The sequence below is a fragment of the Leptonotus elevatus genome, chromosome 3 (assembly GCF_054856555.1).
Source record: "Leptonotus elevatus isolate MCC_2025b chromosome 3, RoL_Lele_1.0, whole genome shotgun sequence".
Lineage (NCBI taxonomy): Eukaryota > Metazoa > Chordata > Actinopteri > Syngnathiformes > Syngnathidae > Leptonotus > Leptonotus elevatus.
In genome coordinates this window covers 20987819-21131997 of record NC_141241.1, presented here as the reverse complement: position 1 = coordinate 21131997, position 144179 = coordinate 20987819, and the positions used below count along the sequence as shown (strand labels likewise).

At 38.4% G+C, this 144179-nt stretch overlaps 8 protein-coding genes across 11 annotated transcripts in view; 6 read left to right on the top strand and 2 right to left on the bottom strand.

Annotated features, from left to right (window-relative positions):
* lingo1b (leucine rich repeat and Ig domain containing 1b) overlaps nt 1-8225 on the top strand; it is a 17991-nt gene extending 9766 nt beyond the window's left edge. Inside the window, exon 2 of the mRNA XM_086071917.1 lies at nt 512-8225. Within this exon, the coding sequence (XP_085928043.1) occupies nt 512-2371 (1860 nt within the window). The 3' untranslated portion in view covers nt 2372-8225. The remainder of the gene's footprint in view (nt 1-511) is intronic.
* A 20462-nt stretch (nt 8226-28687) lies between these two features.
* kcnq1.1 (potassium voltage-gated channel, KQT-like subfamily, member 1.1) lies at nt 28688-70658 on the top strand. Of its 3 annotated transcripts, XM_086071065.1 has the most exons (17): nt 28688-29173; nt 36306-36396; nt 40459-40585; nt 41342-41420; nt 42625-42721; nt 45397-45519; nt 45718-45828; nt 46053-46148; nt 46282-46398; nt 48108-48234; nt 51311-51437; nt 55295-55370; nt 55783-55877; nt 56007-56053; nt 56136-56197; nt 56646-56855; nt 70564-70658. In XM_086071065.1, the coding sequence occupies exons 1-16, from the start codon at nt 28869-28871 to the stop codon at nt 56838-56840; spliced, it is 1875 nt and encodes a 624-aa protein (XP_085927191.1). In that variant the 5' UTR covers nt 28688-28868; the 3' UTR covers nt 56841-56855; nt 70564-70658. The 3 variants fall into 3 exon arrangements, with proteins under 3 accessions (XP_085927191.1, XP_085927190.1, XP_085927192.1); XM_086071064.1 differs by lacking the exon at nt 70564-70658 and having other exon boundaries at nt 56646-57051; XM_086071066.1 differs by lacking the exon at nt 70564-70658 and having other exon boundaries at nt 56136-56211; nt 56646-56805.
* Nucleotides 63904-64998, bottom strand: cdkn1ca (cyclin dependent kinase inhibitor 1Ca). Its single transcript, XM_086071809.1, has 2 exons — nt 64495-64998; nt 63904-64375 (listed from the first exon to the last, which is right to left on the bottom strand). The coding sequence occupies exons 1-2, from the start codon at nt 64907-64909 to the stop codon at nt 64281-64283; spliced, it is 510 nt and encodes a 169-aa protein (XP_085927935.1). The 5' UTR covers nt 64910-64998; the 3' UTR covers nt 63904-64280.
* Nucleotides 69102-89623, top strand: trpm5 (transient receptor potential cation channel, subfamily M, member 5). The gene is made up of 26 exons (XM_086071063.1): nt 69102-69196; nt 70481-70545; nt 73978-74119; nt 74193-74373; nt 76034-76200; nt 76317-76494; nt 76652-76716; nt 77690-77875; nt 78164-78263; nt 78391-78509; nt 78842-79189; nt 80536-80679; nt 82301-82424; nt 82567-82712; nt 83651-83763; nt 83835-83927; nt 84192-84450; nt 84818-84936; nt 85010-85142; nt 85887-86061; nt 86225-86393; nt 86471-86649; nt 86726-86858; nt 88526-88598; nt 88698-88788; nt 88904-89623. The coding sequence occupies exons 1-26, from the start codon at nt 69170-69172 to the stop codon at nt 88957-88959; spliced, it is 3585 nt and encodes a 1194-aa protein (XP_085927189.1). The 5' UTR covers nt 69102-69169; the 3' UTR covers nt 88960-89623.
* Nucleotides 89624-89757: 134 nt separating this feature from the next.
* Nucleotides 89758-94360, bottom strand: traf6 (TNF receptor-associated factor 6). Of its 2 annotated transcripts, none has more exons than XM_086072199.1 (8): nt 94287-94360; nt 93240-93550; nt 92928-93078; nt 91944-92102; nt 91759-91830; nt 91456-91533; nt 91062-91373; nt 89758-90980 (listed from the first exon to the last, which is right to left on the bottom strand). In XM_086072199.1, exons 2-8 carry the CDS (start codon nt 93548-93550, stop codon nt 90384-90386), a joined length of 1680 nt encoding a protein of 559 aa, XP_085928325.1. In that variant the 5' UTR covers nt 94287-94360; the 3' UTR covers nt 89758-90383. The 2 variants fall into 2 exon arrangements, with proteins under 2 accessions (XP_085928325.1, XP_085928324.1); XM_086072198.1 differs by having other exon boundaries at nt 93240-93577; nt 94287-94345.
* An 891-nt stretch (nt 94361-95251) lies between these two features.
* On the top strand, nt 95252-114443 carry ttc17 (tetratricopeptide repeat domain 17). The gene is made up of 25 exons (XM_086072165.1): nt 95252-95462; nt 96418-96507; nt 97271-97440; nt 97591-97702; nt 99008-99139; nt 99486-99595; nt 99690-99837; nt 100109-100248; nt 101460-101620; nt 101797-101909; nt 102061-102213; nt 102945-103060; nt 103171-103327; nt 103426-103497; nt 103659-103883; nt 105874-106093; nt 107066-107185; nt 109143-109429; nt 109535-109688; nt 109778-109898; nt 110929-111088; nt 111186-111269; nt 111941-112060; nt 113337-113480; nt 113568-114443. The coding sequence occupies exons 1-25, from the start codon at nt 95292-95294 to the stop codon at nt 113697-113699; spliced, it is 3612 nt and encodes a 1203-aa protein (XP_085928291.1). The 5' UTR covers nt 95252-95291; the 3' UTR covers nt 113700-114443.
* A 7217-nt stretch (nt 114444-121660) lies between these two features.
* On the top strand, nt 121661-128130 carry LOC147177411 (uncharacterized). The gene is made up of 4 exons (XM_086071737.1): nt 121661-121944; nt 124179-124254; nt 124775-124862; nt 127796-128130. Exons 1-4 carry the CDS (start codon nt 121919-121921, stop codon nt 127906-127908), a joined length of 303 nt encoding a protein of 100 aa, XP_085927863.1. The 5' UTR covers nt 121661-121918; the 3' UTR covers nt 127909-128130.
* Nucleotides 128131-128599: 469 nt separating this feature from the next.
* On the top strand, nt 128600-142504 carry hsd17b12b (hydroxysteroid (17-beta) dehydrogenase 12b). Its single transcript, XM_086072093.1, has 11 exons — nt 128600-128919; nt 135156-135202; nt 135327-135402; nt 135666-135773; nt 135972-136036; nt 136233-136277; nt 136433-136467; nt 136678-136759; nt 138867-138932; nt 139079-139228; nt 140826-142504. The coding sequence occupies exons 1-11, from the start codon at nt 128742-128744 to the stop codon at nt 140931-140933; spliced, it is 960 nt and encodes a 319-aa protein (XP_085928219.1). The 5' UTR covers nt 128600-128741; the 3' UTR covers nt 140934-142504.
* The last annotated feature ends 1675 nt before the right edge of the window (nt 142505-144179 follow it).

Here is a 144179-nt window from a genome sequence, read left to right as displayed (position 1 = left end):
GGCCCGAAAATCGAGATAGTTTTTCCTTACATTGGTCAGATGTCCCAATGTGTCCCCTTGCGCAACAAATAAATATTAATAATTAGATAAATAATTCAACCAATTCAGGGTGTACCCCGCCTACTGCCCGAAGCTATTTGGGATAAGCTCCAGCGGCCCCCGCGACCCTTGTGAGGACAAGCGGTTATGAAAATGGATGGATAGATAAATAATTGCAAAGCACTGCTTCAAGTGAAAAATTTAATCACTCCCCTGTACTCATTATTTTAACTATTGGAAGAACTCTATTATAATATATTCCTCCCGGTTCGGAATCTTTTTTGAGCAGTTCCCAGGTGTCTTAATAAAAGTTATTTGACATGCTTTGGTTAAAATACACAAAGAATCAAGAATTACAGCACACTCAGAATCTAATTTTAACACCTTTGCATATTAATTCTGAGTTTATTTCTATCCACGTCCATACCTAAACTAAACGTCTTTCTTTTTTTTTTTATATATTTCTCCGTAGGTTCGCAGTAGGATGGTCTCTGCTGAGGCAGGGGGGCACAGCTACTTAGTGGCGTGCTGGCAGCCCATCCTGGTCCTGATGCTGGGTACCGTCCTCTCTGGCTCAACCACCGGCTGCCCTTCCCGATGCGACTGCAATGCCCAAGAGCGATCGGTCGTGTGCCATCGAAGACGACTGGCCGCTTTCCCCGAGGGCATCCCGACTGAAACAAAGCTCCTCGATCTGAGCAAGAATCGTCTCAAACTTCTTGGGCCAGAGGAATTTATCGACTACCCACAGCTGGAGGAGCTCCAGCTGAACGAAAACATCATTTCGTCAATCGAGTCCGGGGCGTTTAGCAACCTCATGAATCTACGGAGTCTCGGGTTGCGCAACAACCAGCTGAAGCTTATTCAGCTAGGGGTGTTCACAGGCCTTAACAACCTCACCCAGCTGGATATTAGCGAGAACAAAATTGTCATTCTGCTGGACTACATGTTCCAGGAGCTCTACAACTTGAGGGTACTGGAGGTGGGTGACAATGACCTCGTTTTCATCTCACCGCGATCGTTTCATGGCCTCAGCAATCTTGAAACCCTCAACATTGAGGGTTACAAGCTGTCCTCGGTGCCCACTGATGCCCTGAGCCATCTGCACAACCTGCTGTCACTTCGATTGCGCTATCTGAACATCACTGCCATTAGGGATTACTCATTTAAGCGGCTGTATAGGCTTCGAGTATTAGAAATATCACAGATGCCTTCCCTGGATACCATGACCCCAAAATGCTTGTTTGGAATCAACCTGACATCTTTAGCAATCACAAATTGTAACCTGACTGCCATCCCTTACCAAGCTATCAGTCATCTTAGATATTTACGTTTTCTAAACCTGTCGTTTAATCCCATTCTTATTGTTGAAGGGAACCAACTTCACAATCTGCAAAAGCTACAGGCTTTTCATTTGGCTGGTGGCAGGTTAATCGCCATTGAGCCTTACTCTTTCCGAGGACTAAATCATCTGCACATTCTCAATGTTTCTAGTAATAGTTTGAACACCCTGGAGGAGTCTGTCTTCCACTCGGTGGGCAATTTGGAAACTCTGGCTTTGCATGACAACCCTTTGGCCTGCGACTGTCGCTTGCTCTGGGTTTTCCGCCGGCGGTGGAGGTTAAACTTTAATAGGCAGCAGCCCATCTGTGCGTCACCTGGTGTGGTGCAGGGAAAGGAGTTTAAGGACTTCCCAGATATCCTGCCTTCTGATTATTTCATCTGCCAGAAATCGAAGATTGTGGATAACAAGGCTCAAGAAAGCCATGTGGATGAAGGAACCACCGTCAGTTTTACTTGCCAAGCTGAGGGCGAGCCAGTCCCTGTCATCATGTGGCTTTCTCCTAAGAAGGAATACATCACCACCAAAACCGTGGGGTCAAGACTTTCTGTGTCTGACGATGGCAGGCTCGAGGTTCGTTATGCCCAAATCCAAGACAACGGGACCTACTTGTGCATTGCAAGCAATGCAGCGGGCAATGACACCAAAGTTGCTCATCTTTTTGTACATAGCTACTCTCCTAATTGGCCTCATCAACCAAACAAGACATTTGCCTTCATTTTCAACCAACCCAGCGACGAAGGTGCGAATGTGACCCGGACCACAATTCCGTTTCCATTCGATGTCAAGACTCTCATCATTGCAACCACAATGGGGTTCATCTCGTTCCTTGGCGTTGTACTCTTCTGTCTTGTAATCCTGTTCCTCTGGAGCAGAGGGAAGGGCAACTCGAAGACAAGTATAGAGGTTGAGTATGTGCCCCGCAAAGAAGAAACAGAAGAGGCTAGTCCACCTGAGACGCCCATACAATTCAACATGAAAATCATGTGAACCATAAACGTACTCCACACACGATCTTTGCTTCGATTGTGTACTTGAGAGATAGCAAATACACACTTGCAAAAGCATCTTGACCATATGTACTGTTTTATTTTTATTTTTACAAAGAGCCTTTAAAAGAAAACATTGCATCACAATAAACATTATACGGGCAATACTCTAGTATGTCAACATGCACACATATATTGGATGCCAAATAACGGTAGTTGACAATGAGAAGCACAAGTCTCCAGACAAATTAACTAAATTAAGAAGAGAGTCGGATTAATCAGCAAAAAGTCATTGATGATAGGGGAAAGCTATTTTTATGAGCACAAATTAAGCAAATATAAGCACTTAGATTTATAAAGCACAATAAACCTACACAGTAAATTTGCCTCTATTAGAAGTAAATTTGACTCTATTTGGAGTGGGACCAAATAGACTCAAGTAATGTTTACACTTGGGAGAGAGTAAAATAAAGAATTGAAAGAACTCACGACTTTCATCTTCCTACTGTTTACTTATATCCAAGAGACCAAAAACATTGTCTTGGAGTTACAAAGATTCCAGCTGACTCGAGCAATATACTAACACACAGCAGGAGCTGCGTGGCACAGGGCGTAGATTGGCTGTCTCCCAAGCAGAAGGACGTGAGTTTGTTCCTCAACCCTTGAGTGACTTTATTTTATTGTTTTCCATTCTTTATTTTACGCTCTTCCAAGTTTGAATATTACTCTAAAACTGAGTCTATTTGGCCCCTCTCTAAATAGTCAACATTTACTGTGCATTCAACCTCGTTGTATGCTTAAATGTGTCTACTGTCCCATAACAAGTACCAATTAATTTAATGACATAGTGGTATTGTTTCATGAAGTAAGTGTATTGCATTTATGAATTCTTAATTTGAGATTAAACCCATGTCATTTGAAAGATTAGGTGTATTATTTAAAAATTGTCACCTAATGTCATTTGGTTGTTTGGTTGTTGGCAGTGGCACATCATTAAGTTGTTTATGTCTAACAACCATGTGTATTTGTTTGTTTGTTTGTTTGTAATTTGTCTTAACTTTTGAACAGATAATCGAAGATGTATCTGGAGGTAAGATCAATTGTTGCACTGTGTTACACTTATTCCGCTTTAATGGTTAAGGGTGATAAATACAATGGTCATTTTCCTTAATCTGGTGACAATAAATTATATTAAATAGTGTGCATGTTAACACACTATGAAGAATAAGAGGCCAGAATGTGATCTTTTCTGACAGCAAAGAAAATATATCATATATTTTGACATATTGCGCTAAATGTTTTTTTTCTTTTTTTTAATATAAATATTTTATTCTTTCTTTGCGATGCTTTTCATGGATGGGATTAAGCAAATTATATAATCTTAAAAAAAGATTATGTATACAAAAAATACATTTGTTGTGCCCTTTTCAAAAGAGAAAAAGTTATATTGTTTATTGAGTATGTAAGAGTTGTTTAAACAGCAGCAAATGGGTAGTGCAGTATATAATCAATTTGAAAATAATTATAATTTAGTGATATCGTTATATTGGGAACAATAACTGTGTGTTTTTCAAAAAAGTGAAGAAATCTTAAATCCTTACAGTTGCTATTATATCTGAATGCAAATGTATTGGGCAAACTACATGTAACAAGAAAACAATTTTGTTTTTAAAGTATAATATTTTTGGCAGTATATTGGGTTCCAAACTATTGTACAGTACAAAGTGTATATACACATTGGGCGGAATCCTCATATCTCCAAAATTATGACTTTTCATGAAACCCCCAAAAAATGTTCATGCCATCATTGTAAATGAGAAATGGTTCTCAACTGACCAACCTGGTTAAATAAAGGATTGGGGGAAAACATGTTGAGCCATTAACATTGCATCGCAAGCCATTATTTGTAAAAACGTGAGGACTGACCAAGGATATTTGTGAAAAAATAAGAAATTGACCAAAGATGGACATGGGAGATTTCCATCCGACACTAAGGATATACTGTATGACTAAATAAAATAAACATTTGTTAGTTTTAGTTTCTGCGGGGGAAGTTTTTGCATAATGTTGCTTCACTGATAGCAATCATGGAGGAGATTGATAATTCGTTTATCAAGTGATCTTCATTTAGGGGAAATTACTAAAAGGGGTTTATTTCACCTTGTTAAGCAAATCACAGTCATGCATAAAATGCAGAATAAACTAATGCCTTGAAGAAGGAATGAAAACACTGGACATTTAAAAACCATCATTGTATTGTACTGTTAAATAATTTGTGTGCGACTCAGAGGGCAAACGGGTTTGTTCCGATAAAGGCATATGATGGAATCTTTCTGTCAGGCAAATGCATCTTATTAAGAGAGCAGATGTTAAAAATTCACTTGTGAGCAGCAAGCAGGTATTCGAAGTGGCTGGTGTCTCTGGAGTCTCAAGAACCTCTCTTTGCAGGAGCCTCCAAAGTCTTGCAGTTATGCATAAATCATTATTTTTCGGCCACCCCTAACCAATCTCACAAGCTGAAAAGTTTGCAGTAGGCTCAAAAATACAGTATATAAAAACTCATTTTCAAATATTTGTACTCAATGATGAATACTGTGCAACATTGAATTGTCCAGATGGATGACATTCGGGATGGTTAGTGGGTGGACGACTGCCATGTCCCCAAGGCTGGAACATCAGCGAGGAGGTGGCGCAGTGATGTTTTGAGGTGGAATAATGGGACCTAAAAGTGTCAAAATGACCTCAGCAAAAAATGTGATATTTCTAGCTGTCCATTTTCTGTGTAGAAAAACCGTGCCCTGGGTGGAAAAATTGCCACTGAAGCTGTGGTCGTTATTGGTATTAAGGGAGAAAAAACTAAAGGTGTGGACACCTGACTGACCTCAATGCTTTTGGGACTCTGTGGAACATCTATAATCTATGAAGGGTAATGGCAGTATACCATCCAAACTGCAACCGTTCGTGTGATTTAGTGGGATTACGGTTCACTCCAATATGGTAATGCTCAGGACTATGATGTAATAACTAATATTATATCATAATACTAATGAACTTCTCAGTGATATATCTGCTGTCAATGAGAAAAGAAGGCAGAGACCTTTTTTTTTTTTGCAAGCCACGTCAGCATACAACGAAAAGACCACTGCGGCTTTTGTAAAAACATGGAGAGGCCCAGTAGCGTTGTGATGCTGCATTGCTGCATCTGGCTCGAGGTATCTTTAAACTGTGTAGGGTGCAATAAAATTCCAAGACTATAAACTAGGCATTCTGGAACAAAATGTGCTGACTAATGAAAGAAAGCTTTAGCTCAGCAGGTCATGGGTCGTCAGGGCTGGACTGGCCATCTGCCATTCAGGGCAGATGCCCGGTGGGCTGGCATTTTTGGGGGACCAATGCAGTGCTTTTTAATGATTATTTTCCTCCATTTTACCCCAAGAGACTGGCCCTCAATTTAGAGGGAGTAATTCATTAATTCATTTGGAATACAGACAGCAAACTGAACCAACATCAGTCAATATCAGTGGCAGAACTGTGTTAGGCAGGGGTGGTCAAGGGTCGTGCCAGTAGGTGTAAATCAAAATGCCTGGGCCGATTTATGTATTTATTTATTTTTGGTGCTAGTCCAGCTCTTTGGGTCGTCCAACTGGATAGTGACCCAGATGCACGGCTAAAAATACCAAGCCAGAATGGCTAGTGACAAAACATCAGGTTATATTGAAGAGCCCTGACCTAACTCCCCTCTAGCATTTGTGGAAGGAGCTGCAGTATGACGATGGCAACTTTCAAAACTGAGACAGATTGAGCAGTTTGCTCATGAGCAGTCGGCCATATTAAATGTCAACAGGTGCATTTCTTGAAGACTTGTGAAGCAAAGTAATCAGCAAATAGCCCCTGCAAAATGCCATTGTTGAAAAAACGACAAAATGTCTGACGAGGAATGTTTTCTGAGCTGCTAACAGTAAATTTGTTATTTGGGTAATTTGCCAGAAGACCTGCATTCACTGAATTCAAGCCACAGTACACTGTGCAGATAACCTAGTTTATAGTATGGTTGGTTATTAGATACCAGTGATCGTCCATTTGAGAACACTTGAGAGTCTGACAATAAAACTAATGTTGCCTTAATCAGTAGATGAGATGCCCTTGAAATGGATGTTTAAAAAACTGCCCCGAAAAACAACAGCAAGAAACCAGCATTTTGGCTAAACTGTTGTTTCCAAAATGAAACTAAGACAGGCAAAGGAACTGTGGAATGTAGACGGATTGTCCCGAGTTGCAATATCAGTCATGCAACATAGATATGAAGCACTTCTCAGAAACAGAGATTGTACAACTAAATTAGAACTTCCCACTATTTCCCTTTGTTCCCTTTCTGTAAAGAATGTGATGTCATGCTTTGATCTGGTATAGAATGTGCAGTGTTGCCAATGCCTTTGCGTGTACAGAAATAAAAGTTACTATGAGGATTCTGCGCTTCACTCACTTTTGTAAACATGCTGTTATTCTAAATAGAACTATATCCAATTTACCCTGCAACCAAGTCTTGAGGTTATATAGAGTATTGCCTCAAATAAACTATTTCAATCTCATAAGAGTAGTTTACATCAACAGGCTGCAGTAATCTGGAAGATACGGTTATGTTCATGAACTCCCTAATGTGTTTTAAATGGAATAGGAAGATGAGAACAAGTTCTAATCAATAAATACCGTATTATTATTTTGGTGCATCGTTTCCATTCTTACAAAAGGTGATTATAAACATCTATAGTCTTACTTCAAGCACTGTAATACGGTAAAATGTACTTTCAAGCAACCAGCATAGCATGCATGGATTACCACGTCTAAAAATAAAAATAAATTGAATTACAGCCCACAGACATGCTTTGGGTGAGAAGGTCCTTTTCATAACATTCATTAAAAGGGAACCGTTCTGTAGTAACCGCTGCATTAGTTTTCATTCAACCAGTTCCACTCAATTTTGATGAGGTCAAGATCTCAAGCTCCACAAGTGGTTTTAAAAATGTTTATTGCTCCTTAAATCTACACAACCTTAAAATTGCGGGGTTAAAAATAAACCTGTCATTAGTTTAACAAGTAAACGTGAGTATGGTTTGGTAATGCAAAATTAGAATACATATATAAAATACTGCACTGTTCTCACACAATGTTTTTTCCCCCTTATACTGTATGATTGGCAAAAGTGTGTGTTCACACCCACTAGTGACATTTTGCACACTGCAGCTGGCCAAATCATCAATTCACCATGCTCTGCTAGGTATTATTTGGCCTCATCAGATCCTCATTAGCGGTAGACCCTCCCCTCTGATTCGGAATTGTGGTCACACAAGGTCAAATAAAGAAATGTGTGACTGACAAAAACATAAAATATCTGATGACGTATAAAATGTAGATAATGTTTTTTCTTCTTCTTTCATATTAAAGTGAGTGCTGTGTCTTTTCCCAAGCTGACCATTTAAAGACTGGGCAAAAGAGAAACAACAAACTTTTATTGGGCAATCTGGGACCAAGAGTCAGCACAAAAGCGATATTGAACGTTAAACGTAGCACGATGTGCTAATTCATTACTCTTGTTGCAACATGGTGGTTTATTAAAGTGTCCACTGAAAGGAAAATTGGTAGTTGGGGACTGAGGGGCAGTGTTTCTCCCTATGTGGCTAGAAATACTTGGGAGTCAAGGACAGTGTCCCTTCTGTTATTTCTGGAGTTTGTCAGGCAGGAAACAAGGTAGTCCATTGGTTCAAAAACCACTTACACTTTAAATTAAAAAAGCAAATCTAATTGTTACCAAAATGTACTGTTATACAAATAAATAAATAAAAAATAGTAACAACTTTTATTGTTTCTTGATGAGTTTTTTCTGATTGAATGTTGCATTGTGCTTCATTCATTTCTGACTTCTTAGAAAAGCCCAAGGTGAGATAGCTCAAATTTGGGTATAAAAAATTCAATTAACTTTGAAATTGATTGTTCCTATGATTCAGTCAGAATGTGATGCGCGCCCGATTTTGGAAGCTGTGGATGAAATCATAATCCAAAAATGCCGCCAAAAAGAAACAAAAGAAAGACATTTATTTTTCAGTGCTTGCCGAAGTGTTCCCAATGTGATCATTGAAGCAAATACCTATAGAAAGAATTGCATTGTCTGAATGTTTAAAGTTGATAGTAAAAGCCATTTTCAATGACTTGCGAGTTTTTTTTTTTTACCGCTCCAACTACACCATAGCTCCATCAAATGAACAGCAGCTGTCAAAGGCCCCAATGACAACAGTGATGTTTAGAGTGTTGAAAGGATATATAATCATATTTATACCCTGTCAACAAGAGAAGTGAGCCGGACACGCTTTCGGCTGATAGAGGCACTCACACTCATAAAGCTATTGGACCGTGCTGAGCCAAGTTACCCTGAAAAAGTTAAAAGTGTGGAAAATCTCCAAAAGCACTCCACGATAAAAGCTATAAAGAGTTATAACCTTGTGCTGTCGTCAGTACAAAATGTGCACACCAATTTCCAAAACGCATCACCTCTCAACATTCTTTTGAACAAATTGATGATGCGATTTGGGGTTGTGAAACTAATCTTTCTACAGATATTTTCAATCTTCCAAGGTTGGACTCAAAAGTTGACTTTTAAACAGATTTTGGTGAAGACATTCAGATAGGTGCCAATGCCAAGAAATAACCTCAGGGTAAAAAACTCAAGTATGAATAACGGAGCAGGAAAAGCACATCTGCCTGGGGTCTTTTGACGGGTGAGTTGAGGGCTCCAGTTTCTTTGCGAGCGAGTAGCCAGACACCAGCAAAACACTCGTTTAAGACATTTGTACTAATAGGGCCCAAATGATTAAAAGGCTAAGTATTCCAAACCTAATCTTTTGATTTATCTTTTAATCTTTTAAATCTTTAAAGGCCAACTTACACTTGTCACCTCTTGCGTCTCCATTCCAGATCAAATCTGCTTATGATTGAAGACATACATTGGGAATTAGCCAGATAAGGAATCCAATTTCCAGCTTTCATGCTTGATGTATCTGGCCCTAATGTGCTACCGTTCAGACAAATCACCTTAAGATGTAGAAGACAAAAGAGGATAACTGCTAGCCTAATTCCCTATTTCGATGTGATTGTGCAGCTGCTGAATGATGAATGAGGACAAGCTAAATGGTCGATTTCAACTACAAGGCTATTCTAACGCTGGTGAAATAGCACTGCTTTGTACCTGTATACACTTGTGCACTTATCTTACAAAATGGAAATATTTTATTTGTTGAACTTGTTTTGTGAAGTGTTTAGCCCAAAAACGCTTGCTGCCAAAACGCTTAGGTCACAAGGTTTTACACAAAGGGAAGTCAACCCCCAAAAATGTTTTGGGACAATAACATGTTCTATGCAGCCCGACTAGTCTAAATATGGTATTCTGGTTAATATTGTGTTAGTGGAATATGAGTTAAGCGGAAAAAAACTTTTATCCATCTCAGTGGGCGGAAGAGCTCACCTGTTTTCTGAAGCTGTGCTGTGATTGGTTGTTACCTGAGACCTGATCAACATTGATGTCATCTTCAGTCGACAGCAAGTGGCAAAATGGCCGCCCCCTGAGATGGATAAAAACGGCTGGATTTTGCTTTATAACTCATTTTCCACAAATGTAATATTAATCAGAATGTCATGTTTAGACTAGTGAGGTCACATATAACATATTATTGTCAAAAAATGTTTAAGGTTGAAAAAAGCACAAACATCTTTACTGGCTAAAAATGCACGAAGCACCTCTTGCTGTTCAACATTCAACAAGGAAACGGTGAGTAATTCTGCAAGAACAGAATTAATTGCAGCATCCATTCGACAATGTTACGTTTGTTTGTTTTTCACAGCATCGGCGCTTCCTGGTTCAAAAAGTGTACGGATTAGTGAAAATCAGCCGGCTCGGTACAAGATGGATTCTCGGGAGTTTGTGAACTTACAAATACCGCGAGAATTCAGCTTACATAGCAAAGTTAAATTTCATCATGAGGCACAGATTGAATTTCCATAGTTGTAGCTGATTGTGGTGAGCAGCTGTATGTATCTGTCTCACTGGACGCCCTTTTTAACAGCATTTTAGACATCAAGAGAGAACTATCTCCAGCTTTACCAGGACAAAAGTGAAGTTTTAATCAATAGTGCTTGCATACTGCTAATTGCTGTCTGTCGACTGACACTGACATCACGGTGCCTTCAGGCTCAGCTTGCGAATGTCACAGCTCGGCATATTTTCTGGGTTTGGTCACATGACATCACCATGCAGCAAATGATGATTAATGAAATAAAAATATAGAATCTTTCTTTTATTAACATACACACATTTACATGTACATTTTAATCTATTTTTAATACCTCATCTACATCATGAATGACCAAACCTATCTATTTGCTCTAGGCAGCTAAGAGACACTGTATGTCATTGTTTCATATCAGTTATGTCCATTGCCTTGCATTGTTAATGAAGTTGCTATGTGAAAAACACTTATTATCATATTATTATTTATTTTTTTAACGTCTTTACGTGTTTTTAAATGTCTGCATCCAGTTTCATCCCAAAAACATAAAAATGTAAATAATGACAAAAAGTGTTTGTTTTTTTACATAGCAGCGCCGATATTGTGTCCAACAATGCTTTCATCTTGGGCATTGTGGGAGGAAAAGGCACAGTCAGGCAATGTTGAGCTATGGAGACGCACAGTTTTCTTACTGTATGTTTAATATCTGTTTGTTTGCTAGTGATTAAAGTAGTCTCAAAAGCATGAAAGGACTCAAGTGGATTACTAACAACCTGGATAAAACACAGTCGGTGCACGTAAGCCAGAATTTTAAAACAAACTGCGCTGACATACAGCTTATCAGCATGTCAGTGTGGTCTGCCTGCTTTCACATTTTAAGCTATCTCTTCCTCTCAAAGGCAATGATGTAACACACGTACCAGTAAAAGGTATGCCAAAACTGCTTGAAATAAAAGAAGTCCCAAAGCAGAAATAAACAGGAAATGTGAAAGCAGAAATAAACAGGAAATGTGATTCCATGGAACAAAAATAAGATCTGAAGGAAGCAGAGCATGTAGGTGTTTGGAGTTGGTAGGAATTTTGGAGCATCGTGTCAACTCTTCTGTTTAGACGTAGTAACAGTCATATGTGCTTACTTACTCAATTGAAACCTCTATTGGTTAACAATTCACAGTATAACATATAAAACGATTAAGTCTAGACTTTTTCATGTAATGTACATAAGGGTGCATCCAAAAATAATTGTTTTGATTTTTTTCTCCAATATATGATGGTTTATGGGTGCTACCATATATATATATATTTTTTTATTTTATTTTATTTTTTTATTTTTACTATTAGTAAATTGTGGTCAATGGGTGCCAAAGCGATGTGAGGTAAAACAAAAGACTGCTTCTCAAGAAACTGAACTGACCTTCATTGTTTCAGTTGGGTATGTATAGTCTTATGACATTTTACTATCATATATGTTGTGTGTTTTTAATTTGTACTTTTACAGTCATAGAGGCCTATATAGTTACTTTGTGTTCATTGCATAAAGCTAACATCAGCTAACAAACGTTTGCTAACCACAGTTAGGCTAGTTCAACCAACCTATTCAACAATTGTTACATCATAACATGTTAAGATGGACCAGTAGGTTTTTCTTACAGTACAATAAACCTTGATTGATATTAAATTATAAATGATTGACTGTTAAAGGAAACAAAACTGTTTTACAGCTAAAATGGCACAGAATAGCTACTGACCCAATTATTGTTGAGTACATCATATCTGTAATTTTGTGTTGTTGTTGTTGTTGTTGGTTTTGCTTTTACAGTCATTTAGGTCTTTACATAGTTATTTTGTGTTCCTTACATAAAGCTAACTAAGCTAACAAAGGTTTGCTAACCACAGTTAGTTCGTTAGTTCGTTAGTTAGTTAGTTAGTTAGTTAGTTTAGTTAGTTAGTTAGTTAGTTAACCTATTGTATAGAAGGTTACATCATAACGTGTTAAGCTGGACCAATTGGTTTTACCTTTTATATATATAATGAACACTGTTTGATATTAAATGAAAAATAATCTTGAAATATATATTTTTTTAAGGCTGATATGGCACCACAGCTAATAAAAATGACCCAATTATTGTTAGCAATCTGATCTTTAGTATCAGGTGCGTTGGTAAGCAAAAACATGTACAACCTGCAGGACTGGAATTGGTGAACCCTGGTTTAGTTAATACACACTTTTATTAATTCTATTAGTTAGTCACTAACGAGAGATTGTTCCTCTATGTGTGTCAGTATTGCTCCTTGTGTGTAACAATAAAATCTATTCAGCTTTATATGTGTCTAATTTCCATCATTACTTCAAAAAATGTCCACACAAACATGCCCCATTGACATTCATTCATTATGTCCACAGGACGAATGAATGTAGAGTTTTTCAGGTTGAGTTTTGAGAAATGTCCAAGTTCCTTCTAAGGGTAAACAAACTAAATGAACTTTGATGACCCAAGAGAATATTGTACTGTTAAAAACTGTACTATATTTCCCAGTAAACTTTGGACAATTACACTAAAAATATTTTTAAAAAAATTAAAATTCACAAAACGTTTGTGTGCTTGGTGGCACCCTTAAATTTCAATCGATTTTCTCAAATTTTTGTTAAAGTCATTTTTTTTGATAATTGGAACAAAATGCAATGCCAGCCGAATTCATATTTTCACATTAAAAATTCCCATTAAAATTTGATGAACCCTAATGTACATGACATTTATACTTCAGAACTACATTAAGCTATCTAAAGATGCATAGCATGATTGTCCAAGTGTAAGAACAATAGGCTTTTTTTTTCTCAGAAAAAGCATGTATCTCTATCCTCTCCGTCCATTTAGTCAGTGCAGTGGATTGGCATAATTTTTAAGGAAAAGGATTAGTTAGGTATGAGGGATTTGGAAATGCATGAATATGCATTCATTCATTATCCTTAACAGCAAAACATTTTTTAATCTAAATGCATGCTTTAACTTTCCTTATTATTTTTATTTATTGGACATTTTTGAATAAATACTATAGTCATGACTTTAATATTTTCTATACCAAACCATGCCTACGGCCGAACATGTGAGTGAAGAGACCAAGGAGTGATTACTCCATTTAGGGATGTGGGTATAATAAGAATTGAGGGGATGGGGGAGACAAGATAAGTCTTTCCCTCTGCAATGCACCTGATTCCTAATATTTTCATGAGTTGTTGCATAAGTCCCCTGCGGCTGAACTGTGTTACTAATAGTGTGTGTGTGTGTGGGGGGGGGGGGTGCGCGGGGGGGTGCGTGTGTGTGCGTGTGTGTGTGTGATTGCTGCTGTGCCCATATTGTGATGGGGTCATCAGAAGTAAAATTTCCTCTTAAATTAATTTGACTTGCTTTGAGGACATGTCAGATTACACTCGTAATAAACACAAGTATGTTTAGATGGCTTTGGGTTTTAGGGAAGCAAGAAATACCAACATTTTTCTCACCACACATTAAGTAACTTTGTGATGATGCATACCGGTAACTCTATTGTACTAGATTAGACAGTTTTAGGAAAGACAGTGTTTAGCACATTTCATACACAGGGCAACTCTGTGCGTTACACAAGCAAAGACACAACAGACTACAAGTGTCCAAAAATACAACAGTTAACAACATTCAGAAGCAAACCAGAGAAAACAAAAGTGCAATTATTAAACTAACTTACCATGACAATGTTAAAACATTAACAGAAAACTTTACAAACTTTACAAACTCAACTTTAGAAGAAAAAAAGAAAAGAAAACTTTACAAACATTTCAGAGTAAAGTAAAGAAATGAGACACATTTTATTAAGTAACGAAAAGGAAAAAAAAACACTATGTAAAATGTTTAGAAGACAAAGGTATAGGAAAAAATCAGTTTTTAACCTGGATTTAAAAGCATTTACACACGGGGCTGACTGCACTTCTGTTGGCAACTTATTCCATTTGTGTGCAGCATAACAGCTAAATGCAGCTTCACCATGTTTACTTTGAAATCTGGGTTCTACTAATTGACCCAAGTCTGTAGAACCTCAGAGCCCTGCTGGGTTTATATTCAGTCAGCATTTATTGAAAGCATTCAATGATTTATAGACCAGTAGCAACATTTTGAAATCTATTCTACGTCTGACTGTTAGCCAGTGTAAAGCCTCCAGGACTGGAATGATGTGTTCTGATCTCGTATTTATCTTTGGACTGGATTTCTCAAAGAGCATCCTGTTTGATGCTATTTGAGAAATCCAGTCCAAAGATAAAAGCATGAATAAGCTTCTCTTGGTCTGCATGGCGTGCATGCAGACATTTGTAAAAATCTTCTGCCTCTTATGCAGAACATGATCATTGCAAGAGAAATGGGTATTCACATTATCCTCTACATTCAAACATAGCCAATCTCAGATTATTTGTTTAAGTCGTACTAAAGACATTATTAATGTAATGTTATTTCAGGTAAGGATTATTAAATAGCAGTAAAGCTTCATTCATATACGTTACCACTTTGTGTTATTCTACCAACAGGCTATTGACACTACACACTTATTTCTGAAGAGTAAATTTGACTCTATTTAGAGTTGGACCAAATAGACTCGGTTTTAAAGTCATATGTACACTTGGAAGAGAGTAAAAAAAAGAATTGAAAAAAATAAATATATGAAAGTCACTCAAGGGTTGAGGAACAAACAGCCGATCTACTCCTCTTAGTATATTGCTCATGGCAGCTGGAATATTCCTCACTCCAAGTCTCTTGGAGATAAGCGAACAGTTGAAGGGGCATATCTCAGCTCAAGCTGAAGGTCGTGAGTTCGTTCTTCAACCCTTGAGTGACTTTTATTTTTCAATTCTTTATTTTACTCTCTATCAAGTGTTAATATTAGCCTACTCTAAAACGGAGTCTATTTGGTCCAACTCTAAATAGAGTCAAATTTACTCTACACAATTTGCTGTGTCGTTTACAGTACTTTGCAGGGGAAATCACAAACATTGTAATCATACGTGGGAACAGATTGTAATGAATTTGTTATGTTTCTATGGCGTAACTAGAACCACAGCAGTGGGTAATTCTGAGCATTCGCTCTCAACGCCCTACAGCAAAAATGGAAGCATTGCTCTTTTATCATAATAGAGCAGTATATCGTAATCTGGCGGCGGGAGTTTAGCTGCAGCATAAATGGTTCCTCTTGACTGCACAACATCCTGTTGGGTTTAACAAGTCTTATAACAGAGGGGAGTGGGTGGTATGTGATTCGGAATGAAACAAACAGATATGTCCAGAGCCAGAGCTGTGCTGTAAGGTTGGTGTTAGGACAAATCCACTCACGTTAAAGCTTAATCTGATCGAAACAATTTGTGGTTATTGTGCGACTCCCCTCACTCACTCGTCTTGTGCTAGCGTAACTTGCATGACTTCCTTTTTACAAATATATTGACTTTTGAAAAATATGAATGTGTCTTTAATTATTGTCAATATCTTATAATGTATATTACAGTGGCAAGCTGCTTCGAATGAGCAAAAATTGGCCATTTAAAATAGGAAGAGATGAAAACTATAACATTTGGAAATACAAAGCAGCTAACGTTGGTTCATGCCAACATGTGCCATAAATATGATTAATTAAGAGAGCTAATTGTTTAGAAATGAAACCAAAACTAATGCAATTGAGGATCTCATCGTGTGAAGAAGAAAGAAAAGAAGATCAAACTGAATAGAGGCGTCCATAGTGATTGCTGTATGTCTGTCAAGACAGTATTTTCAGAACAGAGAATTTAAGAAATGTGCTAGAATGATGTTTTCTTTCTTTTGAAAATGTTTTGATTATGACATGAGTTTTCAAATAAAACATACTTCTAAAAGAATGCTTGATGCACTGGTGTCATCCAGCCACCGTTTGTTGTCTTCAAAAGCACAACATTTCAAATCATGCTGTATGACTAATCACTGTCTCTGCAAGTATTAGACACATTTGTGCTGATGAAGCCAGAACTGCCAACTCGCCACATTCAATGTTTGTAATTTGCAAAAGCCACAACAGGTAAAAGAGGTGAAGTATAAAACACAAAGTAGATATACAGTTTATATTTGATATTGCTGTTTAACTGTGCTTCTGAGTGTACAATCCAAGCGGCCTTAAAAGCAAATTATGTATTTTTGTTCTTACTGACAAAAAGATGTATGCATGCAAAGAATTCACATTAACTTCCTTGCTTCTTTTACATGCAACAGAGGAATTCTGAGAGAGATGCACACATTCTACAGCAACTGTAACTGTGGTGCTTTTCCCCCCTCCACTTTATGGTTGTTTTGTGTCTTCTTCCCCGCATGAGCTGCAGTGCTAACTACATAAACTGAGTGGTTTGTTTGACAAAAGGTTGAGAGAGACTGTAGGGATTATTAGTCTATAAACTAGAGGTGTCAGTTGATTAACATTTTTCTTTTTTCAATAATTAACTCTCGACTAATCGCATATTAATTGCACATTTTATATCCCAATTTATATCTAAATTTACAATTAAATGTATAATATTTTTTCAAATTTTTCATACTCTTAACATAAAGTTGGGAAGAAATGTTAACCTAATGGAAACATGGTTGCATTTTTTTTTTGTCATTGATACAGTAATTTCATAACAATTCATAAAAAAATTGTAAATGAAAAATATGTACTGTACTGTAAAAAAACGAGTGTAACATTTGTGTTGGTCATTTTTCTGTAACTACATGGCATAATGGCCTTTGTAAGACTATGGTAACAGTCCAGTGCATTTTTCTTTTCACATTAAGAGCTACCTATTTATTTTTTAATGAAGTAACTTGTGAAATTCTGCACATTTTTAAAATTGTAAAAAATAAAAATAAAAATAAACTTGACCCCAGTCCCCACAAATATATGCCTTGTTGTTTAATTTATTACTGCTAAATTGTGTTACGATGACTCCTTTGCACAACTTGAATGTTTTTATTTTGTTAAGTTGAATACGGATGTGCATTGTAAAATGACCACAACTTTACAGCATGACGAACCAGACAAAGTCGGTGTGTTCTTTTCATATTAAGAGCTCACAATTTTTTTTAACATGAATTATCTTGCGAACTTCTGCACATTTTTAAATTGGTAAAATACAACTTGACGCCAGTCCCTAGAAATATATGCATTATTATTTAATTTACTACTGCTAAATTGTGTTATAGTGACTCCTTTAATGACGTTGAATGCTTTTATTTTGTTAAGTTCTCGGATGCGCATTGTATAGTGACGCTCATGCTTTATTGCAACGAAGAGACGATATTGATGTTACACTTAACGAGCTATTTTCTGGAGTTGCTGAATAAATTACGCCTCACATCAAAAGATCAAGACACGGCATCCATTCGGCTGCCTCTTGGCTCTCACAGGAGTTGAGAGTGGACACGTCTTGGAGAGCTGTAGCGACCTAGCTCTCTGCTAATCGCTCACACCGGCGCTTACCGAGTGCGTTCTGTCAAAGCGGGGAAGGTGAAAATGCTACACAGTCCAAATGGCTTCTCTACTCGAACATTGTGCCCCTTACATTGTGTATTGTAGCTCCACTGCAGTACAGTGCATTTCTATTGGGTAATTTTGACGTGGATGTTTCTGCTGCGTTGTGAATGGAATTCCCTTAAAAGTAGAGGCTTTCCAAATAAGGAGCGGTCACTTTAAGTTAATGAGATATTACCTTACTATAAACATTAGGGAGTTGATGGAGAAGAGTAAGCTACATACTGCAAGTAATGATAACAAGCAATTTATTGTCAAAACTTAATTTCTTGACCTTATACATTCAAATTTTATATCAATAAGTTAAGTAATTATGTATTATAGTGTGATTTTATTTTAAACATCTATTTAAGATTACATGGGATTTGTCATGATTTCGGGGTGGCCCGCGGCCCTGCGTTCCACTTGAATAGAGTCGCCCCTGCTCTGAGCACATCTCCACATTCAGAGCCAGTAATCGGTAATAAAGCGACAACAAAAAGTGGAGGAAAGCATGTTTGCTTCTGAAACTGTAATATCTTACTTCATGAGGCATTATAAAGAGAACTGCTGTGACTTGTTGTGTACAGATGCACGCATGGACGACAATGAAAGCAGATGAGCGACTTAAGAAAGTGTTCAATAAGATGACCGTCAGCCTTTGGCTGAAATTTGTGTGACAGAGGCTTGCAGAAACAGAAGCTTAGTTGTATTGATGTGAACATGTTATGAATCTTCCATTCTTTGAGTTCCAGTGTTTATCTAACGCGTCTGCAAATAGGCGGCTTGTGATGAAGAATCTTGTTTAAATCAACTTTGGGTTTCTCCAGCTGTCAATATTTGACAGGCATTAAGATGTGACTGGACTGTAGGTTTCCAAGTAAACATGTTTACATCCCTCAGGCTAATTAATACGGCTGGAGGAAACTGATACTACACTCTCCAACAACAACAAAAACACAAAAAGAAATATGCCGATGAATGAACAATAGTTTCAAAATTGCACAGAATGCATTTATAAAGGGAGAGTTTGAAAATTGAATAGAAAAATAATTTGTTAAAACTGTCAGTATGCCCTGACAATGGTATGTGACTAAAATGATCTGTGAGAAAATCATCTGTTAACCTCTAATTTGAGTTGCAAGAAACCACTGCAACTGCATAAGCGTTGTGCCTCATTTGTTCCTTACAAGGGTCGCGGGGGTGCTGGAGCCTATCCCAGCCGGCTTTGGGCAGTAGGCGGGGTACGCCCTGAACTGGTTGCCAGCCAATCGCAGGGCACACATAGACAAACAATCATCCACACTCAGGGGCAGTTTAGACACTTCAACACACCTACCATGCAGGTTTTTCGGAATGTGGGAGGAAACTGGAGTACCCGGAGAAAACCCACGCAGGCACGGGGAAGAACATGCAAACTCCACCCAGGGAAGGCCGAAGCCCGGACTCGATCTCACGTCCCCAGCGGCCCTAGATGGGGAAAATAATAAAAACAAAAAATTGTTAGGAAAAAATACCTGTGTCTTAAACGTCAGGTCAAAAATAAAAGACAGTAGCTGACCAAAAAATAAATAAATAAATAAATACAGATATTCTGCATCGAAAGAGACTCTTAGTCAAATGATCTTTTTGTCCCAGAATTCAAAGCCTATTCAAGGATTTATTTATTTATTTATTTTCATTCACTGACCTTCATGACTATTTGCCAAATCATTCCAAAGAGGCACGATTCTCGTATCCTCTCACTGCTCTGTTGCATGGTGAATGACCAGAATATTTAAATATTGTGCGGTCATAATGGTACATACATATTTGGTCCTGTGTTTCTATGGATGGGAAACGTGCAAAAATATTCTTACAATTGTTTTTACCAGTTAGAGCACTACCAGATAAAGTACTGCATTATTTACATTATGCAACATACTACATCTTTGTCTCGCAACTTCTGCCACACGCTCCACCAACAAAGGTTGACATTAGTTACCGTCATCATAGCCAGCGGGGGGGCTGCAGCTGGGTTGACAGGGATGTCTGCTGTCCAGTCTTTTCAGGGGCATAAAATAGAATATTGTTTACTCTGAATTTCATTTTCAGGCTTCAGTGTAACACACTGCTATCAGTCTTTGTCACACTCTCACGTGGTGCTTTTCACACACCTGAAGGTAGAGCAAAGAAAATAGTACATTTAAATGACTGGTTAAGTTGGTGAAGCGCCTGACCCAGTGTCAAACTGCACTGTCAATCTGTGACCACACACCATCTGATTTACTCTCATTGCCAACCTTCTCAAGGTCACCCTTGAAGCGTTTGTGCCGTTCAAAGCCTGACAGCAGTGGCATTCCATCTCAAGCCTCTTGAAAGAGTTTGAAAAACTCAGTTGTGCCTTTTTCCAACTTAACAAGGAAATTCAAATTGATTCTTTGTTCCAGGTTCGCATCGCCTCCTGTTGTGTGACAGCAGCCTGCGACCTAATAACTTTAAAAATAGAGAAGTAAACACTATTGTTGGAGAATAGTGGCATCCCTGAGTCACGTTTAGGGGGGATTACAATTTGTAATTGTAATTAATTGCATGGCTTTAACAGTTAACTCACGACTAATCGCAAATTTGATATTTGTTCTAAATGTACAGTCAAATGTAAAAATAAATAAATAAATCATACTCTTGTTAACATAAATGTGGAAAAAATGTTAAACTAATAGAAATATGGTTGCATCTTTTAGTTATTGATACATAATAAAATTGGGTTAAAATTTTAAAAGATGTACTGTCAAAAATGAGTGTGATATTGTGAAATTCCGCACATCTTTAAAATTGTAAAATACAACTTGAACCCAGTCTCCACAAATATATGCATTATTATTAAATGTATTATTGCTAAATTCCCTCCACCGACAACATTAGTATCAACACATTTGGTTTCTCGACCATATATGAATACATTTGATGTGATTACAGTAATTTCTGGACGACAAGGCGCACATGACTATAAGCCGCGCTAGCTAAATTTGGGGAATACTCGAGTTTGTCACACATACAAGCCGCACCTGACTGTAAGCCGCAGGTGTTTTAATGTTACCGCACCGGGTTCCCGCTACTTTCTGTTCCATAATGAGGGTGCAAATTGTCTTGCTCTCGTTCTGTCTCTCCTACTGTATTTGGGCTCACTTGGTTTGTTTTGCTCGGCCTGATGCTCTTGCGCTTCCTTTATAGTGCGCCCCCTTGTGATCTGATGGATAAGCCGCACCTTTGTATTAGCCGCATGGTCGAATGCAAGTGAAAAAAGTAGTGGCTTGTAGTCCAGAAATTACTCTACCTGAAATTTCAACATCAGAATTGTGTCTTAAATATATTTTTAGCATATGTGCAGCATATTCATCCCCACCCAACATGCCATGTAGTTTATATCAATAATTAAAATTTTCTAAGGCCACAGCAGCATGAACAACAGCTTTCTTTTTCTTTTTCTTTTTTAGATTGTTGGCTTTGTCAAAATTAATCTCTGCCATGAGGAATACATCATTGATGCCTTACACAATGTAGATTCACTCAGGCTGTAAAATATTCAAGACAGTTAAATCTGTATGGAGATTATCAAGGTTGGTCTATGATTCACTCGAGCTCGTTCCAAATTGTTGAGCAGGGCGTAATAGCGCAATCACAAACAAAACACGTGAGTCACGTTGCCTCATCATTTTGCTGTCCTTTTTTGAAACATTCTCACCTTGCTACTTCCATTTCTTTCCTCCTACTCTTCTGTGGTTCTCATTTTCTGCGTCCTCATAAGCCTCCCTGCTCATCTGCCACCCTTGAGGCCTTGCAGTGTGATCTCAGAAGGCACAGGAAGGGACAGCTTCTGCTTCATGGCATAAGACAAGACATGATGCACATCTCAGAGTGCTGCTGTGGATAATGGCGTGAGGGGCTAAGGACGACAATTTAACGTATTACACAGGCCAAGTAGCAAAGATATGTATTGCTTTATTTTCTCTCACAAAGAAAAAAGTAAAATCCCTCTAGAGTAAACTCACAATAATTCCGTAAGACTTCAAACGGCACACAATGCTAGATCTTCGAGTAAACAAAGCACAGCTGAAAAATGAATCTGTCAGAACACAAGGCTAAGGCTATACTGGCCACCTTTCTTAAATCATGGCTTCTGCAAATATCACAAAAAACAACAACCTTACAATTCCCTACTCACAACTGCTTTAAAATAATGGCAAAACAAAAATGAAGATTTGCTTTAAGTGTTTTACAGTGCATACTTGAAATAGCTTACGCCCAATTCATTCATACTGACTGCGGAACGGACGCGGTGCATTTTCTGTACGGGCCGCCCCAATTCAATTGTCAATTCACAGCAGCTGCAGTGCGGTGCGTATGCGGTGCGGAAGGGATGCGGCGCTGCGGAAGGTCTCCACAAGCGTTTTATTTTTTTACTGACGACGCTTGCGGATTTTCATGAAGCTGAAGAAATTACACAAGCTGGGCAGGTGTCGGTACCAGATGTGATCGGGCTGCCAGATTGCATCGGGGTCACCTACCGATGGCGTCACGCTACAGGATTGACTGGAGATTATCCGTTTACAATTGTTCAATAAAGTTATTTGGGAAAAAATCCGGTTGGCTTCAAAACATTGGAAAGAAAATATTAAAGATGTAATTTAAATAACAAAATGTATGGACTAAAATTGTCAAAATGTAAATAAACCTAAGGATATAAAAGCAAGATACTTGAAGATTTAAGAAAAATAAAAAAAAATAGATTGAAGCGCCGTCGAGCTTGCCAATGACGTCAGTACAGCAGCGCTAACGAAATGCGCGATTCAGACATATTCACTTCGGTTTGGTTTCTTTTTTAGCAGTTCACAATACACAATAAATCACAAAAATAGTCTTAATGATAATAGGACCACATTAGAAATCTAAACTGACAATATTTCTCACATCTCAGGCAATTAATTTGTGTATTTATCATTTATTCAATCTATTTTATTACTTATTCATTACATATTACTTTTATATTCTTATGTTTATTTACATTTTTACAATTTCAGCCGGTACATTTTATTTAAATTACATATCTAATATTCTCTTTCCAATGTTTGTCGTTCATTGGATAATTTCTAGCCAATCCTGTAGCGTGACGTGTTCGTTAGGCGACCCCGATACGATCTGGCAGGCCGGTCACAAACCTGGTACCGACACCAGTATATTTCAAAATCAAACCGTTTGTGAACTCATTTTTGGGGGGAGGGAAGCTAGTTAACTACATAGCATGACATGAGTCGGACATTTAAGACAGAAAACGAGCTCTGAATGAATTAAACATGACAAAATAACAGAAATAATGTCCAGAAGCATATCGATGTGACAACAGGCAAGTGTGGCTATTGTTTACCAAGAGGACTGTAGGATATACACGGTTGTTATTCCCGTGAACTCAACTCTCCTGCGTGAACCTCAGGGATCTTGTGGTCTCGCGGGTGCATTTTTCCGGACACGGACAACTCACGCAACGCACGCGGTGTGAATTGCAGTCCGTGCGGATGCTGTTTGGACACACATATGATTTTCTAAAATACTGAATATAAAGCAATTGAATTTTTTTCAATAATTAATCACACAATTTTCCATAATTAATAGCAATTAATCACGTTTCTACTTCTCCTTCTACTTTTTTTCTACAAAGCTTGTAACAGATATCGAGTAGAATCTTGGAATTAATATAAAATAATAATCAAATAGAACGAATATCCAGAATCAAAGACTGTTCTAATAGCTTTCTTTAATCCTTGAATATAATTCATCTCATGTAAAATTCAACTGTTAAACAATATGATCACAACGGACTCAGCTTTACAAAACACCTTTTTTTTTTCTCATAGAACCAATTCTGAAAACTTCTCGCTTCCAGATTTAGCTGTGCCCACAAGCAGCACACTTCAGAAGGGTTGACTTGTGTGGCCCCGTGGAGGAAACTTGAGCAGGGTATTTTGCTCTCAGATGATATGCCACAGATGTACAGTAAAACCAATATGATATTTGAATTTGGCTTTGTGCACATATTACTTGATATTTTTCCAACACGCATCAAGCAAGTAAAACTGAAAGTAAAACTACTTATAGTCCGTGTTTTGCACTAGTGGCCGCAACAGGAAGTAAATAAAACTGAGTTAACTTGTCATTTAAACTTAAAAAAAAATGAATGCCTTAACATTTTTTAATTAATCTCTAGATTTAACGCTTTAATTTTGTGCTTGGTGCATAGACCCATCTAGTGCAATGAGATGTCATAGGGTCATGTTATTAACGTTGGCACTGAGTACCGGTAGTTCCTTTCTTCTGGTTTAATTAGTGGCTAAAGGTCACATCATACAATCATAGCAGAGTACTCTAAATATAAAGAGTCATGCTTGATCAGCTTTTGAGCAGCACATTGGAAGAAAAATTCATATATAGATTCATCTTTTATCATGATACACTCAGGTATAATTATGTTATTTTGTCTCTGTTACACACACAGATGAATGCTATAGTGCCATTTTGATTAGATTAATCTTGCCTGCACTTTGTCAATTGTTAATGAATTGCTGGTATTATTGAAAATAACTGCATGATGGTATGAGATTGGATTGCAGTAGTTGACAGATCGCTCGTCATGCTTGAGCCAATTTGGCGGCAGAAAAATGCACTTCTTTAATTCCTCGCATCCTCGAGCGCAAATCCCCACACAGTGCTCTTTTAATTGGCTATGAGTCATTGCATTGCACAATATCAACCATTATTCAGTATTTAACTGGTCTGGAGGAATTGTACTCAATGCAAAACAAAATACAATGTATTTTTGTTTGAGTGAATGCTCTTGCAGTGTGAGGAAAAACTAAATGAATCCTTAGAAATGTCTTGAATTTGTCCATAGACTGGTCATAAAATGTGGTCTGATCTTCTGAACCCTATTTTCCTATGTTCCCTATTTTTATTATTTAAAATAGCACAAAGTGGAGTCTATGTGCGCATGGGTGGAGTTTTGGTATTTTGCTTGACTCGCGCACGAGCATTTGCTCCACTCTGCGCTGTTGTGGGAGGGAATGCAGCCGACTCACAGCCAATGGAAGCCTCATTAATAAATGTAAATTCAGCAGGAGGAGGCATTCGGATGATAAAAAGTAAGTATGTAAGCAAAGTACGATTGGAAGGAACTGAAGATCTCCATTTGGGGATGATGTAAAGTTGGCTGCTGCAAAGCCTTTCACCCCTGATTGTGTGACTACAGAGTAAACTAGGCTTAATGAAGATGCATCTGGGTTTTTTACGCTGAGCATATATATATGCACCTGTCTACGAAAAGAAGGCTCAAAGTGTGGAGAAAAAAATGGCACATCTCGCTAACATCAAAACCTTATTCCAAATGTGAATATTGCTACAGAGAGTGTTATCGTATAAGTAGGTGTGCTTTGTTTCTTCAGGGCTTGGACGATGTGCATTCATCAATAGAAAAATTTATTTTGAAAGATTACTTGTAGAAGAAATTGAGGGGCGTCTGTAATGTTCCAAAACACATGAGCAAATCAACAACAGAATTGCTTCAGAAGAACAGAATATGTGTTCATGTCTTATCTGCAACCACAGAAACATTTGCCAAAGTGGGCAAGGCAAGTTATTAAATCCAATTGCAATTTTTCCTCCTTGCCCTGTGAATGTTTGCAAGTTATTTTCAATTAAAATATGAAAACATAATAATTTGTGTGGAGTTAGTTTAATCACACTCTCTTTGTTTATTCTTGTGAATTAGATGATCAGACGACATTTTATTACCAATTTATGCAGAAATTTGAGAATTTCCAAAGAGTTCACATTATTTTTCTTCCCGCTGGGATATTCAAGCCAAATTGTCTGCAGATAAAGCAGACTCAACAGAGAAAATTAGAATTAAAAAGATGAAATCCACTGCAAAAAAACAATCATAACTGCATAGTGACACATTTTACAGAGCAACAGTATAGTATAGTATACAGATTGAAAGACTGGCTCCAGTGTTTCGCTTAGGTGCAGGAAAGAAAAGACTGCTTTGACTTGGGGGTGTGGGGGGATTGTTTAGGGGCTTCTGGATTTCGACTTTACTGTAAATTCCCTTCAGACACAACCTAGCAAGGCTCCATTTTGCCAAGGATTTACAACTTTCCCTGATGCCTGGAGCTCATCATTTCCTCAAGTCAGCTGTAACAATATGTTTTCACAATGCTTTACCACCTGAAGAACCTTAAAGCTGATGCTCTTTACCTTTTCTTTGGATGCCACACAGCACTGGTTGCATACAATTTTTGGGAAGGCAACAGCGGAAATTACATTTTAGAGTCACTGTTTGAAAAACAAAAAAGCTGCATTCTAAATGATATGCATTTTGAATAAAGAAATTGCTTTCTGAGGCACTGTGTGCAAATTAGACAGCTTCAAGTTTAAGTGTGGAATGTTGAGTCATAACTCGAAATATAAACATATAAACACAACCGTTACATATTCTGTTAGCCTGATATGAATATGAAGTTGTCATTTTAGAGCTATTTTTAGTTCATTATTATTTGTTTTTATTTACTGACTATTTTTAGTATTTTTAGTTACCTGTTTTGGGTCACTAATACATTATCATTGATAGTGCTGGGAATTCCGTTTCTTGGCGAACCGGCTCTTTTCACTTAAAATAATGTTGGCTTCTAAATGTCTAAATTGATTCAATTAATTTATAGATGAGGAGAGGTGACATCCAAACTGTAGAATCTGGAGAGCGTTGTTTTTCCTACCGATTTTTTTATGTTGTGTTATTGAAAAAGTACAAGTTTTTGAAAATATATATATATGTCCCTCAAACGTTTTCCATGTTTCTCTCGACTAACACACCTGATTCATGATCAGGATCGTTATCAGGCTTCTGCAAAGCTTGCCGATTAGCTGATCATTAGATTCAGCTGTGCTGCAGGAGGGAAACATGGACAACAGGCTGGATGGGGGCTCTCGAGGACCGAACTTGAGCACCCCTGGTGTAGGCTATAAAATAAAACGTTGACCTTTCTGATGACTGTACAGTTTCTCGTAATGAGAGGGAAAGCATAGCATACAAAGGGTGTTTTCAAACAACAAGAACCATGAGGTGTGTTTCATTTCTTCTGGGCAACAGAACCTGTCATCACATGGATTTTTATCATCTTATTAAAATAGGCTGCAGTCAACAGTGGCTCAGCTCAGCCAATCTCGAAAACAGAAATGTGTAGAGTGACCTTGTCAAAATAATCCGTAAGTCTCCCCTGAGCGTCCATTGTAACAATCTAGTTGCAAACACTTTTGACCTGCAAGCACTTCCAACTTTGTGGCTGGTGGTGATTTTCCATATCCAGACTTTTCACTGTGTTATGAGCTAAGGGCTGCTGCCGGCTGCGTGATAAATGTTTGTGTTTATGTTTGCCTATGCAGGGAAAGCTGTGTGTCATATAGAAACTCTCGGTGCAGAAAAGTGAAAATTAACTGCGATGGCAGAGTGTTGACAAATGTGAGCTATTGCTTCAGTGAAAAAAAAGTCATGTAAGAATTACCTACCACTGTTGGTAACCTGTCAGGCTCAATATGAACCCTACGTGTCCAAGAATAGATGGTGGCAATAGCAACGCAACACAAGAAAACACAAACAGCAGAGCTACTCAACTACAAATGAATGAATAATAAACAAGACAAATAATCCAACTTTTTAAAACTATGATTTTAAAGACAAATTCAACATTTGCTACATTAGAGGTATACTTGCTTGCTTGTGGAGTTATTTACAAGCAGTTTTGATCACTAAGCATGTGGGGTGTCTGATGTATATGAATGTAAACACGATCAGGTCGGATGTGTGACTTGAAAAGTTACTAGGCTGTCGGTGCTAGTAAGCAACAGGTGTGACGTGGTGATTAGCAGGCAGCTGTTCTGGGAAAAAAAAACATAATAGGTGTGTAAACAAAACAAGAAAACAATTCAACGTGAGATATTGCACGTGATTTTTTTTATTTTATTACAGTAAAATTATGAATTATAAAAACAAATCACAAATGCATGATTATACTTCAACATTAATTTCTATAGATTATTCTGAAAGGTTCAAATGAATAGAAATTGAGAAAGAAAATAAACATTTATTAAAAATAGACTCATAGAAAGTCGGTTATCACATTCTCTGCATTCTGCTGTGCTGTTGACATAACTGTAAATCATTGTCACTGTGACGTCAAGTCAAAGTTGTCAGTAGGCAAGTTTTGGAAAACAACTGTGATAACGAGAATACTGATGATTTCATGAGTGGATGGTTTATAGTGTGTTAAAGTGTGACATTTGCAACACAAATTCGTATATTTATGAATCTAAAAGTGATGCGATATCCTGTAATATGACGACAAGCTTCATTCGATTTGTTTTCCATTTCCATGCTGTAATATAATGCTGTTTATTGTTTTAGGCAGATTTGCTTTCTTTCTTTCTTTCTTTCTTTCTTTCTTTCTTTCTTTCTTTCTTTCTTACTTTCTTTCGTTCTTTCTTTGTGTGTGTTTTGCATTTGGAGCACAGCACCCAGGAAAATTATTATTATCATTATTATTATTATTACACATATATCTATATATTCCTATCCATTTCCTGCAATTCTGTGGCAAACACAAAGGAATGTTTGAGGGAAAGAGGGAAGCCTCCCCCGCCCCCTTGATCCGGAGCGGGGAAGATGTTTGCATGTTGTTCCCAAGAGTAGATGTTGCGCAATAGAGGGTGTACAGCTGTATTCAACTACTGACCGAAAACTAACAGAGGGAAAAGTAAACCAAGCGGTGAAAGAACATTGAAAGAACACAGAGAAGACGCGTCGCGCTTCCGAGTGCCAACAATTGCACAATGTCGAAGTTTGCGCACTCTCAGGGGACCGCACGGAAGTCTCCAAATGAGTCCCCGGAAAAGAGACCATCGGACTGGGAGCTTTCAGAGACCAATCTCGGCGCGTCAGACAGGCACCGATCAACCATGGAGGCACAACAAATTCATCTTCAACCCTACTTACTTCAGCCCCGCATGTCGGGGCGCATGTCGGTGTACAGCAGCAGAGTCCGACCTGTCCTCACTCACGCCTACATTCAAGGACGCGTCTATAACTTTTTGGAAAGGCCGTCCGGCTGGAAGTGCTTCGTTTATCACTTCACTGTGTGAGTGTTATCAAAATTATCATCTACGAATCAGCTGATACAGCAACTGTGTACGGCAATGCACTTATAACTAACTGTATTGCACGCATGCCTCCCCTCAATTCAAAGCACTCATATAGACAATTTTAGTGAGCAATAGATGTGCGCAGTTAATATAGCCTACAGTACACCCCATATCAGATAGATACATAGATAGATAGATAGATCCATCGATTGATTGATTGCACCTGGCTAATTAAATTAACCCCGACTGCACACCCAAAAGTCCAGCAAGTGACCTTTGTGGTCCTTGCTTTGTGCACTAGGGCACTGACAACCATGCTTGTACAGAAAAAAAAGCCCAACACAAAAATGTTAATGTTAGAGGTTATCCAAAAGTTCTTACTCGTAAGTGTAAAAAGTTCATATACAGATATACATATGGAATTAAGTATATTTAAAAGTGAGGTTTCTAAACCCTGAAAGCCTCTGTCACCCTCCCCAGTCTCCTCAGTTAAGTATTTACCATCTAATATATAACAATATAGTAACATGAATGTTTTATAACAGCTTATTTTGAAGAGTTATAAAGCCAAACACGTGTATGCATTAATTTAGTCAAGAACAAATGAAGGATTCAGACTTGTCAAAGAATGCTTCTTTTTTCTCTCTTTTTTTATGCCTCTCTCGCACAAGTGCAATTTAAAGCCTCGTGTATGGTGGATTTTATGTTTCAGTATGCAAAATCAATATGACACTTAAATCAGGTACATTCATACATACATTTTTTCATGATATCATTGTAAGTGGTAAATGTTTGCGTATCCTCGGGTGTGTGGCAAGTGAGCTTAGACAGGCTTTCAGTTCCAGTGTGTATCACGATCACACATACTGTATTTGGGAGGCTCGACAGTCAATTGGAACCAGACTTGGAAGTCGTCAGGAATGTTGTATATAATCCTCCAGCTCACCCCAATATGCGTGCTGTGCACAGATAATGAACATCTAAAATTTGGAAGTCTGTGTGTGTTCACTACAAACAGTATGCTGGAGGCAAGGTGAACCAGTGATGGACGAGGCAGAGTTGGATATTCTTTGAACAGGTTAACATCGATGTGATCTCAAATACCAAAAGATATCGGACACTGTATGTAAACAATACAGGCTTTTTTGTTTGTTTGAGAGTATTTTAAACATAGGTTAGCATATCAGTGATAGGTGGTTTTATTATGGAGAGGAAGGCTGACAGATCTTGCATGGTTGTCTGCTGCTGTATCATAAGCAGTTCAGAAAATGGCTAAATTAATGAATCACACTTAGAGCTGTCAAAATTAATCAATTAATTGATAGGTAATCGATTACCTAATTAATCGTCAACTATTTTATTAATCGAGTAATCATTTGGAGCCTTTTTTTTATTTCAAATTGTCCAAATGCTCTGATTTCAGCATATCAACAGTAATTCTTAACTGATTTCTGTAGTCCTTCATGAAAGAAGATTATCTTCTGGGTTTAATCAAAATAAGATGAATAAAACACCTGTTTTTACTTTGGAAAGCAATGACCGGTAACATAGTACAACATCAATCCCCCCTTTTTTTTTTAAACACTATACGAATATGAAGTACGAAATAAACACCAATAGATGGTTAATGAACAGTAATGAGCGAAAATAAATGTTTTTGTAATACACTTTAATGCAAAATGAAAATGAATCCAACTAGTCGAATAATCGATTGAATAATCAATAGATTAATCGATTCTAAAAATATTCGATAGTGACAGCACTAATCACACTCACACAGTTATAAATAACATTAAAAAAAATAACATTAGGGTGACCATATTTTGTGTTCCAAGAAAAAAGACACTCAGCTCAGCCTTGCATTTTTACCAGATAAAAATGCACGAAACACCTCCCGCTGTTCAAATCCAACAAGGAAACGGTGAGTAATTCTGCGAGAACATAATTAATTGCAGCATCCATTCGTCCCTTAGGTTTGTTTGTTCCCCCCTACCCCCCGCCATCGGCGCTGATTGGTTTCGTCCTGCTTAAACAACGCCTTATTGGTCAAACCTAAAAAAAGTCGGCTGCAAACGTATCATCGGGAGCGGTACAAGATGTATTCCCCGGAGTTTGTTAACTCACAAATACCGCGAGAATTCATCTAGCTGGCAAGGATACCAGCAAGACACAAGATGCTGCATCTTAAGTCCTATATTGACTGACAGTCACCTATACAGTACAATCAATTTGGTACATCTGATTGGGGAAGTTTATTTATTGTGAAAACCAATCCACAAGCACGAAAAGGTTCATGCCGCTCATGCTGTGGAATTAGAAGATAAGAGTCCTCTGAGTCCTGACTGTAAAAACTAGACCTCCCTCTGATGTAGTTTCAATCACATCCGCTCATATACTGTAAGACTAGTAGAGTTTTAAGGGCTGTTGAAAAATAGTCAAAATGCTATCAGCCTTGTGGCAATATAGCTTTTAGCACACGAGACTGCGTTTCCAAGATAAGCCATTCCAATGTGCCCCAGGACTACAGAAAGCTACTGAACTGTCATCAGTGAGAACCAATTTAATGTGCTCCTTCTGACAATACTTCTTTATATCACAGAGAAGAAAACAAAACAATTATATGTGGGGAATTGACAGTTGTTCAAATAATTTAATCATAGCTAGCTACCTTGTCTTTCGTTTTTATTTGATTTTCTACGAGGATAAAGTGGATCAAAGGAGGGAGGATTGGCATAAAAAACAACGGTACTGCAAATAATACTGTGAAATCATTGGATCAACATATCACAGGTGTCACACAAAAAATATACTTTAATTTTTTATTTTATTTTTATAAATCTTGTGATGTACTTAGACCCATTAGTAGTGATGTAACCTGATCATTGGGTGTTTCGGTCGACACAGCCTCAGCCACAGCCTTCGTGAGGCCTATTCGGCGACATCAGTTATGTACCTGATGGCATCCTAAAATGCCCAAGCGATGGTCGGCTTTGCGGAGTGTCCGACCAGTAGACCCGTGTAGACAAATTCAGAGTGCAGGCAACAAGTCTTCCACCCCTGACTATGCGGCAATCATCCACCAGTGAAAGCTCTCTTCTGACCAGCTGTTCTATTAGCCCATGGAACAGTTAGCACCAGCATAGCATGACCACCTGTTTTGGTCCTTCCGACCATTTGAGGACCATGTAAACATCTCAGAGATGTTTTTCTTATCGTGTGAGGACTGGAGTTGCTTCAACAAATTAACTACCAGCTTGCAGTATGGTTGGCTGTTTCAAACAGATGAGTAAACTGTACAAAAATCGCCACTGTGCACTAACTACAAACAAAAAAAAAATTTCTGGCAAGCTTATTTTTCCATTTCACCTTCTTAGAATTCATCTTGTGCTTTTCTTCCAGTGTCACCTTGACAACTGTGCCACTGATTGCTGTTTGTTTTTCTCTTCCTTTTTGAGGTTCTGTTGTCTGTCTTTTATGCTAAAGTTCAGCTAAGTCAGTGTTTCATCAGTAGAGACTGCATTTTTTTTTTTTTTTGTGTGTGTGGCTTGGTTCATACATACCTGGAGCAGACGTTAGTTGGTAGTCAGACCTGAAGCCTGGAAGGTAGCTGGCAGAGGCTTGGTGCACAATTAACCTTGGTTGGTTAAGCTTGACGTGGATTTTGTACGGCCAATTGTTTTCCAACAAAAATCTAATCTGTACAGATTCATTCAAGTCAAATTTAGCTTGTGGTAAATTGGCTCTAAAAACTTGATAAACTTTTCAACTTACAAGCAAGTTTGTTCAAACGATCCGGGTGCATTAGCAATGAGATAGCTTGGCTTAGCGCTAACAGCTCGAACATTGTCACAAACAATCTCAATGAAATATCGCTAAAGCACATAATCAACATGTGTTTAATGAGTTCAACTACAAGGCAGGCAAAAACAATTTGAGAAAACAAAAACTTTATGAACTCAAAAATGTTTCCCTCACAGTTTTTTCTGTCTGCTTCACGACTGTTCTCTTTCCCGTGCGGACTAAGGAGTAAACTAAGCATGTGCAAGGTGAATCAGATGATTCCTAACCTTTTCCTGGTTGAAGCAATTGCGAGGGTTATAACCGACCCATATTACTGTCCTCTGTCTCCCCATTATTTTAGTTCCATGTTTGATTTGTACTTAAATTCACCACTTTGTTTCAGCTGAAGTGCTCTATAAATAAAATTGTTAGTAACTCATTTGTAACTTGCATTATTGTCCTAAATGTTTGTTTGCAGGATCCTCGAGGGTGCGTGGGAGTTCGCCCAACCAGTCCACATGTGCTTTGTGGACTTGGAGAAGGCGTTTGACCGTGTCCCTCGGGGAGTCCTGTGGGTGGTGCTTCGGGAGTATGGGGTACCGGGCCCCCTGATACGGGCTATTCGGTCCCTGTACGACCGATGTCAGAGTTTGGTCCGCATTGCCGGCAGTAAGTCGAATTTGTTTCCTGTGAGGGTTGGACTCAGCCAAGGTTGCCCTTTGTCACCGATTCTGTTCATAACTTTTGTGGACAGAATTTCTAGGCGTAGCCGAGGCGTTGAGGGGGTCCGGTTTGGTGGCCTCAACATTGCATCTCTGCTTTTTGCAGATGATGTGGTGCTGTTGATCTCCAGCTCTCACTGGAGCGGTTCGCGGCCGAGTGTGAAGCGGTTGGGATGAGGATCAGCACCTCCAAATCCGAGACCATGGTCCTCAGTCGGAAAAGGGTGGAGTGCTTTCTCCAGGTCGGGGATGAGATCCTGCCCCGAGGTGAGGAGTTCAAGTATCTTGGGGTCTTGTTCACGAGTGAGGGTAGGTTAGAGCGGGAGATCGACAGGCGGATCGGTGCAGCGTCTGCAGTGATGCGGACGTTGTATCGGTCCGTTGTGGTGAAGAAGGAGCTGAGCTGAAAGGCAAAGCTCTCGATTTACCGGTCGATCTACGTTCCTGCCCTCACCTACGGTCACGAGCTGTGGGTCGTGACCGAAAGAACAAGATCCCGGATACAAGCGGCCGAAATGAGTTTCCTCCGCACGGTGTCCGGTCTCTCCCTTAGAGATAGGGTGAGATGTTCGGTCATCCGAGAGGGACTCAGCGTCGAGCCGCTACTCCTCTGCATTGAGAGGAACCAGTTGAGGTGGCTCGGGCATCTGGTTCGGATGCCTCCTGGACGCCTCCCTGGGGAGGTGTTCCGGGCATGTCCCACCGGCGGGAGGCCCCGGGGACGACCCAGGACATGCTGGAGAGACTACGTCTCTTGGCTGGCCTGGGAACGCCTTGGGATCCCGTCGGAGGAGCTGGCTGAAGTGGCTGGGGAGAGGGAAGTCTGGCTTCCCTGCTAAAGCTGCTGCCCCCGCGACCCGACCCCGGATAAGCGCTAGATGATGGATGGATGGATGGATGGATGGATGGATGGATGGATGTTTGTTTCTTTGGCAATTCTAAGAATTCAGTATAGGCCTAATTGAAATGTATTATAAAAAATAAATCTATTTTTGATCTGATCATTTATATTCATCCATCGCAAAGTTGCTCACTGGAACAGCCACTCGCAAGTGGAATTGCCTTCTATTCATTAGTGTCTGACTGTAGTAACCTTTGCCGTAAAAGAGGACTTTCAAACGTGCACTGCTATACACAAACCCAATCACCTCACCCCAGGTAGGAGAGGAAATGCTGTAATAATAGATCTAAAAACAACTGCTCACATTAATAGGCATTAATCCTGGATGCGTTACGTGAGGGAATGGTTCATTACCTATCTATTGTATACATTACTGTAGCTGCATGTTATGTGCATGTGAAGTTATGACTCACCACACAACACAACTGAAGTGTTTTTGAAAATGCAATGTCTTCAAGAATGGGATGAAAACACATAGAACTGCTCAGCTGCATATATATATATATATTTATATATATATATATATTTATATATATACACGGGTTCCCACCAGGACCAGTCAAAACGTTTGTCATCTTATTGTCTGGTTGTAGGAAAGCCTTTCTCTGAGTGACTTCATAGGATAGTGCCTCAATAAAGTCTCATATGAGACTTGTTTGTTCTCAACGTGTGTACCCACCCCTTCTCGCTTCCTGGTTACCCATCATTCACTGACCTTCAGAATTTAGAAACACTGATATGAACAAAAAATTAATGGTCTGACCAACATTCACTGGTCCATTAACTGTCACGGATAACCTTTTGCTTCATGGAGAATGCTTCATCTGAAGAGTCTGAACAACAAAAACAAAAAACAAACAAAAAAGTAAGGGAGATTTGTGATCCACAGTATGGCAGGGGACTGCAATAATAATAATAATAATAATAGTAACGTTTACAAAATAATGAGAAGGGGAAAATACATGACAAATATGTCGTCCTAAACAGCTGTGATGCAGCAATTTTTAAAGATAAAAATATAGAATACAAGATTTAAATTGCTTAGCTAATATTCACCTACACTGCTAGATTAAAATTTGATGTATTATTATTATTATTATTATTAATAAAATAAAGTGAAGAATGTCCAAGTTGCTATGGCTTCATTTGATTCTTCTATATACAGTATGCAGCACACACACACACACACACACACACACACACACACACGCACCCCCCCACACACACACAGACACACACACCCCGTACTCTTAACATTTTCGTGTTTAAATCAAATGTAACCTAACTTTCACCCTTCTACTTTTTTTTAACGCATCAGGACCGTGGGGTGATTGACTTTTTCCTATTTGAGGTTTGATCTCATCAAATTGATCTATCATATGTGAAGTGTTTTTGGACAATAGTAGTGTGTCCTTATTTTAACTCAAATATGAGATCCTTTATAGTAGGGACAATGTTCAGGAGTTATTTATGTTGATTGACACTTTTGTATTGGTGTGTTAATACCTATTTATATATTGTCATTCATTTTTAAACCTGGGCTGTCCTTGGATTTTGGCTCTACAGTAATAGAAAACTCATGGCAACAATGTAAAAATACGACTGTAATAATTCTGTCCTGTTCTACGTGCAAAATGAGGAAAAAAATACCGAAATAACAAGCAACTTTCATTAAGACAATAAAAACAGTTTCACTGTTTTCCTCTTTGTATCCCTCTTTTTCAGGTTCCTCATAGTTATCGCTTGCCTGATTCTCAGCATTCTCTCAACCTTCCCCATGCATGACAAATTGGCTTTCTCGGTGCTCTACTGGGTGGTGAGTGTTTATTTTGATTGTCAAATGGAGACTGTCCTAATGAATCAGATGGGCACGGTAGAAGCTGTTAATGTAAATAATGCAATGTTAATGTGAAGTTTCAAACCAAAACAAGTCAAACTTTGACCATATAAATTTTCTTTGGGTTCCGACATTTGAGCTGCATAAATTATTTAGGTGAGAAGCACAGACTCTGAACCTGATCAATGTTCCATCTTAAGACTTAGTATTGTGTTGGATTGTGACCTCACAGTGCGGTGAATTTATATCACCACCACACCGAGTTTCTTGTGCATGACTTGGTAGTAATTTCGTAAAGACTTTGAAAAAGAAGGTGTGCTATAATTCTTGATCTTTGGGGTATTTTTGACAAAAGCATGCCCCAATGCTTTAATGACACCTGAGAACTGTTGTGTTAAAATTCATTCTACCTCTAAGGAACACGATTCCTTACTGCCATCAAATTATAAGTCAAAGTTTCTAACTCGTATAATGTCGAAGTGACACTGAAATACAAAGTAATTGAACTCAGTTGGCGTCTTACTGGACTGTCTGAGTCCATTAATGTCACGGCAATATCCTTCGGATATTTATTTTCTTCTCTGAACATCCTGCTAAGAGAAGGTCCTTCTTTCAGAAAAAGCATCACAAAAAGTTCATATTTTGATGACTTCTTCCAAGTTCACCAATGCCTGAACATAACACTCAAATATTCCCATGCAGTAACAAAACTTGATTTTTGCAACAATGCCCCCAAAAAATTGTCATCATAAGAAAATTGTATAAGCTTTGAATGCAAATTACTTTGGTAGAATGACAGCGTGGGTGGATGAGGATTGGGAATATCACCATGAAAGTGGTTACGTTTGAAGCATGGAGTGAACAAATATAACAAGCATAAACAGGAAATTCACTGACTCTCAGGGATGCAAACGTTTGTATTCCAGCATACAATAGGTTGTAAATTGGACTTTTCTTATGTATTCTGTCATGGTCTGTATTGTTTGGTTTGGTTGTCACGTTTTCCTCGTGTCTCCCTTTGTCAATTTCTGAATGCACTTGGCTAAATGATCAATATTCCAGTACCTTCTGCACAACTTGCTGTTCTCTAATAAGGATCTGAGTAGCAAAATTTACACCAGATGTTTGATTCATGAATTGTCCAATACATTTCCAAAGATGTTAACTTGTATGCCTTTCTGTGACTCTTACATAAGTCTCTCATGATCTTTCTTGCAACCTGCTGATGACACTCTCACATCAAGTAGCAATGGACTCTTTGCACAGATCCACTATTTCCTGAACTCAATGCCACTCCTTCATTTCCTTTCTTTCATGAATGGGCAAGATGAATAATTCGGGTGTGCCTGACTTCAGTAACCACGACGACAATGGCCAGACACACCTGGATTAATCAATTTGTCCACTCGTTAAAGGCAGGAAACAAAGGAGTGGTATTAATGCTGCATTCGGACTTTTCGGAGTTCAAACCAGTAAGTGTGTACGGGAACGCCTCCTTAAACTCGGATATTCCACTTGCAAAGTCGGGGAAAAAAGTATCCCGACTTCACAGACTGACTAAATATTATATATAAAATATATATAAATATAATATATATATTGAGGCACTTGGTTGCTAATGCAAGCACATATTGAGTCCCTACACATTTTAAACATAGAAAGGCCAAAACATGCCTTGTGAAAAGTTAACTGCACTAAAAAACTTGCCACCATATGGTGCTAGAACTGAACAAATGGAAATTAACCCAACTTTTTTTAACAGATGTTCTGCTTTTAATATTGTGACATGACAACGACGATATATTGTGGCAGCTTTAATATCGCAATGTCACGATATTGCCATTATCATTACCTCCCTACACTCTACAATGGCGACCCTTTTGGAAACACAGACCGTGAATGGTAAAACAAAATTTACTCGAGTATAAAACTAGATAGCTTTCTTCATTCATAAATATTCAACATAACTTCACTTAACACAACGGACAAGACAGTATGCTGCTATCTCCCTGCATGAAATTATACGGTGAACTACTGAACAGTATGGAATGCTTGTGAAATATGATAAGTACATAAATGAAGCCAAATTGCGAGAAGGCAAGTTTGCTGGAGGTCAAAATGAGTTAGATGTTTCTGGGGTTGGTGAAGGACTCTGGTTGGGGGCCCGGTGGGTGGTGGGTGGTGTCTGGTCGGTGATGGATTTCACTTTCCTTTCTTTTCTTTGGTCCTTCCTCGGGTCTCCTGACGGCCTCACGACTCTGACTGGATTCTGAAGTGTTCGGTTTAGATGAACGGTATGGAATTTTTTAATAGGTTTTAGGTGAACTAATACAAACACACGCACGCACACACGCACATGCACATACACACCCACATACAAAATAAAAATGTATTTTAAAAAAAATTACCGAATGAACTGAGCTCTAAGGAAGAAAAAAAAAGGGAAAAAAAAAAGAGTTTCGAGGACCAAAATAAAAAACTATTTATCACTATCCGGCATTTTGGTTATTGACATTCGCCTCGAACGCTTTTAGGTCGGAACTGGGAAAAAGCAACTTGGATATATCCGACTTCCGACCATCCTCGAATGCAGCATTAGTGCAGGAAGTCGTCGAGCTGTGCAAAGAGCCCATTCCTTCCTGAGAACATTTTGTTTAAAGCTTAACCGTGGTGAGGTGCTGTTGATTGTGTTGGTTTCAAGATGTCTTCAAAGTGATGACGACTGTTTACATACAAATTCCAATTAAACCAGGAAATATGTTATTTGATTCAAGGATCAAACACCTGTTGTGCATTTCCACATGTTGGTGTAATTATTTGACTTAATTTATCTTTTTTCCAATCCATTTGTTCTTTGGCACTCCACCGGAGAAAAAGTTCTTGTTTTATATAGTGATTGTTTTTTCATCTCTATCGTCATATTTATACTTTGCTAATATATTGTGCAAAGTGAAGAAGACAATGCTGTCTATGTTTTAATAGACATTATTATAAATTATCAAAGTTTTTTTTTTATTGCATTGATGACTTAAATGCCCCCAATAAGTGCTTTTACTAACACAAATACACACAAAAGGCCTTTTAAATATCAAGAAGTCACACTTTGGTAAAGAAAAACAAACTTGCTTATTATCTTTGTACCTTCAAGGTTTCATGTGTGGATAGCAGTGATTTATTTACACAGATGTTTAGGAACTGCATTTGCATTTCAACACACATTGCCCACCATCATTCTGAATGGCTCTCCTTTACGAGAAATGATGGCAATCACGACAAGCACAGTACCGGTACATTGGAAGTCTTTTGGAAGACTTTATCTTGCCAGGTTTTTCATTGTACACCTCAAAACGTGCGTAGAATAGTTCATTATTTTCTCAAAAGATAACAGACTCCTTGTTAGTATGCTACATAGTTCATCTTTCAGAAACGCCCTCAACACCAAGGCCTAAATTCTCTCATGTGCTTAGGAGGCAAAAATAACGCAGTTGCACACTTATCTGAAGTTGGGACAATGTGTAAAAACTTTAATAAAAATACAATACAATGATTTGCAAAACCTTTTCAACCTATAATCAATTGAATAGACTGCAAAGTCAAGATATTTAATGTTCAAACGAATTAACGTGCTTGTTTTTTGGCAAATATTCTCTCATTTTGAATGTGATTCAAGCTGTTCCCCCAAAAAATAAAAGAGTTGAAAATGATTTGCAAGTCATTATATTCTGTTCTTATTTACATCACACAACATCCCAACTTCATTTGAATTGTGGTTTGTAGTTCAGGATTACTGTATAGGAATGAAAAGTAACTCATGGAATTAAAATCTAATCTGAGAATTCAACAAAATGATGTGTTTGTCTGGATTTACTTTATTCATCAACTCATTGTAAAAATCCGTATTATAGCACCGTGCCACATGGTGGCGCCTCTTTGTTTTAGGAGAATTTACTATAGAGCTCTCTAAAAGGATGGCAAGTACGATCATGTTTCTGTTTTACATTTTTGCCCATTTTTAATTAAATGTATTATCTTCCTTTACAGGAGATTTTCTTTGTGGTCTTCTTGGGGTTGGAATATATTGTCCGGCTTTGGTCAGCAGGTTGTCGCAGTATATATGTTGGCTTCTGTGGACGACTACGATTTGCAAGGAAGCCAATAATTATTATAGGTTTGAGCTTTGTACGCACGCACACAAACACACACTTACACACAAATGTGCCATAACAATAAACAAGCAAATACAAATCCAGTGCAATTAGTGTAATGTTTTTCTCTCTCAACCCAATTTTTTTTCTTGACAATGATATATTCTATGTAGCCCCACTAGTCTAAATAAGATATTCTGGTTAATATTGTGTTAGAGATGAGATATGAGTTAAGCAGCAAAATAAATAAATAAATAAATAAATAAATATCAGAAGGCGGACATTTTGCCACTTAGTTGTCGAGTGAAAATGACATGACAGTTATTCAGGTCTCAGGTAACAACCAATCACAGCTCAGCTTCAGAAAACAGGTGAGCTGTGTTTGGTTGTTGCCTGAGCCCTGAGCAACTGTGATGTCATCTTCAGTCGACAGCATGTGGCAAAATGGCCGCCCCTGAGATGGATAATAACGGGTGGATCTTGCCGCATAACTCATAGTCCACAAATGTAACATCAATCAGAATGTCATGTTTGGATTAGTGAGGTCACGTATAACATATTATTGTCAAGAAATGTTCATGGTTGACTTCCCCTTTAATGTCATAAAATGAAGCTTTAATAACTGACTGTATTGGTTGATTTTATTATTTAAAAAGTAATTTATTGAATTCTCTTCTTAAACTTTTCAGTATCTTATTTTTAGTCTAATCAGTCCTGTTATATTGTACTTTTCAACCAACCATTTTTTTCAAAGCTTTGATTCTCATTTCTCTGCACAGATCTGATTGTTGTGGTTGCTTCAATAATCGTGCTGGCAATTGGCTCCAAAGGACAGGTGTTTGCAACCTCAGCTGTGAGGTGAGACTGCATGCATATTAGATGTGTTTTTGATACAACACTATATCCGTAGCTGTTTTCTTCATTTGAACTCATGGGTGTTGACAATTAATGGGTTTCATTGAAATGTTCCTAAAAGGATGCACTTCTGCCATTTGTTTCTGTTGTACGTATACACAGAATTGTAATATTCTCAGTGTTGCTCTGTATTTTCTTATTCGAAATATTACCATGGATGTATAAATATATATATATATATATATATATATATACTGTGTGGGTGTGTGTGTAAATGTTTTATGAAAAATAACGACAGTCTATTCTTGACTTTAAAATACTGTTTAAAAAAATGGACATCTTTCTTGATCTGACGTGAGATAAAAAGGCTACTTCTTTTAATGAAAAATAGTCTTTCTAGACTTCACTTAATGTATAGCAAATCCTGTATTTTTTCATCAAACATAAAATGTTCTTTTTTGACCTGACATGTTTAATTGCTATTACTGTATTGGCATTTTTTTTTTTTACAACTAACATTTATGTTCTTTGTTTATAAATATAACCATTAAAATCTTGTTAACATGTTTTATAAACACTGAATCGGTTGCTAATGTTTATAGCTTAAGCACGGAAAGGAGTGATTTTCAAAAGCAATTGGCCATATATATATATATATTTATTTATTTATTTTATTCGAGGGTTCTATATTATTTTTTCATTCAACGACAGGCTGAAGTTTCTTCCACTCTGGAGTTCCCCAGGCTGAGAGGCCCAAGGCTTTTTGTTTGTACATTGGGGTTCACCCCGTTGGACAAAAGGGTAGTTTCTCTCCGCCTTCAGGTGGTGGAACGGAGTCATGACAGTTGTCAACACTTCAGAGTTACCAACCCTTTTCGAGGGTGACCCCTGGGTATTTATATTTATTTATATTAATTATTATTTTCCACAATCAAATAAAAAAAAATCTGTGATGTGGCAGGGTCGCGATAGGAGAACCATGTTATAGCAGGGGAACACTGTGATGTGTGCATTATCCAGTCTTGTATAAAGTACCTGAAAGTGATACTTGAACAAAAGTACAAGTATTGTAACAGAAAGTTGAATAGTTGTAGAATGCTGCTTGAGTAAAAGTCTCGAAGTAACACATTTGCTGTATCAAAAGTAAGTATTCAATGTAAACTGTTGCCACCTTTTAAACATACATGGCATTACGTTCTCATTCTAGGGGAATCTGTTTCTTACAAATACTGCGTATGCTCCACGTAGACCGCCGGGGAGGAACATGGCGTCTCCTGGGGTCTGTTGTCTATGCCCATCGCCAGGTAATTCCTGTTCCAAAACTCTCTCATTTTCATAAATATTTGTGTTAATTATTTGACTGATATTATCAAACATTAGACTTGCAAAATCTCAATGTACAAAAACACTTTACAGACAAGAATATTGAAAGAAGGGCAAAACAAAAACAAAAAAAGCTACTGTGAAGAATGTTTAAGGCTTTCTTCCTGGTTTTAATCAACTGAGAGAGATGACTATGATTAGCTGTCTTCACTACAGTAGTTTCACTTTTCAATGTCCATTTTTTCCTAATGGACTTGGAGCCTGCCGAGTGTCTAGCGCCAGCTGATGACCAATTTGCTCCCGAGTAAGGATAGTCATATACAGCAACTGCCATCAGTCGTAAGAAAACAAAGTGCCCTGTCATTGCCACTTTCTCTGAAACTTTTTGAGACATGATTTGCTGCAACTACTTACAGTAATACAACAATGAGAATGGTACAGAGAATGGATGGATGGCTAATAAACTTACTGATCAGTTCATTAGTTCTTGATCTTGAACTTAATCTAATGAGATATAGTAATACAGGGTGACCATATTTTCATTGTCAAAGAAGACATTCAGCCTGGCTTTGAGATACTTAAAAAAAAAATGCCATAGCCTACATTATAACTATTTTAACGTATTCTTCTCTCTGTGGGTAGAAGATAAAACAAAACTCTTTTGCTGTCTTATTTATATATACATGTACAGTATATACTGAGAGAAGAATATGTTAAAATATATATAATAATAATAATATAATTATATATATATACTACGCTGACCTACTTTTTATAATTTAAATAAGAATAACGTACTTTTTTTTAATATAAAACAATAATAACACATACGCAAAACCTCGCGATCGACTAGGGAGCAGTCTGCGGTCTACCAGTCGCAGAAAAAACGCATTGCCCGCCTCCTATTTGGGGTTCGGGCTCAATGAAAACCGGATATTTAACGAGATATGTTCGTTAATTTCTAAAAGAAAAAATATATAAAATTGGATGCCCCAAGAGGATGTTAAAAAGTGGACATATCCGGGCAAAAGAGGATATTCGGTCACCCTATAATAAAAGTGTTTAAAATTGGATTTTTCAAAGATCGGTTCTGACAATTAGGTACTATTAAAATATTTTGCATGTTTAAAGCTGCTTAATGCAAAGTGCAGGGAATTGCATTTCAAATCACTACTGCCACGTGTGGCTGGAATATGAAACTGCACACTCCCTTCTACCTGTACGTAATGCACGTACGATGTCACATCTGCAGACAGAGGGTGGAAAATTCGAACCCGATTCCTGCCTGAAAACTATTGGAAAGAGGCTTGCAGGAGTGCCCACTGTGAACAGCTAATGTGTCAATCTGCTAATTACAAGATACATGGTCAAATAAAAAGGCTATTAAGTTATTTTTGGGCACGTTTCTACATCGAGCAGACAGAATTCTAGGTAAAGTATTCACAACATGTCTTAGTAAATTGTGTGTAGTGCTAAAGTGCTGCTTGCTTTTGATTTGAGCCATGCTGCACATTGTGCCATTAATTCCACTATGCAAGGACACTTGCCGCCTCAGGTAAAAGTTAGGTGCTGCATAGTCACACTGACCTACATTATGGCCGAGCCGTCATGCAAATGACAAGGTTATATAAAAGAGTGAATGGGAAATTGTCATGCCAAATGTGTCTAAACCATACACATGTTTTGTGCCATTTCTGTAATATCACACTGTAGTGGGAGATGTATTATATTGTTTAGTATCACACAGCTGCAATTCAATACACGTAAGTACTGGAAGTCACTTTGCATTTCATTATGTGGACATGCTGCATTGTATCCTCAATGTGTGTTTTTTTGCAAGGGGGGTTGTTTTCACGCTGATGGTTAGCCAAACAACCTTCTGTGGTAACATCTGGGGGTTTCAAATTCAAATTCAGTTTAGTTTCATTTACTCTAATTACTATCCAGTCTTAATTGTATAACCTAATTTAAATTCTCACTAAATAGCATTCTTATACGTCTGGCTTGTAAACACACTTTGCACCATTGCTCCTCACTGGCGCAGGAGCAGATGGGTAGCACTGCCTCATAAATGGGGTTGCCGGTTCTGCTAAACTTTTGGTAATGACTCCAGGAAGACATGCATGGATGCAGTAAAAGATGTCTGAAGTTGAAAGCAGAGGGTAGGATGTGAAGGAGTTACTGGATTTAATGCCAAGGGTCCAGCGAATAAGACCATAATTATCTTCTTGTCCACAAAATATAAACTCGCTAGATAGATTCCAGTATATTCCATTGTATTTCTATGGTATTGTTAGAGTATATTTGCCTGATGAATGTCAAAGCTACTCCACTGGGTGCCATGTTCCTTTCTTTAACAATGAATAAGTCAATGTCCCACGTATGTACTTTCAATTGTTAATACTTAATACTACGTTATTGTGTATTATGTGTTGCATAATCTGCTCCACATCACTGGGACACCCCTCCCATTTCTTGATGAAAATAATTTTAAAGTGGCTGGGCAAATAAAAAGTACATTTTATACCCAGACTTGTCTTGTCCTTAAATGATGGGATTTTTAATAATAATCATACAGTTATTTGTACATCACAAAGAAAATAACACAATACTAAATGTTTTCCAACTATTCCTCGACTTTTTGTGTGTATTTCAGGAGTTGATCACGACCCTGTACATTGGCTTTCTGTGCCTGATCCTCGCCTCATATTTGGTCTACCTGGCAGAAAAAGAAACCGACATGTTTGATACATACGCTGATGCTCTGTGGTGGGGAGTGGTAAGAATAGTGTTACATCATGATCGGGTGCAATGCTACTTGTAAATGGGCCTTTTTGTATCAAACCTTGGGCAAATCCAGTGGGTCCCAAATGAAATAAGCAAGCCTAGCATTTTTTTCAAGCGATCACATTTGAGTTTTTGTTGTGTTAATCATGTGATTTACAAAACAGCCTCCAATCTCATGTGTTTGTAAAAGATAACAGTGACGACCATTGGCTATGGAGACCTCATACCTCAGACGTGGCTTGGGAAGATGATTGCATCTTGTTTCTCTGTCCTTGCCATATCTTTCTTTGCACTCCCTGCAGTAAGTGGAAACTGGCACGGCAACAAACACTAGGCTCAAATGCCTCTACTCTTAGTTTCATTGTGTTTTTGAAAAAATATATATTATTCAAGTAATTTGTAAATTTAGCTTTATGTACTTTTGTAATGAGCTAATTAGACACATTCTTTATTAGACAGGCGTTGTTGGCCATGTCTGAGCTATTTTGGGCAACACTTTGAACTGTTGGACTTTTTTCTTCACAGGGAATTTTAGGGTCAGGCTTTGCACTAGCAGTGCAGCAAAAGCAAAGACGGAAACATTTTAACAGACAAATCCCTGCTGCAGCAAGTGTCATCCAGGTATGTGACCGTATAATATGACCAAGACAGTAATTAGTTGTAACATGGTGTGACCGTGGCTCTTCCTTGTACAACTGATACTGTACATTAAATGGGTTTCAACTATTATATTTCTCCTGTCTGTCCTCCCCAGACATCATGGAGATGTTTTGCAGTGGAAAACTGTGATTCGGCCACATTTAAGATGTTTTTGAGAAAGAGATCCAACACCCTTAACTCTTCACTGTCAACCCCAACACCTAAGAAATCGGTTGGTACTTCTTTTTATATATATATCTTTACCAGTGCATATCCTCCTTAGTGTCACATGCAGGTGAGCTAGAATTTATCCCATCTGAATTTGGTTAAAGGTTCACTCTGGACTTGTCACCCGTTGATCGCAGATAGCACAGATTGACAACAACCATTCACACTCACATTTACATACAGTATATGGACAATTTACAGTCCTCAATTAACCGAACATGATGGCTTTTGAAATAAAAACCCATGTAAAAATTATGAAACACAAACTTCACACAGGAAGGCAGACGTGCTAGCCACTATCCCACCATAGGGCCCCTAAAGTTACCAATTTAAATGATCTTATTTTTGTTTCAAAGAGTCGCTTTTTCTCTTGAAGTAGGTATTGGTGAAAAATTATGTTGGAAGTCACGTCAAAAGGAAAATGTCAAAAATCATAGGGATACTCTAAAACGTAGGATATCCTGAATAAGAAATCATTATACACATTATACTATTCATTATTAATACCATATCTGACCTAATGTGGGGAAATCTGGGGGAACTCATATGAAACAAATACCGACCCTGTTTTCAAACTGCAAAAATCGATCAAACTGTACAGAACCAACCAGGGTTATTTTAACCCTAAACGAAAATTAACTGAAACTACATTTTATGTTTACAAATCTAACTAAAACTAACCATAATTATACCAAAAATGTCCTTCGTTTTAGTCTTTGGTAATCAATTTAATGCATGAGCCTTTGGGTATGATTTATTTTGATATTAATCGGAATAAGGTCATCTAGCAGCACCCAATAGAAAAGCACCTTCAGATGACGTTGCTCCCATGGTGTTTTTTAAATTTTGCGCACAAGTAATATACACTTTAAAAAAAAAAAACTAAAACTAATACTGAAACTAACTAAAACTAAGCATTTATGAAATAACTAAAACTAATAAAAACTAACAGAACCACCCTGAAAACTAATTAAAACTAACTAAATTTAAAAAACAAAACTCAAAACGAAATAAAAACTTACTAAAATGAAAAATTCCAAAACTATGATAACCCTGGATCCAACACATTTACTATTTATTAAATCAAATGCAATGAAATTTTATGACTTAGTTGAATTTAAAATAGCACAAATAATGTACAAAGTACACAACAATCTTCTCTGCCACAGTACTCAGAAGCTGTTTGAAATTAGAGAGAGTACTTATAACATAAGGGGTACAAGTGTATACAAAAAAAACAAGAACAAATATTAAGCAAAGGTGTGTTTCTGTAAAAGGTGTTAATTTGTGGAATAATTTTGGAACTGGCCTGGGCAGATGTGAGTCACTTGCTGAATTTAAAACATTGTTTAAAAGCAAAGTAATGTATTTTTTTTTTCAATGTATCAGTATGAGTAAAATGAAAATTGTATAAATGTATTATGGGATATGCCAGTGACGAACGTTTTTTTTATCTTTACTTTATTTTTCTGCTACTTGTTTATATGTTCACTAAACAAAATCAATCAAACAAAAATCAATCAATCAACAAATCGTAGGCAACTGTGATTAGCCCAAAATTTGACATATTTTGTCTGCTATTTGAACATTGTATACAATCAAATGCAATATAGAATCCAATAGCGTGTTCACCATGTTGTAGTTGGTCATGTATTACTTTGCTACTCGCTGAGGAGATTTTGTTGGGTTGATTTGTTTGCGTTTCATTAACAGGAGAAGAAGATGAACCAGGATCCTGGCTCAAGTTGTCTTACAGTTCCTAGCGTTGTCTCTGTCTCTGCTTATGACAGTGATAGGAACAACTTTTTGAGCTCTGATGCGTGTAACACTAAGGACACAGGTAAGACCAGATTCTCCCAGAATGTTTCCTGTCTAGCGTAAGCAATGGATGAGTCTCTTTAATGATTAATCGTTGATCTAAATAACATATTCATTAGGGTGAAAACAAATTTAGTGTGGAAAAAAAATCACTCCACTAAGGATATACCGTAATGAAGCAGCGTTGATGAAGAAGTGGTGAGAAGAAAGCAACGCAAATTATGTATGCATTCTTTCAGTGTCAGCTGAGGGAGTGAGTTGTGCACTCTGCACGCAACAATCATGTCCTCTTACATTTTTGAGAAAGAGAAAAATAATTCATGACTGTTTTTTCACATCTTAATCTGTTAATCTGCTACTCATGTATTTTTGTAGTTTTTTTTATGGGAGGGATTTTTAATTACATGGAGTAAAAGTGTTTTTTATTAAGTATGTACTAACAGAGTAAATAGATAAGTACTGTAAAATCGTTAAACCTAATGTTCTCATTCCACCATGGAGATGCTTTATCACGAGTCTTACTTTAAAAGAGCCCTCACAACTCTGTAGCTTAGTCAAACCTTAATACACTTAAAATACAGTGCTTCCGTTTTGTTTTCCAGTTAGCATCACTAGGGTCGCTGGTGGGCTGGAGCCTATCCCATCTGACTTTGGCTGGGGTTCACCCTGAAGTGGTCACCAGCACACCACTGAGCACATATAGACACACATCGTAACATTTAGAGCGTCAATAAACTTAACATGTTAACATAACCCAACATGTGAAAGGTTGCAATGTATTCCTGGAGAGAAGTACCTGAATAAAAACCCATGCAAGCTTGGGGAGAACATGCAAATTCCACGCAGGAAGGCCGAATGTTAATTTGAACCCAAACCTCAGAAATGTGAGGCGGGTCAGATCATGCTTTTCACCCTTTGTCCAGAGATGGGCACGGCAATGAATTTTGAGTGGCTGCCATTTAGCAATCGTCAATATTCGGGTGTAATCGTCAGCCCGTCAACGTTCCGTCACTGCTAAATTACAGCCGCTATTTTAGGACCAACAGTAAATTTCATGGGTGCATTCTGTCAATCGTCAGTGCGTCACCGTTATTTTAATCACGCTTCTGTCATGCTAAAATACATTTTTAATTTTAATTAAAAAAAAAAAACCTCATTACTTCCCCTTTTTAGGATCCATATCTGTTTAATAATGTGCCTGAGGCAAAATGGAGCAACAAATGACCCTTTAGCTGTCTAGAAACGTGCCTGATGTAAAATAAACTAACTAAGCACTAAATGGATGCATGCATAAACACAGACTTTAAAAGGAGCCCTGACTGTAATGGTAAGTTTGCGCTACATGATTTATTTGGTTGTTGCTAACATAACTATGAGATTCATTTTTCAAAAATCATTTCCATTGTTGTTTACGTTTTGTAGAAACGTTATTTGCACGTACGCCACCATTGTTGTTTACGTCGCGCAACACATTCTGCGCAGTGACGTAGAATGGCCACTCGCTCTCAGCGAAACGGGTATCACGAAAGCGAGGTAAGCCTCGTTACGTTCCTAAAGAAAGAAAGATCTCGACAGCACAGCGTGGTGGAGGGTGACTCTCCGATCGCATTCCCGTCAATTTCCCATCATTCGTTAATCGTCAACAGTACATTGACAGACCTTCTGTCAATATTGACAGAATGGCGACTTCTTCCTTTGTCAATATCTTTCATGAATGTATGCACTGATTTTTGTCATTCCAGGGTTTAACCCACCTCTCACCCATATTCACCTACGGCCATGAGGATAAGCAGAATGGACTTGCATTTGTTATGGCACTTGATGAGAAAATGTCAAGTGCACCAGGGGGGAAAACTAGCAGTGATACTGATGTCATGTTAAAAGATATTGTCCATCAATAGATCTATTTAACACATATTGATAGTTGTTTGGCAGAATTAGCTCATCTGTAAGGACTTGGGCTTAAGAACCTGACAGTCACGGTCAAATTTGTACAAATAACATTTGAATAAGCATTAATTATTGTCTTTATTATATAAACATTTAAGACTTTAAATCGAAGGAAGTAATATATATACTGTCTTTTCTACAGTTTCAAATGCAATTTCATTTGTCACTTATACACACAGTTTGTCACGCCATCCTCAGTCCAGTGACAGTCACGCCTTCTTCAGATTAATTTTTTATTTTTTGGGGTTCACACATCCCACACACTTTCACAAACAGATTCACGGCACTCACTCCCAGAGCATTTGTTGTTTTTCTTAAGGCCACATTGGCAGTGCTCAGGAAACTAGCAGGCATCTCTCCATCAACCATTTTGTGAGTTTAGTCCTACGAAGGTATCCAATCTGTGACCCGCACTCCACAAGACAAACTCGTCAGGCAGGTGGTAATGGTCTTATTAGCTGGTATTCGTGTTGTTGGTTTGAGTATTCACTTCAAAAACCAAATACAAATCACACAGAGGCTCCTGCACTTGTTGTTGCTAATGCATGTTTTTTTGTTCGTTTTTGTTTTTACCGCAAACGTAATAAAGGCTTTTTTTTTCCAGTTTAAAATTGCCACTCTGTTGTTCTACAGGTACAATAGTTGCTATTAACTCAATTTTGTCTGTTTGAAATAACATCCGCTATCCAAATTATAGCTGAGAACATACAGCCCCAAATGAAAGGAACCTGCTAATGTGGTACTCACTCAAATTCCAAGGAAAATGATGAGACAATTTCAGATGACAGCACTATTTTCAGCCTTACAACATAAAAAAACATTTGTTAGGCTATTATTATGATAATCACCGCAGAGTTCTTTTTTGTGACAATCCTCATTTGCCAATTCCGTTGGAGTAATGTACTTCTCAAAGGTCAATTTTGATGTTCATCATCATCCTATTTTATTATAAATAGAACAAAAATAAAATTGTCTAAGAGCCATCTATTAGCTATCACTTGAAACCATTATCCAAAATGTCAATGTTTGAAAATGTGTCACACCCTGAGGCCGCACAACATGAATCATCAGATGTTGTATTACCTTGATAAGAAATCTATCATATACAGAATGGAAGTCCAGTTTAAAATATGGTTGTATATTTTCAGAGAAAAGCCCTGGCCTTGTGGATAATAATTCCTCCAATGGCCTGAAGAGGAACTGCAGTTTTGCAGACAACCTGGAGCAGGAGTCTGAGCGAGACAGTGCATTGACTGCAGCTACCTCCATATCACAGTGAGTTTAGTCTTAGTCACACACTGCAATTTGTCCATGTAAGAATGTGGAAATTGGCAGGAACAATTACTATTTAATGTAAAATGCTGTTAAATGAATAAAGTGTTGTTGTTATACCCATATCTTGGAGGGGCAATCATTAAGCCTTTTAGACTGGTGACCTTATCATGTCATTATAAATCAAGTTGTGGTGACCCTGTCAGAACTAATACTCTTCCCATATATTCATCATATAATAGGATACACCTAAATGATTTTCATATTTTGTGTCTTATACTGTATAAGTATTTTTAAGATTATATTGCTTCTATGTAGTTAGCTGTTTTGCATGTAATGCCTTTTTCCCCCTGGGTATAATAAAATATCATTGAATATTTAACATTTGACATCCCAGCCACTAAAAATGTTTTGTTACGTATTGTAACAAGTCATGGGCTGATATTAGATTCTGAAAGTATGGTAACCGTTTAAGTAGTTGGGTAAATAAAAAACTATTGCACTGTGAAAAAAAAAATCCCCATTGAACGCAATCCGTTAAATTTTTAAACAATATATAGAACATGTAGGCTACCATGTTAAGTTTAAATAAATAAATGCAAAAATGTTCTTAGTAAGCTACAGTGTTCCATCACTGCTGAGCTATTTTTGGAAGAGACCCGTGGGGTATTCATGTTGTCCTTGGGGCTAACTAGTAGTACCCATTTAAGCAAAAAGGCATCCATCCGGGTAAGTAATGCAGCATCTCTCTTTCGTCTTTTTCCCTGCTCCCCTACTCCCTCCTGTGTCTGTTCGCCGAGAAAAAAAAGCAACTTGCCTCCAATTAATCTCAAGAAGTGGCTTGTTTACTCAACTCCGCAAGCAGCCAATTATATTGCAATCTGGTTAGGTGTCCCCTCAAAAAAAAAAAGAGGACATCATTACCGGTGGCGGACATTATTAGTGGTTATTGAAACTTTGAATTTTTAAAACCATGGTATACGGCAAACCAGTAATTGGCCCATGCCTAATTGCGAATTAAGTGATTAGATGGATGTTGATTGGAATTAAGTAGAATAACAAAGAACTTTCACTCCCATCAGTCTTCTTGTTATATGTTATGTTATACAACCATTTTTGCCATGTTGATAAACTTTTGTCTCTGCGTAAAGTCTACCAGCCCGCTGTACTGGCTGAACCAGACTCAACTCTCGCCTAGTGCTTGCCAACTTATTGTTATGACATGGCCAACAGTCAGTCGCTTGTTTTGCAGCTATTCAAAATTCGGATCACGATGCAAAGTGTTGTAATGATGCAGAGGTAACAGCTATTCAAAATGCACATGAGCTTTCACCCACAAAAAAAACAAACATGTTTTTGGGGTTGTAAGCTAGCGAGACACTGCAAAATACTGTTCATAGGGCCTAAGGTTACATATACTGTTTTACAATATTTTATTATATTTATAATTTTATATGTACCTCTGAAATTGTTTAAAGTCAATGAATGGGCAGGAGGCATACTCAGCCACACCCACTCCTTTTAAAAAAGCAAACTGTTAAGTTAGCTGGCTATGAATGTGGAAAAGCACAGATCCAAATCCAGCCTTGGACATTTATTTTTGACATGCACCAAAAAAATGGATGCAGGACTGTAAAATGGTTCGATGGATTTAAATGGATCAAACTCAAATTATTTGGGGTAAAAAGCAAGAATAATTTGATTTCACCATATTTATTTAATAAGTTTGTACTGGTCTGGCGGGGCCAGCGTGTGTTAGTTAAGTGGTGACCCAACAGTGCCATTACTGGCCGAGGGCCTTCAAGCCACCGTTAATGTCGGATTTTGTCGTGTCTTGACTCTCAAATTGTGTGTGTTCCAAATGCAGTGTCTTTTAAATGTATGTGATGCCTACAATTAACATGTATGATGTTATCATCCTATGAGCATTGCTGTGGTGATTGTCTATTACGGAAAGTGGCACTTTTGTGAGGTGGCTAAAACACTTGAACAATGAGAGGCCGAGTCTAATCATAGGAAATAAATGTAGTAAGTAACTGCACTATAATGTAAGAGCTTACACTAATTGAAACAAATGAGGTCTACAGTTTTGACCCATTGGACTTCCTTTCTAAATTGTGGGGTAATGATGCAGAGCTGAAATTGCTTGCAGCATTTTTGGGAAAGATCACTGCTGTTGCTGTGCTGACTTCAACTTGTGAAACTATCCATCCAATTGTCTTACGTTTATCTAAAAATATTTAACAAGCAGTGCCACCCAAAATTGAACGCCTGTTTCATGATAAAATACCAACGTGTGAAATGCCGAAAAAATTGTCTTCCTAATCAGCTTTTAAAATAAGGAATTTTTTTGGTATGGTGATTTACTGAAATCCCTCATATGTGTTTTACATTACCTTCACCTTAATTTTGCCTTGCTTCAATAGTTAGTTAATATGATTAATTAATAATTAATATGATTTTGGGTCAAGGAAGAACCCCAACAATTCTCAGGTTTTTCACTCAGTTTACGCAGATCTGTGGTAAAAAACAAAACAACATTTTTGCTAGTGTTTGTGCATGGTAGATGGCACCCACTTTATAATATACTTTACTGCCACCTACAGGAAGGGGGTGGAACAACGGGCATATAAAAAAAACACAAAAAATTGTACACTCCTTCTGTAGACAGTCAGGGCCAGGATTCAAACCACTGGATGACCCGCGCTACCAACTGAGCCACAGCTGCCTCCCCATATCATAATCTGTCTTTAAGGATGTATGTAGGGCTTTCTATTGAATAAGGTTTGTTTGACATGCTCGTCTTAAAGATATACAGGTAGATGAGATAATGATGTTTTTTATTCTTTGTCGTAAGCCTATTAAGCTTTTTCTTGCCCGAACCCAAAAGACCTATATAAGCATTACAGCCTTACTATTCACTTTCCAATAACACACATTTACTGCATATCTGCAATTGTCTCATTGTTAGTTGTAAATCCCCAGATTTGGATTAGGATTTAGATGCTTTGTTCATGATAAACAATAATTTAATATTTTTCCAATTCAGTCTTCACCATCAGTATTTTGATATTGTCCAAGTATACAAAGCACATTATTCATGACTTAATCCTATTTCTAGTTTGGCAGTTGACTACATGTCCAGATGAAGCCAAAAGAACTCCCCATTATAAAATACACAATGCCGTTCTTTCCACTTACCCATTCATTTGTTTTTGCAGTGTAATGAGCCCTGGTGGGAAGCAATAGTTCATCATAATAGCTGTTGCTAAATGTGCTACAATCTCTTTGGGACTTTGTTTATGAGAGTGTCACAAAACAGCCAAATTCCCAAATATGTTGCTCTGCTTACAGCAGCTAAATCTGAAGTATTTCAGTTTAGCTTTTATTGTTTATTTTTCCACCAGGATTATTATTATTTTTTTTACATCTTTTGCTTTATTGTTCATCAGCATGCTAGTGTAAAAAGGACTAAACAATACCATTCTAAATCCTTCTGTCTAGGCTTATAACGTGTTTCCAGGTTGAACATCTTACATTTGAATTCAGTTCATTTTTATAGTCGTACATGCCAAATGTATTTACGTGGAGCTGTAAAATGTCTTCACTTTAAATCACCACAGGTTTTATTGGAAAGCTAGCCATAATAATTTAAAGGGTGGTGAGCCAGATGCATCATCTGTTTGCCTTCTTGCCGCCTTTTATACATGTATATTTTGTGCAAAAAAAAAAAAAATGGGCACAATGATAATATTTTTCCCATGGCAGGTGTTCAATAATGAATAGTGTGTGGCTGATTGATTGTCCCCCCAACTTGAACGACTTTATCACATGATTTTCATTTCAAAATATTTTAACAGACTAACCCAGTCCCACAGACGAGCCATCCGTGTGATCCAAAAAATGCGCTATTTTGTGGCTAAGAGCAAGTTCCAGGTCAGTACATCATTTTCTGTCATGAAGGACATCTATTTTTAAGAGTTAGGGGGAATTGTTTATTTATTTCAAAGAAAAGGTTTAAGGTGGCACTTTGAGAGTGGTATACATTTGATGGTATATAATTGCAGTTGCAAATTGCAGTGGTGTATAATTACAAGTGTTTTTAATTGAAATTGAAATGTATGTTTATTCATTTCAATTTCAATTAAAAACACTTGTTTTGCAATAAAATGCAGCTTTGATGATATATGAATATTGCACACAGAATTCCATATTACAGTAGACAGTATTTAATTCGGTCTGTCTAAACAGTGCAACAAGTAAGTTAAATAATTTGAAAAAGGCAGCTAAACACTTAACACTTAAAGTTTTTTTGTTTTTTGTTGTTGTTTTTTTTATATCCTAATAGCAAGCTCGTAAACCTTATGAAGTCCAAGATGTGATTGAGCAATACACTCATGGTCATCTCAACCTAATGGTGCGGATCAAGGAACTACAGAGAAGGTAAATGTGTCATTTTGGCAACTTTGTAAAGAAATACATGATAATCCCACCAACATCAGACACAAGGATTATATTAGATTAGAAATTTAAAAGAAATTGAATGTCTCATTACTTTTTGTATGCCTCCAGACTGGACCAGTCATTAGGGAAGATGACATCATTCCAGACGGGAGCAGGTAATTCATCACTTAACTGTTCTATTAAACACAAGATATTAACTGTTGGAGCAGGAACACATATACCGTTTTCTGTTGTTAGATCGAGCTAAAGACAAGGGAAACAACACTATTGGATCCCGACTAAGCAGGATGGAGGACAAGGTGGAGCATATCGTGTAATTTTTGGCATCATTTTGAGTTCTTCTTGACTTTTTGTTAGCACAGTTCATTGTTTCCTTTAAAACACACACCGAGTGTGTTTGTCGTAAAACTCCTTCAAAATGATCTCAACCCGCAACAATATGAAATGAGATTCTGTTGTCATTTCAGAATGTATCAATTGAACGTCATCAAAAATGTTTAATTGTGACTATGAGTGTAGCAGGTGCGCTGGAGCCTATCCCCGTTGACTTTTGGGTTTGAAAGGCAGCGTAAACAAGAAAATTGTAGAGCAACGAACAACCATTCACACTTGCATCATGCAAGCAAGAGAAGCACAAACTCGACACTCTGGCAGTACAGTTCTGGCTATACAGGAGCCTTTAGAATTCACTATAAAACTTTTTGTATTTCCTAACCCTCATTTGTGCTTTGCATTTACTTTTCATAGATCACACACATGGATCTGATGCTGAACCGCATTGCACACTCTCTCAGCATTCTGCCGGACCAGAGGGACGCCAGTGGGGGCGAACGTGAGGGTAGACTGAAGCCACAGCCTGGCCAAACCAGCAATATCAACCCCAGTCAGGATGGTCTGCCCAGCTATGAGCAGTTGTCCACAAAATTGGAGGACAGTGACTGATTGGTCTGTCTGTCTATCTATCTATCTATCTATCTATCTATCTATCTATCTATGACATTGTATTTTTAGCCATATCTATGCATGGATCTGTATAGCTGTTCAGGCCAAATGCCTGGGCCAAAACAAACAACTCCTAAAGTACTTTACAAAGAAGGCAAAACAAAGACATCACTGTACATGACAAATAAAACTAGGGTGATTCCCAACTTCATTCATATGCGAGTCGGGCCTTTTTTGTTTTAAGCACCTAAGGCAAATATTTAAGTATGACAGCTAAGTATAAACAGTTGACGGTAATAGGTCTGTATATAGAAAATTATGTCAGTACTAAAATTCACCTTCTTAAAAAACTCAAAGGTGATCTAAAAATTGTATTTATTTATTTATTTTGGGCTGGTGAGGCGCACACCAATTAGCCACAGACTGCTTGATTAACACATCAACCTGACGGCATCAGACAAATGGACATTTACTGTGAGCTCCTATGAGGGGAAACATATCACCTCCACAAAATCCAAATACTGTGCCAATCGCGTTTATATTTTCACAGGTCGAAATGGAGTGAGTAGCGATATGCATATGAATTTTGGTGACAAATGGAGTTTTTGGACTTTTTTTAGACACCTTAAAGCAGCCAGCCCGGGCAGCGAGCACAGCACCTGTTGGACGTGAGCCCAGGGGCAGTGAGCATGTGCACATGCTGACACTGAGGTATCCATTTTCATACAGACGACCTCCCACGCATGTACAGGAACCTCTTGTGTGTCTGGTGAGAGTGACTCGGTGAAGTGGGAAACAGCCGGTACCTTCCGATGTCACTGGATTCTGACCAACATAGAAACCAGTCCCCCTGTGGCATTTGCACTGTGGCGGTGGCGTGCAAGGACAAACTCTCGCTACAGTGCAAGACCTACAGTACAGTTTGCCAACTGCTAAGAAAAAAAAGGAAAAAAATGAAAGCTCAAGTCAAATTAACGCAGATGCTGAACTTGATTTTGTCAGTAAAACAGAGCGCATCCCCCCCCCCCCCCCGATCTATGCATTCCTGCTCTCCCGTTCCAGACTCAACTCTTGCTAGGGATTCATCTAGTCTTTTCCAACAGAAAAACAAAGGAAGACGTTGCGTAGGAGTGATCCTCAGAGAAAGACGGATACAAATATTTCAAGTGATGTTTAAATCAAAGCACTCACAGTTGTGTGCTACTGGCAAGCATTCTTAATCCCATCATGAGTCCCGCCGTCGCCATTGTGGATATGTGAAAGACAGTTATAACTGTAACTCACAACATTTGGCTCAGGGTTCAGTTCAGAGACAGGTTGAGACACATTCAATTGCATTTGCATATTTCAGAATGCTTAGAAACCTGCGTGCTCCTTGCTACAGACTAAAACGGCGAAACCATTCAAATACAGATTTAAGTAAAATAATTCACCATGGTGTGCTATGATTTGGATCATATGCATCTCAATGCACGTTATATGTACAAAACTGACAGTTTTGCTGGTTTTGTCAAAGTCCTCAAGTTTAAAATAACCACTGCAGATTAACGAGTGGTCATTGGCCACTGCCCCCTTAGATGTTCTAGTGCAAGAAACCTTAAAAAAAAAAGTTGTGTGAGATTAATTTAATGTTTACATGATAGTCATATGTCATAACTACATATCTGCTTGTAATGAACCAAACTGTGTCAAAATTGGCAAAGAATACAATAAATTTTAGTGATAATAACGGAACAATCTAAAGTCGTGAAAATGGCTTGATCCACTTGACAAAAAAATCAATTTGATTGACTTACTAACTAAATGTAATTAAACTGACGAAGAACTTGGTAACACTTTGCTATTGGCCAAATTATACTCCTATTCAAGTATAAAAGCCCACAAATGTATCAAAGGACTATGAAAATAATTATGTCCAAAAGGAAGCCAAATTTCAATGATGAAGATGTGAAGATGCTGGTGCAGCGTGTCAAAAGGCACAATGCAGTTTTGCTTAGTCACAGGCTGACTCTCAGCGGGCTCCTATCTCTGCCCAAATTGCACAAAATGTAGCTGCCCTGGGGAGATGTACAAGTGCTGAACCACAAATGTAGAGACTTGTGTGTAAAAAAACAATCTCTGCATGAGGGACTGGAGGTGGTCCACAAACACCTCTGCCTAATCTAATGCCATCCACGCTATTTGAAGTGGACGTGCTCACAGAGGAGAATAAATCAGAAATAGATTAAGTTAATTGACTGCGGTCACTACTAGCTTTCAATTTAAAGTGGAAAATGAATAGCAAGCTTAAAAACTTGAAACAGCAATCTTTTTCCTTGATTGTACATTTTACATTTGAGATAACAGCAGGGGTAATTTTTAAAATACTAATAATAATAATAATAATAATGAGATGTTGATGATAATGATAATGATAATGCAATCAATGAATTGATTTAGACAAAGACTCACACATCTGTCAGCACCTCGATCACATTCACCGAAATCCTGTTACACTCCCTGCACAAATCGATACTTAGACCAGGTTACAGTAGGCGTAAAGTTTAGTCTACTTTCAGCCACCAAACTGTCAGGTGTGCAGGAAGTATGCCAAAGGAAATGCAACATGCTAAAATCAAGATGTGGTTGATTTTTACGCTCAAACACACTTGTGTTGTTGAATAAAGAGCCCTTATTGTTATAGTAATACTCCATTATGAAAAAGTCATGCTACGAAAGTAGTAGTAGTGGCGATTGGCTAATATCTGCTTGTTTTCAAAGCTAACACTAATTTAGCATCGGTAGCTAGATATGTGTTCTCTGTGACTATTTTCATAATACCATGAATAAGAATGGTGCTTGTGCACATTAGTGGTGGGCATGGCTTTAGTCAGAGACTTGAGGGTGCCTGGGGAGGCTACAGTACATTCAACTCTTGCTAGCAGTTTTAATACTGCCAAACGCCCCCATTATTACAGCCTCTGAAACGCTTAAAAGGAAAAGCACTTACTGCAAATCGATGGGAATATAGAAAAGAAGGCTGGCTTTGACAGGAAAGGCCCACATTTTGGGGTTGCTCCATCCAGAGTATACTGAGAGTGCGTAGATGACGGAAGAATCTGTGCTGCATCATGTCAGGAGGTGGTTTAAGGTTTCGATATTTCAGCATTTTGTATATTGTTGAACAGCATTCCCTCTTAAATTTGGCGTGAATTCTGAGAAATGCTGTTGTTTAACTGAAAAGCTGAATTAAAAAAAAAAAAAAAAGACTTGAGGACAATAACCAGGTATGTTTACATAATAAAAGCATCAAATAGGAATCCCCAGATACCAATAAACATTTTCAATATCTAAGCATATCTGGAATGACATCAAAGCCATATGATTGAACACTATAAACACTAAGCGTCACGACTTGAGCTTCAGGCAGCAACTTGACATTGTCACATCATTATTTTCTGTACACCTTGTCCTTGATCTTTTTTGTACAAAAATAACAATATTTCTGTTATGATAAATTTCAGGATTGTGCAAAATAATAGTTGTTCTACTCCAAACAAGCACATTTTGTTCTTTGAGGGAGCTCAAGCCATTGGGAGTACCATTAAGTATGGTAAAAAAAGAAGCATAATAAGTTGTAATAACACTAGTGTGAATGCTTCACTTTCAGCATTCATAAAACCCTGACATAGACAAGAATGTCTGATCAGAAATGTTGATACAGCTTTTGTATGGGCCTGGTTCATCACAGTTAGTGTACCTTATTAAGTAGTCATTGATTGTATTTCTCCCCTCTGTGTTTAAAGACTTTTTCTCAGGCACTACCAGACATGGAACAATTTAACCAAGACTCCAAGATGTTAATTGCAAGCTTGCTTTAAGGTTTATCACATCTCTCTCTCTCTCTCTCTTGTCTCTGTGGCTGTAAGATGACAAACGTGACAAATTGTGTTGCCCGTCCTGTTGCCTAGCAGCATTTACAGCTTCAGTGGTGCAAGTGCAACTGGGACATCTAAGGCTCCAGAAAAATGTATCATACACTTTTGTTGATAATTATTATTTTTGTTGTTTGTCACCTGTTCCATGGTTTGTATGGTAATGCAATTTATAATGTAAATTTCAGATAGCTTGACAGCTGGTCTGCCATGGTTTTGTCACCAGCATGATATTACCACAACAATTGTGTGATGATGTTTTGAGATCACAGTAATCAGATTTCTAGCATGGGCGGGTGCCACAATTTTCTGACTGCAAATGGCCTCAGCTCAGCCATCACTCAATCATGCACTCCCATTCAGTTTGATTAGTAGCATTCAAGTGTTTCCTTCACTATCATACATCACTCTTGTTGGCAGCGGAGATTCTTTTGTCGCCGCGAGGTTGTAGTGGTGGGCTTAGGGGGGAATATGCAAATAATGAAAGCATGCGGAACACCCTGGTCTTTAGGCGAGAGACCTTTGGGCAGCAGATGGTGACCTTCTCTTTACTGGTCAATCATGGGGTGTCCAGAGATTCCTTTACACGAGTGGTCGTGTGGAGAAAAGGCCCAAGTGACCATCTGCCTCGGGTGTCTGAAACAATGGGCCACACCCACTTAAAGTGTGCTGAGTGTGGTTAGACTTTGTGCTCAGTAGAGATGATTCGGGGTTGCAAGCTTGGTAATTGGAGACATTTCGGGTATTTTCAAACAGGAAATCTTACTCTTAATCATTACTACAGCAATCCTTCTTTTTCTTTTTTCTTTTTTAAATCCAACAACAAATAATATATTTTAAACATGTTTTAAGCCATTTATCATCATTTTAATTCTTGCAAACTTTTCAGGATAAATGGCAACTCTGGCAATTTAAACAAATCATCTCAGAACTGTAGAAGAATTTGCCTACTGGTGAGGAACTGCACTGTTTGCAGAGTACCATACATATTTAAGAGGATTTAATTAAGGAGCTGAGTGGGAGGCTTTAAACCTTTGGGACTCATAGGAAACTTTAACTCTGCATCTTAAACTGAATCCAGTGAGTTAATACTTGCCATTATTGCAATAGAAACAGCTGCACTGTAAATATAACGCTTGATTTCTTCATTACTTAAACATGAATAAGAATAGTCTCCCACTGGGACAGAAACATATAAACAAACATGAAGCAAAAAGGAGAGTAAACATTCAGATCTGGGCACAAGTCGGTGATAATAAATGCTTTGAATTGTGAAAGGGAGCAAGTGAAAAGAGTAAAGATGAGGGGAGACTTGCGGGGGTTGAGGAGCTTTAAAAGCTGATTTGCAGGTGAAAAAGATGGCACACTCTTCTTTGTGGTCATTGTCCTGCTCTCTGGCCAGATGGCCTTTTGGATTTTCTCAAGCTGAAAACGCAACACTGGGAGTGTGCTCGTTTTAATTTAATTGGCCTTTGCGATGGGCTTACTTGAAAGTTGCCACTTTCACGAGTCTTCTAATTTTTCTGATTAAAAAATATTTGGTTATAAAAATATTTCAAATGTTCTTTCAGTCACTACCAAGATTTATTTTCCTGGATCATGTCATTTATTTTTGCCATTAAATCAGCAAAAGGGTGAATCATCACATCAATTTTAACCTTGTTGCATCCAGGATATTTTTTTTCACATACAGAAGTTGCCATAGGAAAAGTTTTGAACAGTTGATGGCATAATTTTTTTTTTAGACAATAGTGCTGTGAAGCGTTTGTTTTAGTGGAATGTGTAAATCTGTGAGGAGGCTGATAAAGAGCAATTTATGATAATGAGTCAACTTATTGACTCTAGGTTGAATGTGCAACGGTACCAAAACCTGGAAAATAAAGATACCGCTAAAGACTATGTTTTAAGCATACTTTCCTTTTTTTGTTCTGCAGGACAAAGCACATATGTATAGGTCCTCTGTATCTGCCTCACAAGAGTTGCGTACATGTTGAACCTCAACTGAAATCATCCATCAAGCTGCCGTTTTCTGTCAAGCTGATCGACGATCCTTAGAAGAGGCAGGGTATGCGGCTGGTATCACAAAAAGACAAGAAATATGTGGATGGATGCAAATAGATGACGTTTTTCAATAAATAGTTACTTTTTTACATAAAGTCATGCTCGTGGTGAATAAGGGAATCAGCTGGGGTTCACTTTACATCTAAGGTACAATGTGTTGCCACATAAACTGTATTTGTACTGGAGCTGTCAAATGGTTGATTTTTTTTTAAATCAGATTAATCATATTTTAGAATTCTGATTAATCACCTAATAAAAGAGGCTTTTATTATTAAATTTGAAGAGCACTGGCTATGTGTTAATTATTTTGACATTTAATGTTATGAGGACATCAACATTTTTTGATCCACTGCACATGGTCATCAATTTATTTTTCTAATCAGTTAATTCCTGCCATAATTTTAAATGGGGAAAAAAATGACCCTGATATTTTGACATGAACAAATATTCTAAATGTGGTACGCAAACATTCATGAAATGCTTTACTTTAATGCAGGAAATTATATTTATTGCTCAAACACAACCTGTGCTACCTTAAACGTAGCCATCCGCTGTCACGCTAAAGGATAATCTATGGTCAAAATTAATAGTGCGATTAATCTGTGTTTTCACGATTATTGTGATATTTTTTTGTGATTAATTAATCAACGCGTTAACTTTGTCAGCACTAATTAGTACTCAAGTTATATACCTTATTCAGGATAGATACCATGGAAAGTTTATCATTTAGGGACAAATCTGTACATATACAATTTACATTGAGGGACTTAAGACACACTGGAAAAGCTACAAATAGATACTGTGGGGGTCCAATTAATTATCTTATGAGAACAATATAAAGTTGAGCCCCTATAGTGTATGTACAGCATTGATATAGTACAATGTTGTTTCACACATTGGACCCCCAAAAAAAGAAAAAGATTTGGGCCCTAAAATAGATATATAGGCCTATCAACAGACATTGTACAACCAATAAGTTAAGACAAACGTAGAAAACACTTTTGTTTCATTTTGTGCACGCAATCATCAATACATATATCTTCTTTATATCCAAGTAGATATTTCTTAAATCAACCAAACACTGATAGTCATTTACTTTAGGAAATAATAGTTTATTAAACTTACAACTTTAGCAGGCATTTAAAACATTGCTCTGCATCTCGGTAGGCAACATTAATACTTTAGTATTTTCCTCAAGTTACAAAACAAAACAAAAACAGCATCAAATACTGAATGTAAACAATGGCACAGAACGGACAAACTGGAACACCTTTGCTCACAACGTAACGCGAAAAATGCACAGATTCATTAAATAATAATAATAATACAACGAACATAAATAAAATAAATTAGAACATAAGAAAATGGAAACAAAAGGAGAAAATAAATACCATCAAATCAAAGCAGCAACTGGTTTGGTCAGAGGAAACGTTGTCGCCATCGTAGCTTTTCACCAAAAGTGTGATCATCGTAATGCTTTGCACAAAGCTGCCTCGGTAGAACTTGTGATAACGTTAGTGCATTTGTCTTCCGTAGATCTCCTCCTCTTAACAAAAAAGTCTGCAAGGACATACATGTAAAGGTTATTTCACAGCCTTGTTTAATGAATAATCATATTTGAACGGCGACTTGTTTCTATTAGCTAACGCCGTAAGATAACAAATCAAGGTTAACAATACCTGTGATTTGTGCATCTTGTTTGGCCGTGGGGAGAGGCCTCTTCTTCCGGACAGGCGTCACTTCGGCGGGGCACATGATGAAGAAGCCGGTCCAGTTCTCCTGGTCGGTCCTGCCCTTCTCGCTCTCAGCCGGCCTGCCTTCGTCCAAAACCGGAGAAGCGGACTTCGGCTGAAGAGACTTGAGGTGAAAAGATGCGGTGCCGCCAGCGGGGCTTTCCTCCCACTCAAACCTGCCTGGCAACGGAGTGTCGGTCTGGAAGTTAAAGTTCCAGCGGCGGCAGTCATCCAGAAGTATTTCATGGAACTTGAGGTTCAACTCTCGGCGCAACGCCTCGTGATCCACCGGGCCAAACAAACACCTGCGCACGCCGCGGTTCATGTTTCCAGAGTTTTGTTTTTTCTGCACTCCGAGCATTCGGTGAATCTAATCCTCCCTTGGTGCTGCAGCCTGCAGGTTACAAAGCTCCTTTTTGTATATGGCAAACAAACTGCTGATTGGCTGCAGCGTGTAGCTCGAGGCCAAAAGGCAGCCTTTGCATAATTAATAGTGTGATGTAACAAGAAAAGGCGATGGCTATTGGCTATTCCAAATTACTCATTGTAATTCCAATACAGTACATGAGCTCGCCATTTTGTAGTATTGTAATGTTCAAATGTGTATACTTTAAAGTTGTATAGCCTTCATGTTGTACCTGTGACTGGTGTTTTACCTTTCAAGTGCAATTGTTGAGCTTTAAAATTCACTAGTCCTGCTTTCTATTATCGTCTTTCAACTTGCTGCTATTATGCATGTGCCTGCAACACTGTGTGTAAGTTGTGTAAATGATTTGTGTAGTACAGATTCAGTTCATTAAAGGTGGGGAAAGTTGAACGTTGGTGTGTAGACTTTTTTTTGTCTAATGACGTGGAGTAGTGTTCTCATAGCCTATAATATATAGTTTTGTATTCATATATTATTGGCAGGTGGTGGAGCACGTTGAAATCAACAATAAACCATAGTGTGTTATATTAGCAATTTATCACAAATCCGAGTTCACACATTTAGTTTAGTTATTTATATACTCGTACCTCCAAAATCATCACTTTTTCAGGAGACCAAGCATCATGTCTGTTCAGTCATAAGCATTGCATTGCCAAAGAAGGCCTAATGTGTAAGTATACATATTTGGTTTTAAATATATCTAAAAAAAATCCTCACTATAAATACATCCTCACCATTTACCAGAAGTGTCTACCCCTTCAGTCCTCAGCACCGACTGTACAGTTTGATCAGTTTGAGTCATATGCCGAATCTTCTGTCCATTGATGAGTCACTGCTCAATCACATCTGAGCAGAAGGCATGGTATGATGCTTCATTCAGTGTTGGCTTTGCCCCTAAAAAACAAAGAAATACATTTGTTGTGAATAGTGAACTTTAATGTTAGTGCCCTTGATATTAACCTTTGAATAAATATGTGGTACAATAGATTTGGATCTCTAAAATTATTCACTTTGCTTCTTTTATTTTGCTCAGAAAACTGTGCGTAGTTCTTTCGACCATTGCGGTGATACTTAAGCTCAGTTGCTGCAGAGTCCTAACCTTGAGTGTGTATAAAGATATTCTTTCCAACAGCATCATTCTTCACCTTAGCTGCTTCAATCAGTAGACCTGAAAATGTTTCAATAGTAAAGAATACAAAATGTAATGGCTTGTTTTGTCACATTTCATTGTCGCCTCGTGTCTGAAAACAGTGACCAATCGTCACCAAAACATGGATATTATTTATGCACATTCCTACATCTGTCCACCTCAACCTGTGAAAATATAAAAGCGATCGGCACATTCATTGGTATTTTATTGACATAATGTGAGCTTCAATGAGGAAAAAAAACTATCGCCCTCATAAAATTGAAAATATTGTGCTGATTGTTGTTTTTTTACTTTTACAGGTTAGCGTGGACAAGAGTAAGAAGCTAACCCTTTTGATCAAAATTTAATATATAATGACCTGTGAACAATTCACCTTACAAAGAGCCGCTCGGAACGCATTGTGTTCATATCTTGGGGGCTTAATACAGAAAGCAAATCTAGCATGAGAGAAACTGCATGTAAGTTGCTCATTTCCTCATTCTTTTATAAATCAGACATGGCGAAGCTAATAAAGGCTTCAGAGGTTGAAGTGGCAATACGTAGAAATATCCACTTAATTATTAGTGCAGATGAATCCCTGTTTTCAGAAGTTATTAGTGGTATATACTTTATGTACAATGATTCTGTACGTAGAATTATGTCCTGTCCTGGTTGTGACGTGTACCAGGACATTGGAAGAGAGAGGGGGGCGTGGCTAGACTTGCTACTGGGATTTTTTTTTTTTTTATGAGTTATTTATTTACTAATATTTCCAAAACAAATGGATGAAATTGAAAATGCAAGCTATTATCATTCTTCTGATTAAAAAATGCATACAGAGAATTTATGAGCGAAAAATGGGCTGCATGGCTGGAGTTTCCCTTTATCCATAATGGGAAATGTATAGTCTGATTATTAGTTACTATTATTGGGGTTGCCACCTTTCATAAATGACGGCCCCTATGATGGAGCCACCGTAGTAGCGTTACATTTTTATCTGTATCAACTGTCAATGTTTTCAATGTATTTATCATCATCATCATAAAACCTACAAAAATTAACTCTTTGCGTGTTTCTCTCCTTTAGCCCGATGTACTGGAAAAGAAGGCAGAGACTTACAGCACAATGTTTTCCACAGCTACAGTGAGATGGTTGAGCTCGCCTCACTGTATTGTGCACAATGTGCAGTTAGTTTCCTTGGAAGAAATATTTCACTTTCTTCTGTTGGTGAATACAGAGTTGTGAATTACATAATTCACATGTGTATTGTCTGAACTAAATGCTGCGACTTGATCAAATAATAAAACATATTTGTCCTGCTGTTCTATGCGAGCTACAATCCCAGCAGCGGACTCATCTACATTCTCAGTGAAATCAAGCATTTTGTTTGTGATCCCGCATTTGGGACTAAAGCAATGAACTGCAAGGGGATACATCTTCCTGTTGCTTTTATTTGAAGCATTGTTCTATACAGAGAATTGGATCGTTTTTATCTCATTTCAAGGTCTTGAGAACATCAACCACTGTTTTTGGAGCAAGGACCTCTTTAACCACTGCCTTTGCCTTTGTTCTGCCTATAGACATTTTTTAGAAGAACTTTTGAATGTGATAGAATCGTTTGATTGTGTTTATCTGTACAGTACAGTCAGACTGTGTGGTACACTTACTTCAACTGCAGTAACCTAGAGAGGAGAAAAGGATCCCAAGTGCCTCTCTTATTACATTAAAGTCATGATTTTATGAAGACACTACTCTGTTCATCCAAAATATAAAAATTTTGGCATTGAGTACGTGATATGATATGTTTAATATAGGGAACGAATATAGGCTATATATTTAGACTTTATACGGTTTCGCTTCACAATATTTAGTGTTTCCCACACCATGTTAATACTTGGGCGGGCCACCCAAGTAAACTGGCCACCACCCACCAAGTTTTCAAGAAAATTTTATAAAAATATATACCCCCTGCCCCCCACATTAAATAAAAAATAAAATGTGTCGCGACAGCATGTAACATTAATTCGCCATCGCGACGCAAGTCATACGACTGAGAACCCCACCCCCCAATCCACCCAACCGAGTAGATTTCAAATCTGTGGGAAACACTGAAATGTACTGGTGTATATTTATTAGCTGCGAATCAAAATGGGTATTTTCTAATTCTACTGCATATTCATCCATTCCATTTTATCAAACGACAAGACTCAGCTAAACTAAGCAGCAAATTTGTCCACACGCTGACTTCTTACTGTGGCAAAAGTACAAACAAATAGGTAAATACAAACCTTATTGTCTTAAAAAGAGAAACAATGACTGAGAGTAACATAATGGGCCCTTATTATTATTATTTTTGTGTGCTCAGCGCAAGTCTTGACTCGCTGGGGTCCATGACCTGGGCAATTGGAAACCGCCTTGCACCCTTGATAGTGCATGCGATGCTGATTGGACTTTATGCCAACATGACCAACAGTGACGCATATTACGTTGTCACAGTGGCTGGAAAATCATCTTTATAGTGAAATTACACAATAAAATAACTGGAAATACATGTGAAGAACCTTTGGCGGTGGAGTGCAATAGTGTACTTTGGAACGGCAAAATGTGGTGTGAGGCCTTGCTGACATACACATGAGATCATGCATTAGGACAATTTCAACTTGTAATGTATTGCGCAAAACTTAAGTGTCATATTTTTCTGCCTTTTTCTACAAGACATAAATGTGCTAAACACAACAGTGTTGATGAATAACAACCATGTTTAACCATATTCAGGCAAATACTGTAAATAAAATGTATTTTAGAGTCATAAAAAATAACAGATTGGATAAGTCATTCTCACCTTACCCCGCCCAATAAAGGGTATGGGTGGAAACGTTGCTAGTATGTCCTCGGCCTCCAGTCTTGTTATTGGCAGAGCAGTATGCAAATGAGTGATGTTGTTGGTATTGTTCCCGTGATAGATCCACACCGCTTCCTGGTAGCCAAAGTGTCTCACTCAAGCCTTGTGAGGTAAACTTCGACGCCTTCTCAGGTGTGTTTAAGCAGGAAAGGATCAGTCAGTGATGCTGGGCAGACAAGACAATTTTCTTGTGAGTACATATAACAGCTACTGTCTTACTCTCTTGTTATTAGAACAATATTTTTGCGTAAAGTACCATCTATCTATCTATCTATCTATCTATCTATCTATCTATCTATCTATCTATCTATCTATCTATCTATCTATCTATCTATCTATCCGTCCGTCCGTTCGTCAATCTATCTGTACTGCATATAATATTATATATATCTGAATTACAGGAGAGTTTTAAAAAAAGATTGGAAGCAACTTTTATTATGATGCAATAAGCTCTACAAACTAATAGAACTGCCAACTGCAACCACAGAATAATCAACACCTTTTGAAGCTACTACTTCTCTGAGGATGTCAATCAAAACTGATTTGAACTATCCTTATAGGCTACTGTAAGGGCATCATATTTGATAAAGCTTGTGTACTGAACACTTGATTGTGCTAGTGTTGTAGAATGTGTGGCTGTCAGTGGTCAGTCATAAATCCAGCTAGATTGAGTGCCATGAAATGTTGAGGAACTATTCATCCTTCAATAGATACTTCAAATGTTCAGGAGAGAGGTGTGTATGTGTGTGTGTATCGCACAGCTGGTCGTTAAGTCCCAAATGATTGCATGCAAATCGGATCATTTGCACGTCCAGTAGTCTTTATCCTCTCCCTGTAGTCAAATAATACCAGCTCCCACCACAACCAGCAATCCTACATTAAAACAGGAATGTTTTAATATACATTTATCTAAAGCATAATAAGTATGGCATAGTGTTTCATGATTTCCTTTATTAGTACAGACGACTGAACACAAACAATTCACTTTCTTTGTAACCACAAGCTCATTCCTACTCACTGATTGATACAAGGTCCCAAGGGTGTTGTAATCTTTTTTTTTTTATAAGCGTACAAATATTTGCAAATGTAAATAAGACCCAGCCAAATGGGTCCTTTAATATTTATTTCAATGTAATGAAACAATCAAAACTACTGCGACAGTGACTGTTAATTTGAAAAAAAGACATAATAACTATATCAATTGACTCAACAAAACCATCTTCGTAAATTGATCAGAGAGATTGGATTTAGTCACTGCTGGCATCCAACAATGAGCGGTGGTGCTTTGTCAGTTTCAAGTTCAAACATATGCTAAGAGCTGCTTTGCATATGGAGCGCGGATGGAAATTCTGCCAGTTTTGCATCGGCCACAAGTTTCTCAAAGAACATTTTGTTATGTGAAGTGGGTGATGAATGAGTCATAATTGGTTTAGCGGGAAGTGCATATAATATTGGCTTGTTTTCTTGTTTGTAGGAGCTGCGGCCACAGACAACATGCCTGCGATGTGGGGACATACTGGAATGGTCAGAAGAGCACCGGTGTGTTTGTGTCTGTCTGTCTGTCTATCTATCTATCTATCTATCTATCTATCTATCTATCTATCTATCTATCTATCTATCTATCTATCTATCTATCTATCTATCTATCTATCTATCTATCTATCTATCTATCTATCTATCTATCTATCTATCTATCTATCTATCTAAATTGACAGAGTTCCATAGTTTAAAAAGTTCTGATTAAGACAAGCAGCAAAAAAAAAAAAAGGATAGATAATACTGTACTAATAAAGGAAATCATGAAACACTATGCCATACTTATTGTGCTTTAGATAAATGTATGTTTAATACTGACAATTAAAATAAAATCTTTAAAAAGTGAAAAAGTATTTTAGAATTGGTTAAAAAAAATTAACCAATAGACTAAGTCAATCACAAAAATTAGACAACACAAGCATTTCTGCCTTGAAAAGTATAGTTAATGAAACCATGTTAGCAACACCCGGAAAACCAATGTCTGGCCACTTCCGTGTTACAGTGCGGACATTTGTTGCTGATAGACACGGCACGACCATCATGAATGGTCCTTAAGTAATTGTAGCGATTATTTGGGTTGCCGTAATGGCTTATGAGAAATTTAGATGGTACTGAGGGGAGTTGTAATTTCCTCAGCAACCTCTGGGGCACCACGTAGACTTTGCTTGTTTGTAGGAGCAAAATAAACGATAAAAATCCTATTATCAAGTATTCATAATCTGAAGTTGCTACTTTTAGTTTAGTCTAGTTTATCCTGGAGTTTTCTGCTTTCATAAGAGAATTACTAATCCACTCAGTAAACACAAATGATTCCGCAGAAATTGAATTTCTAGACGCTTCGCGCGCTGTGTCCCAGGTGGCCGGCAGTTTGGTCCCGCCTCTTCCGTGAGCATGAAGCAGACTTGGTCGACTGAGACCAAGCTTTTGGGATAGTATTTGATAATTTTTTGATCGGACTTGACAAGCCAGATGCTTCATTTATCATTCTGAACATATTTCAAACATTACCGCAATCATAAAATTATTGAATCCGCTAAGTTTACTAATTAGCAAAATTTAGGTGGCTACAGAAATTACACACAAATTATGTAAACTTCAGATTCATTAGGAGCGGCAGGATTCTTGAGGATAACTAATAGTGACCGCTAGAGGGCACTGTTGTACCATTTAACTTTATAACCAACAGCACATGGCTAATTCCTGTGGATAGACCAGACTATAAAAGATGGTCTGGGGACTGATAAGCAGTTTTATCGCTAGTTTGCTTGCTTCAGGTCTGTAGGAGCCGTGGTATGCGTTTCCCGGGGGGTTGTAAAATATTTGTTACATCATATTTTATTTTATTTAGCTGTTAATAAATGATAAACCGATTTGATTTTTTCAGGGCCGATACCAATACAGATTATTGTTAGTCAAGGAGGGCGATAACCGATATTTCAAGTCAATAATCATTTGCAGTAAAAAAGAAAATATTAGCATCATTTTTTTTTCTGTATAGGTTTCTTGAAACTGAGATGACATTTTCAAAATACCTTGGATAAATCCCAAAACTACCATACAATTGGTCTCAACTGAATGGCATTTCTCATCGCTTTCATTCAAATTGCCATTGTCGTGGTACATGTCTTAATTGCCTCAGTGGATCTGTGCAAATGGTTGTGTACATTTAACCTTCAGTTAGCACAATGTGCCCACATTTAGCACATTTTCCAAATGGATAGATCTTGCTGATCGAACTGGATTAGTTATTTTTCAGTCTAATGGCTGTCCTCTCCAAAACATGTCAGCAGGATTTCAGTGTGTAAGTCATAATATGCAAAATCATCTGTTCGGTTGTCAAAATTAGTCAAGCATATCACAGGGGATCAGTGTAGAGGTCGTCAGTTCGTTCCTCAACCCTTGAGTGACTTTTACTTATTTATTTTTCACTTCTTTATTTTACATTCTTCCAAGTGTAAATATTACGCTAAAACAGAGACTATTTGGTCCCACTCTAAATACAGTAAAAATTTACTCGACAGAATTTACTGTGTAGTGAAAGTGTTGCGGTAGTTGGTTCTTCATTTACGCTGTGCTCTAGGAATAATTACAGTAATTAGTTTTTCATGAATATACAGATTTCGGCTTACACTTTCTTTTGTTGCACTCTAATGTGTAAGTAACTTTGTGTCAATAAAAAGTGTTGCAATTTCCTTGACTGTGAGTGGAGTATGTCAAACCGCAAACTTTGAAAACTGCTCTTGTAAAATCCTTTTTTCCCCCTCAGTTTTATATACAATTGTATTTTGTTAGCGGCACCTCTGCTGTTGTGACAAAACATCTAATGATTTTGACCTGCAGTGCTCACAGAATGCCAAAGGGACGATGCATTTTGGGGGCACTGACTACTTGTATGACATAGAAATTTGATTTGACACATAGGTAAGCTGTTTTGGGAGAGATATAAGCTTTTGCTGATGAACCATGGTCTTGTGCAAAATCATCCAAGTTACTTTGGGCAAAAGCACTAAGTGAATGCAGATGAGCCAAATCAATTGAGAAGGAGCTTTGCAATTGTGACGGTACTGACTCTTTGTTTGGGAAAGGAACTTGGAGTGAAGCATGTGTGACCAGTTTTGGGATAGATATGTGCTTTTACTAATAAATTGATAGGTTGTGCACAAATGTAAGTCTGTTTGACCAAATGAGCTTGCAGTTTTGAAAATGTCATCTCAGTTTCAAGAAATGCGCCAAACCTATGGAAAAAAAAATGTAAAATGCCATTAAACATGTTTGTTAAAACAACTTTTCAAATTTTCAACACTTTCCTTTTCATTTTAAACAAAGAGAATAGACAGCTTTGTTTAAAATATATTACAAAAATTGCAAGGAGCTTCCAGGGTCATCAATATGTGTTAAACTAAATTAAACACTAAGACGTGAATAGCTCCCTAATTTTTTCTACTGTAAATAAAGTTTTCCAAAATTTCAAAATGATTCCTTAATTTTTGAAAATAAAATGTGTATGAAGTTCTCAGTGTCAGAAACATCTTTTATTAACTAAAAATATAAATAAATACATATTTGAAAAGTTCTCTGTATCACACTGAGCAACAAATGCATGCGAATGTAACTAATTTTGTGTTTTCGTCAGGGTTCGTAAAAGGTTTCAAGAGATCTTCGCAGACAGTGAAAAATTGTCTGAACATGTTAAAAACGAACTACTTTGCGAGAAGTAAAAACTAAAAACTGTTTGTGAACATCTTACAAATCCTGATGAAACCCCAAAATTCGGTCAGTGAGATACCAGCTTTATCGGCCTTCAGACTCGTGAAAAAGGCCGATGCCGATATTTGTCAAAATGCCAAATATCGGCACCGATAATCGGTCTATCCATATTAACAATGTAAAGACATAATGTACAGTATGTTAAAAACCTTTGCTTTTCATGTTTAGTGTCCCCCAGAGCTGTTCATGCTGCTCTACAGAGGACAACACACTGCTGAATGTAAGAGATCAGAAGAGAATGAAGAGTCAGTGGCCAGCTGGAAGAGTGGGTGACATTGACTTCATTGGAACCTCCAAGACAAAAGGAAAGGTAGACAACATAAAGCAAAATCACACAGTTAGAAAAAGAGTAGGTCGCTTTACCCTCTTCACTTCTCTTCCAGTTTATGAGGGTGCAAGACAATACCGACCCAGCGCACATCTTCCAGATGCTGACAGAGGAGTGGGGACTTGCTCCTCCACATCTGGTAGTTGCTTTAGTGGGAGGAGATGAGCTGGCTCAGATGAAGCCCTGGCTCAGGGACACCCTCAGAAAAGGTCTTGTGAAAGCTGCACAAAGCACAGGTAAGAGGTACAAAGCCAAACAAGCATTAAGCCTGTGGAGGCACCAGACCGATGCGTATAATTAAGGAGTAACTTAATCACAGTTAATCTAGAAATAATTGATTTGTAATCTACTCTCACATCAACAATATAGAGAACACGTGCAAATGCACATCTAATGAGATCCAAATTTGGCCTTGTCGAACAATATACCTGCTTTTGTAGTGTGTGTGTGTGCTTGTGTATAATACAGTGCCCGGTATTACTGATATTCTTTTATTATGCTTTTAAATGTAGATTTAAACGTACACTCTAAAAACTGCTGTTTTAACCCAATTATGGATCCAAAATGGACCGGTCCACTTTCTGTGTTTTTTTTTTTACCCAAGTAAAAGTTGCTTTACACTAAAAGACCCATTTTGAGTCAAGAACCCAATTAATTTACCCAAGTAAAGGATCTGACCAAGATTTATGAGTTGTTTTACACTAAAAGAGCCATTTCATGACTCAAAGTTGGGTCAAATTGACCCAAGTAGAGGATCGGTCCATTTTTGACCCAACTATTTTTAGAGTGTATGCTTTTATCCCCATACCTATGATTAAGGTTGTTCAAATATATTATATAAAATCATGTTTTCCAAAATATTATTATTTTATTATTATATATATATATATATATATATATATATATATATATATATACATGCTCTTTTAGTAATTTTAGTAAGATACGTTTGAATTTGTTAGCATTTTATTTATTTATTTACAACTTTTACTTACTGGTAAACATCTATAAAATGTAACAAATTTTGGATTTTTTAAAATCAACCCTTGTATAATACAGAGGGTCAATTTTAGATATTTTTTGCATTAATCGTGGGCATTTACACTTAGTTATTTTAAACTAAAAAGGAAAATCTTTCATTAGGTTGATGCTGCTGTGTTAGCATGTCAGACACATGCAGTCTTGGTACTCTCCAATATGTTTTCAAAAAGTTGTAATAATATTTATTCTTATATTTCTTACCTTTTCATCCGAGGGAGCGGTCCACTGTTCCATTTACAATTGACAGTAAACTGAACCAATCAACACGTCGTAGCGTATAGAAAACTGCTCCACTTTTTCCCTTTGAAGGAGCGGCCCAATTGGTCAAACTTCAGTCAGGATACAGTATGGTCTGTTTCACTCCCCCTGCTAGTTTCACAGTCGTGAAGAACCAAGAGAGCATGTATCTAACGCGCCTTGCAGCATGAGAACCACAAATGAGAGAGTGCAATGAAATGAGAGAATCTTATTTGATATGCTGCAAAATGTGCAAAAATCACTGTTGTAGCCTCCACTAGCGCAGGACAGAGCGAGAGAGAATGTGGATCCAAGCAGGTTGTAGCATTTGGGTAATACAGGGAGGGACTATCAGGCGATGGAGGTAATGTTAGCTGGCTTCCATGACATGCCTCAGCAATGGTGATTAGTATTCCTAAATAATGAGGATATGAATCCATCTTCATTGCTCAAGAGTTATCACATGCATATTTGCATACTTTGCATTAAAATGTACATGCTGAAAGTACGTTACACCCCTACACACAGACACACACTCATAATTGTGATTATTATTGATCAACTGCATGAAAGACAAAAACTTGGACACTCCTGTGTAACAATCTCTCTTTGCTCCAGGGGCATGGATTTTGACTAATGGCCTTCAATTTGGCATCACCAAGCACTTGGGTCAGGCCGTACAAGATCACTCCTTGGCTAGCACTTCTGCAAAAGTTCGTGTCGTGGCCATTGGCATCGCACCCTGGAACATGATCCACAACCGAGAGGCACTCCTCGGCGCCAAGGTGTCTAAGGGCACACAGGAAACATACAACTGAGAAGAACAAACAGGGCCAACTTCTCTGAGTAAACGCTGGCATCCTGATGATGTTTTTATGTCATGTGTATTTATCACTTTAAGTTGGATGTGCCAGCAGTATACAAGCCGCAGGACTTGCCCCATGGGTCAGTTTATTCTCTGGACAGCCACCACTCTCATTTTGTCTTTGTGGAGGAAGATCCAAACAGACCCGGAGCCACGAGTGAAATGAGTGTGAAGCTGCTCAAACACATTTCTCTTCAGCGCACAGGCTATGGAGGTAAAGACTTGGGAGGAAAAACATTGCTAAACAAATACACAATAGCAATATCTTATTTGAACATGTAAAAACACTGCAGACTCATAAGACCATTAAATCCGATGCAGTCTGCAGACTTTCATCATTTGTTGTGTGAATCCTGCCTTTGTTTTTAAAGGTGCAGGAAGTTTTGAGATCCCTGTTCTTTGTCTGTTGGTCCATGGTGAACCTCCAATCCTAAAGGTTGGGCTCATTGATTTTGTTGTTGTTGGTTGGTTATTTAAACAAATATGATTTATATGGTCTCTTAATTTTGTCAAAAATCTTATTATTATTATTATTATTATTATTATTATCATTATTATTATTATTATTATTAACAGTAATATATTCTATGCACCCCAGTAACACCCTATGATGTAATAATTTCCTGAAAATGTAACAACAATTGCACTTTATCAAAAATTTAATGTAATAATTTTACCAATAATGTAATCATTAAAAAAATCCTGACTGATATTGTAATAACATTTTTACCAATGTAATACCTTACATTATTATTATTTACATGTTTTTTCCCCTCAAAATGGATAAAGTAAAACTTGACAGATAATGTTGAACGAGTTATGCAAATTGTATTCCATTTCCGGGCGTTATTACATTTTCAGGAAATGATTGCATTATAGGGTGCCACAACCCTCTAAACATTGCATACCATAGTGCATTTGTGGAATATAAATCGGGCAGAAAAATCCACCTGTTTTTATGAAACTCATATTTTGCTACTTGCTTGCATAATGACATCACAGTGCCTAAGGGCTCACCTGTTTTTGGGGTTTGACGATGTAGCGTTTGCAAGCTCAGCCCCACTGTGATGTCATTTTCAGTCAACAGCAAGTGGCAATATGGCAAAAAACGGGTGGATTTAGCTGCTTAAATCATATTCCACAATCACAATATTAACCAAAATGCCTTGTTTAGACTAGAGGTGATGCATAGATCATATTATTGTAAATCATTTTTTGCCTTGACTTCCTCTTAAACTTGGCTAAGTGTTTGTACATTAGGCTGTGACTCAGATTTTGATTGCGCCTTCTCACAAAGATGCAGACCGAGGCTACCTAAAAAAAACACCTTTCTGTATTTCTTTTGGAGGGGAGCTAAACTTAAGAGTCTGTGAGCTTGACGTGCATCAACAATTTGTCCTTTTCTGCAGAGGATGTGTAAAGGCATCGGCAATTCGACACCTTGGCTTATTCTAGCAGGCTCAGGAGGAGTGGCTGACATCCTCGTCACACTCATGAACAGGGGCTGCTGGGATACAGGCAGTGTTCGCGAGCTGCTGCTGGGCACCTTTCCAAACGCCTACCACAGCACGGACATACGAAACTGGGTCAAGCTGGTGAGGGTGATGTGTTGCCGCACGGAGGCAGGCGTAGAGTTATGAATGTCAAGAGGTTTGAACATTGCCTGCAAAATAGGACAAATGGGAACGAGAGCAGCTAAAATGGGATTCCCTTCATCCAGATTTGTACATGATGGCCCAATTAAAAATAACACGAGACGTATACAAAGTGAAACAGTCTTCAATTTGGGAAAGGGATCATGAAACAACATTTATCACCAGAAATTGCCCACTCAGATATGACAAAATACTGTTTGTAATATGTGCCTGGCATCCACCAATCAGATCCAGAAGATACTGCATCACGGGCATCTACTCACTGTCCATGACCCTGGACAAGAAAGCTCTGAGCTGGACACAGTCATCCTCAAAGCTCTTGTCAAAGGTAAAGCACTTTTTATGACAAATGCTATTCAGAATAATTGCTATTCACGGGTTATGGCACCATTGACATTCTGTGTGTGTGTGTGTGTGTGTGTGTGTGTGTGCGTACGTGCGTACGTGTGTCTGAGCTTGTAAGAGTCAAAGTCAGGAAGCCCAAGACTTTCTTGATGAATTGAAGCTGGCTGTGGCCTGGAACCGAGTGGACATTGCCAAGAGTGAAATCTTCAATGGAGATGTGGAGTGGAAGGCGAGAGACATAGTTATTACCTGTAATTCGCAAAATCTGCAAGGTTTTTAACAAATTTGTAAATAATGTTTTGCATTTTAGTTAAGCAAAGCCCATAGCCTATTAGTGATAGTGAGTGAATGAGGGATCTGTAAAAGTGTTATATTTGGCCTCCTTAAACCTGCTAAGTTGATTGTTTCCTATTAACTGCCAGCCCAGTTAAAATTGATCTTTGACGTCTATGGACGTCATTGGCAGTGAATGAGTCACAACGTTATGTGGGAGGTAGAAATTTATGACCTGAATTTGACGATTAAATTGGGATTACTACACCTCAAACATTGTCTGTGCAGGCGTGTGACCTTGAAGAGGTGATGATGGATGCACTTATCAACGACAAACCAGACTTTGTTCGTCTATTTGTCGACAACGGTGTTAACCTGGGCGAGTTCCTCACCTACGGACGTCTACTGGAGCTTTATTTGTCCGTGTCAGAAAAGAGTCTCCTGCATAACCTACTTCTGAAAAAATATGAGGAGAAGCAGCGTCTGCTTGGTACTGCAAGGACACCTGGGCCTCCTGGGCAACACATGTCAGAGCAGGGGGAACGCAAACCCCGTTTCACACTTTATGAGGTTGCCAAAGTGCTCAAAGACTTTCTCCATGACTCCTGCAAAGGATTTTACCAAAAGATTCCAACAGTGAGTGATGAGGCAATGCTCAAGAACACAAAGCGTTCTATTTTTGTAGGTGACGCTTGTAGAAATGTTGACGTATTAACATGATTATGCTATTTCGTACTATCTTTGCAAGTATCATTAATCACTATGAAATCAAAAATAAGGATCAAATGATTTTTATTCAGTTCATTTTTATTGAGGCATGCTTGATAACACACCCACGTGCCATATGGTGACATTTACATCTCTGAAATGTACAAGCATAAACAAATACTAGGAAATATTTATTTAATCCTGGATTGGCTGGCAACCAGTTCAGGGTGTACAGCCCGAAGCCAGCTGGGATAGGCTCCAGCACCCCCGCGACTCTTGTGAGGAATAAGCGTTTCAGAAAATGGATGGATGGATATTTATTTATATAGAGAATTGAACAATCTAACACAACACAGTACTTGACAAAATCTAAATATGTATCATGAAATTGCGTGCCTATGCTGTATTTTGTGAGTATTTATCATGGCTTGTGGCTAAATGCTATTATTAACTAGGGGTGTCAAGCGATTACAATTTTTAATCGTAATTAATCGTATGACTACATTGAGCTCATCCCAGTATGATTTGGGATGGTAAATCCTGATCTCTATAACATGTGCTTCCACCATGGTCAGACAGCTACTAGGAGGAATGCAAAACAAGGGTGTCAGGCGATTAAGATTTTTAATCGGAATTAATAGCATGACTTCAATAGTTAAGTCACGATTAATTGCAAATTTTATATCTGTTCTAAATGTACAATGAAATGTACAGTAAAATACAAGTAGTGCAATAAAGTTTTCATACTCCTGTTAACAAAAAAGTGGAAACAAATTTAAACTAATAGAAATATAGCTGCTTCTTTTAGTTATTGATACAGTAATTTCATAATAATTTATAAAAAATTAAGTTAAAATGAAAAATATGTACTGTACTGTAAAAAACGAGTGTGATATTGATTTGTGTTGAGGCCATTTTTCTCCCACTGGATGGCATAATTACATTTGTAAGACGTTGGTCACACCTCAGTGCATTTTTCTTTTCATATAAAGAGCTATGTAATCTTTAACAGGAAGTAACTTGTGCATTTTTAAAATGGCAAAATACAACTTGACCCCAGTCACCACAAATATATGCATTATTATTACATTTATTACTGCTCAATTTTGACGTGGAACTTGAAATTAACTCAAAATGAATGCGTTTATTTTGACACCCCTACTCTTAACCTTTTAGCCCACAGTGAATAAAATGTGCTGAAGTCGTGAAAACAAAATGTGATTGAATATTATGCAAGCTGCATGAACTACAACTGGGTTGTGTTTGCACTCCAGGAAAAGCCTGCAAAGGGTCGACTGTTCCACAGCCAGAAGAACCTGGCAGAACTGGAAGAGCGTTGCCAACATCCTTGGAGGGATCTTTTCCTCTGGGCCGTCCTTCAGAACCGACAGCAGATGGCTAACTACTTTTGGGCCATGGTATGTCTTGTCATTGCATTTCCATCACAATACGGTGTGGTTCATTCGTGCCGGGCAATGAACAACAACAGCACAACAGCTAATCAAATTCAAAGATGATCTTAATTATATAGAGGTAGTTTTGTGGTCTGTATAGTGTGTGTGATGTGGGCTAGTGTGCAGGTACACATACAGTAGGTCCCACTTTTAATAAATGGGGCCGCTGAAGAAACTCCATCATCATCATCATCATCATCACTGGCTTGAATTTAAAAGCATGTATACCTCCTGCAGCAATTGTCAAATAAAGGTCATGTTTCAGTGTGGATGACATGAGAGTTTAGATTTATGAATAGTTTAAATGACACCAATCAATGATAGAAGTACTCTGTTTTTCCGCATCCTTTTACGGTAGCTTTGATTTTGTTATTGTCCTTCCCTGGACCGAGCCAACCAATTACTGCAATGCTTCAAGTCGTCACCCCCGTGTGCTCCGTCCCTGCATTTATTTCAAACATTATCTGAAGTTATGGTAATTTCATTCAAAGTGTGCACATTCTGCCGCCACTAATGGTCATATTATCGACATACTGGCACGATTCTGAGTGTTTGAAGTATCTCTCATGTTACAAGCTTTAATATATTGCAATTATCATCGCAGCATGCAAACACTGCATCTCATCTATGTGCATATAATGTCAGCCAGCGTCTCACAATCTTCTAATATACATATAATGTGATACACTGTCAAAATGTTTCCTTCAGGGAGCAATTTAATATTCTTAGTATGTTCAAGTCAAATATGACTGGCATAGTATTCAACTGGCAGTGCCATTCCTATTATGGGTAAGAGATCAAGTTGTGCCTGTATGATGTTTCATTTCATTTCATAAATGTAAATTAGCCCAATGTAGCATTTTCATGATTCTGCTAAACTCCAGAACAATAAGAGACACATTTAAAAACATAAGCTTTATTAGGGAGTTCAATGAAAGTTACAATAATGTCCACATGAGCAATAGAATGGGCTTATATAAGATTCATTCGCTGTGTTCGAGTTTATTTTGGCTCGCTTGTTCCCACAATTATTCTCTTCTTTCTCTGATGCGGGCTTGGTAAAGAATCAATGTTATAAGACTTTTTAAATCGATTTTGGAGCGCTACTTGTATACAACTTTTATTTGCACTACTGCAGCATCTCAGGGGGATGTAGAGTTTGCATTTTCCCATTAGGCTTATGTGAGTTCGAGAATGTTCAAGCAGAGACACTTAATTGGCAGTAAGTGTGTGCATATCGGGTATATATATATTTTTGTGTGTTTAAAATATATCAAAATGACCAGTCTGAACCGTACGACTTTTTTCTAAACCAGTTGTCACTTTCTTTCTAATATAGTGAGTTGAGCACAAATAAATATGCTCTTTTAAAACAAAAATGTAGTTTACATTGGAAATTGACAACTATTCATATTTAAACAAATTGACACCAGATGGCATGTTTGGATCTCACACCACACAAAGTCTGTTGAGTTCAAACCCAGTTAATAAATAGAAAAGTGCACATGTACAGCCAGGCAAAATCCGCATACCAAGATGTATGATGATTCAAAACTTGAGATTCACATTTATTTCATTTATTCAGGGCCCTGAGGCAGTCGCAGCAGCATTGGCAGGATGCAAGATTCTGAAAGAGATGGCAAGACTTGAATCTGAGGCCGAGTCTGCGCGTAGCATGAAGGAAGCCAAGTATGAACAGTTTGCCCTTGGTGAGTACTTCATCTGCTGTCAAGCTGACTGTGAGATCAGAAGTAAGAAAGGTGAAACAATGCAACAGACACTGATATACCGTCTTTTCTTTGTGGACCTCAGAAAATTGACATTTTTGATGTACTCCCTGTGCAATAACAGATGTGTTTGGAGAGTGTTACTCCAATAGTGAAGACAGGGCTTATGCATTGTTAGTAAGAAGAACACAGTGTTGGAGCAAATCTACCGTCCTCAACCTGGCAACTGAGGCTGATGCTAAGTCCTTTTTTGCCCATGATGGAGTTCAGGTAACAGAACAATTTCCACCTCAGTGGGATTGATTTTTTTCCCCTTCTCTCTCTCTCTCTCTCTCTCCCTCCCTCTCTCTCTTTAGTACTTTTAGTCAATTAGCTCGGTTCACGTGTTTTTCTTTTGTAATCTTTCCTTCTTTTTTCTTTTTTTACAGTGATCTGCAATATTTTACTCAAACAACATTCAAATTACCACTTTTGTGTATTAATTCATGTTTATTGTAAGATGGAAAATTCAGCAAGCAGCACTGACGCACAGCATGGTGGTTAGCATGCCTCACATTTCTAATTTTTGGGATTCAAATCTCACCTTCAGCTTTACTGTGTTTCCTCCCACATATCAAAAACTATTATGCTAATCGAAGACCGCCAGTTGTCCATGAGTGCGATTCTAAGAGTGAATGGTTAGTTGTCTACACTATTTGTGATGTGCCCCTGTACCCAGTCTCTCATCCAAAGTCACCTGGGATAGGCTCCAGCTCACCTGTGATCCTAATGAGGACAAGTGGAATAAAAAATGTAGATGGATGGAGGGAAAATTCACCCTGCCCTTCACAGAGTAGAATTTTTACATGACACAAGACACCATGAATTTACTAAATATTTGATGTTTTGACCTGTACAAGGTGCCCATATTAACAAGACCGGGTGCTCATTCAAGTAATTACATTGCATTAGCGCAGCAATGAACTGGATACAGGTCCACGTACCTGGTGGCATAATTTGATTAATGGCAAAAATTAGCATTTTAACTAGGTTAAACATCCATGCATGGACAGTACAATCTGTGACTGGAAGGCAGATCTGTGTAATGTCTTATACTGCCCCCATGTGGGATGATTCAAGTGTACCTAGTTTAGCATGTTCAAAAAATGACCAAAAAAAAAAGTATGTATTTAATTATTGATTTATTTTTATATTGATTTATTTTTCAGGCTCTCCTGACAAAGATTTGGTGGGGAGCAATGACAACAGACACAGCCATCTCCAAGCTTGTTGTGTCTTTCTTCTGCCCACCTCTCATTTGGACTAACCTTATAAAGTTCTGGTGAGATTATCTGGATTTAATGCAGCTTTGTTCCCCTACAATGTACAATGTATGTTTTTTTTTTTGTGCAGTAATGAAGATGTGAACAATCAAAGCGATGAGGAACCGTTTGTGGAGCAGGACACAGAGAAGGTTTTACTGTTAACGGATGAAGATGGCCCACTGTAAGTTTTGATTAATATGCAGGAATTATGATTTTTCTCATAGCATAAGATTGTCTTGTGCACATGATTTTTTATAATAGTGCACAATCCAGGGCAAAGCCATAAAATGTTTCAAATAAAATAAAGAAAATAATCATGCTAACCTCATGACTGTGAGGCAGATATTTCACCTTGCTGCATCTCTGGTTATATTTCAAACGTTAGACAAATATTTTTTAGAGGAAGACTTCCATCCTGTCCTCTGCCTTTTTTTTTTTTTTGAAGGAACTCTTCACCTGGTGCCCCAACAGATCAGAGCTGTGCTTCAGTGTGGTGGCGTTTCTTACTTCGTCGCTGGCGTCGCTTCTGGAGTGCTCCCGTCACTGTGTTCCTCGGTAACGTCATCATGTATTTTGCCTTCTTGTTCCTCTTCACCTACGTGCTCCTGCTGGACTTTCTTCCACCGCCCCCACTTGGTCCCGGGCCCCCTGAGATAATGCTCTACTTCTGGGTGTTCACCTTGGTGCTGGAAGAACTTCGTCAGGTGACTCTTATAACATTAGATGACACTTCTTGTTAATTATTACTCTGCAGATACTTTTAGATTGTTAATAGTGCTTGTTACATATTATATATAATTCACATCACATGGCATTTATCTGATATTGTTGAGTACTAGCCTTCCTCTATGACACCAACCAAATCTTTGCTAGATATGTTTTTAAACAGTCTTAATCTCTTTATATAAATAACATAAAGCATTCTGAAGACAATAAGGTCAAAATGGTTGCGACGAGGCGCAGGTGTACTGTTTTCAATAAAAGGCAATACTTGTTAACCTCATAAAATACATTTATGCTCTGTATTATTATTGGAATTTTACTGTGATTTAAAAAACGTGTGCCACGCAGAGCTTTTTTTCAGATGAAGAGATGAACATCTTAAAGAAGTTCAAGCTCTATGTGGAGGACAACTGGAACAAGTGTGACATGGTTGCTATTTCACTATTCGTCGTCGGCGTTTCATGCAGGTAAATGCCAAAGAACACATACCGGTACAGAACAATATAAAGAAGAATTTTGTTTCGTTTGTTCGGATGGCAGGATGGTCGATGACACTTACGAGGCAGGAAGGACGGTTCTAGCAATAGACTTCATGGTATTCACCCTGCGGTTGATCCACATCTTTGCTATTCATAAGCAGTTGGGGCCTAAGATCATCATTGTGGAGAGAATGGTGAACAAAAACACTCGTGCAAACACCTTGCGACGTGACATTCTTAGCACATCTTCTCCACAGTTTAGAGTTTCTGCTTTTGAAGCTCTGACTCCGGCCTTCCTGTCGATTTTCTCCGGGTTTGTAGAGGAATTACTTTCCATGCTTGCATTATGTACAACTTCACTTGCTCAGGTGCGCATTGCCGTATTTTGAGATATGATAGAATATTTTCCTCAAAAACAATAACATTCATCAATTTGAACATTAACTATCTTGTCTTTGTAGTCTATAGAATTGATGTTGGTTGAAAAGGATTTGCAAATCATTTTTACATTTCACATAACGTGCTAACTTAGCGGGCGTTGCTTTTGTAGAAAGGTGCGAAAGTGAGTGTGAGTGGATGTTTTTCAATATTTCACTGGTCTCTGGCATTTCTCACCCAAAGCCAGCTTGGGTAGCTACTGCTCCCCCAGTGAGGACAAGCGCTACAGAAATTGATGGATGAATGTCCTGAAGGTATACTGGGTGTGTCGCAGAATCTCGTGTATTGGAAACATTTCTCATTATGATGCAGTGCAGTTCTTCATCAGTAAAACCACAAAACGGAGGATTATGTATTAATTGTTTTTAATTCAGCTATAGCATTGGGTGTCATTAAATTCCAATTAACTAATGTCGTGAATGATAAACCTTTGTTAATTAAAAAAATAGAAGATGTGAAAGTCTTCCATATCCCAAGCATTACAATGATTTTCTTTCCAGATGAAGGATGTCTTTTTCTTCCTCTTCTTCCTGAGTGTGTGGCTCATTGCATACGGGGTGGCGACCCAGGCTCTTCTCCATCCTAATGATCCCCGGATCGACTGGGTCTTTCGCAGAGCCTTGTATCGCCCCTACTTGCACATTTTTGGACAAATTCCTTTAGAGGAAATAGATGGTAAATGCCTGCAGGATGAATCAATAATGTTTGATTCAACGTAATTAAACATTATAGTTGAAAACCGTTGTATCACATGTTTAATGTTTTTCATTGAGGCAGTTAGAGTTGGCCTGATTTCAGTTAACTGCAATTAGGTCCATTTGTTTCTTTCATGATACAGCTGCTCGGATGCCTGAAATGAACTGCACCAATGAGTCAGAGGAGATTATCAAGGGCCTACGGCCACCATGTCCGAATGTCTATGCCAACTGGCTGGTCATCCTTCTTCTGGTCATCTTCCTTCTTGTGACCAATGTCCTTCTGCTCAACCTGCTCATTGCCATGTTCAGGTCAGGAGCTCATAAACATTGAAGAGCAACTCTAGGAAGCAGGCGCCCTCATTTTGTCTTTGTTTTGTGATGTACAGTTACACCTTCCAGGTTGTACAGGGCAACACTGATATTTTCTGGAAGTTCCAAAGGTACAACCTAATTGTTGAGTATCACAGCCGCCCAGCATTGGCTCCACCTTTCATTATCATTAGTCACCTCTCTCAGCTCCTTCTCAGCCTTGTCAAGCAGCCCGAGTCCAAGCAGGAGCATCTTGGTAGGATGGCACACATTGCTCAAATGTAATATAACACTCAGACTATAAAACTGTGCATTCTGGCGTGTTTTACTAGAGCGAGAGCTACCAGTAGGGCTTGACCAGCGGCTGATGACATGGGAGACTGTCCAGAAAGAGAACTACCTGGCCAAACTGGAGCGACAACATTGGGAGAGCAGTGAGGAGCGACTCAAGAGTACATCCTCAAAGTAATTATGTACTTGTCATCCGTTTATTTTACAACAAAAATGTAAAGCACACTTCTTGAATAAGAAGATCAAATTATAGTTATTTCCTTTCATTCCTGACCAGAAATGTGTTTTAGTGGTTGAATGTCATCCTTTATTAATTTCTGATTTCTCAAATAAGGCCAGCGAGATGGCTAAAGTTGGTGTATAATTCCTCATTCCTGCTCAAAATGGTAAAACATTGCAGGCTCACTCAAAATGAGCTCACACTAAGAAGGCACTTCAAAAAGGACAGTAGAACATTTAATTTAAAAAATATAGTAAAATAAGAAAATTATTTCTTCAAATATAAGCACAATTATCTGCCAACAGAACAAGAACATTTTAACTTAAATTTACATGTAAGATTTTGAAAAATAAGAAAATAATATTATGCTCATATCAACCACAGCGGTCTTGAAAATAGTATTTTTAGACTAAAAACAAGTTAAGTATTGACTTTTTTCAAGCTGTAATAAATAGAACAAATTTTCTTAAAATGCATAAGTATTTTTTTACACTTGGATAACTTGCCCGTGTGTCAAGCTGGGAGGTAACAGGTCTCGTTTTTATTGTCTTTAGTATAACCGAGCCAGGAAGTGAACCCACATCCTCAAAGTCTGAGGGTAGGCATTCTACCACTAGTAAAATAACGAAATGAACCACTTAAGCTATATTGCACTTTTGTCTGATTGTTTTCATACTTGTATTTTTTTTCCATTTATCTTATTGCTAGATTATGCAAAATCTTAAAATATGAAAATTAAATTTATGAAACCTCAGTTTCTTTCATGATACAGCTGCTCGGATGCCTGAAATGAACTGCACCAATGAGTCAGAGGACTCATTGATAGTTTTTTGATAGTTTGTTAGTTGTCATCTTAAAATGTGGAAAATGCTTGTATTAAGCCTCACAGTATTTACAACTGTCTGTTAACACTCAATGCCAAGACTGCTTGATCAAATAAGATAATTAAGTAATACGTATCTTAAAATAAGCACAATTATCTTGTCTGACAATTTAATTTTAAGTAAAAAAAACTTGGCGGCACGGTGGATGACTGGTTAGCACGTCCGCAGAGGACGTGAGATCGAATCCGGGCTTCAGCCTTCCTGGGTGGAGTTTGCATGTTCTCCCCGTGCCTGTGTGGGTTTTCTCCAGGTACTCCGGTTTCCTCCCACATTCCAAAGACATGCATTGCAGGTTAATTGAACACTAAAATTGTCCCTAGGCGTGATTGTGAGTGTGAATGGTTGTTCGTCTCTGTGTGCCCTGTGATTGGCTGGCAACCAGTTCAGGGTGTACCCCGCCTACTGCCTGAAGCCAGCTGGGATAGGTTCCAGCACCCCCGCGACCCTAGTGAGGAATAAGCGGTTAAGAAAATGGATTAATGGATGGATAAAAATAACTTGTCAAAGCAAAATAAGCAAATTTAGGTTAAATTTGAGAAATAATATCTTAAGATTTCAGTTTTTGCAGTGTGATACCGAATGGTCTCCATAGGTGAATACATGTCTGTATGGTACAAGAAATTGCTAAAGCACTGTGCATTATTGCATAAAACAACAATTGGATGTAGGTTTTGTGTATTTATTTAAAATAATAAAATGCTGAATTTTACAACTTTTTATTTATTTTTGCTGCCAAGGGTTCAGAGTTTGCTAAGAATTATCGGTGGGGTAAAGGACCAAGAGAAACGACTGGCATCCATGGAAGCTCAGGTATGCCCAAACTTGACATTCATATTTTTTCATATCTCATATAGGAATCTATCTTGTATGTCATGGAGTAACACCTGTGACACCTGGATTTGAATCTAGGTCAGATACTGTGGTGAGGTGTTGTCTTGGATGGCGGAATGCTTTGCTCTGAGCACACTAAAATGTGGGAAAGAAGTTCCAACTGCACCAAGTGAGTCAAGTGGCAATCAAAATGATGCTCTGTAAAACCGATAATACGACTACACTCACTTAATGAAGTGTTTTATTTGAATTAATGGACCACCAAATGACATTGTCTTTGGCAGGCTGCAAGGCGAGCAATGACGCCCATCAAAGTCAACTGAAGAAAGAAACCAAATGAGCTAAAGGTTAGCTGTACATTGACAAATAAAGGATATAAAGCTATAATAAATAGTAAGTAGTGATATTGAGATGCCAATTATAACAATTTTCTTCTGTATTCTTAAAGATGAAGTAAATCAAATTGACACTGACTTTGTTTGAATATACTTAATGTTGTAAAGTGTTATATAGTTGTATTGTCACACATGATGTGCCATGTGTGCCTGTTGTGATAATAATGATAAAACAAATGGGTCCAAATGGGTCTGACAATTGTACATTATTGTAAGGTGTTTGATCCATGCAATGACCAATACATTTTCAAGGACTTCTATGCTTTCTATGACTCTTCCAGTCTCTCTGTTGCAACCTGCTAATGACTCTGTGAGATTAAGATCATTCACCACTTCCCCGAGAGCATCCTCTATGAAGGTTGCCAATGGCGAGGATTGTAACATAAAATCATTTACCATTCAATATATAATTGTGGTTCAAGAGCTTCTACATATTATTGAACATCACATAAATGTCCTGTTTTGTATCTTACTTGTCCCCATTAGGTGGCCCATTGGGTAACTATAGCATATGCCAGCTAAATATGGGCCATTGATTGCAAATTAATTGTGAATGTAATGTTCTATTCAGTCACAAGTAAGTTTGATGTTGTGAAAATGAGCAGTTAGATAGAGTGGGCCAGGCTGCAAAATTGCGAAAATCTGCGTATAACTGATGCCTAAATGCATTGGAGGTCAATTTCTTATTTAGTTTAGGCTATAAGTCGTTGGAAACTTTGCATTAAAGTTACATACAACTCTGGTGATGACAGGAATCTTTATTTCAGAAAAAAAAATGCACATACATACCAATCATTGGTTATAGTTCTTCTTATTGAAAACCTGCATAGAATAGTCTACTTTGTGGTTGGTAATGTTATAGAATAACTTAATAAATGCAAAGACACATTTGGAAGATATAAATCATTTGCGATTATACACAATATTGGTATGAACTTGGAAAAACCTTGAAAAAAAATTACACCCCTCGATATAATAAATTTCAGTCGCTAAAGATAATTATTATAATTACGGACTCAATTGTGTTCATCCAGTGCCAGTGTGAACTAATAATCAAGGCACAACAAAGGGAGTTTGACAATGGCTTATATACATTTTCTGCATGTGCTGGTAAAAAAAGAAAAAGAAATTATACACAGTGCTATGCGGTAGTAACAGTCAGTTTGTTGGCAGAAAATCTAAGTGAATCACCAAATCCATTCCTACTAAATAAATGTGCATAAAAGATGTGCATACATGCAAAATATTTCTCATTTGTTCAAAATAAAACTGCATTAAAGTAAGAATCATCCAAAAACATTTGAAAGATGGTAAATAACAGCATAACATTTGCACATTCTGGGAAAACGAAGCATGACAGCAATACAAGTTAGTCACGTGACGCTTCAGGACCTCTTGGCTGCACTGGAGCTCCCTCACGTTGGAACACGTCAAAACGTGGCGTTACCTCGCAGCGGATGAGGAGCGTGTCATCCTTGACGAAAGCTCGCTGATTCAGCTGATGCAGGTGCAGGAAAGTCACGTAACCAAAGCCTTTGGGGTTACGTTGAATGGTGGGTTTCTTGAAGGCTTGAAGGTCCGGCTTCGTCTCCATCACCTCCATATGATGTTGCGCGTCAGGGCCCTGGTCTAGAATGGCCAGGCGGATATTGCCCTGGAAAGGCCAGCTCAGCTGTCCATCGAAAGCCCCTTGCATGGTGTGGACAAAGAGGGATATGTAGTTGGAACAGCGTGGGGCATTGGGGGTCTGCAGGTGTAAGCGCAGGCACAGTTTGTAGCCCGGTCGACCCGTGTAGAAGCCCGGGCTGTGCTCGACCACCGGCAGGCCTGCTTCTTGGTTCCGGAGGTGGGCCGAGAAGCCTCTGAGACGCCAGATGAAGACGCCGTGGCATTGTTGTGCCTCCAGCTCCTTCACCGTGTCCTCCAGCACCGCAACTCTTCTCTGGAGCTGAGCAAGCTGGCCTACCTGTAGAAAGGAAACAGAAATCATGAGATGGCCACCATTGACAGGATTCCTAAAACTCAACCGTATGGAATATGAAAATACCCGGTTATCCTCTAAGATGATAAGCTCACGGAGCTGGTGATCCTGTTTTACTAATCGTCCGTCCATATCCCGGATCCTCTGCATTACTTCACTAGGGTGGCATGGGCCACAGCTGCCGCCGCAGCTCGCGCTTCCCCGACCAGATGATGCGGACGCTGCTCCTTGGTCATCAGATGAAACCGAAGGTCCAAGAGCCCGAAGTGACTTTGGTGTGGTGCCGTTAAGGCTAAGGCAGCGCACAAACTCTGCCATGTAGCGCATGTGCATTTGTGTGAACTCCTGCATATGCTGAGCCAGGTTGTGACGCTGCATCTATAAAGAACAATAATTCGACAAATAGTTGTGCTATAAGGAATGTCAAGTGAGTTTCCAATTCTTAAGAAGCTTTACCTACCCTTTCCTTACATCCAAAAGTGCTAAAGGTACAGGCAATAGGGGCTTTCGGGCAATCTGTATCACAATGAGAGTCCATCTGCAACAAAAACATTACAAACATACATTTTTAAACTGCGGATGGGGAATGACAAGGAGGAATTTGGTTTTCCAGCTGTTGATTTTGAGAAAGTTTGAACTCAACCAAGATCAGAGTTTAGAGAGACAGCCCATGAGGTGAGAGGTGGCGAGACAGTTGGCTTTGATGGAGATATAGAGCTGGCTTTCATCTATCTAGCAATAAAAATGAATTTTGTATTTGTACCTGGACTCTGATGAGATCCAGCTCACAGTACTGGCACTTGATGTCCGCAAAAGGACATTGCTGTTCATGAAGCTGGAGGAGAAAAGATGTTGAAGGGGAATGAACTCCCAGGCATACTGTATGATCTAAGTTTTTTTTTTTTAAATCAAAGAACTAGTTAGAAAAAGAATATTTAAATAAACTACCTCCCTCTCCTCGTATACAAAGCTTGCAACGCAGTCTGGGCAGGACATGGGTCTCCTTCGGCACTCTATGGTTTTGTGTTCCTCCAAGTAGATTTTTCTCACGGACTGTTGGCACTGCGGGCAGGGCACGGTTGCAAACGTACATTGTTCCAAATGATTCTGGAAGGAAAAAAGAATGAAAAACAGGGATGTGTTTACAGTAATCTCCTACCATTCTTGGAGGATAGAAACAAAAGTGTCAATACTTGCCTGTATTAAGAGTTTAAACTGAAAATATTGCCATTTGCCACAAACTATAATATGAAAACGATATCATATAATTTGCAGCTCATTATACAAAATTACATTTCAAATAAAAATAGATGGTTTGCAGATTTCCACAAAAAAATGAATGCTTCCAAAGTGTATTACATGCTACAACTCTCTTGACATTTTAAAACTTGGCTCCTCCACTCACTTCACAAGACAGCATCTAAGCACAATTTTTTCTCCTAGCCATTCCCAATAGTCAAAACAGATATTTAAAAAAAAAAAAAAAAAAACTGCATCACAATGATTGTATGATTAAGATACAGCCATGATTATACACATGGCCGGCAGGTGGTTTTGTGCGCATTTGAAACTTTTGAGTAATGGACGCTTTCTCGAACCTGTTGGTTCAAGTGTTTCGGTGCCTCATGAGGCTTCATCTCACTATCACTTAAGAAAGACAAAACAATTCAACTGAGGTTGCAATTATATCAGCTGTCAACACCATAGCGCCACAGGAACAAAACCCAGGGAGGTGGTGATCTACTGTGAAAAGTCTCACAAGGCAACCGTGAAAAAGACTAATTGGAAACAAATCGACTGTGAAATCTTAGCTCATCTTGGGTCTCCATATGGCCTTTTAAATATCCATACATACAGAAAGGAATATTTACATCACACAGATTTCTAGTTTATGTAGGCTTCCTATAATATAGTGTTATGGCATATTCTCACCTCTAAATGTCTAAGCTCCATTTTGTCAGTACAGCCAGCATTTGGACAGCGGACAGTGAGTGAAAGAATCTCCCTTTTGGCAAAGTTATCAGGAAATAGCTGGTCTTCTAACAGCATTTCATTGTCCACTGGGCACCTCTGTCCTGCATCCCTTTATTTCAGGAAGAAGATTAACACATGGCACTTCATTTATTGCGACACAAACATATAAGCTACATGCTATTGATGACAACATTTCAGGCATGCTGCTGTGAATTAAATTCATTATCAACCTAAATTAGTGTTAAATGTTGAAGCAACACAAAAGCCTACCGAATTGACTTCTCAATGCAGGTTTTGCAGAACCGGTGCCCGCATGGTGTTTGAATGGCATTCCTGAGAGCCATGAGACAAATAGGACACTCGTACTTTCTCTCGAGTGGCGGGTCAAATTCCACATCGTAGCCCTGCACAAGGTCTGTAGATTGCAGAATAGTAGAGCCGCCAGAGCTCTCGGAGGGGCTTTGTATGGATTCTCGTTCCCTTTCCAGCATCGCCAAGGCACAACTGGACAGCTCGCCACCACCAGCTCCCTCATAACTGACCTCCTCTAAACTCCCCTTGTGACTGTCGGAGCAAGACATCTGAGGAGGATGACACACAAGTGGAACCTGGTAGGCAACAACATACAATGATTGCATAAAATGGATGGATGGATGGCCATTCATATACATCCGCTACAATATTGAGAAACACTACAGCATTATTGTACCTAGGGATTTTTTTTTTAATTTAGGAATAAGCAAACATGTTTACAAATACTCGAGTGGCGAGATGTTTTGGTCTTCTTCTTCTTTTCCTTTGGGCTCTTCCCTTCAGGGGTCGCCACAGCGAATCAGTTGCCTCCATCTAACCCTGTCCTCTGCATCCTATGCTCTCACACCAACTATCTTCATATCCTCTTTAACTACATCCATAAACCTTCTCTTTGGTCTTCCTCCAGACCTCCTGCTTGGCATGTGAAAACTCAGCATCCTTCTAGTTATGAATAATTGTTTATTACACGTGTTTATTTGTCACTATTGTTACTTTTGTTAGTAGGCTGTTATAGTTGTATATATTTATATTGGTTCGTGTAAATACTAGTATATTATACACATTTAAACTGAAATGACTCAAAACTAACAGACAACGTTGTTGTTTGAGGAGACTAGTCGAACTTCTACATGCGGAACTGTTAGTTTTAGTCCAGGCTGTGTTCTCTAAATACTGTATTTAAATCATAATAACCACCACAGCACGTGGTAAGGGCGCCCAACTCTTGTAAGCACACTAAAACACACTACGAACAATAAGACAAATACCATGTTAAAATATTACCTTGAGTAAGTCGGTAACGTATGTATCTTGTGTACAGAATTTCCTGCCTTAACCACGTCATCATACGTCAAAACATAGTATCATAGCAGGCTGTCCCACTCCCGTTACAGTATTACGTCAGTGAGGCTGCCATATTGGATGTGTCAAGCCTGTCTCGTACTTAAACTAGTGCAAGTCAATGGACTGAACTTCATGAAGCAAAAACAACAAAAGTGAATGCCTCTTGTTTATCGGCACCAAAATTAACGTAGGTAGCTCTTTTTTTCCCCAAACCTGATTATTACAAATGTGAATTCATATAATTTCAATATTTGAATATGGAACTGTGTGACATGCACTATTAGCGTCCATTGAAGGTGCTGCAAATGCCCTTACAAGCAGACAGCTGTGGACTGAGTGGGACAAACAGTCAAGCACACTCACAGAATGAGAACACTGGAGCTGCTGCCGGCCACAACTCATCCCAAGATGCTCACACGGCGATATCGCCGCAGACCCCTTAATAAAGTCTTACACCCAGCACGACAATACTACTGTATGTACAGTAGCCGAATTTCACTTTATAAAACATTAATAATTGGTAATGTTGTTTCCACATTTACTTTTAGTAAGTTGTACAGTATTCTGTTTTTAATATACTTTTCTAAATAAATTAAGAATACATTGTGGCTGTAGTGGATTGATGACATTTACTCCTTTTATTTGAGTGCAAATTATGTTTTCAAGCTCATGTTATAATGGCCAAGAACAATCAAAGATCATTGTTAAATTTTAATCCCCTGAGATCTGACAAAAAAATGAAGCGTCTCTCTGAGCTTTCACCTTTGCCACGTGCAATATGGCGGCAACGTTGACGTAAAAGTCAGAGCCAAGAGTGGTATCTAGTTACATCGAAGTTTATCACGTCACATGATGTTTTTTGTGTCATGGGGTGTAAGTGAGCTCAGCGCCGCTGTGTGGTCGGAGTCCGCTGTGCTGTTGCCACAGCGCTAAGGAGACAGAAAAATGGCGGACATCGAGAAAATCAGTCCTGACTCCTTTCCCTGTCGAGTCAGCTGTTCGCGAAAAACGTTTTTTCAGGGGAAGCTTTTCATTCTCTTCTGCATGCTCGTAGTGGACTCCGGGGGAGCTACAACCCATTGGGTTGTCACAGAGGACGGAAAAATACAACAGCAAGTATGACAGCTCATTGAGCCTCTATGGTTTAGCTTCAAATGCTATCTGTTAGCTTTACCTGTAACATTTTTTTCATTTTATTCGGATTTTGATAATGCGGTTTTGGTGGTTCACTCGATCCACGTCAGATTTGTTTGCCCGCCTCCCTAAAGTGACGATTTTCGAGAAAGTACTCCCTGCAGCCTCAGCGATTTCTAGTACAAGGTAGAGTTTACGCGAGATAGTAGGTGAGCGAGGTCAAGATGACCCAAACATACTGGCTGGCCGGGCCCCCGTCTATCAACTAAGTTAATGCTTAATAAAGTTACGCTTGCGTTTCGTATGCGTGGCGACAGGCTGGGTTAGAGAGTGTTTAAACTGAGCTTCGCATGACACCACTCAACTCTATATGTACAGTAGTAGGGGTGGGAATCTTTGAATGTCTTTTTGATTTGATTCCGATTTTTGGGTGTGCGATTCGATTCAGGATCGATTTTCGATTAAGAACGATTTTTTATTCAAAATGATTTGATTGACAATGATTTTTGCTTCAATTTATAGATGTTCAAGGAATCGTAATGATTTACTCCAACTCGCTTATGCTAACTAGTGCGCTACTCGCGGCACTTTTATCACTCAAAATAACGGCTCCACACTGCAAAAAATACTTTTATTGGAATAACTTGATTGTGACTTTTTCCTTCTACTCTCTAATGTGGCCACAACTTAACAGTGTATCAGACCGCGTACAACCACACTGCCCCTAAGTGGCCAGATCGGTTACAACATGAACAGCGCTCCCAATAAAGGCACACACAAACAAAGGGAAGACAGTATAAAATAATTTAAATAAAATCGATTTTGGGACATTTAAAATCGATTCTGAACCGTACTAAATGAGAATCGCGATTCTACAGTACAGTATAACATTTTGCATCACTTTGATATTTGAATATTGTCATTGAACTTGTTTTAGGTTGATTCACCTTTAAATCTCAAGCATCCGCATGATGTGGTGATCTTCATGAGACAAGAGTCTCGTGTGAACTACCTCAAGAAACTGGAGGTGAGTAACTTGACTGTGTACGATTAATGCGGTCACTGAAAATTATGGAAATTGTATGAGCACTGAAAAATCTCTACAGCAGGCGTGTTCAAGTTCGGTCCTCGAGAGCCCCTATCCAGCCTGTTTTCCATGTTTCTCTCCACTAACACGCCTGATTCATGATCAGGATCGTTATCAGGCTTCTGCAAAGCTTGCTGATGAGCTGATAATTAGATTCAGCTGTGCTGCAGGAGGGAAACATGGAAAACAGGCTGGATCGAGGACCGAACTTGAGCACCCCTGCTCTACAGTAATTCCCCAGGTAAAATTTACATTTAAATTTTTAACCTATCCTCCATTAAAAACCCACTTGTGTTTTTTTTCTCTTTCTGCAATGCTCTAAGATGGTGTCAAAGCTCTGTCACAACAAGAATTGGTCTCAAAGACATATGTTCACTTGATTGTGAGACAAGCTTTGTATACCAGGGGAAGAGCTATGTTTAGCCTGGGTTGTTTGTGGAAGTTAGGAGAGTCTTTGTCGCATGTTGACATACATACACACATTTACGAGATTTGTTTTTTTAGGGTAAAGTCAGATAATTTTGAAATGATTTGAATTGTTTGTGAGTCCTAGTTTGTGTTATATTTACGGCTTAATAGGCAGTTCTAAACATTTTTGGGTGGCGAATTACTCTGGGGTTTTCACTTCGCTGTAGGGCTTGCAGTTGAGTGAAATACTATACTTTTTTACTTCTGTTTTTTCTCTCTCTCAATTTTTGAGCAGAAGCTGCTAGTGGCACAGAAAATTCACATTGAGGAAAATGAGGACAGGGACACTGGGCTAGAGCAGCGACACTACAAAGAGGATGCAGACTGCATTATGGCCAAAGTACCTCTTGGTGACCTCGACCTGTATGATGGCACTTACATCTCCTTAGAGAGCAAAGATATTCGGTAAGTCTTAAGTATAAAATAAAAGTTCTGTACTTCCTTCAAGAAGCATGCCGTGGGATGTCACTAACGAACAGTGTTGTCTTCACTCTTCTGACTGTTTTGACAAATTGACTTACTATGTTTCTTCCTCTTCCGCTCTCTTGTGTGTAGCCCCGAAGACTACGTGGATTTCCTCTCGGCTCTGCCTCCTGATCTAGAAAAACCAGACTGTGCAAGAGTGTTAGAACTACCTTATAGTATCCATGCTTTCCAACATCTCAGGGTGAGTATTATGGTCAGCTTGTCACCAGTTGCACTGATATCGTTATTCTCAAAAGCTTGTGCTGAAGTTTTTGAAACTGAACTTTATAAATTATCGTGTGGTTAAAAGATATACATATTAATAATTACTATTCAAAGACCATTTTTTCTGGAAACTGTTTACATTTGTTGAAAATGTAGCTGTTTTCTTATGAATAACTGATCAATAATCATGATCCCAGTTAGGGGTGGGAATCTTTTATAGTCTCACGATTCGATTCTGATTTTTGGGTCTGCGATTCGATTCAGACTCGATTTTCGATTAAGAACGATTTTTGATTCAAAATGATTTAATTGACTATGATTTTTGCTTCAATCTATAGATGTGCAAGGAATTGTAATGATCTACTCCAGTCTGACTCGCTAATGCTAATTAGCGCGCTACTCGCCGCACTTTTATCACTCAAAAGAACGGCTCCACACTGCAAAAAAACTTATTTTATTGGAATAACTTGATCGTGACTTTTTCCTTCTCCTCTAATGTGGCTACAACTTAACATTGTATTAAACCACATGGAACCACACTGCCCCTCAGTGGCCAAACCGGGTACAACATGAACAGCGCTACAAATAAAGGCACACACAGACAAAGGCAAGACAGTATAAAATAATTTAAATAATATAAATTTTGAATCGTATTAAATGAGAATCACGATTCTTATGAGAATCGATTTTTTTGGCACACCCCTAATTCCAGTATTAATAAAAAATAATCCAGATTATTATTTTGGGCATAATCGTGCAGCCCTAATACAACTGCATTTGAATGACGTAGTACTACTAAGGAACACATACGTGCTATGCAATAAACTTTTGGTATATGCCATCTAGGTACAGTAATTTCTGGATTCTAAACCCCTATTTTTTTACACTTGCATTGAATCCTGCAGCTAATACAAAAATGCGTCTTATCCATCAGATCACAAGGGGGCGCACTATAAGGGATGTGAAAGAGCGTCAGGCAGAGCAAAACAGACAAAGTGAGCCCAAATACAGTAGGAGAGACAGAACGAGAATGAGACAATTTGCGCCCTCATTATGGAAAATAAAGTAGCGGGAACCCGGTGCGGTAACATTAAAACACCTGCAGCTTACAGTCGGGTGCGGCTTATGTGTAACAAACTCGAGTATTCCCCAAATTTGCCTAGCGCGGCTTGTAGTCAAGTGCGCCTTATAGTCCAGAAATTACTGCACTATGAATGTTAGCAGACATTCTGTCATGTAAAGTAACACATAAGATGTCTGTATTCTTATTGGTGTTTTGTAGGGTGTACAAGAGAGGGCAAACCTCACATCCCCATTACTTTCCAAGGAAGACCCAATTTATAGTTCTTTGTCCCCTAAACTGGGTCACAGTATAGACGTGGTGGGCCATCGCATCCATCAAGCATTACTGAGGGTATGCTCTATTTTTTTATTTTCTTTGGACACAAGCATGTATTGTGAAAAACATTTGGCACTTGGATATTAGCTTTTTGCATTCATATATTTAAGTCTGACAGTGTATTTTTAATTTTTTTGTCAATGTTAGTTTGTGGCTGATGTGTTGTTATCAGGTTTTGTGGACCTTAAACTAAAAGCTACTGATATTGCATCTCCTTTTTTTAAACGACATTTTGCAATAATCATCTTAGTCCAGCTATCAAAAGGGCTACTGTCAATGTGAAATACAAAAACAAATAATAATCATGAGGTCAGAACAGTAATCCAACAAAAAGAATAATGACATGTGTTTTCTGTTCCAGAATACATCATCATGGGTGCTGTACAACATGGCTTCATTCTATTGGCGTATGAAGAACGAGCCTCAAAGGGCAATGAATTGTGTGGTGCGCGCCCTGCACTTTTCCCCTAGGTAGAGTCAGCCTCTTCACAAGGTTTCAATTGAGTGTGTTTGTTTGAGAGCCGTCATATATGTTCATATTCCCACGTTGGTTGTTTGTTATTAGGCAACACAAGGATATAGCCCTGGTTAATATGGCCAACATCCTGCACCGCGCCCATTTCTCAGCAGATGCTGCTGTTCTCGCCCACGCTGCCTTGGACCTGCCCTCGGACCTGTTTACCAGCCACTACACTTTAGGAAACATTTATGCTGTGAGTTTAAAAGTGCCCGCATTGGAGGCAGCAAGGTTCACATTTAATACTATTTAGAGCAAAAATGTTACCACAAAATTATTGGTTTTATTTGTACTCTTAAGTTTAACCTGGTGTATTCACACATGTGCCTTTAGCCAGGTAAGATGGGATAAAAGGGTTTATTATGGAATGGAAAGGGATTTTTATTGTTCAGTCGATATTAAAACTGTGGTTATAGCAATGCACAATTTGACAAATCAGTTTTTTCCAACATTCTCCGTCCTACCAGATGCTCGGGGAATACAACCACTCAGTGTTGTGTTATGAGCAGGCATTACAGGCCCAGCCAGGTTTTGAGTTGGCCTTAAGGAGGAAGCATGCCGTGCTGTGCCAGCAAAAGCTTGAGCAGCGCCTAGAAGCCCAGCACAGGTACGCATGTCCAGGTTTAATGTAATTGCAATGTACATGCATTTATTCTTTAAAAAAAATATTGTGATTCGAATCTGTCATGGTAATTTTATGCACCGGTAAGTACATTGATTTTACACATTGTATATAGTACATTAGTACATTTTTTACTTGGCTCACTAAGCTATAGCTAAGGTTAGCTACTCGTGTAGCTATTAATAAGTACTCCTTTTACAACTGAGTTCTATTCCAACAGTAATGTTGTAATGTGAATTTCTCCACATTGCAATGTGTATTGTTGCAATGGGAGTTTTTTTTTTTTTTTTCTTCTTCAAGTTTACAGAGCAACCGTACAGTATAGGCACTGATACTGGTATCGGTATCACGCGTGTCTATGTGAACTAGTTTGTTGCCATGCACCATTTGAAACCTTTTTTTCCGGGACCATTGTAAGCCTGAAATATTATTTTATTTATTTGCATATTATCTATCTCCTGCTTTATTTCATTACATAGATCACCAACCTCCCATCCCATCCCTCACAGTTAGAAAAGTACCAGTAACTTAAGTCGTGTTTGCTCTGATTAGATTTTTATCGAGCCATTTTTAACAGTAAGAAGATATTTTATCTATAAATAATGTGATAATTGTATTATTTTTCATAAATTAATACCTTTAAAAAAATTAATTTTGGCTAAATTAGTTTTTAAAGGTATTAACTATTAATTGTGGCCTACATGAAAAAATAATGAAGTTTTCAAATTAATTCTGGACAAAATATTAACTTTTTACTGCTGAAAATTGATCAGTGAGTGAAGTATTCCTTTAAGTGCTTAGATTTGACCTTGACTTGAGTTATCCACAACCATATCTTTAGTTTTAAGCAACACTTGAAAACATTGAGTGCGATGTTTCACTACTCCTTCACCTCTAAATGCTAGCTTGTGAGTGTTCTCTATGGTTTTGATGAACTGAGATTGTTTGTAACACAAATGTGACCTGACTGAAGAAAATCTTTATCAACATAAAACTACTAAATTGATGCAAACATCAACATATTACTGGAACATTGCCCAGTTTGACACTTGAATGAATTATCAAAGCTTTTCTCATCTCCTTTTCTCTTTCATTATGCAAATGTAAAAACTCAAGAGGGCAGTAGTGCAAACATGTGATGACAACTGTTCAATACAATTGTATTTGTCGATGTATTTATGGCTGTCTATGTATAGGTCACTGCAGCGAACCTTGAATGAGCTCAAGGAATATCAAAAGCAGCATGACCACTACCTTCGCCAGCAGGAGGCGCTAGATAAACACAAGCTGCTGCAGGAAGAGCAGATCCTGCACAACATTATCCATGAGACCCAAATGGCCAAAGAAGCCCAACTTGGTAAAATTATGGTTTCCAAGGTTACGGGCAGTGATCATATTTTTCTCTGTTATTAATTTAAGGTTCATTTTCAAAACTGGCATAAAACATTTGAGGCCAAAGTTAATGATAATGCGTTTAAGTGATCCAACATTTTTGGCTTTCATATTAACGTACCGGTAATTGTTTTGTCACAGGGAACCATCAAATTTGCCTCCTGGGTCAACGGCAGCGCAGCCTCCATTGCCCATTCGATCTGCCTGTGCGCTATCACCGTGGTGACCTGTTTGAAAATGTTCATTTTGTCCAAGTAAGTGTTGATTCACTTCTCTTGCATGTCTTATCGTATGCTATTGAAGATTATTTTGGGGTTTAAAAAAAGGAAAGCCTGTCGGCAAACTCGGCAATCGAATAAAGAACATTGACTGGTTTCTTTGGCTGTTGCCTCCCTTTCTTCATAGTTTGGCGAAGAGATATCAGTGGCATCCAGTGTGGCACTTGTGTCAGAGCACAGTTCAAATCAGTCAACACACAGCCCTCAGCTCCATCCTTCCGTGTCAGGTGACCAGGATCCTGTTGCCGCCCTCTGGAGCGATCGTCATGATGACACACAGGCAAGACGGATGATTGCAGTTGATTGTAGTTTGTCAACATATTCTTTTTCGCACTTTTTATTTAAATGATTACTTACTGATTGCTTTTGTAACACATCAGACGTATTGTGCATTTTTTTTTCATAATTAGAAACAGTTGCCATCATGCTACCATGTTTTGACAATGTCTTTGACATGCTTTTGTCAAAGTACCCCAAGGCTGAATAATTATAGAATACTCGCCACACCCTATTTTTTGTTTTATTGATAGTGGCCTCTTTTTGAGGGGATGGCCTGTTGCATGCGAGTGAGTCAGCCGTCATCACATCCCTCCTACATTCGAGCCAACGGATTTCATTACTGTGACGACCTGCATTTTGAGCTTTCGAATCAATCGCCTGACCTGTCGATAACTAAGCACATGCTAGGCTAGCATGTGCTTAGTTATCAACAGGTCAAGCGATTAACAGTTGGTCCCCACAAGACATGGATAGGCATGCCTACAAGGCTTCTTCCCTCATGGTGGCAGCGCTTCATCACCAAGCCCCCAAATAAAACATGTCATTTAGTGTGCTGGCCCATGTATGTGGCACAGACCAGAACTCCAGAGACCCAACTATTTTTATGCAAGGAATTAAGTGTCCCCTTTAATTCTTGACATAGTTAAATTTTGCTACTTTACATTAAGCATCATTTTTCAGAAAAAAACTGATTCCACAAAAACTGGATCCATGTTTGTTTGTTTTCTGTAGGATGTACAGAAGTTGTTGTGGCCTCAGCGGGCAGACTGCGTTAGTGAATACCCGAGTGTCCCACCTGCTCACCTGTTGCCGACATACCACCTTTTGTCTGAAACCATCAGTCACAGGCAAGTACATATTCAAGATCTGTGTGTATTTTGTGGGTCTGTGACCGTGTTTCAAAAGTAAAAAATACTATAGTGTATAAACTAATTGTATTCTATCTGTGCACATTCAGCAAAGTGGCAACTCTTCTCTATGGGAGTCGTAGTCCTCCTCAAAAAGTGGTGCTGCCAGAGTGTGGTTCTCCTTCCCAAGTACATTCTCCTCCCCTGCCGGCTTCACTGGACTGGCTTCTGGAAGACAAGATGCTGCCAGATCCGTTTGCCGTCCAGGTGTCTGTTTGCTTGTCTTTTTTTCTGGATGTTTGTAATTCATAGCTAAAATGTCTTATGCATGTTTGCTGAAACATTATCATTGTGTGTGATTACAGATATTGCAGTTGCGGAGTGGTGGCTGGACATTGGAACAAATTGGATCCAGGATTGCCGAAATAATGAAATTAGTAAGCAACACGTCATCCTCCGATATGCTTATCTCGCAATGTGTACATTATCCTCATACATATTGCGCACACCTGACCTATAGCACATAAGCCATCAAAAAACATAGCTCCATATTTCTGAAGCCAAATATTGCTACACTAAGCAGGTATTGTTTTTATAGGACAAATTATCCAGCTGGCAGGTCCACAATGAAGCATCTCTATTCTGGCGGGCCCAAGGTAATGGCAGTCGTGCCCTTCAGTGCCTGCGCCAAGTGTGGCTCAAAACCCCGCCCTCTCACCGCCATTTGCCCCTCACAAATGCTGCTAATTTGCTGCTACATTATGGATTGACCACCCACTCACAAACATTGGTGGTGCAAGCACTTGCTTACAATACAACTGAGGTAAGAAATGCATGGCTTTCTGACTTTCTCTTAATATTGTAGTATTATAGTAGCATTTATAGGTCTGGCCACTGAGCTTAGAGCATAGGTGTCAAACTCCAGTCCTGGAGGGCCGCAGTCCCGCAGGTTTTGGATGTTTCCGTTCTCCAACACAGCTGATATATGATCAGCTCATCAGCAAGCTGTGCATAAGCCTGATAACGATCCTGCTGATTGGAATCAGCTTGTGTTGGAAGAGGGAAACCTCCAAAACCTGCAGGACGTTTGACACCTATGGCTTAGATTGTCACATAGTGGCGTCCATAGATATACCGAGAGACTGTAACAGTCACATAAAGGCATTGAAGTAGACATATTTTCAAAAGTAGTGATAGATTCAGGAATCCTGTTGTAAAACCCAGAAGCCAGATATATACAGGGATGTGGAAAAGTATTGACCCCCTTATTTTGTTTTAACCTATGTCGTTGTTTTAGTCCCGTTTATCACATTTACATTGGTAAGATTTGCCCTGTAGGTGTTTTGGATCATCAAGCCAATTTTAATGTTTCACAAAGACAACTCAAGTAAATACAAAATACTCTTTCTAATATCCAAAAATATATGGCCTTAATTAACCCTTGATGATTTCCAAGAATATTGAGAAATATTATGTAAACTGACAAAACAAAAGTTGGAACTTTTTGGAAGGCTGGTTATATCTAGTGTAAAATTAACAGCATTGATAAAAAAATAAAAATAAAAAATAAAGCGTGTCAGTGTGATAGATTGTGGCTGATTGCTGCTGCACTAGCCAGATTGATATTGTTATTCACTCAAGGGAATTCTCCACAATATCAATCTAGGACTGCTTCATGGTGATTTGCTCGGGAAAGGCGGGACATTCTGTACAATACTTCGAGCAGATTGGACAATGCGGCTTCTTGTACGTGTTTGTTTTGACCAATCACGGCCACGGATGAAAATCTCAACTTCGTTCTCATCGAGGGGGATGGACACAAACATCTACCAGCTAAAAATGCAGGAAGCGCCTCTCGCTGTTCAACATTCAACAAAGAAACGGGGAGTAATTCTGCGAGAACATAATTAATTGCAGCGTCCATTTGTCCATGTTGGGTTTGATTGTTTACCCCGGCGTCCGCGCTTGATGGTTTCGTCACAACTGCATATCACGCCCCAAACACAATGTCGCTCTGTGATTGGTCCGATAGATAGAAATCAACAGACTCGGTGCAAGATGTATTCTCGGGAGTTTGTGAACTCACAAATACCGCGAGAATTCGTCTTCCAGCGCAAGGTTAAGCTTCTTCAGGGCCTGGACCGCTTGTTGTGAGTAATAGAACAATGAATTTTTCTATCTACAAGAACATCCATATACAAGGCAAATCTTCCACTGAATGGCTAAAATATATACATAATTATAAATAAATAAGTAAACAAAATTAATTAAGTTTTTGGCATGGTCAAGTCAAATTCAAGGCTTAATCCAATTGAGATACATTGATATGACCTTTAACGAGCAATTAATGCTCAAAACCCAATGAGGAGTGGGCAAAATCCTTTCACAGTGATGCGAAAGACTCCTCATCAGTTATCGCACATGCTTGATTTTAATCATTGCTGCCAAGGACGGCACAGCCAGTTGTTAGGTTCATGACACAATTACTTTTTCACATGGGGCCATAAAGGTTTGATTTTTTTCCCACCTCTCTTAATAAGTCATCATTTAGAAACGGCTTTTCTTATTTATTTAGAATCTAAATAAATGTCAATATCTTAAAAGACAATCTAAATTTTAGATTGTCTTTTAAGATATTGAAATTGGTTTGATGTTCGGATAAAAACAAAAAAATCAGAAAGGGGACAAATACTTTTTCACATAACTGTCCATTTGTTTATATGTGTATTTACATTGTTAGTAATAGACCTACTTGTGTTCAATAGCAAAACTACATTTAGGTATCTGAACAGCTCCCCTTTCCCTCCCACCAGCCTCACGCACTCCTCAGCCTGGTGAACTTGGAGTTGGCCCAGGGCAATGTGACAGGAGCGCTGGCCTTGTTTCGCCACACACTGATGACAGCCGTTTCCTCCTCCACTTCCTTCTCAGCATTTGCTGCCTGTGAACAGTGTCGCACCAGCATACCTCTTCTACGTTGTCTGCAATTCTATCCATTCCTTTACAACCTTTCTAACCAACAACCCTGTTTCCGTGAGTAACTTTGATGCAAAGAATGTTTTTGTAGAAATTTTTATTTTTTATTTTTTGGTGAGGGAGTTACCAGAAAACATAAAGTCACCCTCTTAAAATAATTGCCCAAGTCATTTTTTTTTCCGCAAACAAATATTTTTGTTTGCCTAAATCAGCTCTTCATGAGGCAAATGGTTCATTTTTTTGTGTGTTTCCTGACAAATCTGAAAAATGACTTGGGTGATTATTTTAAGAAGGCGTTGCTAAGTGATAGAGAGCTATGCATTTATAGCAACTGTGACCAGTCGATAAAATAGCATTTTGCTTTGTATCATTCTTGGACTAAAATACAATTTTAAAAAAAGCTAACATTTAGCACAGGAAGTCATTACTTAACTATAACTTTTACTAGGCCATGGAGCCATGTGTCAGACAGGTTTTCCTTCTCTAATGTTATCCAAGGAAACAAACCACGGTGCTGTTCCTTTAAGCTGTAAAGGTGTCAGTGACTACAGCGTTGAGAATTTAAGTAGTATTTCCCACTTTTGATATGAGCAGACAACATACACTTTATTCATAACAGTCAGAGTGAAGTGAAAAGTGCTTGAAGTCGACAAGTGTTACCACTCAATTATTTAAACCTGCTGGAAATAGCTGAGGCCACAATTAGATGTGTCAAAATATTACTTTCCATAGCCAAATATTGCTCCCACAAAACACATGGAATAAATGATAAACACATGACACACACTTAAGAGTATAAATATTCTCTGATGTGCTCTAGAACCACATCACAGGATATTTTAATCAGGCGTTACAGTTCCTCCCATGTTCACATTCAGAGCAGTTTTCTACCATCAAACAGAACTTGACGTTAATATTCTACTTACATTAATTTTATTGACACATTAAATAATTGAAGTAGATAACACAAATCATTTAATTGTTGCAATTTTTTGTTTAATGACTTTACTTAAACATGTTTTGATCCAGAGGGTTCTGCTTGCGGTGCTGAGGATGAACTTGCCATACCGCTGGAAGAGTGGGGTGGCGGTGAAGAAAAACAGGATGCGTCTTCCGTTTCGGCCATAGAGGACTCTTTGCTTTTTGAAAGTAAGAAAATTAGCTACGGTAGAGACACTGTCAGTGACTGGAAAACTGGGAGGATGCATCCAGTGGGAACCAAAAACATCTGAACTCATTTGGTCCCGAAAACAAATAAAAACTTTCTATTTTAAATATTGCCACACTCCCAAAAGCATATTTATATGTTTTTGTTTTTTTATGCTAGAAGATACAGAAGGCTTTGATGCAGCCTCTGACCGGAAGAGGACGCTTAAAGCGATGGTAGTTATAACAAAAAACGCCCAGCAGGTGGCAGCAGAGTATGAGACCAACCAGGGCCATGTTGCAACAAGCGCTTTCCCCCTGTGTTTTCTACAGATTTCTGAATATTGATGAAACTTAGCCATATTCTAATGCTAATTGGTGCAAAATAGAAACAGATACAGATGTACTTTTTTTCCTGATGAGAGAAGAGACTTTAATCTTTCTTTTGGTAGGTTCTATGTTTTAATAGCAATAGAACACAATATTCTGTGGGCCTTGCAAAATCAGTCAAAATCCAGTAAAACAGCATGGAGCGAAGGGGGTTGCTTCAGTGAAAATAGGTGGGAGTAAACGAGTTAATAAGCAACCATAGTCATACCATATTCATTAGGGGTGTTAAAAAAATGGATTCTGCAATATATCGCGATATTACTATATACGGCCGAATCGATGTTTAAACAAAGTTTTTATGGAAATATTCAACAAAATGTCTTACTTAAGGTTAGGGTTCACACGTTAAGCATGGAAGAATGTTGATGGAACATTAAGCCTTAATACTTTATTTCAATGCTGTTCAAACATGAAACAGATTGCAACAGATTATATATACAGTGGCTCACAGTTAGAAGCCTGAAGTTTCAGATAAATACATTTTCATCCAAATCTTACAGTGTACATGTACAAGTTTACTGATTAGTATTTTCTAAATTTAAGTACCCCTCCAAAAAAATCGCAATCATCTATTTATAAATTTGTATCAGGATTACAGTAATTTCTGGACTATAAACCGCTACTTTTTCCACTTGCATCCGACCCTGCGGCTAATACAAAGGTGCGCCTTATCCATCAGATCACAAGGGGGCGCACTATAAAGGAAGCGCAGGAGCGTCAGGCAGAGCAAAACAAACCATGTGAGCCCAAATACAGTAGGAAAATGAGACAATTTGCACCCTCATTATGGAAAACAAAGTAGCGGGAACCCGGTGCGGTGACATTAAAACACCTGCAGCTTGCAGTCGGGTGCGGCTTATATGTGTAACAAACTCAAGTATTCCCCAAATTTAGCTAGCGCGGCTTTTACTCAGGTGCACCTTGTAGTCCAGAAATTACTGTAATCGGTATCGGACCGAATCGTGATACGGACAAATCGCCAGGTACTAGGCAATTCACACCCCTAATATTCATAATAAACATGGGCCATTTACTTTATGTTTTACATGGTCACATATTGATAACATCTCTGACATGCTTATGGCAGAATACCCCAATTATGAATTACATCACACTTTATACCCAGTGTTTTTTTTAAGCCTCCCAGAACTATTCCTGTTTGGAAGGGGTGTTATTGTCTCATTAAGTAAGCTTTCAGCTGTACTTGGGAACCAATATATATCTCGGGTCCCCAACCACTGGGTGGGTCACTGACGGTTACTGGGCCACACAGAAAGACTGAACAAAAATTATTTTATTGATCATCACGAGAAAAAAGTTTGTTTACTTTTGTAAATCAAGTGCATCTGACTGTGCCTCTGTCCAAACACTCATCCTTGTCACAGGGTAATGGGGAAAAAGCTAAATCATAAGCGTAACCGAGAAAACAAACAAACAAACATGTTTGAAGATTGTTCAAAAAAGGAAAAGGCCAAATAATGAGACCGTAACGGCAATATGGGCTGTCTTTCTTTAGGTACTCAGCTTTTTGCGAGTGATTGTATTTTGTGTTTCTCTGCTAATGATACAGAAGTCATCTTGGACACAAACGGGTCTGGTGAGGCAGCGGGAAAACAGCAAGCTGCTCGCTCCTCTTCAGGGACGCCTCCCTCACTCGCAGACGGAGGGGTCGAAGGTGAAGAGGAGTGGCAGCTGAAGGAAGACCTAATGGGAGCTTTCGAGGGGGCTTTAGATGTCAGTGGCAAACGAGGTGACTTGCGGGGAATCCGGGTGCTGAAGAATGACCGTGTGATGGGGCCCCGTGGTGGAGGAGGGCCCTGCTTTGGAAACTGTGAGGACGACGACAGTTCAGAATGGGTAATGGCACACATACTGCTACTATCGGCCACATAGAATAGGCGGTGTTAATAAACATTGTTTGGCCTTTTTGATTGTGTGCGATTTTGATGTTTGGCTTATCAGATCACCTTTCAAGTGAAGAGAGTAAGAAAGGCAAAGGTGGATGGGACTGAGAATGGGGCCATCGCTGATGATAGCCAGGGTGGGGAGCCAGTGTCTGAAGGGCATTCTGTTCTGGAGATTAGCGGACCAACTATCCCCTCAGCAGGTCCTCCAGGTACCACTAACTTACACCGGGCTGAGTTAAGGATGAGGACTCCCAACCGGTTGAATAGACATCTTAGTCTTTTTCTTTGCCCTGGGCAGGCCGCTGGAGGGACTATACAAGTCTTGGCTGGCCAGGGCCAGAGGAGTGTCAGCGCACCCGAAGGGTGGACCTCACCACTGCAGCAAGCACATGGCTAGCCGTGTCGGCCAAGAACATCGAGTAAGCTTTTATCATGTGATTATTGTGATAAATGTTCCCGTTATCTAACAATGAAGGCTATGATCGCTTGAGCTTCAGTTTTCTCTTGCGCTGACTAATGCAATGGATGGATGGTGCGCTGTAGTGTAGTGACCTTGGCACTCGCTCAAACTTACTTAAGTTCTCACCCTTCAACTTTCAAAGCCAATTATAGAGATTTGGTGTGTCCCTTTAAGAATGGACTCACAAGTTTTTAGTTCATGTCACTCAGATTCTGCCACCCCGGAAGTATCCCATCGTTTAATTACAAACATTCTTAATCGGTCTAATGATGGAGTTTGTTCCTGCCTTGACACATAACCCAAATGTGTACATAAATAGGAATGTATCATCTAATCAGACAATGATCTTTGCTAGCACAGTAGTGATGGCATAATTATAGTATTTGTATGAAAATAATATAAAACAAGCAATGACGTGGCTGCATAAATTAGTTCATTGCAAGTCATTCGTAACCTTAAAGTGGAAGTCAACCTTAAACATTTCTTGACAATAATGTTATATGTGACATCACTAGTCTAAACATGACATTCTGATTAATATTACATTTGTGGAGTGTGAGTTATGACGCAAAATCCAGCCATTTTTATCCATCTCGGGGCAACCATTTTACCACTTGCTGTCGACTGAAGATAACATCATAGTTGCTCAGGGCTCAGGCACCGACCAATCACAGCTCACCTGTTTTCTGAAGCTGAGCTCCGATTGGTTGTTACCTGGGACCTGAGCAACTGTGATGTCATTTTTACTTCTGATATTGATCAAAACTGCTGGATTTTGCTGTTTAACTCATATTCTACTAATGCAATATTAACCAAAATACTGTATTTAGCCCAGTGGGGCTGCATAGAACATATTGTTACAAAAAAGAATTGGGGGGCTGACTTCCCCTTAAACATTCCATTGTAAACCGCTGACCACCTACAGTATACATTTAAGGTTTAGAGGTATGACAGGGATTGACAATTGTATTCAATGCTTCTTCCCCCAGCATCACAGAGCACATCGATTTTGCTACCCCACTCCAGGAGCCAGCTGTGGAGCCTTTATGCAATGCAAACCTTGCTGCCAGTATGCACACCCTCGACCACCTGGCAGGCATGGCTAATCGAGCTGCCATCCACTACACAGGAGAGAGCCAACTCAGTGAGGTAGGCCACACGGCAAAAAAAAAGGATCATCATCATCTCTAAATACAAAAAAATTTGACTATTATCACATTTATCATTTTAATATCCCTGACCTCAGGTCCTACAAAACCTTGGCAAAGAGGAATTCTCTCCCCAGTCTTTTGAGCAGGTGGGGACTCGAATTGCTAAAGTATTAGAGAAGGTAAGTTCAAATTTAAATCTGAAAGAAATACCGGAGTAACCTTTATGTTATTCTGTCATAAAAGGGGGGGAAAACACTTGCTTTGAAAAGTGCTTTTGAGATTAAGATGCACTTTTAAAAAAAAGTTGATGTGTTTCTATGCTGTTGACAACCAAGGCTGCAGAAATAATGCCTCTATAATGCAATAACGTGGACTAAAATCAGACAAATGAATAGGCTTTAAGATCAAAGTGTTGCTCCCTGAAATTCTTTCAAATGACTGAGTGTCAGTGCCTCACGAATACAGAGTAACACAAAGAGACATGGCTGCGAACTCTCGCGCTCTTGTTTAAACACTTCACTCCCTGTGAAACGTGCTTGAATAATTTAGCAATAAGCATTCTTGTTCCGACTGCCTCCGTTCGATGAGGCACAGTTTGTACAACAAATGTCGTTGTATTGCGTCATAGCAATTAAATGAATCCATTATGTGCGGATAGTAAATATTTTTCTCTTAATTATGACTAACCATGACATCAATAGCCTGCTAGCTAACACACACAAACCAACCCTAATATAAAGCTCTATGGATTTTTTTCCACACACAAAATACTAGTTTAGCCTTTGTTCAATACTTCGTTTAAAACCTTTGTTTAAATTAAATGTTTAACTTAAGACATGCTCTCCCCCAGAACCAAACATCATGGGTATTATCCAGTATGGCTGCACTTTATTGGAGGGTGAAAGGTCAAGGCAAGAGGGCAATTGACTGCTTGCGACAGGCCCTCAACTACGCCCCCTATCATATGAAGGTAGGTCATCTTTAGTAACAGTCAATGCAAAATTATAACCGCCTCCAATTAGCTTCTTCTTTTTCTTTTTTCTTTTTAGCACTTTCTTGCTTTGCGGTAGTATGCAACTTCCTCTCTACAGTATTTGATCAACATGAGTTGATTTATGATGGTTTTATATTCAGAACGATAGAAAAATACAGGCTCAAAAGTGAAGTAATTGTATGTGTCCATGAAACTTTACCTTCTTTTAGTTACTCGGGTAATTACGAAGTGCTTTCACAGAGGATAATTCAGAGGAGAGCCGCTCTATGTAAAGCCTCGTCTGTAGGTGTGGGTCAGAAATAATCGATTCTACTGAGCCCTGAAGGTTGTATGGAAGAAAAATGTATATATTTGTCTGTCTGTTGTGGTGAAGAAAAGCTGAGCCAAAAGGCGAAGGTCTCAAATTACCGGTCGATCTACGTTCCTACCCTCATTAATGGTCACGAGCTGTGGGCGGTGACCAAAAGAACAAGATCCCAAAATGAGTTTCCTACCCAGGGTGTCCGGGCTCTCCCTTAGAGATAGGGTGATCCGGGAGGGACTCAGGGTCGAGCCGTTGCTCCTCTGGGTTGAGAGGAGCCAGTTGAGGTGGCTTGGGCATCTGGTTCGAAAGCCTCCTGGACGCCTCCCTGGAGAGGTGTTCCGGGCGTGTTCCGGGCATGTCCCATCGGCGGGAGGCCCCCGGGGACGACCCAGGACACGCTGGAGAGACTGTCTCCCGGCTGGCCTGGGAACGAACGCCTTGGGATCCCGTCGGAAGAGCTGGTCGAAGTGGCTGGGGAAAGGGAAGTCTGGGCTTCCTTCCTAAAGCTGCTGCCCCCGCAACCCGACCCCGGATAAGCGGTAGCAAATGGATGGATGTCCTCGCAAAGTTTTTATGCATGTTAATGTCTTTCTGCTTGGGTCAACTTAAGGGTAAAGAAAGATGGCACCTGAAGTACAAGGTCTACTAAAGTCACTCTTTCAGTAGACGCAAACAAATGCACTCTTTTAATTTTTCCTTGTCCGATCGTGTTGTTTTGAGCAAAAGCTTAAATTTTTTTCAGTACTGGACCCACTGACTTCATGGCATGCGGAAATGACAATGAAATGAGTCCAGGATCAATTCACTGTGAAAACATTGCAATACTGACAAATGAATGAACACTATTTACACAGGAACTTTGTCAACAGTCATGTATGTGAGAATGGTGATTTATTTTCTTTAGCAAACATAATCAAGCAGTTCCTAATGTGTCCCCGTGTTAAACAGGATGTTCCACTTATCAGCCTGGCTAACATCTTCCAGAATGCTCGACTGTGGGAGGATGCTCTTACAGTTGCTCGCATGGCTGTCGAAATTACTCCACACTTTGTGGTCAACCACTTCACTCTCGCCAATGTCTACATCGCTATGGTAAATCAATGCTTCTTTCCCCCACACTTGCATCAATTAAGTGGATGTGCCCGCATGGACGCAATGTTTTCTGTCTCTTGGCGGCAGGAGGAGTTTGAGAACGCAATGCGATGGTACGAGTCCACGTTGAAACTGCAGCCAGAGTTCGCCCCTGCCAAAGACAGACTGCGAACCATTCAGTGTTACCTGCTCACCAAGAGGGAACGTCGTCAACCTTAATCAAAGAAGTTGCCATCATGTCCACAATCAAGAACACACAAATGTACTTAATATGCGCAAAAAAAAGAAGTCTTTTTTTTCCCCTTCAGTCAGCCGGTTTAAACCCGAGCTCTTTGAAACACTTAAACACCACAAAGCACAGCTGATGATAATACTTGCAGTTCTGTTCTTCTGACAGTTCATGTTTGCAAATACAGAAGGGAAGTCAAATCTGGCATACGTGCCCCATTGTTGTCGTCGTTTTAGCATACATGCAATAGTTGGCATTAAAAATAAAAGGGAAAACCATAATATTGTTATATTATTACAAAAATACGGCTATACTGAAATGTATGCATCATGTGGCCAGGAAGACTGTGTTGTTTGAAAATTATTTTAATGGTAAGTTTTAATTGATAAGGTTATAAATAATACGTTCTGTCCATCAAGCGATGCTGGGATGGAATGCGCTTCACATCTCGGTAGTTTTCACTTTTTAACAATATACGCCCTCATTGTTTCCGCTCATGAAATGGACGGTTCTTGTCGCACTTTTGTCATCATTCCTATTTGTACGAGACCTGCAAACTGATTTTGCTCCAAGCTAATTGAATGAAAAAAAAGTAGGAAAACGGAATTATGCTGCATTTGCTTCTTAAAGTAATCATCAGGCAAAAAAAAATAAAAACAGATTTCCTTCTGGCCCTCACAAGTGGAGTCTGTATTAAATGATGTACAGTATTAAAGGCCGTGTGTGGATTTCAACTACTTGTTTTTGTGTTATCTCTGCAAAATCAAAATCCCGATTTTACAGCTTGCCCTTAATTTAGCTTGTGAATGTGTTGTCAACATTTTCAACTGACCACATGGTGTCACTCTGACTTTTTCAGCAACCCTTTGTTTTACTTTACATGCATTTACGTTTGAAATGTTAGCGGTCTAATGGCCGCCTGTGATCTTGTATGAAACGAACTTGGCATTGCCATCGCAAGGTCACCTTATATGTCAAATGAGCTAATTGTCTCGAATAGCTTGGCCCTCTTAACGAGGATAAATGATTTTCTTTGGATGCATGCCAATGATTTTACGTCACTGAAACCTGCTGAGGATCTACTTGAGTGTCCATGATGCTTCAAAAATAACCCAAGGTTCTGGTGCTACTTTTAGCACATTTTCAAGGATGCGCCTTGAAAATGGTGCTTACCACGCGGAAAGACAAGGGCAAAGTATATTAGCATTTGGCATATTATTCCATATTACAAAATGTTGGAATGTCAGCACTTTTTAAACATTACTCTTTCTTTTTCTTAACGTTTGCACCTCTGTCTGGTCTAATTAATTCCAATTCATTTAAAATTGTTGAAACATGTTAGTAAAACAAAATTCGACCATCAAATATTTTGTACATGCAAAACGACAACGCAGTGTTTTGCAGAAATAAAAAGTCAATAGAAGAAAAGCTAGTAGAAACCAACCCCTTCGGTGCATCCACACATATAAACACATATGGTATAAAATAACATATATATATATGCTACATATCAATTGGCCCTGTGTCATCAGGAGACATGGCCATCTACAGCTGTGTCATCTTTACATAACTGTGGAAGCTGAGGCCGTGCCCCTGATGATGTCCCCAACGGGAGACATGGATCAAAAAGAATTGGACCTAAAATTGACCCTTGAGGCACCCCACACTCAATTACCTAGAAACTTCAATCTTTGTGAGGGATGACCAAACCAGTTTGGGCAACCAGGAAGCAGAGTCTGTTTAATAAAATCTGGTGTCATTTTGATTCAAGAGATCCATTAGCACCAGGACTGAGTTGATGTGAACCCGCATTATGCCTGATGCCATTTAAAATCTTTAAATGGGCTGTCTTGGTAGGCTACTGTAGTTCATCGTAAACCTGATGGATATTTCTCTAAAATGTTTCTACACAAGAAACATTTTAACTGGTTATAAACTGTTTTTGTATCATTTTATTTTAGAATGGTAAGTTGGATACAGATCGGTAATATTGAGAATTTTGGGGTCTAAATGATTCTTCTTCAGGAGGGGAAATGCATCACCACTGCTGTTTTGAAGGCAGCATGGAAGGTACCCATTTGTGCAGTTTCTTCTCCAGCATTCCTGCAGTTTCTTTCCTTTTTTTTTGGTATAATCCATAGGTTTGGTGTCGCCTACTGTTCTTGTTACATGAACTCATCTTGTTGGTTGGTTCAACTAGTGTGTTTGTTGCCGGTAGCAACTGAGTATAAAAACGCAAAACAGTTTGTCAGTGTTCCGTGTTGGAGCCAATATTTGTTGAATATAGTTTTGGCTTTTTTTGTTTGAAATGGAAATTATGCCACCTAGTGGCCAGGTGTGTTTAAAACAGCACCCTTTATAGTGTGCACGCAACCTCATGAACGAGCCAGTTGATTGAACCAGATACGTTGATTAGTAGTGTGGAAACTTTGTCAACCGCGCCTACAGGCTGCTTTGTTTGATTTTTGATTTAGTGGCTACAGTTTGTTTTGATTTGTATTTTGGATTGTTTGATGACCTGGTGCACACATACATACACAACATACATACGCAATCAACACAATTACATGTCACATACACACACGTCTGAATAAAGAAAATCCAGTCAAGGAAAGACAGTGGCCGGAGACTGAAGTCATCTGAAATAAGTAAGACAAACGAAATGTGGATAGTTTAATTGTTGGATTGTTGGAAAGGAAATTAAGGTTATAACATTCCACGTTTATTCAACATTTCACATAAGGTTGGTAACAGGTGGAAAATGGTACCTCCTAAATCGTCCCTCTTCAGGAGCCCAAAAAAAAAAGAAATGGCAGGATTGCTCAACTATTAACTTTAAATTGTTAAACAGAGCAAGCCATTTTCAACACTTTAGATTTGTCAATAATTTGTCCGAAAGAATCTTTCCACAAGCCAGCCAAATGGCCTTCCAGGTTAACTGCTATTACACAATTTACAGTGTCTGACACTTTCATTTAGTGCTGTCACTATGGAATATTTTTAGAATCGATTAATCTATTGATAATTTAATCGACTAATCTGGTTCATTTTACTTTAGCATTAAAGTGTATTATACAAAAGTATGTTCCCCCTGATTACTGTTAACCAGTGATTGGTGTTAATTTCATAATTTGCATTTGTATAGTGATTTAAAATATATATATTTTTAAGGGGGATTATTGGGATTTAAAAAAACTGATATTTACAAATGTCTTATTTTAATTAAACACAGAAGATAATATTCTTTAATGAAGAACTACATAAATCAGCGAACAATTACTGTCAATGGATTTGGATAATTTGAAATAAAAAAATGGCTCCAAACAATTACTCGATTATTAAAATAGTTGTTGATTAATTTGATCATCCTTTACTTGTCGATTAAACGATTAATTTTGACAGCTTTGCTTTCATTTAATTGGCATATGAACACACCACATTGCTCTGAAATGACCAAAAAAGGGGAAAGTATATATATATATATTTTTTTTTTAATCAAAATATACTGTACGTAGCAAAAATGCACACTTTGACTTTGGTTAAAGGATCCAGGCATTTTGGTTACAATTCTTACGTCGTGTAATCACTTATAAATGAATGAAATCAGATGCTCCATTTTGCCACATGAAAAATCCCCAAAACACACACACACAAACATGCTTTTCATCACATAAAAGACAATATAATATTTGCTTATTTTAATTCATCTCTGCCGAGCAAGACAACAGTCCACTCCTCAAACTGATCATCTCGCGGTCTTACAGCTATAAAACCAAGAAGCATCGGCAGCAAATTCAATTGATTGGAAGGGATTCATTCACAGGCACAAGTGCAACAACATAGCACAAGTGTGAACCACTTTTTCTTTCATGCTACATCCCTCCACCCCCACCCCCTTAAATCACAAGACCTAAAAATGGCACAAGCACAGCGCAGTCTGCTATTTTTAGAATCCAGTAGAAGAACAGGACGCTTGCAGAGAGGCTGAAGCGTATGCACACCGAGCTATAAATACAAACGCCATGCATGCAGGTTCATTTACCCCACCCTTCCCATTCACATTCGAAACCAGCAAACAGACTCCTGCATCGCTAATGTGCATTATTTATTGTTACTCCTTTGGTCTATTCTTGTCCGACAGAACTCTGTGCCAGCTCCGCTAGGAAATGTTTCTCAATGAATAATTGAGCGGAGTTATATTTTTTGACCAGCCCCGTCTTAGCTGCGGTTATAAATAGCTCATGTGCATCAAAGCATGCATGGATTTGTCAGGGACGTTGAGCCCAGCAGTAGGAGCCTTGTTATGTAATAGGCATGTGACTTGGCACACCACACAGCCACTGCATTGAATGAGCCGAGCGTGTGAGGCTCGTACCGATTGAGTGTTTCAGACCGCTTGTATATTGGCAGCTCCGGCAAATTGTTATTTTTTTATTGTTATTTTTTATTTATTTATTTATTTTTATTTTGTATTATTTATTTATTTTTTATTTATATATTTTTATTTTATTTTATTTTATTATTATTATTATTTTAGACAATGTGCACTTTATTGACACACGTCCACACAATAATATAATAGGCTATATAACAAGTGATACATTCAGCCCTTTCATATGTTGGCATGTATTGTTGAATGGGTTTAGTTTTCCCATCCATTAATTGCATGTTCGCCTTGTAAATGTACACATATGAAAGGGAGCTACCCCCCCCCCCCCCCCCTTACTGGTAAACTGCTCCTGTCCAAAGTTTGTCATTTCTTCCCATGCTAAACTTTTGATGATCATTGTGTTATCGTTTCACATCGCAGTTTGTATTTTTAGCACAGCCCTGCCGAGTATAGTAACGGATGTTGCTGCAAGATATTACATAATTGAGTGATAGTGACTTTTTATAGTTGCTGCAGAAAAACAGCGCAGGATCTGATTTGAGTCCAACATGACACGAGTGCGTCGCTTCATTCAGTAAAATGTTACATAATAACCGGGAGGAGAAACTTCCCACAGTGTAAGAAGAACTTTATAAGGATCCAAACAACAGGGTTTGCATTTGTGTACATATTACAAGATATTTAATTTAATTCAATTCAGTTTATTCCAGATTTAGGGAATGTTAATGTTCAATTGTTGAATTCCTTTTATGAACACTCAATTAGCATTTGGGAATGGAGGACACCAATTGGTGAAGCTGTGTAGGTGGAATTCTCTCCGATTCTTGCTTGATGTACAATTTTCGTTACTTTCAGTGGAAGACAGGTCAGGACTGCTGGCGGGCCATTCGAGGACTTGCACTCTTACGACAAAGCCACTGTTGTAACAAATGAGGATTGTGGTTTGGCATTTTCTTGCTGAAATAAGCAGAGAGAAAGAGAGAAAAGGTCATTTCAGCATTTTCTTGCTCTAAAACATTGCAACGTTAATGATGCCGCTACAGATGTGCAATTTACTCATGCTATGGGCACTAACAGATGCTAGCTTTTGAACTTTGCGCTGATAACAATCTGGATGGTCTATTTCTTCGCCGGCCTGGAGGTCATGATGTCCATGGTTTTGAAAAACTATTTGAAAGGTGGACTCGTCAGACCACAGCATACTTTGTGTCGTTCCATCCCAGATGAATTAGGGCCCAGAGAAGCCACATAGGCGGCAGTCTTTCTGGGTTTAGTTGATGATAGAGTTTTAAGTTGCATTTGTAGATGTAGCAACAAATGTGCAACATCTTTCATAAAATGACGCTAGTTTTTAGTGCAGTGCCGCCTGAGAGATCAAAGGTCATGGGCTTTCGATGTTGTTTTTTTGGTTTTGTGTGCAGCGATTTCTCCAGCTTTTCTGAATCTTTTGATGATATTTTAAACCATAGACAATGAAATCCCTAAATTCCATGTTGAAAACATTGCTCTTTCACTGTTGGACTATTTGCTCACACAATCTTTCACGATGTGGTAAAAATCGCTCATTTGTGAACAAATAACTCTTTCAGGGATGCTCCTTTTATTCCCAACATTGACACTCAACTGTTTCCAATTAAACGGATTACCTGTGAAATACTCCTAACAGGTGTTTTTTCAACCTTCCTCAGCTTTCCTAATCTTTCGTTTCCCCTGTTCCATTTTGGAACGTGTTGCAGGCGTCAAATTCAAAATGAGATATTATTTGCATAATAATAATAATAATAATAATAAATAATAATACTTCATTGGAAGTGGGGTCTGCGTGTGTGCACATATATACAGTTGTGCTCTTAAGCTAGCATACCGTAGGCCAATGCAAACGTATGAGCACAACTGTAAATGTACAAAAGCTAAATGTTGCTTCTGATGCAAAAATGCGATGAATTGTCACATGCACATCTCTATTCATGTCGACTTAAACCTCTGAAAATATCAAAAAGAATGGCCACAGTATTTTGAATCTTATGGGCATTAAAGCTTTTTCTCATCATACAGTTGTGCTCATAAGTTTACATACCTCTAGGGTATGTTCAGCTCACCCAGAAATGTTCAATTATCGGCCCATTATGAATTGAGCCTTCTCAGTTAAAACAGCACATTAAGCCAAGCATTCACTCTCACACACTAAGAGTCACTAAGTGGGAATCAATCACACATTGACTGGCTCTAAACTTATTAAAACCTGCACGTGCATTATTTGCCGTTATAATTGTGACATGAATAATATTTTTTTTGGGGGGGGGGGGGGCAGCAAAGCAAAAAGTTTGAGACTACAGCATAGTAAATGCAGTTTCAAAATCAGCACCACAGACAGCTCCACTGCATCCCCCCCCCCCCCCCCCCCTTAGTAGCAATGTATTTAACCAAGTGGGCACGTGAATCACAATGTGTACAATTATGGACACTATTTTACAAAGCAAGTGGACACTTAAAAAAATAATAATAAAGGAAAGCCTGCAAGTTTGCTGTTGAAAATCGACTCATGGCTATACTTGGATTTCATATTGTTGTACACAAGTCATTTTTCAGTGATTGTATTTGTGATCGCGTTATTATTATTATTTTTGCAACAAAGGAAGCCACTGAATGCACTCATTGGACTGCCATCTATTTTATCGACTCTTTGTCATTGGTTTATTTACAGAGGCCGATGCATTCAGAGCGATTGACCATTCACCATGCGCCTGTCCTGTGTACAGTAGTAGGCCACCTTGAGCAGAGAAAGCCGCAGCGGCATGCATGTTGAGGATGGGAGTTAAAAATAGCATCATCAGTCGGCCAAGCGGCGCTCCGTTACTACGCGTTTCAGCATTCTGCCCTGTGCAGGGGAAAGCAGGGGGGGAAGGGGTTGGGTTGGGGGTGGAGGGGTCCGCAGCCTTCCACCTCTTTCCGTAGCTCTGCATCATCACACATGAAGGAGGAGGGGGTCAACACCTGGAGTGTACGTGGGTCTGCTGGAGGGGGAAACCCGACCTGAAGGCTTTCGTATTTGTCCTCATGACGCTGACGTGTTACAAGCTCCCAAACACAAGACACGCCTGAGGTGTGCGCAAATAATACAATGGCCTTTCCATTGTTGAGGCAGAGGAGGAGGGAGGGGGGTCTTTAATTTTAGTCACAGCATCTCCCTTCTTTTGTCTTTTTTTGTTTCTGGTGCATTTTTTCTTTCTTTTGCCACAGCGGGCTCACAAGCTGTGCAAGGGTGCTCCTGCGTCCGTCTTCAAAGTGGGAGATTCTCCACCTGACGTCAACACTGACGCAGCCATCAAGAGAAGGAAGTCGCTTTTCTTTTTGCCATTTCGTGAATTGTGCTGAATGTTAGTCGTGTATTTGAGTATTACTTTTGTTTTGTTTTTAAGCGCTAAATGTAATGAAGGCATCTTAAATCTGCAGAAGATGGGCATGCGTTTCCACACATTGTGTTGTGCACGCGCAATAACCATGCACGAGAGAGAGGGAGGGTAGGACGGGGGTTGAGGAGGGTAAAGGGGCGGGGGGTGATGAAGGCTGCACGCACGAAATTCCTCCAAGGAACCTCTGCAAGCTTTTCTTTTTTTTTTCTTCTTCTTTTTTTTTTCATCACGCGCGTGCTAAAAATAGAAACAGGGTTGGATCGTGATCCAGAAATAGATAGGGGGCATCACTCCTATAAAAGGCACACCATTCAAGAGTACAGTGTGTGCACAGTAGGAAGAACCGAAAAGCACGAGCACATTTTAAAGCAGAGAGCAGTTTTATTTTCTTTTTCCCCCCTACTGCATGGTGACACTCCTCAATCTTTCATGGTGAGTATTGTGGAAATGTTTCTCTTCTATCTTGCATCTTCCTGTCAGATTTTGCATCATTTGTGCAATTTTCATTTTTGATTCATGCCATTGCTATGTGTAGAGAAGTAAATGATTGTTTGGGGGTTTGTTTGCAGAAAGGGAATCCTATTAGGAATAATACGGGTGATTTGTTGCATGCATTGCCAATTTGCTGTTTCCAGCTCCTTAATGGAAGTATGAGTATATTTTGAAGCGGCTGCATGCTTTTTTATTTTTTTGGTCCCGAATGGGGGAGCTATCCTGCCTTTGTGGTGCTGAAGTGCTCTTTACCACAACATCCGTATAATACATCACTCTGGGCATTACAGATGCATTCAGTACACTTCCATTGATCACACAACATATTTAGGGTGTATTTGTTTCAATTGCTTTTCGATTATTTGATTTTTTTACTGATTCATACGTGATCACAAAGACCCTGCGTCTTATTGAGGTGTTTTAGGTTGAACCCAAATGAAATAATCCAATAAAAAGCTGCTCACCGCCTCAAATAGATCTCGATAGTGACATTCGAGTCCTTATTTGCATTTTTTTGTCCTTTTGTGCGCGCTGAGGCTTGAGTCGTGACTGCTGAAAGTGAGCACGCCGTGTGCTGCGTCAGTGGCGTCTGGCTCCGTTGAGCTCGAGACAGATTTTAGGAAGGGGGGGGGGGGTAGCGGTGAGGGATGGGGGTTGGATCGTGACCGGCTGGAAGACACGTCCACGCATGAAAAGGCTTAGATGGCTCCCGTGGAAACAGAAACATGAGGGTGGGGCCACGTTTTTTTGCTATCAATTTTAGGGTCAAAAATATACACAGATGACATAAAACTTGAATAATGGGTCGAAATTAGTTGAAAGCATTAAATTCAAACAACAGAACCTCCTTCAACATATAGAATACAAGAGTGAAAAACATAACTCATAATGTATACACTATGACTATCAGGCGCTTTACAGCTGCTGATCGGTGCTCTTTTCTGATACATTCCTATTGGTTGGTGACAACTGGCTCCGTCCAATGGAATCAAAGGAAAGCCACAGCTGTGCGTGAATGTCCACAATGCTTTTATTTATTTATTTTATTTTATTTTAAATAACAACACTGGGTAACTGAAAAGCAGTGCCGATCAGTGGGCTTGTCACACACACCCACACACACACGCACCCACACACACACACACACACACACACCCTTTCCAGAACCACAATGATAATGATGATGATGATGATGACGAAGACCAGAGGAGTCATGGACCAGAAGTGGATCCGGGAGTTGTCCGTCACAAATCTTTTTGCGGTCTGGGCTTGCTGTGCATACATGAAGATGGGAAGCCCTTACCCCAAAAAGCATTTGTGGAGGATGCGAACCTCGTTTTACAACACTGCCATACCGTCTGTCTGTCTGTCTGTCTGTCCGCCTGTCTGTCTCTCACACACACCTGATGCAAAAGGGTGTCTCGTAATAGCAGTTAACAGCAACACACAATCATCTTAAAAGGGGGCTCTCTGCCCCAATGTTCCCCAACTACTGTGGGCTAATTATTGGTCCTAGTGCTAGTTAACCTTTGTAACCCTTCCAGGGCCCAAACGGTACGTTCCCAACCGTAAGAGTCAGCAGTACCTTTGAGGGACATTGTACAGAATACCTTAAATGATTTACGTGCATGGCTTGTCAGGTGTTATGCGCATGATGTACCAAATCCTGCAATTTTTTTCTTTGTGTTGTGGTGTAGTTTGATAGAAGAACAGATGTGGGACAGGTGGTCTATTACTAATAATGTCACTGCAAAACAAAACAAAACATTACTATAATAATAAAATGTTTTCATCAATCCCGCAGCACCAATTCTACACTGCCAATCTTAATTTGTTAAAGATATAATTGGATTTTATTCGTGTGTGTGCACTTAAATTGCTCCAAAAGGGTTGATGTTTTTGTTTCATTTATAATACACTTAGTTAGGTTACACGAGCACTCATCTAAGTTTCATGTATAAGTCATCATGAAATTAATCTAAATAACTACACATTTGATATCAAGTCACTTTAACTACTGACAAGGACATATGGTGTGTTATACATTTTCCACAATTTCAATGTTCTGTTAACAGCAATCTTCATTAAAATGTGTATTTTTTTTCAGTGCATTTTTTTCAATGCTATATTTTTTAAATGATCAAATATCGTACATTTTACTGTTTGTGAAACAGGTTCACACACACGCTTTTGGAGATGATGTGGCTCAAACCATCGGAAGCTCAGAATGGAAATGGTGCAAAAAGAAATGTAAGAGCCAAACCTGTCTTCTTAATTGTATACTATGAAATACTTTATGTTTGCAAAATATGACATCTAAAACAAATATTTGGCATCTAACACTCAATTACATCTTCCGCTGTTTGATGATGTTGTAGTTTTTTATACTCTACATCCACTTTTCAAGAGGATAATTTTATTTTTTTGGGCAAATCACAATTTTTAAAAACATGCATTTGCTTTATTGTTTTGTCCTATTATTTTTATTCACACACACCAGTAAAACACAGACGTTATGTTGCTATATATATATATATATATATATAAACATTATTTCAATCCCCCCAAATTCACTTGTAAGCTATTTTCTGTATTGAAAAATATTTTCCTAAACTCACACATTTCAAAGTATGCAGCACAGCCTGAACTTCTCCAACACGAGGAATCTCATCAATCGTTTCATGACATTGTGTGTGCGTGTGTAAAGGAAAATTGAGGTTGATGCAGAGCATGTGTGTGACCTGTGGTTGTTTTTGCTCTTGTCGGACAGGTGAACGCGAAGTCGATGAAAGGAAAGAGGGTTGACGCACAAACATTCAAGTTCCCCTGCTGGAATAGAAACGAGGGAACATCGTATGGTAAGTACGAGAAGAGGCTGAGAAATGTCATGAAGATGTTTTATTGGAAGGAACATTGTCAGTTTTGTTTTATACTTATTGTATTAATGTGTTATTTTCCTATTTTTGTATTTACAGTTTTCTTTAATAAGTATATTAATACGTTTTTATGAGCATCATAATTTGTGTGCAGAGTGCATGTGTAATTTGTAGAATTTTTTTTTATTGTATGTTGCTACTTTCTTTGTCACACCCATGCTGAGTATGTGAAAGAATGACAATCATTCATAATCTTACATATGAATTACTTTTTATTGCAATTTTTATTTAAAATAAATGAAACCCATGATTTTTTGCCCCTTGTTTTTTTTACGGCCTTAAATTCTGCTAAATTCCTTTCCTTTTTTGTTTCTGGAGCATTTGTTTAGTTTGGGGGCTTTCGAGTTTAATTACTGCTAAAATAAACCCACACCTTGGACTGTGTTTTCATATTTATGTATAATAATATCCGATAATCCGAGTAACATTATCATTATGTATCAAACATGTAGTAGTTAATAAATGATTTCAAAAAGCATTCATACATGGTGTATTGTTTTATTTATCTTATGGATATTTTTAACTCATTCACTGCCATTAACGGCTATAGACGTAAAAAATTAATTTGTATTTTATTTCTATTAGTTTAAAAAAATTCTACTTTTGTTAACAAGAGTATGAAAAACTATATTTTTTATTGTACATTTAGAACAGATATAAAACTTTTGATTAATTGTGAGTTAACTAGTGAAGCCATGCGATTAATTACGATTAAAAAAAATTATCGCCTGACGCCCCCAATTTTTCATAATCTTTAAGTCGCGTCAGGCAATTAACATTTTTAATTAATCACACATTTTATATCTGTATTTCTAGAAAAAAAATTCTAGTTTTCATACTCTTGTTAACAAAAGTGGATTTTTAAAAAAAAACTAATATAAATAGTTCAAATGAATTTTTGACGTCTATAGCCGTCAATGGCAGTGAATGAGTTAAAGAGAAACTGTTCTTTCAAATTTGTGTTATTTAGCTAAATTGATTTAATGCAGATGTGCCCATTTAGTCACAAAATGAACAACAACAAAGCACACATCCTTTGAAATCTTACTTTTAAAAAAATCAATAAGGTCCACTTTGAAATTAAATAAAGAAACAACTGAACTATCGTGCCAGCCAAATGTGCTGAATTTCACAATGTTGATGGACCTTTGAATGCACATGCATAAATGAGCTCTGCATTGTTCCGTCAACATCACAGGTCGATCCAAGAAGGACTTCCTCATTCACACTCACTCCCATGTGGGATGGGGACCACTCCTCTCATGTATGCGCCTGCAAGCGCCTGTGGTCATGAGTGGCAGTTGCTGTGTTTATGGGCGGGATGGTGCTTTCATCTAAATTTCATTCAGGTTTCCTTTGAAAGCTCAGAGGCAAACAGTTTAGACTCCTGTTTACCGTTGCTGCATTTCTATTTTTAGAAGCAATGCTCTTATATAACGCTCGAGCTCACATTATGGACCCATGCTGTCTGCTCTACTTGGCTGCATTTTACATAGTGGACGTCGGGATACTCATTTCTACTGATTTTAGAAACTAACAGGAGTCAGTAAATGGAAATGAGCACCTTCCCCCTCCTCTCCCTAAAACTCACAAAAATAAAAGCATGAAATGAAAAGCCCACATTACATTTTTGCAGATCTTTGCATGCTGTGCTTTGTTTTGTATCCATGATAATTAAATGTACAAAAATGTCACATTTTATGCATCCATCCATCTATTTTCTGTGACGCGTATCCTTATAGGTGAAGAAAAAACTTGTATCACTGACTATTAAGAACTTTTATTTACAGCAAACATAAAAAAATGAAGTGGACAATATAAATGCAATGTTCGATATAAGCGGTTTCACATCACAGTTTGCGAGGCTAAATTAGCATTTTATACCTCCTCAAAACACATTGAACTGATAGGAGAATCAAATCTCCAAGATGGGTCCTGAAATGTATCCATCGTTATGATCAGTCCTCCTGTTCGGAGCAGCATTGATGAGGAAAAGACATAGAGAGTTAAATTGATTGAATCAAACTTCAGTTTTTCTCATAACTCATATTTTCAATTGACAGATATATTTCTTTATTTCCACATTTAAAAGACAAAGGCTCAAAACTATTTTCAATACAATGACAATAATGCATCGAAAGATATTGCATTGCATTGCACCATCATAACTATTCTATTTAATATTTACTAGGGGTGGGCATCTTTTAATGTTTCACGATTCGATTCAGATTTTTAGATCTGCGATTCGATTCAGAATCAATTTTTGATTAAGAACGATTTTTGATTCAAAATGATTTGATTGACAATTCTTTTTGCTTCAATCGATAGATGTGCAAGGAATTGTAATGATCTACTCCAGTCTGATTCACTAATGCTAATTAGCGCGCTACTCGCGGCACTTTTGTCACTCAAAAGAATATCTCCACGCTGAAAAAAATCATTTTATTGGAATAACTTGATCGTGACTTTTTCCTTCTACTCTCTAATGTGTCTACAATTTGACAGTGTATTAGACCGTGAGGAACCACACTGCCCCTCAGTGGCCAAACCGGGTACAACATGAACAGCGCTCCAAATAAAGGCACACACAGACAAAGGCAAGACAGTATAAAATAATTGAAATAAAATCGATTTTGGGACATGTAAAATCGATTCTAAACCGTACTAAATTAGAATCTCGATTCTTATGAGAATACATTTTTTGGCACACCCCTAATATTTCCTAGTCTTTTAAACTATGCATAATAAGAAACGAAAGAAAGAACCTGCTTCGTATAAATACATATACTATACTATTTACAAGCATGCTGGGAAGTGCTTGGCTTCACCATCACTGCATTGCCCCCACCGAACAGGCAGCTGTCCTCACCTCCACATGTTGACGACAACCAGGCCAGTAGAACAGGAAGCGGAGACGGGGTTGGCTGCCGAAAAGTGTCCAGTCCCTGCTGAACCATGGACCAACTGAAGCACCTATGGCCTTAGCTTGCGAGGGACGAGGAGCTGGAAGACAAGCCCGATTTCTCACATGCTCCTCCAGTGCCGATGGAGAAGATTGCCTCGGGTGACTTTGTCTCCAGGTCCAGCATGGACACAGCTGTCCATGCAGGTTGCCAGCCATTTGATGTCCTTTGATCATGTCTGTTGTTTGAACTTGTGGAGTGACCAATAAATATTTACACACGCATAAGGGAATTTATTTGTGTGCATATTGTGATATTAGCGCGGCATACATTGACTTAAAGGAGAACTCAAAAGGAAGTCAGACTCTTGCTCCACCCCTTACTAAGATTTGAAATGGGCGCTCAAAGTGGGTGTTACCTGAAGGACCGTTTGGTTGCGAAAGGGGAGAGGGTTGGGGCGTGGTCTGGCTGTGATTGACAGCAGCAACTCGCTATATTAAGGAGGCGTGTACCAGATTGCAGTATAAGGATGAATTCTAATGCCTTCTGAAAATTGAAAATATTTGTATTGGTTAGGGGCGTAACATTTTACAAAAATACAAAGTCACATTTAGCAACGCTTCCACCAACTGTATTTGGCTGGGGTAACAATATGAGCAGTAGGTGGCAGTAGTGTTCATATCGTCGCTATACAATGTTGAAAAAAAACTAGCAGCAGAAGAAAAATATCCAATCACAGTTCGTCAAATTCCGATTAGTACTACCAACGCGGAAGTTACATATTACGCCCGTGTGCGAGACAGTACTTGCACTTTGTTCTGTGGTTTAATGAAACGTGTCTATAAGCGAGGCTCGTTTATTTATAAGGAAACACAGTCGGTGTACGTTTGAGGCAGGCATGTCGCCCAGTGAAAATGCTGTGCTTCGGGCCGTGGAGACGCCGCTGTTCTGGCTCGGTGCACTGACCGCGGCCTGGCTGTCGGTGTGTTCCGTGTATCGGTTGCTGGCCGGGATTAAGGTGTGGGTGCTGGGCAACGGACGCCTGGTGTCACCCGCTAAACTTGGCAAATGGGCAAGTGAGTGCTGTCATAGTTGTTGCGAGTGTGTTTTGTTCTTGTTGTTGCTTTACTTCTCTACTCTGAATGCGCTTTTAAGTAATATACATGTATTTGCAGCTTGACTTATTATTTACACTTTGATTTTATAACAAAACTGCTACTAATAATATATTGGTCACATGCAATCTTGTCAGAGACACTTTACTGGTTATAAACGGCGAGCGGAAAAAAATACAAATTGTGATGCAATACAACAACATATTTTGTCTACGAATCATATGGTAAAAATATTTATTTTCATACTTTTTTGAAAACAAATCGTTTTTATTTATCTAGAGTAGATCAAGTTTCAACTTTATTTGTCACATTCCCACCTGACTATCTCAGAATGTCCTGTAAAAAACTAACGTAAAAAGACACACTTGAGGAAAAATATTAGGCCTTTGTTGTCAATATTTTTCTCTTAAAAAAAATTTTCCCCAGATAGTGCTATTTAAAAATGGCTTTTCAGTGTATGATGCCAAAAACCGTCTAAACTACCGTTCATTCAGTGATTTTTCATGAGAATACTATTGACAGTAGAGACCTAATATTTTGGATTTTTCCTATCAACAAGTATATATCCTTACTAGATTTGTTTTCAAGAAATTTTGTGATGGTCAAGTGGTAAGATTTTATGGAATGACCTCGTCTGAAAAAGAAAGTAGGTCTGGACAGGCGTCCATAGACAGCGATTTGGCACTGGTCGAAAACAGGCCGGCCAATCAAATTCGTCTATTTGCGTGACGTCGTCTTCATGAGCAACGTCACGCTAAGAGTGACTCATGACACCATGAATCTTCAAGTTTTTCCCGCAACAATGACATAAGTCATTCAATACTGTCTCTCTTCGGCTAGTAGCCATGTTGGATTTTTACTCTCTCAGAAAAAAACAACAACAACAACAACAACTTGAACGAGTCGCTTTTCTGACATCACGTTCGCTCTTCGCTCATTGGTTCATTCCACTGTCTGTCAGCTCAGGTTTGCTCCGCCTCAGAAATGTGACTGATAAGGCGGTTGACCAGACTCACTCTCCGGCAAAGCCGCGAGTGAGTCTAGAGTTCCATGGTAGGTGTAACCAGGAGTGAAAAATATCTACACAGGTCTTGACAAAAACTTTTTTGCTTATCAGCCACTTTAGCTTGTGGTTTCAGCCACTCAGCGTTTTCACTAGTTGTTGGATAATCAGGGTTTTGCATAACCAACTTTCTCACATCCGGTAAAACGGGTTGACGCACTAAAGATCAATAATCTGGAAAATTCTGTATATTTGGGTTATCATTTTCTGATACATACCGTTGTTTGATGAGTGGTGAACCTGCAAAAAAGAATGTAAAAAGAGGGAACATCTTTTTCACGGCCCTGTATATAAGCAATGTATACACATGACTAATGAAATAGACAAATGAGCATTAAACGCCCCTTTTATTGAAGACTCTTGATGGCGTATGAAAAATAGAAAGGAAGGTAAGAGAGAATTAAGTATAGATCTTTTTTTTTTAAGTCCATTTTTGTGGTTTGCTACAAGTTCTTTCTTGAATTATGTTGTGCATTGGAATGCTTTCTGTGGGTGCCTGATTTTAGGTAAGGAGTGGCTGAATCACACGGGCAGGCAGATGAGTTCGGACCATTTTCAACTGTCGAAAACTAAGATGTACTAAACCTTTGACAAAATGGTCGAAAAATGAGCCATACAAAAAGCATGGACTACGAAAACCGAGGTTCCACTGATGTGTTGATTGTGGTTTTTAGATTCAGACAATGAAAACCGTGAGCATAAATACTACACAAAATGACAGCTCAGAAATGTTATAATTGAAATATTTGGGTAAATATATATTTTTTTACCCCATTGAACACAATCTACAGTATTTTATTTTTAAATAAAATGTAGAGTAGTCGGTACATTAGAATATGTGCATCATATTAAGCTTAAGTAAATAAATAAATGAACGTTAACTGTCTTCTGGTTTTTATTCTTCTTAGAAAAATGCAATAGAATGTTTTTGTGAAGTTGTTAAGCCCTAATTGTAGCGCAGCGTGTTTTTGTCTCTAAATTTCTGCCTTGATATATGGCTAACCTCTCTCTTCCCCCTCCCAGTAATAGTAGGCGCCGTGTTTCCATGGGTGCAACCATAAATGGCAACACTGTGGCTACTCACACTGTTGTTGCTGCCGGTCACCATAACTTTGTTGTTGCCGGTGCCGCTGGCATGATGCACACTGCTTCTGTAATCCATCTGATATTCTGCTTCTCCTTTTCCCTGTGTCTCTCCTCCACCTCTCTGCTTCAGCTCCAAACCTCTAACACGCTCTCAATCCAACCAGTCAAGTTTCGTCCTTAGAGGGATTTTTTTCCCGTCTTCTCCGTCCGTCCCCAAGTGCTTGCTCACGTGGGCTTCAGTTAACCTTTCACTACCGTTGATGACTATGGATGTCTGGTTGGTAGTGGATATGTTGTTGTTAGGTGCGGAGTGTAGTTCTAGACCTGCTTCATGCGCAAAGTGTTTTAAGACAACAATTGATGTGACTTGGTGCTATATAAACACAATTGAATTGAATTGATTACACCAGCAAATATAATGTTCTCTTTTGGTTTACTACAAAAATAAAACCACACAGTCAAAAATCTGTATTTTGAGCACGACTCGTACTTCTTACATGTTATTTCACGGTCTTTGATAACACTCAATATGACTATTTGTGTATTTTGTTTATAGTTTGCCGAGATTCACAACTGCATTCTGTAATATGACACTTTTTTTTTTAAGCTAACCACGGTGACCAGAATATTTGATATACAGTTCATTTTAGTAGGATGTACGGTGCCATATTACATTACTGCTAAGTTGCTAACAGTAACTTTTAACGTTGACAATGAAAATTGGTCTTTAATTAACTGCTTATCCTCACGAGTGTTGTTGAAAGTTTAAACAAGATGTCTGAATGGGGATGCTGCCATTTTTTTGTTAAAGCTGCCCAATGCAGAAAATCACATTTTGAATCGCTACTGCCACATGTGGCCAAAAAATGAAACTGCACATTCCCGTCTTACATTTGCAGACAGAGGGTGGGTGAAATATACAAACTTGAATCCAGTCTGAAAACTATTGGCCAGAGGTTTGCAGGAGTACCCATTGTGAAAAGCTAAGGTGTGAATCATAAAAAGACTACTTTAAAGATATTTTGGGCAAATTCCTCCATAGGACAGTGTAATGTAACATTAAGTAAAAAAAATTGTGATTGGATTAAAGAATTGGCATTCAGAATAAAAGGGTCCATTGGTCAAGAGTTCCGACAGACGTGGATTTGAGTGACATCTGGTGCTGTAAACATTAAATATTGTCAAAATAAGAAGTGGATGTAGGCTATATTTATCCCCAAGTAGCACCCACATAGAACTCCGTTTTGTAGTCTTTACGCAATTCTGTTAAATGACCATTAAACTGTGATCAATACGTTCTCTTGCTGACGTAATATTAAAATCATTGACGTGTTGTGAGCACATTAGTGTGTTGGAGAAGTCAACAATCTTGAATGTGGGTTGAAGTCTCCTTTCATCTCTTTGTGCAAGGCTAAAAATAGAAGCGCAGCAAGTCTTTTTATTTCTTTCTTTCTTTATTTTTAAACATTTTTGATTACGCATGCATAGCTATTCAGGATGCGCAGTGAGGCAAAGCAGTGAGCCCGTTAGCCTCGTTTGCTTCCCTCATTCACAAACTTTGCCTGACTCAAGTGGATGAGATTGAGCCGACAGCTTCATTATGTAACAGGACTTGAGCCATTCATAAATGAGTTTCACGTTGAATCCTTGGGACCCTGGTTCATTGGTCCCACTATCTCTTTGCGTGTGCGTGTGAGAGAGAAAGCTTCTGATGCACTTTGTATCGTAGTTGAGTCATACTCATGCACTTGAGTGTCCTTATCTGAAATAACACTTAAGTTCCTACACGTCTATGATATGAAAAAAACCCACACACACGCACACATAGGGAATACCCACATATTCAATCATCTTGATTCATTGATTTTAAGGCACAATTCGCTGAGTGTGTTGTGACAACTCGCCATTGTTTCAGATTGTCTATGCAATTGGGTGGTGCATGAGCACGGACGGGGCTTACACAGTGATGCTTCTGTTGCTGGAAAAGGATCTGGTTGTAACACAATGCAATGCCTCACTTGAGGTACGTTTAGAAAAGTTCCCCGTTAACAAGAATTCCATTCCTAACATTTTTGCCCTGAAATGCAAAGAAAACATTTTCCTTCAAATCTGTTTGTGACACATTTTGTTTAGTTTCACTTTGCGTCTGCTGCCATTGCCAATAAGAATTTATTCTCTTTTGACTTACTTAGATCAGTACATTTTAAATAAATAGAAACATTTAAATTGCAGTATTTTGGGGGGCTTCACTTCAATTCAATCCAATATTGATTAAATATGGAACGGAATGGAATTCTTCTTAACTCATTCACTGCCATTGACGGCTATAGATGTCAAAAATTCATTTTTACAATTTTTATTAGTTTAACATTTTTCCCACTTTTGTTTACAAGAGTATGAAAACCTAGAATTTTTGTAAGTTGTATTAGAACAGATATAAAATTTGTGATTAATCGTGAGTTAACTAGTGAAGTCATGCGATTAATTACGATTAAAAATGGTAATCGCCTGACACCCAAATTTTTAATAATCTTTTCTTTAAAAAAAAAGATTATTAAAATTGGAAGCAAGAAATTACAATTATTTTATTTTATTTTAAAAAGAAAAGATTATAAAAAATTAGGGGTGTCAGGTGATTACATTTTATAATCGTAATTAATCGCATGACTTCACTAGTTAACTCATGATTAATCACAAATTTTATCTGTTCTAAATGTACCCCCAATTTTTTTCCCTAGGTTTTCATACTCTTGTTAACAAAAGTGGAAAAAAAAGTTAAACTAATAGAAATAGTTAAAATTAATTTATGACGTCTATAGCCGTCAGTGGGAGTGAATGAGTTAAATACGAAGGACATAATAAACAAAATAAACCAGATGCTTAATTTCCCTCTCGTCTCCCCCTAAACAGTTAATTTTCTAAAAGGCCTTAAAATAACCCATCTTCTGTTTCCCTCTCATTGTGCTTTCAGACTCTCTCCCACTCCTTTTCTCTGTGCTATTTTTAGTTGCCCCTAGGATCTCCTGTGTTGATGTTTGTCATTTTCTCTTTCACGATCCCCCCCCTCTCTCACTTACGTTTGATCGCACTGCAGCCCTGGAGAATGCTTGGCACCTCAGCACCATCTGTACTCTAGAAGGCCACACAGACGGGAAATGTGTACAGCCGAGGCTACGTGATGGTTGAAAAGGAGCCTTTTGTGTATAAAAAACACAATCCTGTATTTTAGCTGCAGCAATAAGAGTAAAAATAGCTACACTTGTGATTTTTGCGGTACAGTGGACCCCTACATGTTCCTTTTTCTGTAATTATTTGCAGACGTTTCTGGGGCAGTGTACTTTCAATAGTATGCGTGTAGTATGTATTTTATTTTAGCATCTCTTTAATTGAGACACAAATTCGGCCGCTGAACCAAACCTCTCCTCAACCAAATTATGCAGCAAAGGCAGAAGGTTGTGGAAGTTTAGCATGTACGTTTACTCACTGACTCCACTATCACCCCCAACTTGCTCATACAGTCACAAATTGAACATTGTATTTTAGCGTCTCCTTAATTAAATGGCTCACTAGCGGACCCTAGAGGGCACTTTGCTGCTTCAGGATTCTTGCTGATAAAAAGTTGTTTTTTTTACGTATGTGACATTGTTTTTTTCCCCTGCCTTTGTTTTGTTTTCTGGTATTATTTTCTTTAGTGAGAGTAAACTGAAAAGTATGTGAGCATGAAAGCAGACAATCACTCTGGGGCCCTTTTACATCACACAAATTCAGTGTACTATTTACTATTCTAATCATAATAATGAATTGAACTCAAAGTCAAATAAAGCTAAACATGGTTGTCGCATTAAAGATACACAGAGTGATTAAAATGTTGTTTTAAATTGGCTCTGTGTAATTCTCTGCTTTATTGGAATGTGTTGCCCAAAAGCAGTTTTGATGAGTAATGAATACCATATATTTTCTCCATTTTATGTTTGTATTTGACTTTGATGACATTACTCAATGAATTGGAATTAAGTCTCCTTAATTACTTTTTTTTTTTGTCTCCTAGTTGTGACGGGAGCAACAGATGGAATCGGCAAAGCCTATGCAGAGGAGGTACACACACACACATTCACACCCCCACATGCTTTGTGTAGTATCGTTTCTGTGATACTCAACTGACAGGCCTAATGACTACGTTGTTATACTTTTTTTATTTTTTATTTTTTTTATTTTGTAGCTGGCACGTAAAGGCTTTTCCATTGTGCTGATAAGTCGCTCTCAAGAGAAGCTGGATGAAGTATCCAAAGCAATTGGTAAAGAACACACATAAAAGTTCATAACACCTCTGCCCATATACTTTCTTTGAAATGAAAGGAATTGATTTGATGATAAACTCGTATTCTCCCGAGCAGTATCTGATTTAATCGATCATTCTAATACCACATAAATTAAGGAGTATTCTATAGCTTTGGCTGTGAGTTCTCAGATTGCTGCTGATTTCTGCTATCATTGCTTTTATTTGCATACATGCATTATATTTATATATTATATTGGACATGTTTTTTCATACCAACAGAGAGCAAATGTGGCGTGGAGACAAAAACCATTACTGCAGACTTCAGTTCAGTAAACATTTACTCCAAGATTGAAGATGGACTTGCAGGACTGGAGATCGGAGTGTTAGGTAAGATCCAACCTAACCTCCATCATGTCACATCATTTCCAGGCCAGTTTGCAGCAACATCTGCACTCATCAACATGCTTTGTCCATATTAGTAACTTGTGTTTCCAGCGAATGTTTCTTTTTTTAGACATCTGCTGCCCTCTTCAGGTTGCACTGGGGAGCAAGCAATGACTTATTTTTCTTTTTCTATGCCAACAGTGAACAATGTTGGGATATCCTATTCTTATCCAGAATTCTTCCTCAGCGTCGCCAATCTGGATACTGTAAGTCAGTGTCTTACTCATTATTTCCTATTAGCCCATGAATGATTCATGTAGGTTTGAAGGAAGCAAAAATTGCATGCACACTGTACTGCAGAAGTAACTTACATATGAATCATCATTTAATGTCTGAATTGATTGCACCAGAGGCACAAATGCGCACGTTTGATTCCATGCTCCTCTGTTATCCTTGTTTCAGTTCATTGACACGCTGGTGAATGTCAACATAACATCAGTGTGCCAGGTAAGTCCTGCAAAGTGAATGTGAATGGGTGGAATGTTCCATTTAAGCCTTTGGGAGTAAATGAACAAAAAAAATAACACTCCATTTGGTCAGCTTTGTGGGTTTTTCCCTTTTTGACTGATTTTGTCTTCTCTCTATCGCTCCCATCTTGCCAGATGACGAGACTTGTTTTGCCTCAAATGGCTGAGAGGTGAGAGATCATTTTTTTTGTTTTTGTTTACTGCGTCTTGTGCATTTAGTCTGATAGTTAAATGTACATTTAATTATAAATTAACATACACAATGAAGACCCTTGTCTTCTCAAGTTTTTGTTGCATGTATCAATTTTTCCATATCTTTTCTTAAGGTTCAGAGTTAAATAAGATTACCTGATGCTGACTCACCTGTTGTGTGATTTCAGAAAGAAGGGCGCAATCCTCAACATCTCTTCTGCCAGTGGGATGTACCCCGTACCTCTGCTCACTGTCTACTCAGCATCCAAGGTGAAGTGATTATTGCTAAATTCAAATGTAAAATTTAGGGATGTTGGATGTCACTTTTGTACAGCCTGATAGCGATACTCAAACTCTTGAGTATTCACCGATACTGATACCAAATACCGATATCACTATTACATAAAATTCGCCCCCAAAATGGCAGATAAAAGTAAGACATATATATTCCAATATAGTATTTTCTTTTTAAAATAATTTAATGGCAATTTTGTATTCCTCTAATATTTAATTTCTAGTTCCTGATTGTAAGACGGCCACTAGAGGGTGTATTGGCGACCGTCACAAGTACCGATACCGTAAAATGAGTCTGGTACCGGTACTTGCCCATTCCTAGTTAAATTAAATGTGAGCAGAGATGTAGCATTACACCGCACAACGCCTATATTAGATACTGACGGTATGATAACTGTGAGCACAAGTATTGTGGTATCACACTTTCACAGTATCAAAATTACCTCTAAAATATCTTTATTATTATTATTATTATTTGGGATTGAACACAATAGTTTCTTATTAAACAAAAAACAAAATATTTGGTATATTTTCCATGTACCAAAGAAAGAAAGAAATATTTCCATTTTTCTTTGGTTTTAATTCTTCTTAGCAAGTCAGTGTCAGAAGAACAGGCCAGCATGGCTACTCATGTTGTCCTTGGGTGGTAACCACTGGCACCGTGTGCGTGTGTGTGTTTGGGGGGGGGGGGTTGAACAAAAAGGCATCCGTAACTACGCTGGAATTAGTGCAGTTGCTCTCTCTCTGTAGATATAATGGTATTTATAAGAACTAAAGCAAAACAAACAAAAACAAAGCTTTGTGCAGCCATGCTGTTGCTTCCAGCACTGAGGGACAGCGAGTAGGAGGAGCTTGTGAAGACTTTTATCCAAATTTGGAGGCTCATACTACACTATCTGTACCTGGTACTTGCTGCCGACTGCAGGAGGAAAATAATTACACTTAACAATCTATTATTTTTGTCAACATTTAACTGTTCAGGGTGTATCCTACCTCTCACCCAAAGACATATAAGTACGTCTCCAGCTCACACGTAACATTGGAGTTCAAATAAAATGATATTATTGTAGATGTCGTTAAGACATTTTGACATCCAGTTTCCACACCTTTTTTTTTTCTTTGACAAACCCAGCGCATACACACAAGAATCAAGTCGTACGTGTTGCCGCTAGAGTTTTTAACAGGATATGTCCTGTTCCTGCTTTTCTTCAACTCCAAGAACAAACACTTCTTTTCCAAGGAGGAAAAATGGTTAACTCTTTTGTCATAGATTAAATGCGGAACGAGATGAAACGTACGTGTTAGGAAGTTATGTGGGTGTGATATTTGAAGCACATATTAGATTGAAAAAGTATGAGGAGAAGCGGCATGAAAATGGCTGGGTATATGAATTGAACGGTCAATATATAATTCAAAATATTAATTAATTCATCACATATCAAATGCGTCAAGACTCCAGCCAACGCTGCCTCATCCAAGACAAATTTTGGGGGTATTTTATAGCAAAACATTGAGGGACGATAAAGTGAGACTCTTTATTATTTTTTTATAGCAGTTATGTACACACATGGACAAAATTGTAGGTACTCTTCTTTTAATAAGAGAAAAACCCACTGTTATAACAGACAAAAGTAATAATACACAAAAATGTAATAAAAAATAACCAATGAAAATCAGACATTGCTTTATATTTGTGGTTCAATGATGAACAAAAAAAAAATGATGGTACCCTTAGAAAAGATTGAAAATAATTTGACTATAGGAACTTGTTCATCCAAAGTTTGTCCTCAAATTAGCATGTTGGGTGTCTTCAAACTTGTAATCAGGCAGTCTGCCTATTTAAAGATGACAGTTGGTCACTGTGCTGTTTGGTGATATGGTGTGTATGATTCTAAGCACGGACCCGAGGAAGAATTGTCGCTAGAGATTAGAAATACATTTATAGACAAGCTACTAAGCTTCTGGGAGACAATATACTTTTGTTAAAGTTATTTTGATTACCACTATGGATTTTCTTTTATTAACAGAGGGGTACCTTCAATTTTGTCCACAATTTGCAACCAATCCATATTGTGTTTTATAGGCATTTGTGGATTTCTTTTCACGAGGCTTGCAAGCTGAATACAAGAGCAAAGGCATCATCATCCAGGTAGAGCCCCTACAAATCCGTTTTGTTGTGAATACATGCAAGTCTGTCAATAGCTGGAACTGCATTTGTTGTGAATTTTCACGTGACTTAAAGCTAAAAATGAACATTGTTAATTTGATATGACCTCGAAAATTCCCTTTCCACAGAGTGTTCTGCCGTTTTTCGTGGCAACGAAGCTGAGTAAGATCCGGAGGGCCACGCTGGACAAGCCGAGTCCAGAGCGTTATGTCGCCGCTGAGCTCAACACTGTGGGCCTCCAGACGCAAACCAATGGTTACCTGCCTCATGCCATCATGGTACGCGCCGCCACTGCAACACATTTAAAAAATGAACAAGCGTCATTTATAACCATGAAATTTGAGTTCATTTAAGGTGCCTTTAACGCCACATGTTTTTTTTAGACGCACGATTAATGGCTGCCCCTTTTTTTGCAAAGCCTGTGCTGGGGGAATTCCAGTCGCAACGCAGCAGACACGTCCATGTCAAAATTTAGCAGTAATACATTGAATAATAATGCATATAGTTATGGAGACTGCAGTCGAGTTGTATTTTACAATTTTGAAAATGTGCAGAATTGCACAAGTTACTTCATGTTAACTCATTCACTCCCAGCCATTTTCACTGAAGCAACCGCCTTCGCTCCCGGCTGTCTTACTGGATTTTGACTGATTTTGCAAGGCCCACAGAATATTGTGTTCTATTGCTATAAAAACATGGAACATACCAAACGAAAGATTAGAGTCTCTTCCTTCGTCTGTTTCCGTTTTGCATTAGAATATAGCTAAGTTTAATCATTATTCACAAATCTGTTTAAAACTGTGGGGAAATCAGCTTGGTTTCAACATTACCCTGGTTGATCTCTTATACTCTGCTGCCACCTGCTGGCCGTTTTTGTAATTAATACCATTGTTTCCCCCATACTCTGCAGTTCAGAGGCTGCATCAAAGCCTACTGTATGCTCTAGCACAACAAAAAAACATTTAAAAAAAGTGTAAATACGTCCTTGGGACACTTAAAACATTTAGAATAGAATGTATTTATACGTTTTTGAGAGCAAATGAGTTAAAGATTAGATGGCTCTTAATATGAAAAGAAAAATGCTAAGCAGAGCTGTCACCGACTTACAAATGCAATTATACCATCTAGTGGCAGAAAAATGACCAACACAAATCAATATCACACTCATTTTTTACAGTATAGTACACCTTAATTTTATGAATTATTATGAAATTATTATATCAGTGACTAAAAGATACAACCATATTTCTATTAGTTGAACTTTTTTTTTTAATGTTAAGAGAATGAAAACATTTTATATAACCCTTTAGAACAATTTGCGATTAATCATTAGTTAACTATTGAAGTTATGCAATTAATTAAAATTTTAAAAAGATAATCGCCTGACACCCCTAATTAGATGCAAAATGTATTTTAGTCTCTGTTGATTCATTCAAAGTTTGCTATTCATACAGTATATAGATCATTGATTAAATCAGTATCAGTGTGTTGTGTTTCTAACCATGTATTTGATTTTTGTTCATTGTTGCCCTCTGCTCATTGGTCTTAATTTGTTTTGTTTTTTTGCAAAGTAGCAATAGTCAGTTTATGTAAACAGTATTGTCAGTGATCAGGTAAAAAAAAAATAGCAATCGTCAAAGAAAAGGTTGAACCACAAATGGAGTGCAGTCAAATGTAAACAAAGAGATTCTCAATTGTTCAGACGAAACAAACATCAGGACAAGAAAATGTCAAAACAAATGGACTGTTTTGGATTGCCCACAAAAAGCAACCTTTGTTGTAACAGTTGTTCCCCCTGTAGGTTGAGAGTCATTAACGAATGTTAATTTGTTATTTGTAAATGCCACCAGCTGACCATGTAATTCCTCTCTGCAGGGCTGGGTGACTACAGCTCTGCTCCCTGCCAGCATTCTCAGCAGGCACGTGATGGGAGTGGCTTTGTCCCAGCGTGCTCGTTACCTCAAGAAGCAGAAGCAGGGCTAGGCTCAGCGAGCGGCCGGGAGCGGACCAGCTGTGCTCATGCCTCGTCTGACTACCGTCATCATCGTCATCGGTGCGGACCACGAAGAGGAAACGCCGACAGTTGCCGTGGAGCAAATCACTCTCCCCCTGACCTCAGAAAGTGCAAGTCATAGATATAATGCAAGGCAGCTCCTGGCCCCCATCGCTGCGCATTAGTCTTCGGCTTTAATCAGCCAATTGAAAAGTTCTCTAAATTGACATCTCTCTGCTATAGATACTACTCTACATTTAACACTGCTGATACTGTAATGAGAGGATAAAAAGAGACTGAATTTGCAGCTGTATGAGAAATATTTTTGATTCAAATGTTGCTGTTCTCACCATTCCTAACAAAGCACTTAACAATGCTTTTAAAAGTTAATCTAGGGCTTTGTCTTTTGTCGAGAGCTTTTTTCTACTGCTTATTTTTCTTATATATAAATGAATTATGCTGAACTCATTCACTGCCATTGACGGCTATAGAGCGTAAGTTCAGTTCTTAGCGCATTCACTGCCATTGACGGCTATAGACGTCAAATTCATTTGAACTATTTCTATTAGTTTAACATTTTTACCACTTTTGTTAACAAGAGTATGAAAACCTAGATTTTTTTTATTGTATTAGAACAGAAATAAAATTTATCGTGAGTTAACTAGTGAAGTCATGCAATTAATTACGACTAAAAATGGTAATCGCCTGACACCCTATTTTTTTATATTTTCTTATAAAAAAATAATAATACAAAAATAATACTATTATAATAATTACAATTATTTTATTTATTTAAAAGAAAAGATTATTAAAAATTAGGGGTGTCAGGTGATTACAGTTTTTAATCGTAATTAATCGCATGACTTCACTAGTTAACTCACGATTAATCGCAAGTTTTATATCTTCTAAATGTAAAAAAAATAATCTAGGTTTACATTCTCAACAAAAGTGGAAAAAAATGTTAAACTAATAGAAATTGTTTAAATGAATTCATGACGTCTATAGCCGTTAATGGCAGTGAATGCGTTAAGAACTGACCTTACGCTCTCGTCTTGCCCTTAAATGTGATGTTTGGGCTCAGTCAATGTTTATCTGACAAACCAATGAGTAAAACTTGAGTAACAGCATTGGGTCTATGTGCACAATCAAATGAATGCTAATAAGAGTTAAACAGCCCCGAATATGGTCAAGTACAATTTTACACCACATTTAGCAGCGTAATAAACACTTGTTTCATGTATCCATCTTTGACTTTGTCAATCAAAACAACACCGGTATTTGTATCTTATCAGATTGTGCCAGTACAGCTGATGTTGTGGCTCGTGAATACGAGTGCACATATGCACACTTATGACCTCTTTAATGTAAGCAGCATCCAAAGACACATTGAGGTTTAATTGTCTGTTGTCACTCGGTGCTAGTATTATAAACATCAATGTATTGCTTGAGATCATTGTTGAAATTTGTTACAAAGTAGAGCTGTAATCTCAAAGCGGCCAGACTGACGGTTAATCGAAAGGGAAAAAAATGGTGTATTAAAATATTTTGGTGAAATGGTTAAGTGAATTGTTTTTAATGTCCTTAGAAAATAACCGCCATAGTGTAAAATGCATATATGGAAAAGTTGTGAGGGAAATGAATGCCCCTAAAATGCAACCTGGTGCTTTTTGTGTGTGTGGGCGTGTGCGTGTTTTGTCATTTGTATCCAAAAATTGCCAGATTTTCATTGTGTCCCTGCTTTGCTGCTCTGGGAATAGACCACTTGGAAAAGGCATCAGTGGATTTTGCTCCAGCTGGCAGGACAAATATGAGACCATATGATGGGTTTTGTTGCTGGAAAAATAACAACCGTGAATGTTATTTTCTTTGAACAGAAAGCAGTTGAAAGAAGCTGCTTGAAAATGCAGTACGACCTTTAAAATGTCAACCTGGCTCAGGGATTGAGATGATACAGCGGTGCTAAAATCCTCCACAAATAGTGTTTACTCTGTCACAAAGATAAAGTGCTAAGACAGGTGTGTACATTTGTAGATGAGTCTGAAACTCTTGTTTGATGTCAGTAACTGAAACGTATAATATTGATATGTTTTATTTGCCTCAGTTTCAATTGGTCTGCCAAGCAATAAACATGTGACATGACCAGGAAGTAAATTATAAATATTGTTTGTTAGATAATCATTCACAGGTAGGTCTAGTTAGTAACATGCAGCCCCACTAGTCTAAACACAATATTCTTATTAATATCGTGTTTGTGGAATATATGAGTTAAGTAGCTAAATCCACTTGTCAGGGGGCAACCATTTGCCACTCGCTCTCGACTGAAAACATCAGTCCGTGCGTCCAAATTCAGAAGGCTGCGTCCTCCGGAGGCCGAATTTGTCGCTTGCATGACGTCAGTCCCGGCGCTACTCGACAGCACGCGCGGATTTAAGCCTGATTTACACATGAATGGACTGTCGGTCGATGCGCTAGCTACCAACAAGCAGCATTGACTATCCATACATACGTAAATCCGTGCGTGCTGTCGAGTCGCACCAGACAAATTCGGCCTTCGGAGGACCCAGCTTTTTGAATTTAGACACGCGGTGAACGACTAATCACGATCCACCTGTTTTCTGAAGCCGAGGTGCATGTGGTTTGGGGTTTAAGACGTAAACTTATAGTTTTGTTAGTGAGTGAAAAGTCAAGTGACACTATTTGTTTCACTTTCAACTGGTTATTTTTTGTGACCCATTTCTATCACATTCAAACCTGTTATGTCACAACAGACATTTGTCCCTCTTATAGAATGCATATAACACCTACACACTAAATATTTGCATTAAATAACAGCTAAACACGACCTGTGCAGTAATATTTGTGGAGTGGCTGACCGTTAACAAATGGTAATAATCATTGTGCTTTCTAATTGTTTAAATCAAGGGTGTCAAATCTACGGCCACCGAAAGTTGGGTCACATTGACCCAAAGAGTGGATTGTAGGGGTGAGAATCTTTGAATGTCTCACGATTCGATTCGATTCAGAATCAATTTTTGATTAAAAAAGATTTTTGATTCAAAATGATTTGATTGACAATTATTAATTATTTTTGCTTCAATCTATAGATGTGCAAAGGATTGTAATGATCTACTCCAGTCTGACTCGCTAATGCTAATTAGCGCGCTACTCGCGGCACCTTTATCACTCAAAAGAACATCTCCACGCTGATAAAAAAATCATTTTATTGGAATAACTTG

Excerpts from the sequence above, each read along its gene's own strand:
- kcnq1.1 (XM_086071065.1), top strand. The coding sequence starts at position 28,869 with ATGTCGAAGTTTGCGCACTCTCAGGGGACCGCACGGAAGTCTCCAAAT. Across the intron at positions 51,438-55,294 it reads GCAGCTACCTCCATATCACA|ACTAACCCAGTCCCACAGAC; the intron begins GTGAGTTTAGTC and ends ATATTTTAACAG. Across the intron at positions 55,371-55,782 it reads TGGCTAAGAGCAAGTTCCAG|CAAGCTCGTAAACCTTATGA; the intron begins GTCAGTACATCA and ends ATATCCTAATAG.
- cdkn1ca (XM_086071809.1), bottom strand. The coding sequence starts at position 64,909 with ATGCTCGGAGTGCAGAAAAAACAAAACTCTGGAAACATGAACCGCGGC. Across the intron at positions 64,376-64,494 it reads ACAAGATGCACAAATCACAG|ACTTTTTTGTTAAGAGGAGG; the intron begins GTATTGTTAACC and ends ATGTCCTTGCAG.
- trpm5 (XM_086071063.1), top strand. The coding sequence starts at position 69,170 with ATGCTGGGCAGACAAGACAATTTTCTT. Across the intron at positions 76,717-77,689 it reads GTGAACCTCCAATCCTAAAG|AGGATGTGTAAAGGCATCGG; the intron begins GTTGGGCTCATT and ends CCTTTTCTGCAG. Across the intron at positions 79,190-80,535 it reads TTTACCAAAAGATTCCAACA|GAAAAGCCTGCAAAGGGTCG; the intron begins GTGAGTGATGAG and ends TTTGCACTCCAG.
- traf6 (XM_086072199.1), bottom strand. The coding sequence starts at position 93,550 with ATGTCTTGCTCCGACAGTCACAAGGGGAGTTTAGAGGAGGTCAGTTAT. Across the intron at positions 93,079-93,239 it reads TGCATTGAGAAGTCAATTCG|GGATGCAGGACAGAGGTGCC; the intron begins GTAGGCTTTTGT and ends CCTGAAATAAAG. Across the intron at positions 92,103-92,927 it reads TGGAGCTTAGACATTTAGAG|AATCATTTGGAACAATGTAC; the intron begins GTGAGAATATGC and ends TTTTCCTTCCAG.
- ttc17 (XM_086072165.1), top strand. The coding sequence starts at position 95,292 with ATGGCGGACATCGAGAAAATCAGTCCTGACTCCTTTCCCTGTCGAGTC. Across the intron at positions 103,884-105,873 it reads TTGCTTACAATACAACTGAG|CCTCACGCACTCCTCAGCCT; the intron begins GTAAGAAATGCA and ends CCCTCCCACCAG. Across the intron at positions 106,094-107,065 it reads TAACCAACAACCCTGTTTCC|AGGGTTCTGCTTGCGGTGCT; the intron begins GTGAGTAACTTT and ends GTTTTGATCCAG.
- LOC147177411 (XM_086071737.1), top strand. The coding sequence starts at position 121,919 with ATGGTGACACTCCTCAATCTTTCATG. Across the intron at positions 121,945-124,178 it reads ACACTCCTCAATCTTTCATG|GTTCACACACACGCTTTTGG; the intron begins GTGAGTATTGTG and ends TTTGTGAAACAG. Across the intron at positions 124,863-127,795 it reads AAACGAGGGAACATCGTATG|GCAGCTGTCCTCACCTCCAC; the intron begins GTAAGTACGAGA and ends CCCACCGAACAG.
- hsd17b12b (XM_086072093.1), top strand. The coding sequence starts at position 128,742 with ATGTCGCCCAGTGAAAATGCTGTGCTTCGGGCCGTGGAGACGCCGCTG. Across the intron at positions 136,760-138,866 it reads CTGTCTACTCAGCATCCAAG|GCATTTGTGGATTTCTTTTC; the intron begins GTGAAGTGATTA and ends TGTGTTTTATAG. Across the intron at positions 138,933-139,078 it reads GCAAAGGCATCATCATCCAG|AGTGTTCTGCCGTTTTTCGT; the intron begins GTAGAGCCCCTA and ends CCCTTTCCACAG.